The 144,179-nt window shown below is 37.0% G+C and overlaps 1 protein-coding gene and 1 long non-coding RNA gene across 11 annotated transcripts; one reads left to right on the top strand and one right to left on the bottom strand.

Moving 5' to 3' along the window:
* Positions 1 to 18,423: 18,423 nt before the first annotated feature.
* LOC140833046 (uncharacterized) lies at positions 18,424 to 22,065 on the top strand. Of its 10 annotated transcripts, none has more exons than XM_073197433.1 (9): positions 18,424 to 18,701; positions 18,809 to 18,871; positions 19,196 to 19,262; positions 19,398 to 19,528; positions 20,947 to 20,991; positions 21,077 to 21,394; positions 21,493 to 21,576; positions 21,803 to 21,861; positions 21,971 to 22,065. In XM_073197433.1, exons 1-9 carry the CDS (start codon positions 18,555 to 18,557, stop codon positions 22,038 to 22,040), a joined length of 984 nt encoding a protein of 327 aa, XP_073053534.1. In that variant the 5' UTR covers positions 18,424 to 18,554; the 3' UTR covers positions 22,041 to 22,065. The 10 variants fall into 10 exon arrangements, 9 of the variants coding, with proteins under 9 accessions (XP_073053534.1, XP_073053539.1, XP_073053533.1 ...); XM_073197435.1 differs by having other exon boundaries at positions 18,431 to 18,701; positions 21,474 to 21,576; XM_073197438.1 differs by having other exon boundaries at positions 18,426 to 18,701; positions 21,686 to 22,065.
* Positions 22,066 to 34,226: 12,161 nt separating this feature from the next.
* LOC140831774 (uncharacterized) lies at positions 34,227 to 109,759 on the bottom strand. Its single transcript, XR_012117932.1, has 3 exons — positions 109,426 to 109,759; positions 109,019 to 109,137; positions 34,227 to 34,351 (listed from the first exon to the last, which is right to left on the bottom strand). It is a non-coding gene; the product is annotated as an uncharacterized lncRNA (long non-coding RNA).
* Between the last annotated feature and the right edge of the window lie 34,420 nt (positions 109,760 to 144,179).

Consider the following 144,179-nt stretch of genomic DNA (forward strand, 5'->3'; position numbering starts at 1 on the left):
CCATAGAATTTTTTTTTGCACTTCGGTCCTCAAATTATTAGTTATTACAATTAGGTCTCTAAAAATCTCAATTCATGCAATTGCATCCTTAAATCTAACTAGGTAGAGCATGTATCCTAAATAAATTCCCATAATTAATCTTACATTTCCATATGTACTTAAAATCCTCAAATTGTACATTTATAATCCTAAAGATTGTCGTAGTTTTCAAATCGCTATTGCTTATATGAAATCCTCAAAAATGTACTGGACTAGCAACCAAGAACCATTAATAATTTCTTAGAAATTCTACAAGTCTCAAAAGCATTCATAATTTTCAAGATTAACTTATAACCCATAAGAAGGACATCAACTCTACTGACCTAAAAATTAATATAATCAAATCATTTTCAACCTCTCCTAAAGCCCAATATTCAAATTCTTAGACATGTCCAATTCCAAACGTACCCAACATGCATAATTCCATAATTTATTTATTTTTTAAATAAACACTGAACAATTAATCTGAACGTAAAAACATTTCATGAAAACATGCTTTAAATAAAATGCATAAATGTAAAACTTACAGACCGAAGACGTGACTTCATGAGCTTCTCGAGAGCAGTAGTAGTACACCCTTTACAAGATCATAGGCTCTGATACCAACTATAAAGGCCCGTATTTTGTATTCATAATTGTGCGGAATTATTAAAAATTTTCTAAACAAATAATTATCTTGCTTCATTTATAAAATAAACATGTAAATAATTTTAACTTTAAAATAACAGCGGAAGTAAATAAAATTTTCAAGTATCAATTTAAAAATAATCCAACGTAAACAACAATTTAAAAATAATCCAACGTATTAAAACTGAGTTTGAATGATGAATGATGCATAAACTAAAACATGAGGTCCTCGGGTTTACTACTGTTGTCCCAAGATCGCTCACTGGTCTCCGCCCGTGGTCTCGACCTCATCAATACCTACAACAATCAAGTCTAGTGAGTCTAAAGACTCAACATGTATATATCGTGAATAACAAGTAAATATATCAAAAAATCGCATGCAACGTAAAAATAAAGTATCGTAAAGCGTACGGTGAAAATCGTATCATGAATAATTATAACTACGTGCATATCTGAAAATCATATGTAAAAGCTTTGCTCAATAGAGCTCTGTCATAACATATCATAATTTTCTGGTAGAGATAATGTTTCTAAGCAAGTGGCCCATAACATAGCGTAAGCGCCTGATCAGACTAAACCACAGTATACTGGGCGGTAGAGATCGATCACAGCCCTTGGACTGGATGTCCGTACCCATACATAATAATAAACCGGTCGTAAGTCACCGGGCGGAGAGGTCCTCGGTTGTTCCTACCGACTTCCAAACCCAGCATAAGGTGGCCACAAGACATATCGCATATATCTCAAAAATAAACATTTTATATTTTTATGCACGTAATATAATTATAACCTTATTTTTACCGGATGAGTTGAATCGTTCCCAGGCTCGCTGCGACTTAATTCTAATATGTGACACATGCAAATAATTTTAACTTGACAAAAACTTAACAAATAACTCAAAAACGAGACTGTTCGGACCAACAACTTGATTTTTAACCATGGCTTCGTACCAACCCGAACCAACGTTAAACCGACGTTTAACCATGATTAAAAATACCCCAAACATACTGAAAAATATGCATTATAACTATAAAACACGAAAATAGGTGAAAGGAATTCAAAAACATAAAACACTCTTTCGAGAGTCATTTTGGCACCTTTCACCTTAAATTCTCGTACGACCTCTAAACTCGACCAATTCACGAACGGCCAAAAACACGACTTTCCTAACTCATTAAGGTATTGTCCAGTCCAAGTCCATGGGCTAAAAGCCAACCAAGAACTCAAACCAACCTCAAAACCGAAGATGTAAGTTGCTGTCAAAAAAATCCAGCAGTGGCAACTTGTGTGTTTGGGGTGTAAACTCTGAAATTTATCGACCAATGGCTTGAATCACCACCCAAGGACTCTTACCAACTTTCTAAGGCATGGCTTGAACCATGGCTAAGGGCTAGAAGCCAACCACAATCCAAACCACACCCCAAAACCGAAGACACACTAATACAGGAAATGGAAAATTCGAACTATGCACTTGTGTTGTTGTTTTAAAAATTTTGAGGGAACCATGAACCAAACCTTGAAAGGAAACCTTGGTCACGTCCTAGACGTGATATGGAAGGGTTCTAACTGTGGCTACAGTCCCTAGGACAACCATGATTCGAACCCTCACCTTAAACCACCAAATGATAAAACCTTGGACTCAAATTCTGCACTTGAGGAAAAGTTGTTGTCATTACTTTGTTTGTGCGTGTATGGATGTAAACCACTGAACCACTAACACTCTAACACACTCTAATTCATGCCTAGTAGCAGCCATGTGTGCCTGGAACCGAGCAACTCCCTCTGAGCAACCAAAAACACACCAAACCGTGAAGTGGAAAACAAGAGAGCCAAGAAATTCTGTGCAGATTTTTGCTTGGATGTTGCTGTAATTTTCGTGATGTTGCTTGGTTCATGAACATATACTTCTTAAAAATATCTAACATGACTTGATTGAAGAGCAAAGAAACAATATATACATGCCTGGAATTTGTTTTGACACAAAACAAATCAATACGACGAAGACGAGCGGCGGAGCGGAGTTGTATATATCTTCCTTATTATTTTTCTGCTGCTACTCTCGACTTCAGCTACTGATTTTTCTTCTGTTATTTTTGAAATTATAGATGAAGGCTGCTAGGTAGTGGAGATGCAAGTTACGAGAGGTGATTAATGGGTCATGAAATGCATTTAGAAGGGAGTTACAAGTGTGAGGAATTTGAATGGGAATTTGAATGGCCCTTACTTTCTTCCTCACTCTTGCTGCCGATTCTTTTAATCATTTCTTGCTGCAGGTTCAAGCTAATTTCCTAGGCTAGTAGTTTGAGGAGAAATGAGGTGGGTTCTAATATTTGAATTACTATTACTTGGTGAATTAAGAGGGTAAATGAATACACCATGAAGTGTAATTAGGAGTGTTTTAAATGGGGTGTTACTAACCTTTGAATTATTTTAAATGTTGGACTCAAAATTATTATTACTAATTTGTATGGTATTTTATTGTTTAAATCTTGTATTTTAATTGGTTAAAGTTTAGCACCCTCATTATATATTTTAGTGAATTTACACATTAAATTTAAGTTAGAATATTGCATGACATTCATGACCTCAAATTTAGATATTCAAATGCTATGATTAATTTCTTGAATGTATTATACTTAGATTAATTTATCCCCATTTGTTTACATATTTTAATTTAAGCTTTAATTAAATATTAACCTAAAGAACTTATTTACCAACTTAGCTCTAATTAATTTATTAAATCCCAAGGACATTCTTTTTCTTTAAATTAAATTATTCCTTACCTTAGATTAAATTTAGGAATATTTTTCTTATTATTAATCTTATTTCTAATTTTCAAACTCCGGTCCGTCCTCGCGTATTTAACTGAAAAGATAAAACTAAACTTTTGCTTTTAAAATAAATAGTTATGACTTGTCAAATATCAAAATGAATTAGACCCTTCATATATATTTATATATATATATATATATATATATATATATATATATATATATATATATAATCATTTTTAAATTTAAATAGTAATAATTATGCATGACTTATACATAGTCTGATTTTCGGTTTGTTACACTAATCATCCAAAAATTTGTTGTTTCTGGTGAACCGAGGGTTTTTAAACAAACCAGAACTTCTTGTTTTGAGATATTACTAAGAGTTTCGACTTAGGAAGTGCGATGAGTCCTAGTCAAAGTTGATATATACATAAGTTTGTCAGATGTAAACATATCCATATGAACATAGTCGATCAAAGGGATATACATCTTATAATCGAGGAACATTTGGATTTTGATTTATTGTTGCGACTTTGATTATTGCACTCCCAAGAGCAGGTTGTCCACAAGTAGTATAATTCGGTGAGTCCGATATCGTATAAACAGGGAAGCTAAGGTAATTACAAGTCCACTACAATGTATTTTTGTTTTTCTTTTAATTGTTTGAATCTTTAATTAGTAATTTTTAATTGTTCAAATTTTAATTTAAGTAGTTGAGATTAAAGGATTCACTCTTGGTATTTTAATAAATTTAATATTAATGAACATTATTGAAATCCACTTAATAAAATGGTTTCAATATATTAAGTACTCATACTTATATTATATTATATATTATTATCTTATAAGTATATAATATATACCAAAACTTATAAATGTTTTCAAGTATTTATTGTGCTATATATATTTGTAAACACTAAATCAAGGTTCCCACTTTAAATGGTTGGTAAAACCAAACAAACATTTAAATAATATCAAGAAATTAATATTATGATATATTTATATATAATATATCAAGGTATCCACTTTAAATGGTTGGTAATACCAAACTAACATTTAAATGGTACCAAGAAATTAATATTATAATATATTCATATATAATAAATCAAGGCATCCATTTTAAATGGTTGGTAATACCAAACTAACATTTAAATGGTTCCAAGAATTTAGTGTAACATATAGCAACAAAAAATCAAAACTCCCACTTATAATTAGGGTATAATAATACTTAAAAAAATAAATATAACATAAACAATAAATAATGTCATTTGCAACGCCAAGGTTATTCTTGTTTTATCAAACCTGTAAAAATAGTAAAAATTTATAATTACACAACAAATTATTTTTTATACAATTTATTATAAAACATTTAATAAAACAAAAATTATAAATTTATATTATAAAACATTTAATTAATGTACAATTTTTATGTTTATCACACCCCTCCCCCCCCAAACCAGCTTATTTATAGTCCCTATCAATTTAAGCGTTAATAGCAATACAAAACATATTGATTAATTTAAATAGAAACGTAATCGGAACTATCCAAGTGTTTAAATTAAATTTGAAAACGGTCAAAGTTATATTAAGATCATCATAATTATAATTTATGAAATAATCTGAGCTGATCAGTTCAAAGCTTATTTTCAGGTAATTAAATGTACATGGTCTTCAGAAATTCCTAGTAAGAGTCTCAACTCCATATCCTCACAGGTTAATAAATGTTTCAATTATAGGAACGATTTCTCTCATGGAGTTGGAATACAGATAAATTCTCAGAAAAATGGTTTAGAGAATTTAGACAGACAAACGAGCCAAATTAATCAAAAGATAGGAAATCCATTGATTCAAAATCTAGTTATTCTTATTATATATATTTTGTTATGATTTTTTTTTTAACATCACAGAATCAGACTAAGTTTATGCTTCTTGACCATATTTTTATTTTGGACAATATATTTCTCTATTTCTATTTTTTTTCTTATTTTTATGAGAGATAAATGGGTCGTAACATATAACTTTAAAATTACATAGATCTTCAATATCTTTCTTTCTCTTTTTTGTTTTTTCTCTTTTTTTTTTCTTCAGGAAATATCATATTTTTTTTTCAAAATAAGAACTCAAGATCTAAACAATAGATAGCCTCTCTAATGATCAATAAAGGCTCGAAAGCTGTTTTCTCAGTCCTCTCCATTCACTCACAAAATATGTGTGAGTTTAAATTTTAGGCACTCTTATAAGGTATATCTTTGGCCATATACTCTAATACTTGATTTTATCACAATGGTTAATCACTCAAAAAAATTTCATAAACCATATTTTTATAGTGATCAGAATATCAAAATGACTTTTGTTCAAATAAAAATTTAAACAACCTTAAATTGATTAATACATGTTCTAATTTAAATCTTTCAAACATGTAATGTATGATATTTTTGCAAAAATTACTAAGATACAAACAATAAACATGGTTTTATTTTAAAATAATATATATATTGTTTTTTTAAAAAAATTTAAGTGTTATTTTTTTATAAGTTTGTTATCCCCCAATCAGAATATGACATTGTCATTAATGTCAAAATAACTATTAATAAAGAGTACATAATGAAAGAGATATCACCTGAAATTTTATTGAAGATAACAAACTGAAACAAACGCAAACCAATCCACGACTTTTAAATCAATGATCCAACTTTCTTTTCTTACTGCTTGATTGCGACCAATTGATCTTTGTTATCATCGGGTCAGGCTTATGAACAAAATCTTCCAAATTATCAATTAATTGGTCGGCAGTCGAAGCAGAGATGAGCATCCGTTGTGAATTTTCTGAAATGAAATTCTGTCTCACAACTTTATCAAGAAATATCAACAAACTGTCATAATAATTATTGATATTTAAGAAGCTCATATGTTTATTATGGATATTAAGTTGTGCCCAAGAAACAGTGTGAAAAATTTCTTCTAATGTACCAAAATCATCTGGTAGTGCGATAAAAGCATCAGAATTTTCAATCATTTTGGTGATTCTTTCATACATATATGTAAGGTCCAAATTTAAGACGACGTAATCCAACTACATGCAAATCTAGGAATTTTGAAAATAAGTAATCACTTGATTTAATTGCTTAATTATTTGTGTGACATGCATAATTTTTGTATTAAATATGATTTAATTGTCATTTTGCATAAAACTGTATTTCTAAGGAATATTCACGTTGCGATCGAGGAACGGAGATCGAGGGCTGAAAAACGTAAAATGTTTTTATTAAATAATTATTTTTAATTATTTAAAATATGGTTGATGGTTTTTCATATTTTTGAAAATAAGGGGTTTTTAGGTGATTTTATATGTCGGGACGTAAATTTTATCGGTGTTGATTTTTCAACAAAAATACGAACTTTTTAAAAACCCGGCTATTTAATTCACAAACTATTTTTACCAAAATATTTTTAATATTCTAATTAAATCCTAATCAAGACTAATGGGGCTAAATTGTTGGCTTAATAGGCCTAAAGCCTTGTTGGTATTTAATTAGTATATATAATATATTAAGTCTCCTAAAACCCTACAAAACTACATGCCTACCATTCTGAAATTCCATACCATATACACGACACCATACAACACCATATTTTGAAGAAATTTTCGGTTAAAGCTCAAGGAAAATTCAAGCCAAGGTTCTTGTCCGTTCTTCGCAAATCGTCAAAGGTTTTTCGTGCGTTAAATATGCAAAGGCACGCCATATTCTCCTTTTACTCATATCACACCATATTATGATTTATTGCATATCTTGAATGAAAAATTAAGAACCATGATGATTATTTTCGAAGTTGCATGCACATGGGTTTTAAAACTTGGGTTTTGTTTACCAAAACATGTATTTGTATTGATTAATGGCTGCCATGATATAGGTAATCATCAAGCATTGTTCTACATGAATTAAGACACCTAAAACATCACCTAAACACCACACACGAACCTGGACACAATCTGTAAGCAACTTGCTGTCAAGGGAAACAAGGGGGTTCGGTTATGGGTTCTTACAGCTTGGCTTGGTCATGGCTTCTGTCCAGGGCTAGCCAAGGTCACGAGGGAGTCACGGGAAGAGTCCTAGCCATGCTATGACTCGAGCTAAGTGGCTGGGAGGAGTCCTTGACAGCAAGGACTCCTACCCGAGAGAAGCCCAGGAGGGACACGCATGTTCTGTGTTTTGTGCAGGCTTGTGGGCTCGGTCCAGGGGGCCTGAGTCAGGTCAAGTCCTTAGGGTCCTTAGTGGGTGCACAATAGGTTGGTTTAGTGGTTGGGTTCGTTGGTAGGGTCTTGGAAGCTGGAACAAGAGTCCTTGTCAATGTGCAATTCTCGGCCAGTGCATGTACCAATAGTTATTGTTCGTTTTTGATGTTGGGTGTGGTTTCTGTGAGTTCCTAAGTTCCAGTAGGGTACCTAAGGGAGTTGTTCAGGGTCTGGTTCATTAGGGCTCGGGGTGACTCGATAAAATCGGAAGATGGCTCGGGGTCGAAGATTTTGTGTCATATTAGGGTTTCCTAAACTTAAAAACTTGAAAAAACGACTCACGGGGGTCGAGTCGTGGTTCATGGGGACTAAAATAAATATAAAAATACTAAATTTAGAATTTAGGAATTTTATATTGAAGTTTGGGATTTTTCGAAATTAAAACGCCTTCAAAACGTCAAATTACGAATTAATTAAAAACCTAGTTTTTAAGCTAAATAAAATTATGAGAATTTTAATTCAGGCTTAAATAATTATTTGGGACATGTTAGAATCAAGAAAATCAAGAAAACGTCAAAAACGTAAAATGTCACGTCCAGGAGTAAAACGGTCTTTTTACACTGGAAAATTAGTAAACGTCATGGCAGTGCTCTATTTGCTGTTTTATATGCTAATATGATTATGTAACATGTTTATGAATTTTTACATGTTGAAATATGATTCATAAATTTTCATGGATTATCAAGGGTTAAATTGGACAATTAAAAGATATGTTGCATGCTTGGTTTCAAAATAAAAATGATATTATGCATGTTTTTATTAAGTGATGATAACATGTTGAAGGACGTGAATGGGTTGTGACTACTACATGTTGGAAATATCGTGAAGGTTATGGCCCAGTGGGAGCCAGACGATCGTGTTTCCTCGAATACGAATACGTAGGCCAAGGCCCAGTTGATCGGTGAGAGTATTGCTGGTGTCCTCGCTGCCCAGTACTGTGATTTCTTTAGATGGATCCATCGTCCAATACGATCAAGAATACGAGACACAATCATGATCTAAATTCAACAAACACGAACATGAATATGAATACGAATATGGATATGAATATGAATATGTTTATACGATATGTTTATATTTTTGAAAATGTTTAAGTTCAAAGTTTATGCTTTATTAAGAAAATGATATTTTAAGTACAAGTATTTTTCACTGTTATATGATAACTGTATTACGTACTACTTGTTATCAAGGATGGGACGTATTGAGTCTTTAGACTCACTAGGTGTGTATGATGCATGTGATATAAATAACTATGATATTGGAGGTCTTGACGAGTGACTTGCTAGACTGTCAGTGGACATAACCCGAGGACCAGCGCTTCTATTTCCGTATTTAAGTTAAAGATTTTTATAAAATTTTATTTTATGCTTTTTGAGTGATTTTGAGAGGTTTAGTATGGGCTATACTTTTCAACATTTATTGCTTTTTAGGTTTAGTAAAATGATTTATGAGTTCATGTTTGACTATTCTCTTTGGATTTTCAAGTACTAGTTGGATGTTTTATTTTAAAAATGGTGACAAGATATTTTAAAGTATTTATATATATATGTATATTTTAAATTATGGAGATTAAGGAGAAAAAAAAATTCCTAGTACTTTTTAAGAAAACGAATAAGCAGACGTTTCAATATAACAAACTTTTAATTCCTCGCCAATCATAACACCTGTAATATTTCCTTCAGCTAAGGCTATAGGAATAATATCCAAAACCTGACTACCTCCAAGATGAGCAGATGTGGAAACAGATCCCATTAACCCAATATTACCTCTCTCATATACCAAGTGATTTTTTTTCTCAGCCAATATCTTTCCTAGATTATTCGCTACTTCTATAAACAATTCATTTTTCCAGGACTCGACCCTCAAAATACACAAATATTTTTCAATGTTTGTACAGAGGATCCAGCCATGATTTTACTTCCTTTTTGGTCTGCGAAAATACACAAATATCTTCTACAATTACTTTTTGTACAGGACTCGACCCACAAAATACACAAATATCTTCTAGAATTACTTTTTGCATTAGTAATCTCAATCTTTCACACCCACCTGTATAAATTTTTCTTAGAACATTTTCAGAAACAGAGGGAAAATATTTACAAATTTTTGAGAGAATTTCATCCATTTTGAAAAGAAAATAAATGATTTTTTTTATTTTTTTGTATCAGCAATTGTGGGAAACTGATTTAACCGACTATAAGGTCACGGAGTACTGTTATCCGCCATTTAATCGGAAAAATGAAAAATTAAGGAAACCTGAAATAAAACAAACAAAATTAATTGCAACACAAAAAAAAATCAAGGATCGGAAAGGAAAATAAACTCTTCTTCAAAGATTTCATTTTCTAAAATGGTTTAAGCCTTTGTCCATTTACTTTAAAAACATCACCATTTTTAGGATTTTCAATGTCCACAGCTCCATAAGGATACACATGCTTTACAACATATCGGCCTGTCCATCTTGATCGTAATTTTCTTGGGAATATGTGAAGTCGCGAATTATAAAGGAAAACTTTTTTACCAATCTCAAAAGATTTTCTAAGAATTGTTTTATCATGAAATGATTTGATTTTTGCTTTATAAATCTTTGAATTCTCATACGCGTCATTTCTAAGTTCATTAAGTTGCAATTTCCGCAATTTTTTTGCATCATCCATGCTTGAATTAAAAGTTTTGATCGTCCAATAAGCTTTATGTTCCAATTCCACAGCAAATGACAATGTTTTTCGTAAACCAATCAGACATATTCAATGATGTTTTAAAAGCTGTTCGATATGCCCAAAGTGCATCATTATGTCACAGAGACCAATATTTTCCATCATTAAGTCACAGAGAACAATATTTTCTATTTGGGTTAACAGTTTTATTACAAAATTTTTTTTATCTCCCTATTAGCTAATTCAACTTGTCCATTTGTTTGAGGATAATAAAGAGTAGTTACTTTGTGAGTAATAACATTTTTTTCATTAATGATGCAAATAGTTTATTAACAAAATGAGTTCCCCATTCACTTATCATAGCTCGAGGAATTCCAAATCTACTAAAAATATTTCTTTTAAAAATTTGATGACGATTATATGATCATTTGTTCGACATGGAATTGCCTCTATCCATTTGGAAACATAATCAACTGCAACTAAAATATACAAGTATCCGAACGACGGTGGAAAAGATCCCATAAAATCAATTCCCCAACAGTCAAATATTTCAATTTCAATTATAGGATTCAAAGGCATCATGTTTCTTTTTGAAATCGCACCAAATTTTTGACAATTTTCACAGATTTTGCAGATTTCGTGGGTGTCTTTAAACAAAGTGGGCCAATAAAATTCACACTGCAAGATTTTTGCAGCCGTTTTCTTTGAAAAAATGTCCTCCGTATGATTCTGATTGACAAAATTTAATGACACTACTTACCTCATTGTCGGGTATACGACGTCGAAAAATTTGATCCGGACAATACTTGAACAAATAAGGATCATCCCAATAAAAGTTTTTTACCTTATTCAAAAAATTTCTTTTATCTTGGGAACTCCATTGCGGCGGCATTTTTCCTGTCACAAGAAAATTTACTATGTTAGCAAACCAATGTGTAGTAGTAACTGAAAATAGATGTTCATCAGGAAAAATATCGTTACTTGGTGTCATTTCACAAGATGATTATGTTACTAGTCTCGATAAATAATCAGCTACGACATTCTCGGTTCTTTTTTTTATTTTATTTTTCATCACAATGTCAAATTCTTAGAGAAACAATATCCATCGTATCAGTTTTGGCTTTGCATTCTGTTTGGTCAACAAATATCTAACAGCAGAATGATCAGTAAACACAATAGTTGTTGATCCAATCAAATAAGAACGAAAATTTATCTAATGCAAATATTACAGCAAGCAGTTTTTTTTTTCAGTTGTGGAATAATTCATTTAAGCATTGTTTAAAGTTCTACTTGCATAATACATAAGGCTTACCGTTTCTTATTTGATCCAATACTGCATCGACTGCATAATCACTCGCGCCGCACATGATTTCAAATGGTAAAGACCAATCAGGAGGTTGCATGGTAGGAGCTGATGTTAAATGTCTAATGATTTTATCAAAAGCAATTTGACATTCTCGAGTCCACTCAAATGTAGTGTCTTTTTTTAAGAGGTTACAAATGGGTTTAGAGATTAAACTAAAGTCCTTTATAAACCTCCTATAAAATCCAGCATGTCCCAAAAATGAGCGAATATCTTTAATGGTTTTTGGAGGGGTAAATTGGCAATCATCAACTTTTGATTTATCAACTTCAATTCCATGAGATGACACAACATGTCCCAAAACAATTACAGAAGTAATCATGTAATAAAACAAAACATGTAGATATCTGAGTTGTTTAAATTGTGGTATTTTTTTTACCATTTGACCAAGTAATTTGAGAGATATGGTCAAAATGCTAGAACATGGTAAAACTGTCACTCCTTTGGTAACTTTATTTGTTGCATAATTTGATCTCAATTGTGAGAGGATTTTTATCTCATGCTTGTCACTAATATTGTAGATATTATCATCAAATTTCTATAGGTCTAAGAATCATCTTAATCCCATTTGCAACGCCAAAGTTATTCTTGTTTTATCGAACCTGTAAAAATAGTAAAAACTTATAGTTACACAACAAATTATTTTTTATACAATTTATTATAAAACATATAATATTTAAACATTTAACAAAACAAAACTATAAATTTATATTATAAAACATTTAATTAATGTACAATTTTTATGTTTATAATTTGTCAAAGCATGAATTTCACCAAATAGTAGTCCATGCTTTCTTGTAAGAAATCATGGTGAGATAAAAAGGAATGAACCCATGTTAGCTATTAATTACCAAGAAATTAATAAGATTCTGGAATTTGATAGGTACTTCATACCTAATTGAGAACATTTAATCAATTTCATATGCAACGCGAAAATATTCTCTAAATTTGATTGTAAGCCTGAATTTTATCAGATTCGGATGCATGAAGAAAGCAAGAAATTCACAGCTTTCTCCACACCACAAGAACACTATATTTGGGAAGTCTTACTAATAAGATTGGCTAATCCATCCCAGATATTTCAAAGAAAAATGGATAATCTATTTAAAAATTATTTCAAGTTTATGTTTGTCCAAATTGATGATGTTTTAATAAATTCTAAAAATATGAAAGAACATATCAAACATTTAGAGATTTTCTCTAAGGTTTGTAAGAAAGAATGACTGGTTTTATCTAAAAAGAAACAAGTCGTTTCCACAAGAAAGATTGAATCCTACGAATGAAAATTGATGAACCGTTAATAATTTTGCAAGAACACATAGTAGGAAAAGTGAAATTTTTTGCAGATATTCTAAAAGAAAATAAAGAACTTCAAAGTTTCTTAGCAGTTAATAATTTTGCTGAGATGTGCATTAAGAACCTAGAAAAACGCATGAAAGTGTTCAGTACATTATTGAAAAATATGCAAGATTTATATAGACAAAAGAACACACGAAGAGACTTAGCCAACTAAAGAAGATTTGCAAAAATCTTCCAAAAATAGATATTCCTCAAGATGAAGATGATCTGATACTATACACAGATGCTAGTGTTCATTGGTGGGCAGCAGTTCTAATAAATCTCACACCAGAAGGAGAACAACCATGCAAGTATTGCAATGGGCTATTCTCAGAAGCAGAAGCCCCAAGATGACATATCAATGATAAAGAATTTTATGTCGTAAAAAGGCTATTGAAAAATGATAATTATTTTTACTGAAAAGAAATTTATTTTAAAAGTTGATAACACACAGATAAAAGCTTTTTTGAAAATTATAATATATTCTAAACCCAAGAAAGCTAAATTATTAAGATAACAAGATTTATGTTAAAATTATAATTTTGATATTGTGATTATTAAATCTCATGAAAATATTCTTGCATATTTTTTAACAAGAGATATACAGCGGTGATATCGATGCCATCATAAAAAATGCAGACGCATTTGAAGGAAAATCTTGAAATTCTTCGAAACGAGTTCAACAAGCTTGCCCTAAATGCTGAAGTTGCGGGTAGGCTACAACAAGTTGATAAGAGAATTGTCTCTGATCGAATTATAGGATGTTTATAAGCTTATACTCAGCTATGGTTTGTAATGCAAAGGCCTATCCTCCAAGGCATTGATAAGCCACTGGTTTCACAAATGAAGAGTTTTCGAGTATATGACTTTATATTTGGAGCATGAGATTCAAATATCCCTAACACAAGTTTTAAGTAAGGATCATCTTCAGATGAGTCGGCTGAAACAAAAATTGAAACTCCATATCCTTATCTCGAGCCTTCAAGTCAACCCTTCGCGGAGATTGAAGAGAGAAATATCAAACTTAAAACGATTACAGACAAGAGTAAATCTAAGGTTGATATTAATGAAAATGCAGTTTCTAAATTTCAGGTGTATCAATAGAATTGGGAGAAATAAAAAACAAGAATATGCATTAACTGAAACGTCCTAATTACTTTTAACTTAAAATCGTACGTCTATTTTAAAAATTCCAATGCATAAAAATCCATAAATCGTCAACTACACAATTGTATGTCTATTTTAAATAATCCAAACACTAAACTTCAAAATAAAGCATAAAATCTCTAATAAAATAATCGTAAAAATCTTTACTTTAAAACTTTAAATCTTAAGCTAATGCGAAAAATAAAATCCCTCGGGAGTGTACTGCCGGACCCGATCCACTCAAGTGTTAGCGCCTCCCTCAAAATCATCTTCACCCGCGACCATCCAAACCTAGTGAGTCTAATAACTCTGCACGTTTTGACCATACATAATAGATAATACATATACATGCACATGCAGCTTTAAAATAATCCTTTAATAAAATAAGCTGGCATAAAAACTCGTAATCATAAATCATATCATAACTCATTAAATCGTAAAGCTTTTCCTCATCGTATATCATTTTTGGATGGAGTTTGATTCTTGAAACTGACTATCATATATCATGTCATCATGGTCGACTGATCAGTCTAGCTATACCAAGTACCTAGGGGCATGGCATCAGCAACTCTCTTCACTGGGCCATGGCTAAATATGGAAATTTGATCGTCGGGCTCCCTGTGGGGTCTTTTCCTGTAAACAGGCTCCCTCTGGACCTTTTTCCTCACGATATCCCCATTAAATATTTGGTGACACAGTCAATTCACATCATCAAAATATTTTTTCTTTTTTTATTTATAAAATATTGTTTCCTTTAAAAATAGTATTTAAAGGGAAAAATCGTACCACCTTTGCATATATCATAAAATACCATATTTTCATCATAAGCATTTAAAAATATTGTTTAGCATGTATTATGATTCTTCGGAATACTGCCAGAACTTTCGATTACCCGGGACGTAAAATGACCATTTTACCCATGGACTCCAAACTTCCTAATTTTGACATTTTCTTACTTTTCTTGACTCGAGCCTATACCATATCATCATATAAGCTAAAATTTGACTTCTGATATTTTTATTAGACATAAACCCGAGCCATTAGATTTAATGACTTAATAACTAAACCGTGAAGTATTTTACATCCGAATTAATTCCAAACATAATATTTTTTCCCAAATTTTAAATATATACTTTTCATACCTAAACTAATCCTACGAACCACGAACCAGCCCCCATGAACCATGGTTCTGGTTCGAGCCCATACTCTTCCCCTAGCCAGAACCGAACCACTTCCAACCCCTACAAGCCGCTTACACACCATTTTCTACCGAGCCACTCTCGAGCATCTTCGAACCAGACCTTGAAATGACCCTAGCCTACCCTCCTGGACCCCTAGACTACCTTCCTAGACCAGCCATATCCTGCTCCACGCGTCCTGCCTTCTAGCCGTGTGCACACTTGCACAGGAAATTCTATGGCTTGCGGCTCCTTTGCGTGTCCATGAGTCTAGCCATGCTAGGACTCTTCCTAGCCCTAGGACGCACCCTCCACCGTGCCATGACCCTGCCTGATCGAGCCCATGTCCAGCCGTTACCCTAGCCGACCACTACAACCCAACACAAGTAAGGAAACCCTAGGTGCACAAGCTTCCTCTCATGTACATCCCTTACAGCTACTATCCAGCCTTTGAGCCTTCCTTAACGACTCTTTTTTACGATGCCTAAACGTCTTCTATTGGTAGCGTGTCCCTTAGAACGTCTAACATAATTCGTATATGCATAGAAACGTTGAAACTTTAGAAAATACACGTCTAAACGTAAATCGTTCATAATATTATTTGAATGGTACAAAAATAAAGTTTAGAATCATGCATTTGTGTTGATAAAACTTGAATATTCAATCGTCTGCGTGGGTTGCGAAGATGAGCAAACGGGCGACGAACAACCTTGCATTTTGCTCTGTAACTTTCGTTGGGTGTGTGGTGTGTGAAATTTTCAGCCAACTAGGAGTCTATAGAAGCCTAGGATTTGATTTTATACTTTAGTGTTTTAGTTGATAATAGAGTCTAGAGTAGAGAGTTTTTAGGACTCTAGCTTTGAAAATAATTAGGCTCATTAATCCTAGGTAAATTAGGCCCAATTAAATATAAAATAAAAGTTTACAAAAATCATTTTCATAAATACTAACTTTCGGGTTCATAAAAGTCCTTTGTTTGACTGAAACCGACTTTTCAGATAAAATAAGGTTTGACTCGTCAAACAATTAAGACTAAACTTTTTTAGAAAATTTGCATCCTATTAAATCATTTTATCGAGCCTTAAAAATATTTACGACAAAATATTTTCATCTTGGTCGACTATAGTCTCCTTTCCACGGCCAAATATCGAATATTCGAGATAAATCCTCAATTTCATGAAATCATGCAATTTAAATATTTAATCATATAAAATATATCATTTAAGCATCTAAAATCAATTAAAACATAAATAAACAATTTAAGCAATTTGCATGTATGTGGTTTACATAGACTGAATTTTGGACGTTACAGAACCCAACCACAATTGGGTTGATTATCAGAAAAATGTCATAGTGTATGGACGAAATCAAATTCATATCTAAATGAGGTCAAGACATGACATGAATCCGGGGCTCTTGCCCCAGATTATACAACATCACCTAGCTTCCTAGAAATCTCAGTATTACATAAGTGGATTCAGGAAGCGGTTTATGAAACATGGGCAAACAAAGACTATTTGTCTAGAGGAGACATTTTGAAGCTATATTTTTTCAATACAACACCATAACCAGCCGAAAAGGCTCACACGAAGACTTTCATTTCATCAAGCTAAGGATGCCAGATATGAATGTTCAAAAATTTATCAAGGATCCTCCAGTGGAAAAAAACACCTCTTGTTGCTTCAATAACTGAAGATAAAAAAACACCTCTTGTTCCTTCAATAACTGAAAATGAAATCTCTACTAAAAGAGCACGGGGTCTATGGGACTGTCTAACCGAGATAGACCAAGTATAGTTTCTATTTAAATTTTATCATAATTCGGTAAATGAATCATTCTTTTTAAATATTATGACTTGAAAAACAACAAATTTTGCATAAAACTTATTTGAAAAGAAAAGAAATCTTATGTGGAGTAAAGAAACTCGCCGAAAATTCTGTAACATGGCTCATGTAGGAAGATGACCAGAAATCATCTGCCCAAAATGCCCGAATCAAAAGGAACCAGAGTTTGGTAAAGGATTTTGATGACCGGAAGCATCTTGCAGAAACATGACCAAGTATTGAAGGACCACACAAAAAACAATTTCCTCAGGGAAAATACAAAATTAAAAATTCCCTGACAAAGAAAAATAAACATGTGATCCAACCACTCTATTAGTGGATGATGGACCACCACTAAAATATGATTCCAGTAACTAGTGAGAAGATGGACCACTCAAACAGTTATAAAGAAAAGCCACCAACTAGTGATTGAAGAGACCACCACTCATAAGATGTTGTCGGCCAAATTTGAAGTCCGAATTTCAAATCCATCAAGACTTATATAAATACTAAGGCCGAAGAAAGATGAAAGCATCATTCAACCTCTTCATTTTATTTCAAATAAATTGTTACGTTTCTCTTTCTAGTTTATGCATGTTGTATTCTCATCTACTACTTACTATAAGTAGCTAAACAAGTTCCTCCTCCTCTACATGAGGTTCCTATGTAATAATAGTTTGTATGTTTGAATAAAAAGACCAAGTCTTATTGCCATTATTATGTATTATTTTTCAAATCGAACTACTTTACTATACACCATAAGATTGGGAACAAAACAGAGTTATGCCAGGTTCTGTTGAAAGAATCTATGTCAGGAACCATCTGTTGCGACTACGTAGTTAGGCTGTAAGGAGCAGTCTGTAAAACCTGATGGATACAACCCGACGACATTTCAGTCAAAGAGGTAAATTGTCAATTTATTATACAGAAGCACGATGAGCTACTTTAAAAAATAAAAATAAAAATCGATCATATGAACAATGATATATAAGGTGGAAGCCTAGCGTAGCTACATATATTTGGGATATATGTCTTTAAGAATATGTTCGATATGTAAAACAATTTCAGGTATTATAATTATGAAGTGAAGATATTTTTGGAAATTTTTAAAAATTAGAATGCTTAAACAATAATTTAAAGGAGTGAACAGCGAAGAGAAAGTTATGTTGATGACGAGGAGGGATTGATAATTTGCCCAAAACAAAAATAGGTCCGCAGCCCGACCCGGACTGGAGTCTCGACCTTCTTTAAAAATAAAAATAGAAAAGAAAGAAAGAAAAAGCAGTGAGCTGATACCCGAATAGAGCATTCAGCAATGGAATCCAAGGAGTCAGATTCATCTAATGCAAGTTTAATCTTTCGTCTCTTTGATGAAAGACCTAGTTCAGGGTTGGGATTTGTGGACTCCCCACAAATACCACTCCAGCCTCCTCCACCTTGCCTTGAAGTTCTTCCCTCAGAGGTACCGTTTTGTGTATTAGATATTTAGAAAACAAACTAAGTTCTAATAAGAGTTTGTATCAAAATTGAGATTGGGAAAATTACGGATTCGTTCATTTTTAAATATAGGTTTCGGCATGTGTTAAGTATGTTGCGGAACCAGTGAACGTTGGTGGGGTTACACTCCTGAAGGTGATTAACTCTTAAGAGTATCTTGAGGATATTTTTTAATCGTCTGGATTGGTGAGCATGCGGATGATTGTCATGTCTTTTTATTTGTTCTTCCTTTCATTTTCGCTTTTGTTTTTGTTTTTTTTATTTTGTTATGTTTCTTATTTTGCTTGAAAATAGTTAGAACAGGGCAGATATATTCTTTTCATTTTGCTTTTTGATCTTTTTCTACTGGATTAAGGTTTTGTTTGAAGCTGATATCTGGGGAACTTTTTTCAGTACATCGCTTAACTGGGTTCCGGTAGATATCATAGGTGGCATCTATAAGTGTCGTTCTTCTTACAGGGAAGGGTGAGCACTCAGGATGTTTTTGCTTTGGCCAATTCAGATTTAGTACCTGGAAAATATGAAGGTTGTTTTTGTTATTTCTGTCTGTCAGTGTTTGCCAATTCATGTTCATCTTTATGTATGCGTGCATGGATTTATCTTACTTCCATGAGACGGTGATTCAATATTTCTTATAACTGGCGCGAGTTAATGTTTGTAGCTAAATTTGACATTTTGCTAGTGGGAACAGGAGGATTGAAATTATGGGAGGGCTCTCTAGATTTAATCACAGCCCTTAGCTCCGAGATTAAAGATGGGAAGTTGTCATTCACAGGAAAGCGAGTTTTAGAGGTGAGGCTATATCGTTAAGGTGAATAAAAACTTAAAATATCTATAATTAGTATGATCGTTTGTCATCCCTTTTCACCCTTTTATCTGCACATGCAATGCTATTTTTGTTTTGTCTGTGCTTTGTTTTGTTAGATCTACCTAGATTAATGAACTGACAAAAGAAATGAATAAAAACTTTCTTTCAATCCTATAAAATTTCATGACATCCCCTACTTATATATAATATAATTGTTAATGAATCAAAGGTTGATTTTGATTGAAATAAAAATGTGGTGGAAAACTTGAAATGATTTTCAGTTCTCGAAAAAATCAAGGAGCAAAGTCTAGCATTAGATTCTCCTCAAAATCCCGCATCCAACAAAGTTTTGAAAATATGAATCTGCTTTTGAGATTGTGATTATAGGCATTTCACTTCGTTGTTATAAATTCTTCAAATAAGAAAACTAGCATTATCTGACTTAAAAAGACAAAAGTCCTTATTGCACATTGTCCAGAATTCTGAAGTTCAAGTGTTATTAGATGTCAAACTTTGTATGCGACCTGATTTTCTAATTTTATCTGTCAGTCTGCGCCCATTAGTCATTTCTTATGAGTCAAAGATAATTTTAAGTCATTATGAGACTTAAACGAGCCAATTAACCAAGCACACACACTCGATGGCGGATAGGAACAATACAACAATTTTTTTTTTTTTGATAGAAAACTACAACAATTTAAGTTTGAAGCAAACTCACCACCAAACAATTCTTAGATTTGTGTAGAATGTGCTCAAATTCCGCATCATGTAGCTCAAGGCTTGTATTTTTGGTAAATCATACACACTGCCTGATGCTCATATGAAATTGTACTGCGGCTTTAAATTTGAGCATAATTGACCTACAACCTTTTGTACACCTGCACATTTCTTTGGGAGTGTCTGGCACAAGTGTGCAACTATCTGCACGATACCATTAAAAGAGGTAAGCACCTTTACGAAATTTGTATCATTCGACTTCCTGTATGTGCTGAAATTGCCACCACAGGATGCACATCCATCTACTGTTGCAGGCAGTTGCTTGCAACCCTCCTTCCAGGCGCCATGATTTGTAGCCTCATAGTTTTATTGTGGAATTGATTCTTCCGTAGTCGTTGAAGGAAGATTTGCTGACTGATAAAACTATCATGTCACTTCTTTCTGTCTAGGAATTATATTATATTTCACTTTATTTTTATCGACCGAACCATTTTCTGCATGATCCGAACCAAGATCTTAGGTCAATTTGAGTTGATTAATTACATTACTGATATCGTTGTCACTTTGGAAATACTCTCTCTTTTGCTTTCCACTTTCATACTCCCGAAATCATTTTTATAGTTGTCTACATCATGCTGTTGTTTGGTTGTTTTCTAATCCCTTTGTCTGTCTTATCATCTTTCAGCTTGGATGTGGGCATGGGCTTCCAGGTATTTTTGCTTGCCAAAAGGTAAGTAAAAGGTGTATTGGCATCATCATTTTATTGATGCTTTGCTTTATTGGTATTCCATTACTATTTTCCTTGTTTGGGATAGGGTGCAGCATCCGTTCATTTCCAGGACTTTAATGCAGAGGTCTTGCAATGCCTCACCATTCCAAACGTGAATGCTAATGTTCAGAAAAAGCCTGGGCATTTGGCTACAGATATGAAGGAATGCAACAATTTGGATACTCGCTTCTTTGCAGGTGACTGGGTTGAAGTACACTGTATTCTCCCTTATGCCTGTAAAGATGTAAATGAATCTTGCTATTTGGCTCAACTAGATCAGGCATCTAGCTATGATGTCATTCTCATGGCAGAGACTGTTTACTCAATATCTGCCCTTCCAAATCTATACAGACTGATAAAGAAGGTGCATTTTGATTTAGCTTTCAAGTAGTTAAATCTGCGGTACTATTCCCATCAAACTTCTTTCTTTATCTTATGTTCAGTGTCTATGTAACCCTCAAGGAGTTGTGTACATGGCTGCAAAGAAGTATTATTTTGGGGTCGGAGGTGGATCAAGGCGCTTTCTTTCTGTGGTTGAAAACGATGGTAAGTGGAATCTATTTGGTGATGTTCCTTTTATCTTTCGATCATTTTTCCCATCTTTCGATTTCTGTATCCAAGATTTGCTTTTAGAAGTTGTGCCTTTACCTTACAGGACAAGAGCCTCTCTTGATTCAGCATGGATAAGATACAATCTGGAAGCCTTCTCTATAAGTTGTTGCAGATTTTGCTGTTGTGTATTCAGACTTCTGACATGATCTTTTTCCCTTAGGTACTTTTGCTGCTTCTTTGGTTTCGGAGGTTGCAGATGGCTCCTCTAATGTGCGAGAGGTATGGAAGCTCCTTCCCAAGTGACTTTCAGTCTAGTTGCTTTAACAATAGGGATCAATTTTTGTTTGCTTGAAGTATACGATATAATCTCCATGGGATAAATGTGCAGATTCTTGATTTTTACTGAGAAAGATTGTGGTTTAATTCTGCAACATTTACGAAATGGTACCAACTTCTAATGTTTTATTCCTGATTATTATGTTTCTCCTTTCTCATAGTGTCTACATTTTCTCGTCAACGAGTCACTCATTGGCCTTCTGTGTATGGTTCTACTCTTACATTCAGTCTATACTTGCTCCCATTTCTATCTACTATATAAAGAATGAAGATTGACTTAGGGGGGTGTTCGAAAAAACGAGATTAAACGCGAAATGTGATGAAAACATTACGATTCCGCAAAAAAGGGATAATAACTTATCAGCTAAAGATAGGTCATATTAAGCGTCATTAAACGTTCTTCATCGCGATAGTTATTTTTTAATTTCAAATTAATTTATTTAAAGTTAAAATCCTTTCAATTTTGATAAATTTAAAACTAAAAAAACCTTCTTTTCAAAACCAAAGAAAGCCATCCGGCATTATCTTCATCGAAACCCTTCTCTCATAAATTCTTACAATCCAGGCCAACATATTCTTGCCTCCTCAACTGTGTACGAGGATAGTCAAAAGTGTTGGTGTATCATTTTCTCGCACCCAATATGTAGAATTTTTAAAGAAATTTTCGTTTTGACAATCAAATATTTTTGTCCGTCATATGATTCAAATCGCATAAGTTTAGTGTTATTTACCTTTGCGTTCTAACATGCTAGACACCAATTTATTCTGGGATAAGCGGATATAGTCTTTCTAGTAATTCTCAACGAACAATCAACTGGATTAAATACCGTTCTTCGTTCTCCAAATTAGGTTGACGTTGTTTAGATTGCACTAGAAATCTAAAAAAGTTTTGCATGGAGAATCGAGCAACTTGAAGATGTCGTCTCTCCGCTGAGTGCACGACGGTGTGATGTGAATTTTCTGCATAACATCTTCTTAAAACATGCTTCACTTGAAATAACATCACCTTAAAAATCTTGAGTAAAGTCCTGCTTATTGAAATGTGGCACCATAACATAATTCGATTGATCAAACAAACACCACAACACCACAGTCTTTGGACTGGATAGCCACTATCAATCATAAGATAATCATAAGATAAGTTGGAAAGGTCCCCAGACACGTTCTTCGGCTTCCAGACCCATACATGCGTAATTTGACCACAAGACAACTTACATACCTCAAAATTAATATTTTTGCATGTTATATTTATTTAAGAACGTTGTGCACCTCATTGGATCGATCCCAAGTATGCTGCCCCACACTACAAAAAACCAAAGCAATTTGCGACGGGTTTATCCGTCGCTAAACCGTCGCGAATTGGTCAAAGCGACGGTTCTAGCGACGTGCCGTTGACCCGTGACCTTTTGGGTCGTCGCCTCACCCAAGCGACGCGACACAATAACCGTGACAATTTGGCGACCGTCTATAGGATGAAGTCCGTCTCCAGTATAGCGACGGTCAAAATAACACCGACGCTAACTGTAGCGACGGTAATTTCAACAACGTCGCTATATTTAGCGACGATTATGCTTCTAACCGTCGCTAAATATACCGACGATGGTGAAATTACCGTCGCTTCGATTAGCGACTGTCAATTAAAAACAGTCGCTTTAATTTGAGACGGTATTTTCACAACCGTCGCCAGTTAAAGCGACGGTTGTTTCACTAACCGTCGCGAATTGTAGCGACGGTTAGAATTGTTCCGTCGCTATTCACCATTCCGTTTTTTTTTTAAAAATAAAAATATATTAAAACAATTGTACCGTATAATTACTAAAAAAATTGACAACATATTTGAAAAATATAATCATATTAGTAAATAACATTTCCAAACTAGTGTTTGATACAAATATTCTTCAAAAAAATGTAAACAAACATCACTACGGTGACGGTGACTGAGTCTCATCGTCGTCGCCGTCCTGATCGTCCTCATCCTCGTCCTCGTCCCCGTATCCTTGCGTCGGAGGAATATAACTCTGTGAAAATCTGTGAATACGGGATGAAGAACCAACTGCTGCCCCACGAGATCGACCCCTGTGAGAAGTGCCTGGTCCAGACAGCGTGCGACCTGATGTATGCGCGGTAGCTCCCTGTGACATGCCTGCAACCAGGAGTCGGACATGCTCCTCTAGTGACGTCATGCGATCTCTCAGCATGACGTTCTCCGCCTCTGTAGCCCGCATCCTCTCGCAAAGCTCATCGTTACGACGTAACGATGACTCCAGAATCTGGCGCATGTCCGCCTCGCGCTGGGACTCAGACGACGGACCGACATCCGATGACCTACCACGTCGACCCGGAGCCATCTCATCGGGATAAAAGGTGCTGGCCATGGACCCACACCCATACATCCTCCCCTTCTTCTTCCCCCCAACCACAGTCTTGAACATGCTGTTTACCGACTGTGGGCTGGGGACAACAGGCTCTGATCCATCCTCACCGGAACTTAGTGACTGAGCCAAAGATCGCTCCATGTTCTCCTGTGATGTTGATAAAAATGGATTATTTTTAGTGAAACGTTAATGAGAATAACGAAATTTAATAAACTTACGTGGATCAGGCGGGATCGCGTGTCAACGAAAGATCCGTCTACATGTCGATGTGTGTGTACGTACAGCTCCCACGACGTAGGATCTCTGCCATATTGTGCTCGCTGAAATAAATTTAATAATTGTAAAACATTATAATTTAAAAGTGTAAACAAATATATATATATATATTTATATACATATATATATATATATATATATATATATATATATATGTTAAAGTACAATTGAAAACTATTAAACTAGAAGAAATACCAGATCATGTCCGTGAGCGCTGTATGTCTTCGCACCTGCAATGTGCTTCGACGTCCCTGTACCTACCCCTGCAGGCTCGCTGTTCCTGTTCGCCTTGTTCTTGGCAGCTCTGTCCTGCCAATCCTGTTGCTGCCAAGCAGCAGTCCAAGCAGCCCATGCAGTGGGGACATGCTTGTTTTCCGGAAGTGCTCCAACCAGACAACATTGCGTACGCGGGAAAATCACTTATCGTCCACATCAAAGCTGCACGCATATCAAAATTTTGTTGGGCGTGGATATCGTACGTGGGAACACCATTAGACCACAAGGATTGTAGCTCGGCGACTAATGGCTGAAGGAATATGTCCAATTTATCTTTGGGGTTACTTGGTCCAGGTGCAATCACAGTCAAAAACATGTATTCGTCTTTCATACACATCCAAGGTGGTAAATTATATGGAGTAACAATGATAGGCCATGACGAATACTGCTGCCCACTTTGTCCAAAAGGTTGAAATCCATCTGTTGACAATCCTAATCTCACATTTCGGATTTCTGCTGAAAAAGATGGATGCAAAGCGTCAAAATGACGCCACGCTGCACAATCAGAAGGGTGTGTCATAGTGTCACCGTCGAAATGATGGTCATTATGCCAACGCATATGTGACGCTGTAGCTTTCGAAGCATACAGTCTTTGCAAACGTGGAGTGATCGGAAAATAATACATCATCTTGTACGGAGTTCCCTTCTTCTGAGGATTTCGAGATCGACTTCTACTACGTTTGTATCGAGGATGTTCACATATCTTACACTCTGTTAAACCCTCGTCAACACCCCAGTATATCATACAATTATTGTTGCATGCATCAATTTTTTCAACCGGAAGCCCTAGATCTTTGATAATTTTTTTGGTCGCGTAAAAACTCTCAGGGACGAAGTTATCAGACGGACACAACTCTGACATAAGTTGACACATGTCATTGTAATTGCGCTCGGACATGTTGTGTTCTTGTTTCATCTTTAGTAACCGAGCGAGCACAGACAACACAGTATGACCGTGTGGATTTCCATCCCAAATTTCTTTTTCGGCTGATTTAATGCATTCATACAATGATTTAATATAACTGTTTGGACTTTCAGGATCTTCAGGAACATTATTTATTGTTTGATTTTCTTCACCAAAATTCACATTCTCATTTTCTGGGTTCTCTTCAAAGTTAACATTTTGTTGCAGAAAATTCAAAAATTCCGGAGCTGTAGTTTGAGCAGTTGCTGGTGCTACACGAGACCTAGATGACGAAGGAACTTCCATATTAAAATTAGGAAAGACCGGGGGAATATACTCCTCTCCATGAAAATACCAGTTATAATAATCCGGTACAAATCCATAACGACCGAGATGTACCTTCACAGTATCTTCATCTACATATGTTTGGTTCTGACATTTTTTTCGATTGCAAGGACAACGGATATTACCATCTAATAAACACTCAGGATGACTAAGTGCAAATGCTACAAACGACTCTACACCAACACAGTATTCAGCCGTTACAAATCCATTCTCCAACCGACGATACATCCAATTTCTATCGTTATCCATTTTATCCTACAAAATAAAAAGTAGGATGTATTTTTCTTTTCAAATTAAATCTTGTATGTAATATTAGTCATTTTTAAACAAATATGTATATCATATCACATTATTATAATGACGTGTCATAATTTATTTTGTTTAAAAATTTTATAGACTTTTATACTTGTCGTATCCCTTACCGGGAGTGTGGGATGTCGTCTTAACATCCTCCCAGGATTTATAACAAGTTTTCCAAAAAAATTTTATATACATACTAACAGTATATTATATGTTAATTATTATAATGACGTGTCATAATTTATTTTGCTTAAAAATTTTATAGACTTTTATACTTGTCGTATCCCTTACCGGGAGTGTGGGATGTCGTCTTAACATCCTCCCAGGATTTATAACAAGTTTTCCAAAAAATTATTATATACATACTAACAGTATATTATATGTTAATTATATATAAACGATACAAAAAATAAAAACTGAATTGCAAAAAAACTTACTTGAGTTGAATTAAAAATCGTCCACGAGAGAAGACTTGTTTATCGATCGCAAATGTGAGCGAAGGGACAGAGGAGAGGTGTGAAGAAAATCAGTTGCAGAAGCGAGAATTTATAGAAAGATTCTAATAGCGACGGATTTTCAAAATCCGTCGCTAATAGCGACATAATTTAGAAACCGTCGCCGATCTAAATCGGCGACGGTTTTACTTTGAACGTCGCAAAAAGTGACGACGGTGTTTTAAAGACGTAGCTATTTTAGAAGATAACGACGGTTTAATAAACCGACGTTAAATATAGCTACGGTTTTGTTTTCCGTCGCCAATATAGCGACTATTTAATATTAACCCGTCGCTTCAGAAAAGCGACGGTGTTTAATAAAACCGTCGTCTGTTTAGTTTAGCGACGGGTTTGTGGAACAGTCGCAATATTAGCGACCGGTTTTATAAAACCGTGGCTATTATAGCGACGGTGTTTTAAAACTGTGGCTATTATAGCGACGATTTTTTAAAACCGTGGCTACTTTAGCGACCGGTTTTATAAAACCGTTGCTATAATTTTTAAAGGGACAGTTTATTAAAGAACTGTCGCTATATAGCAACGGAAAATAAAAACCGTCGCCATTTTAGCGACGGTTTTTTATAAAACCGTCGCTAAGCATACCGTTTTTTTGTAGTGCCAACTTAAAACGGCCAATGAACTTGCATCTTAGTTGTACGACTCCAGAATTAAATAAAACGATTTCTGAATTACCAAACGACTCGGGACTCGACTCACCCTTAACCAACACCCTAAACTATTGTCCAGAGCCTTAAGGCCACCTATGGAACAGTCCAAACCATCCCACACCATTCAGCTCAATTTTGACACTTTTGGGTTCTTTACAGCTCCAAACAATCCACGGGTCGAACCGGACCTAGACCATCACCTTAGACCCTAACCAAGCCACTGATACAGTCCTTACCAACTCAGGTAGCACGCAAAAGCAGTAGATCAAGCAAGCCGTGACGGCGCCTATCACGGGTTCCATGCGCACAGCTGCCACTTTGCACTTCCAGCGAGTTTCCTACGCAAGCAGACCATAACCGACCAATACCAAGATCACCTTCACACCTTAAGACATGGTCAGACCCTAGCCAAGAGCCTCCAACCCATTCCTAGCCCAGAACAACTCGGCCGAACCCAAAACAATTGCACTCGTCCGCACTGTGGCAGCAGCTGCACTCCTTTCTATGCACGACCACCCCACTTCCGACCTAACAAAGACTGATAAACAACATTTAAAAACATCCTTATTCATGCCAATACCCAGCAGCAACAGTCCAGACGATCCACACGAAGCCTACGCATAAAAAACTCATGGAAACTTGTGCAAAAGATTTCAGCATGTGTATAAATGATTTTGATTCAAATCTTTAATGTAGGCAAACTTTTTGCATGCATATTTTTTATCAAATAAAAATATATAACAAGATTAATGCATGAAAGAAAGTCTTAGAAAATTCCTTTGCATTTAAATGCTCGAATAGACGAATACTGGTGCGAGAGAACGTAGGTGATGAACAGAGGATGATTGTAGACGTTTTTCTTGCCAATTCACAAAAATATTGTAGATGGATGTGGAGAAGTGAAAAAGGCTACTTGGAAGAAAAATCCCCAGCTTTTCACGTTTTTTATGTGTGTATTCGTGTGTGTGCTTTATTCTTTTTTTTTTACTTTGCAAATTAATTATATACTAACTAAATTAATTAATTAAGTCATAAAATAATTTAATAAAATATTAAACATCATGCTCAAGAATAAAAATATCAAATTTTCAAAAATTTGCTAATATCACGCATAAAATATTTTAATTCATCTAATAATTTAAATTTGACTTTAAAATACTAAAATTCATAAATAATTTAAAATAAATAATTTTTTGGCTTAAACTAAAAATATAAAATTTAATTTTTGCACCTTAATCGTCTCCTATCTCATATCCTCGGCCAAATATCGAATATTAACCTGAAAATTCTAAAATCGAGAAATACAATTAAATCCCAAGAAAATAAACACATAAATATTTAAACAAATTAAACATGTTGAAAGCATCATTCAATCTATTTAAATCATTTAAATTATGGATGTGGTTTTACGTCGTACTGATTTTCGTACAATACATTAGTTAGCATAAATTTATATCCAATTTACCCATTTATTTTTTCCATCATAATAGTGTTGAGATATTGTATTCTCGCACTCAAGACGCAACGGAAGTTTAAAAATTTTGTTCCTGGGCATCGTGTGTTTAAAACCATTTATAGGGTGTTTAGAATTATACCTTTACGTTCTCAACGCTTGGACTCCAAACTATTCTGGTGTTTAAGCGGATATAGCCCTTCTTGTAATTTCCTATGAACTAATCTTCTTCTTTGATCGCCTAATTTGGTCCACGATCGAAACTTTGTTCATCGCTTGGATTGCACTAAAAATCACAAACAATTTGTGGGTTGAGACTGTAGCATCCAAATTTTCAAAAATCCAGAGACGATGCAGCGACGACAGCGCGGCAGTGGAAGGAAGCTTGATGACCGAAATCTTTCTTTTCCAAGAATTGAAGTGGCCGTGACATCATGATTCTCAATCATGATTTTTTGCACTTATGATTCATAATCAACAATTAAGAAAATAATTAATGATTTTTAATCAATAATTAAGCAAACTAATTTGCTTTGTGGTCAAGATTTCCATCACCAATTTCATGTGGTGGACGTGACTTCGAAGGAGAAATTGGAGAGGATTTGTGGTGGTTTTGTGTGCAATTTTCCATCACCAACAATGAGCCCTAATGGTGTATTTATAGAGTAAAACTCCTAATCTAATTAGGAGTCTCTCTCCCACAAGGACTATTAATTTCATTATATTTAAACTCCCATATAATTAATATATAATGTATTTATTAACCTTTAATAATACACGATATAATAATATCATATACATATATTTTATATCACTATATAAAATATATACATGTATATCTGTGTTCTAAATGGCCGCCTAGGGCGTAAGATGACCGACCGCCTAGGCCCTGACCGCACCGCCTATGCATGAGGCGGGTGTTTTAGGCGATTCAAGCTATACGGCGTTCGGGAGGCGGGTGGAGGCGGCGAGCAGGCGGGTCGAGCGGGTGGAGGCGGCGAGCAGGCGGGCTAGGCAGGCGAGGCGGCGAGCAGGCGGGCTAAGCAGTCAGTCAATATTTTTAGGTTGTAGTCAACAATTTTAAAACCTAGTCAACAATTTTAAAAACCTAGTCAAAATCAAATAATTTTAAATATTAAAACCCTAACGCACCTCAGTTTCTTTATTTATTGTTTTGGTTTTCACTCTCAAATCTTAACTCTCAACCACCACATACAATCCGCCCGCCGACGCCGTCTACTGCCGCCAGCAGTCAGAAAAATAATTAAAAAATTTAAACTTAGTTTTTTGATAAAAATAATTATATTACTTTGTTAACATAATAACATTTATATGATGATGAATCTTTATTATTTGCACATTATCTAGATGATATTATATTTTGTGCTTAAACATTATTTAATTGCACATTTTATATAAAAATGATCATACTGCATGATTATCTATAAAAAAATTACTTAAAAAAATTCAACCGCCTAGGCGACGCCTGGGCACCGCCTAGGCGGCTGAGGCGGTAGGCGGTCACCGACCGCCCCGCCACCGCCTTCCGCCATTTACAACCTTGATATATATGTATATTAAATTAAATAACTATTATTTAATTTATAAATTAACTCCTTAGTCAATTTAATTCTAGACTCCTCTAGAATATTTATGGGAATTTGGGCATTTTAGTAGTCATCACTACTAACACAATCATTTAATTAGTAAATTCCAAATTCAGTAAAAAAAAATGATTCTGAACTCATTATAATCTCAATCAACGATCCGAAAGCGCCGATGTACCAATGATACAAATCTTGTTCATATAATGAAAATCGAAAATTTCGAAGATCAAAATTTTCACTTACCAAATTTAGAACTTGTCATATATGGCAGTTACCAAATTTGGCAGGTGCCAGTTTTAGTGAACTCCTTCATAAAACAGGCAGTTCCACTCTCCTTCCTTATTTAACAGTCATACTAACTTCCATTTCTTCCATCCTATGGAATTAGCTCAAAAACTCTTTTATAAGCTTCCTGTTTGATCTCCATCAAACTATAGTCGCCAAATTTCAACTCCTTGAAATTTGACTATCTCAACGGGAACACAGAATCCGATACTTGTGTGACCCTAAATGGTTCAGAGATACAGTTAGCCGTGGGTTCACATCTCCATGTGATTTAGAATAACATTTATTATTATTAGGGCTTACCTTAGTTTGCCCCATTCTTTTCATCAACACCTTGATCAAGAATGTCAGAACTCATTTCTGATTGCACCCATTGGATCATGGTAATAGCGTCTAGTAGCATCGCTCCATGATCCCCTAGGTATCACTGATAGTGCCTGCAAGAACCTTTAATCATGGTTAGCGCACAGTACGGTCCCTTCAATGCATATATCCTGATCAAATCTGCAACTATTTGTATATCGAGAGTTGCATATGAATTCGATAACTATGCGATTTATCTTTGAGTACTAATAGTGACATGATATGTACAACTAGGAAAAAACCATTCCCTAATACACATTTCTTGCTCTGACCAGAGACTCCTTGCACTATTAACTCATCAGATCTCATAGGATACCTTCACCCGTAGGCGAACAGTGAATCCCCGACTACAATGCATTTGCTCCCACGTATTTTGAAACTACACCCAACCTCGTCACCTGATGACCCTCGATGGAGTCGGTAAACGGATCAAAGTGCATGCTAGTACGTATAGCCCCTACATTATCCCGAGTCAAAGGCCTAATGGTGTACAACCATAACTGTGGACTATTCCATTCGTTAAGTGAGAACCACTTGGACAGTCCGAGGGAGGGTTGTTCTATGCATCATCACATGATCACCCATCTGTGTGAATGAACATCTCCATGCCCTTGCCAATGAAACATGACGTTTACACCAGAGATGCTAGTCTCAAGCTCGAGCGACCTTTATCCTTGTTTTAGACGGCTGATTTGACTAGGAACCTGTTTAGAATATACGGTACACTTCCTAATGAGTTTCATGATCTTACGTTGTGACACAGACCTCATGGTACCTATTGTATATTCAAGGACTTTATCTAAGCAGCTTGCATGGGTATACAGATAAAATATAATGCCATAATCATAAAATATTATTAAAATAGAGATTGTTTTACATTAGAGTCAATAAAGTCCGACCCGCAAGTTGGCTTTCCGAGCACCTACATTAACTAATAGCACTGAACCGTTCATCAAACTCAATGAGAGTTTCTCTTGGTTTCTTTCCATTATTAAATTTTTGGATGACAACTGTCAGTTTGTTTTCTTCGGTTTGATCGTTGCCCTCACACAGTTGTGTGAGTTTTTCCTATATCTCTTTTGCCGTGGAGCATGTCTTGATCTTGAAAAACATGTTTTTATCCAGAGTTTTATATAGAATTTCTTTTGCCACGTTGTCAATATTTGCTTTCTTCTTATTTTCAGCTGTCCATTAAGATCGGTGTTTTTCCACTATTTGGGGAGCACCTTCAATTGTAATCACAGCTGTATTTGCCTTTAAAATCTTCATTAGCCCGTCAGTGATAACATACCACATATCGTCATCCTGGGCTACTAGATGTCCCTGCATACGAATTTTCCAATCATCATAATCTTCGTTGGAAAACATAGGTATTTTGTTGAAAAATGCCATGAGTAGATTTTAGATATTGATGTTTGAGGAAACCCTGCTCTGATACCAGTTGTTAGGATCGAGAAAGAGTTTAGAGGGAGGTGAATAAACTCTTTAAAAATATTTGCTTTTAAAATTTGTTTTCAACCGTTTTTGGGCGGTTGAAAGTTTTTTTTTCAAAAGGTTAGAAATATGATCTACTTGAAAAGTGCGGAAACCGGTTCAATATTTATAAAGATGATTTAAGCGGTTGGCAATCTAATCAACAAGATACAGTTAAAACTGTAAGAACTTGCGGAAAGTAAAGACACAAGATTTTTATGGATGTTCGGAGATAAAACTCCTACATCACCCCTTTTTCCTCTTTAGGAAGTATTCCACTAAAAGACTTTTGCTTTATAAAACTCTTTGCAACAACCTACTCCAATCAGGACTTATCACACTGCCTGTTTTGGAACTCTTAATAATCACTTTACACTTCTGGATTTTAAGAACCCTCGGTTCACTAGACACAATTATACCAAATAACAAAAAGGTTATTGATAAAAGTAAACAATCTTGTTTTGGTAGTACGAAAAAGATCCATCTATCACCAAAAAATTGACAAAAACCACTTGTGCTCTTTCTATCCAGTTTACAACCTGCATAGTCAGCATCTGAATATCCAATAAGATTGAAAGAAGAATCACTGGTATACCATAGGCCGACATTTTGAGTACCCTTAAAATATTTCAGAATACGTTTAGCAGCAATATAATGTGATTGCTTAGGGTTAGATTCAAATCTTGCACAAATGCAAACAACAAACATAATATCAGTTCTACTGGCAGTAAGATATAATAATGAACCAATTAGACCACGATACTGAGTTACCTCTATTGAAATTCCATTTTCATCCTTATCAAGTTTAGTAGAAGAGCTCATAGGAATGGAAGAAGCAGAGCATGTTTCCATGCCAAAATTTTTCAGTAGTTCCTTATTATACTTAGCCTGATTTATGAAGATTCCAGTATCAAGTTGCTTAATCTGCAGTCCTAGGAAGAATGTCAGTTCTCCCATCATGTTCATTTCAAATTGTTCCTGCATCAATTTATAAAACTTTGCACATAGTTTGGGGTCAAAGATAATGTCAATCTGTACCAATAGAATGTGCTTATTCTTAACTAAAGTGAACAAAGTCTTGTCTACTGTGTCGATTGTAAAGTCATGATTGACAAGAAATTGTGAGAGAATTTCATACCAAGTTCAAGGTACCTGTTTTAAACGATACATGGCTTTTTGTAATTTCAACACATGATGTGGTAAGAAATGATCAATAAAACCTGGAGATTGTTCAACGTAGACCTCTTCTTGTAGTAGACCATTTAGGAAGGCACTTTTCACGTCCATCTGATAAAATTTAAAGTTTATGAAAGCAGCAAAGGCTAAGAATATTCTGATAGTTTCAAGTCTTGCTATTGGTGCATAGGTCTCATCATTGTCTATTCCTTCTTCTTGTCTGAAACCTTGAGCCACCAGTTTTGCTTTATTTCTGACAACAGTACCTCCTTCATTTAGCTTGTTTCTAAATAACCACCGGGTTCCAATAACAGCTTGATGAGATGGTCTAGGTACAATAAACCAAACTTCATTTCTTTTAAAATGATTCAGCGCTTCTTGCATAGCTTCAATCCAACTGGGATCCAGAAGAGCTTCTTCAATCTTCTTTGGTTCATCCTGAGAGATGAATGCAGCATCATGCATATATTCATTAATCATTTGCCTTCTGGTTCTTAATGGAGTTGCTGGATTACCAATGACTAAAGATGGAGTGTAACTTACCGTGTTTTATACTACTTGAAATTTGCGGAAAAATTAAAAAATTTCTTTAATAGAAGGCGAACCTTCAAAATTGGAAAAATAAACTGTTCTTCTCCAAATATTGTTGCAACAAAAGGTCTTAAATGAAGTTACTAAAAGCACTTGTTAAAACTCATAATCGATAACATGAAATCAGAGTATTTTTAAACATTTCATAAAATTTAAAACTGAGCGGTCCTCGGGTCTAGCCTCCTGTTTAGTCCAAGCCAGCTCCTTGGTCCCAACCTCACGTCTCCTCAAATGCATCCTCACCTGCATCGATCAAGTCTAGTGAGTCTAAAGACTCAACACGTATAAACTGGTAGTAACGAGTAATACGTAATAAAACCACATACAACTTTAAAATAGAACGTACATACATGAACTTGAACTTGCAATTAAATTTGAACATACATATATAACATAGACGTGCCATAACGTGAAAACTTTTCATAAACATGCTTGCATACTTGTACATACATAACTTCATCATTTTGCGTAGAGGCATGTTTCAAAGCATGTGACTAATAACATAAATCGCCTGATCAGACTAAACCACAGTACTGGGCCGACAAGAAAATACATGAGATCACCTGTTCATGCTTTAATGGGTGGATTGGTCCCCGTTCATGCTTTAACGCTTTCCAATCCTGATCTAAACTCGTTCATGATTTAACGAGGTGGATTGGTCCCTGGTCATGCTTTACCGCTTTCCAATTCCATACATAGTTTGGTCACAAGACATTTAGCATACCTCAAAAACTTAAAATTATTTTCTTTGCACGTTGAACATACTTACTTGGCGTTGAGGGATTCGTTGGATCTCGCTTGGGGCCACTACTGCACATACTAACATGATTTCAAGCACTAAATTTTCATACTTAGACATAATAATCGTGCTCACCACCCAAAATGAAATTTTCTTATGACGTTCTAAATCACTTGGGACTTGACCTCGTTTAATCATTGTACTAAACCATGACATCAACCCCCGAAACAAATCCTACAATGATGTGTGCACATTTCCCAAACATAGAAGACATGAGCCTAAAATAGTGTTTTAAAAAGTCATCGACGAGCGCCTAGGCGCTGAACAGTGGCGCTAGGTAGTGCCGCGGCGCTAGCAATGCCGCAGGCCAAGCGCTGCGGCGCCACAAGGGCAGCGCCTGGCTTGCGCAGAACGGGCGCTGCAGCGCTCCCTGGCGAGCACTGCGGCGCTAATCCTGCGCACAACCAATCCAAAATAACACATTTTGATGCAATTTTAAAAGTCACGCTTAAACGACTCGAACCGATGCAACGAGACTCATATTAGGATGCTATGACAAGGATTCAACTCAAACAATTGCCCCCAAACAACGACGCACAACAACCACGCAACATAATCCATAAACATGAATTTTGACATCAAAATACTTTCTATGCCTTCTAACGTATTCAAGTGCCTATCGACCCGAGACGAAGTACAAAACATCAACTCCACGTCATACTCACAATACTTAAACGCAGTAGTAGTCACCCTTTGATCCCCAACGAATCCTGCAACCATAAAACTTCAAGAACGCATCAATAACATATTTTTTCAGAAAACACAGTTTGAGCAGTCCCACGGAAACAGTCATAACTCTCTAAATATTTTTCCAAATAGTTCAAATTGTATATCAAATCGAAGGTATCAAAAATTTCTACATTTCATATGTTTAAAGTTTTCCCAAATTCTCAACCGAAAAATCGCAGTTTTCAGAATACAGAGAAAAATGAAATTTTAGATCTGAAAATTATTTCAAAACTGATCCAACCAATTTTCTGCTCAAACTATGAACATCATACATGAATTTTATGCATAATAAACATCAACATAAATACTATGACAAGATCGACGCAGGAAAAACAGAATATAGGTGCCTTTTTGATGATTAGAAATACCGCTATGACGATACCGACGCGGGAAGGATGCGAGAGATGATCCGGGACGAACGTTGCACTAAATTCCTTGAAGAAAACCAATGAAAATTGCTGGGAGAACTGAAGAAATGAGGCGGCTGCTCTATGGTAGAATAACCCTAGGTTTATGCTCTCAAAAATAATAAAAATCTGAATAATGAAGTGAGTGTGTATGTTTAGGCGATTTTTAGTGTGTGTAAAACTATGTGTGCGTGTGATTAGTAAATTAGGGAGAGTAAAATTTGCTTAATTATTAAATAGCAACTAATTTTAAAATACCAACTCTCCCTTAACTTTAACAAAATATCTAATTTAAAATAAAATGTATATGTGCTAGACTTTAGAAGAAATAATTTAGGCCTTAAAAATGCCGAAACTAGATAAATTATTTAAAACGACCCATTCTCATCAACTTAAAATAAAATACCATCTTTGAAAATATTGCCAAAATCGTCGCCGGTTTCTTTTGCCCGATCTCGCACCTAATAATCGTCTGAAACATGAAACTCGATAATATTTTAACGTACATCACAAAAACCTGAATAATTTAAAGATCATGCATTTAAATAAATCACGCCTGGCTAAAACTCATTTTAAACTTAAATAAATACTTTAACAATTAAATAAATGTATGGGTTATATGTGTACTGATTTTGGGCTCTACATGGAGGGTGAGATTTTCTCCAAACAAAAGGCTTTAAAGAAATTTCTCCCTGGTTTGATGGATTTAGATAATGCTCAACTAAATTAGTAGCAGGTTCTGGAATGTCAACTTCTGTTTCTAGTATGTCCTGTGTCTGAGCAACTGGTTCTACCTGAGGAATGTCTGGTTCTGGATTTTGAGCATCTTTGACATTTGGTTCTACATCATCTTCACTATCCAGTTCCAGATGAATCCTGTCTAATCTGTTACTTAAATTTGAGACATTATAAATTCTAGGAGCACTGTTATCTTCATCAAAGACAACATGAATAAATTCTTCAACATTAATAGTTCTATTATTGAAAATTCTGAATTCTTTGATTACTGCTGAATATCCAAGAAATAATCCAGCATCTGATTTTCAATCAAATACAAACAAATAATTTTTACCATTATTGTGCACAAAGCATCTGCAACCAAATACATGAAAATACGATACATTAGGCTTACTCCCTTTCCATATCTCATATGGAGTCTGATTCAGCCTTTTTTTTTTTTATCATAGTTCTGTTTTGCGTATAGCATGTTGTGTTGATTACTTTTGCCCAGAAGCAATGAGAGATGTCTGTATCTGCTAGCATTGTTCTAGCAGCTTCTTTAAGAGTTCTGTTTCTCCTCTCAGCTACTCTATTTTGTTGAGGCATTCTGGCAGCTGAAAATTCATGATGTACCATGTTCATCTAAATATAACTCAAGAATCTTGTTAGTAAATTCAGTGCCCCGATCACTTCTGATTTTAATGACTGAAACTGATTTTTCATTTTGAATCCTTTTCAAAAGCTTGATCAGGAGGCTACTGGTTTGATCTTTTTCAGCAAGAAATATTACCCAAGTAAATCTAGAAAAATTATCAACAACAACAAATGTATACTTCATTCCCCCTAAGCTCATGATAGGGATTGGACCAAATAAGTCCATATGCAATAATTCCAAACACCTTGATGTTGATTTACTACCTTTATTCTTGAAGCTAGATCTCACTTGTTTACCATGTTGACATGCAGAACATACATGATTCTCAACAAAATTAATATCAGGTAAACTATCAACAATGTTCTGCTTCTTGAGATTATTTATTGATAGATTTGAAGTTCAGGCGATTCAATCTCTTGTGCCATAGCCAATGTTTATCACTAAGGGAGACAACTAAACATGTAGGAATATTAACATGATCTTTATTCCATGAAACTTTGTAAGTGTTGCCTTCTCTTTTTCCAGTTAATATAGTAAACTCATCAGTATTTTTAACTGTGCATGTGTGCTTCTGAAAAGCTACAGAGTAACCATTATTACACAGTTGACTAGTACTAATTAAATTATAACAAAGATTTTCAACCAAGAGCACGTCATTTATAGTAATGTTACAATGGATAATCTTACCCTTACCCACGGTTTTACCTTTTGAGTTGTCCCCAAAAGTTATCTTTGGTCCAGTACAACTCATTATTTCTGAAAGTAGATTCTTTTTTTCGATCATACATCTGGAACATCCGCTATCCAGATATCATGTGGAGCTGCTGATCTTGGCTTTCCTCTCCTGTTCCTGCAAACACAAGTTTTAGTAAATGGTACCCAATCTATTTGGGTCCAAGCCTTATCAGTTCCTTAGTGAAGGATCATTTGCTGAACATCTGTGGGATGCTTCAAACAAAATATTCTTCAATGAGCTGCAACAGCTCGTGTTCTAAGAATATTAACACCGATGAATTAAATCGAGTTTGGTTAAAAGACCAAGCGGAAGAAACTCGAAGTAATCCTTTGTAAAGAAGACTGTTAACTTAGAAAACATTTTTATATTTTGTAAACTGAATAACCGAGGGAAGACATATTAGTTTTTACATTCTTCAGTTTAGTTATGGTGTCAACTGAACTGAAGAATACTCCAACTGATCAAAACAGTTTGAAAGAAATAGTTAATCAGTTAATTACACAAGATATGTTTATGGATGTTCGGAGACTTCAAATGCTCCTACGTCACCCCTTCTACTGCCTCAGGTAGGATCCACTAGAAAACTTTGGTTTATACAACTACTTGTACAAACCCACTCAGCTAGGACTTACCCACTGCCTAAACTGAACTCTTAGACTTAGACTGAAGGCAGCACCTTCCAGTCAACACTTCTTTAATGTCTATGTGAGAAAGACTACATACACAAGTTTAACGTCTTTGTGCAAGACTGTTTTTGAGTAGTTGAGAGTGTTTGTGTGTGTGAGAACTGAACATGGATGTTCTCACACACTTAGGGAAATGTGCTTCTAATCTAAGCTGATATTTCTGTAAAGAGTTCCCTCGACTGGGCTGAATGCTTTTCTTAAGCTGATATGACTTTGAAGTGTGCCCTACTCTCTTTCTCTCTTGAGTTGTATCTTGTTTGATTCTTCACCGATCTTTTCTTTATATAGGCGGGAAAAGCTGATCGTACAGTAAGACTCATTTATTGTATCCGTTGCATTTGAATCGGTTTCTTGGACTTTGTGTCTCGTCTTTTTGACTGCCCTTCTGAAGCGTTTTGTCTTTATTGCTCTGATGCAATGTCCATTATTGTACTTTGACTGGATAATGGATTTGTACCTTCTCGCACAACTGGAGTCCACTTGAAAGAGTTTGTCTTCATCTATAACTGAAAGATTCTAACTGATGCTTCGAACTAGTCAGTTGAATTGATCTTTCTGTTGGACTGGTGCAATCAGTTGACTTGTCAGTGGAACTGATTTCACACTCGTTCAGTTGGACTGATCAGCTGGGTTTCTTCATCAGTTGAACACTCCTTAGGCTGGTCAGGCTTCTGAGGTTTTCCTGCTGAATCACCTATCAACTGGACAATCAGCTGAACTGCTCAATTGACGTAACCAGTAAGATTGATTCATTTTGTGCGATCAATTGGGTCTTCAGTTTTGCGATGTAAACATCTCGTGAATGATCTTAGATGCTGCACACTAAGGTAGATCATTAGTAACACAATTAACAAGTTTTGTTATCATCAAAATCAAGATTGCAAACTTGAAATGTTCCAACACTTAGAAACCCACATTTGTACAATTCTAGGTGACCTTGTACTTCGGGTATCCACAGAGGTGTGTGCAATAGAAGGTCTGTTATCTCTAACAAAATGCATCTTAGAATGTTGTTCTTCCCTTCTTTTTTTGTTGTCTGGTCTGTATCTCTTCTGAACAGGTCTAGAATTATAGTACTGGTTGTTTCTAACCTTCATCGAGGGTTGTCCTCCTAAGTTAAATCCTCTACTGGATCCAGAACTCTGGTGGACTCTTCCCTTAGGTTCAACATAACCTAGACCATAATGCTTCCTTCTGTTCGTCTGATCTACAGTCCTTTCAGCTCGAACTCTTGGTACTAATAGTCCATATACCACACTGGATTTAATAAAAAGAATGTATTTCCCTTTGCTTGTATCCAGTTCTGGCTTAGAACTGGTTTCAGAAGTGCTTTCATTATTGTTGAATCCGAGACCACTCATGTCTCTAGATTGTTTCTGCAATTCTTGCATCTTCTCTAGTGAAACAGAAGACTTGTTCCATACATTTACCAGAATAGATAGCTTCTGATTCTCAGACTTCTTCGTCTGGTAATCTGCATTCACCCACTCATTCTCAGTTATTAATTTACTCATCTCAACTTTTAAATCATTGTAGCTATTCTCTTGCAAGCAAGTGAACTTACTGACTTGATCCTTTAAGTTTTGATTTTCAATTTTAACTTCCTCGAATGACTAAGAAAGTCTCGAGCACTCTTCCACCATGTCATGCAGTTCTTTAACCAAATCAATTCGTGTAAATTCATTAGAGTCAAAGTCAAATACCTCTCCAGATGTCGAGGTTGATTCAGTGTCTGCCATGAGACATTTGATCTATTTTTCATCGCTATCACTGGAGTGACTTTCTGAATCAGAAGACTCAGAACTAGAATCTGCCCATCTAGAATTGCTTTCTTCTGCAATCATCGCTTTGCGATCTCTTCTGGATTTCTTGTCATTCCTCTTGTATTCTTTTTAATTTTGATCATCCTTCTTTCGCTTAGGGCAATCTGCGATGAAATGCCCTACTTTTCCACATTTGAAGCACGCCATGTCACCAGGTGGTGAATCCTTCTTAAAGTTTCGGTTAGGGCCATGGTAAGCTCGATGATTCTTCTTCATGAACTTGGAAAATTTCTTCACAAATAAAGACATTGCATCATTGCTGATCTGTTTAGCAGTCTTTTCAGATGTGCTTTCAATGGCAGTAGCAGGTGATGCACTTGGAACAACTGCAGCAGTAGCAGTAGTAGTCGTAGTAAGAGCCTTGGTAGGTGGATTTGATGAGGGCCCTTCTCCACTTCTAACTTCCAGTTCAAACTCATAGGCTTTTAAATCTGCAAACAAGTCATGTAGTTCTAACTTGTTCAGATCTTTAGCTTCCCTCTTAGCCATGGTTTTTACATCCCACTCTCTGGGTAAAGCTCTCATAACTTTGAGTGATATTTCTCTGTTGCCATACTCTTTTCCCAGAGCTGCTAACTCATTTACCAGGCTGCTGAAACATTCATCAAACTCGCTCAGAGTTTCTCAAACTTTCATCTTCAGATTCTCAAACTTCTGCATTACTACAGACAACTTATTCTCCTTTGTCTGTTCATTTCCTTCTCAGATTTGGATGAGTTTTTTCCAAATCTCTTTTGCAGTAGAACACGTCTTGATATTGCTGAAGGTGTTCTTATCAAGTGTTTTGTAGAGAATGTCCTTCGCAACATTGCCAAGATTGGATTTCTTTTTGTCCTCGTCAGTCCATTCACTTTTGTGCTTCTCAACCATTTGTGGTGACCCCTCAGTAACAGCAATAGCTGTATTTGACTTTAAGATTTTCAGGGGACAATCTGTGATGACAAACCACATGTCATCGTGTTTAGCTGCAAGGTGCTTTCAAGCGGATCTTTCAGTCATCGAAGTCTTCTTGTGAGATCATGGAAACTTTGCTGAAATGTGCTATATCTGCTGTAAATATTTGGAACAAAAAAAATCTGCTCTGATACAACTTGTTGGGGATCGATAAGGAGTTTAGAGGGAGGAAGATGAATAAACTCTTTCCTTTGATTAACGATTTTGCAAAGGGTGCTAGAATCCTGTTAGAGATTATAGCTGGTCATATTCGAATGTAAGTCCAATAGATCATAATAAGTGCGGAAATGATCCAATGGAGTACGATGAGAAATAATAAAACAGTAGGCAGTAGAACATTGATTGTTTTTGAAAGTTCGAAGATAAAATCTTCGGTATCACTAAAAGACTTTGGATTTTACAGTACAACACTTGTACACACCCACTTCAGTAGGGCTTGCCCTTGGCCTACTAAAACTCTTAGTTTCACAACTCCGTAAAAACGAATACAACAAAGTTCTGGAAAAGACTCTTTTTCAGTTGACAAACTCTTCTCAATGATATAATAAAGTGTTTTAGCTTGAAGAGAGTTAAGAAACAGTAATAGCACAAAATGATCTCAGAAGATCGGATATTGATATTAAGGCGTCTGCTGTTTTTCTGTATGTTGCAGTTTTAAGATAAGTAGTAGTTGATGATAGCTCAAACTCACGTTGGAATAATCATTGTGATGATAAAGATAGTAACGTTGTTTTCTATAAAGAATTGATTTTCTTATATATAGAAGCTTGAGTCCACGTAAAAAAAAACGGCTTCTTTTGACTTCTGATAGAATCAGCTTTATTACCTAAAAAGGTTCCTGCAGAAAGCTTTCAGAATACTCGGTCTTTGCTTTATACCAAAACTGGTAAGGCGTAATAAATAACTTCGTACAACATTAGTGGTGCAATTAATACTTGTACTAGGTAAAGTAACGGTAACATTTAAGATAGCAACGATCAAGTAAAAGGCATTAAGTTACTTTTGCTCAAACTAAGTTCTGCTTATAAAGCTACGTTTTGCTTATGTTTTTTCTAAGCTGATAAATACTCGAAGAGTACTGCTTTTGTTAACGCGATACTAGAGCTTCTGCTTTTATGTAGTCTTCTGGTTTTAGCTATCGCGACCTACTGGTTTTGACTCTAATCACCACAATCAAATTAAGTCTAACAAACATTCCACAACCTTCTAGAGCTTCTACTTATCAAATAAGAGAAGAAATAAAATTCTCTATAAAATATTTAAATATTTAGCGGAGGATTTACTCATTATTCAAAATAATATGGTTCATCAAAATAACTCTCAAAAAATTAGGAAAACTGATACAGTTTGAGAAATGAATTTTACGATTAAATAGATAATAAACCAAAAATTGATTTTACAAAAGGATCTCGTGCTAGAGTGATGATCAATCATGAATTTTATAATTCAAAATGGAAACCTTTCAGATATTGGTATTTTGAAAGTTTCTCTGAAAAAGAACTTGATTATATTATTACAGAATTTTATAAGTTATGTGAAAACAAAAATAAATTAATACATTTTGTTCTTTGGTTTTTTAAAACATTTATTATAAATTATATTTCTGTTCATGAAAGAAATTATAAATTTTATTCTGGACAGGTTAAAAAATATGTTTATCCCCCTCATCAGTATTTTATAATAGAAAAAAATAACGAATCTTTAAATTTTACTGTTTTTTCAAAATTGTTTGATAATGATATGCTGAAGATAACTGTTAAACTCATAAATCAGATACTTGAAGACAAAATTATGCAAATCTCTATCTTACAGTTTTAGGAGAATAAATTATTTCTCTAAAAGATCGTATAGACAAAACTATTTTTGCTATAAATCAGATAAAACCTGATGTTCATATACAAGCTAAAGAAGAAACTAATATTGTTCCTATTGCATTTCTATTCAATCACCTCCAGAAATAAAAAAAAATTTAAATTTGTTTTCTGTTTCTGATTAAAAAATTTATAACAAAAATTTAAACATCTTAATTTAAATAATCTTAATGAAGAGTTTTAAAATATTAAAAAAATCTCCCGGTAAATAAATTAATAAAATAAATTGGACTGATAAACCCACTTAAAATAAATATTATTATAATAGGCCTACTCCTACGGATGTTCTTTTTGAAGAACATGAATACATTTTTTCTAATCGTTATAATGGTGAATGGAATATTGATAGTTTTACTGATAAGAATATTTATAATACAATACATCGTATGCTTACGTATAGTAGTGTGTGTAGAACTAAAGGTAATAATGATAAAAATATTGTTAAAATAATTACAACAGGTTTTACTGAACAACTTAAAGGTTGGTGGAAAAACTATTTAAATGAATCCTATAAAGATGAAATTATAAACTCAATCAAAACTGAGAATAATATTCAAATAGAAAACGTAGTCTATTCTCTCATTATGACAATGATTGATCATTTCACTGGTAGATTCACTGATAATGGTGAACAAATCCGTACTCTACCAAGTAATTTAAGATGTAAAACTCTTAATAGTTTTAGATAGTGTAAAGATACTTTCTTATCTCATATTTATGAGATACCAGACTGTAACAATAGTCAGTGGAAAGCTATGTTTATAGATGTGTTTTTTTTTTCCTGAATATAATATATATATATATATATATATATATATATATATATATATATATATATATATATATTCTTTATGATAATTATACTAATGACAAGATAATAAGTACTTGCATATAAGAAGGTTTAACTTTTTTTAATGAATTAAAATTAAATAATTAAATTAAAAGAAGAATTTACTTGAAAGAAACAACTTGATAAATTTTGTGATCAATTTGGTATGGATTTACCTAATAAAGGTAAAAATAAAATTAAAGATAAATAAAATGAACATTATATTAACCATTATTCCAATGTTTAAATGCCTCTTTGTATTAATTAACAAGGTTCCAAGTCTCAAATTTCTTTTTCAAGTATCTGATTTATATGTTTTACAGTTATATGTAACATATCATTATCAAATAATTTTCAAAAAGCAGTAAAATTTAAAGCTTTATTATTTTTTCTATTATAAATAATATTGATGAGAATAAACAAATTTCTGAAATTGTCCAGAAGAAAGTTTATAATTTCTTTCAAGAACAGAAATATAATCTATAATATTCTACAATAATAATAAATATGATTAAAAATTTAAAATATAAAATGATTTAATTTAAATATTCCAATTCCATTTTTTTCCCACGCCAGGTATTCCATTTATATCTTCGTTCTATTTCAAAATTCATTTCATTCCTATTCTATGTCATTCAATAATGCCAAACATGACCTAGTTGTCCAATTGAATTTGGTAACACATTGGTATTGATAGCTTATTCATTCCTTGGATGCCAAAGTTCTGGTCGTTGACATACTTGCATACAGAATATCTCTTTAACATAACCAAAACTAATATACTAAGTATGCCGGTTCAATTTGACATCGATACCAAGTCCTTTTCATTTATGTGGAATCTTGTTATTATTACATTGACATTAATTCATCCCTATTTATTCTATTTGTGGTTGTTTGTGTTATGACAGGGAAAACAGTTTCTGAATTCTGAGCTATGGCCAGCTTGTGCTGGTCCTCTGGTTTCCCTACCTGTGTTGTGGAGTCGTGTGGTTATTTTCCCTACCTCTTTCAGCTTTGCATATGAGCCAATACTATATCTTTCTTGGTTTTCATTTGTCATGGCCCTTGTTAAACTTGATGATACATGCTTTTGAATGAAATCTTTGGTTGTTGACCCCAAAGAATGAATATAGCTACTTACTTTTGGAGAGAAAGATTGTTGATCACAAAGAATGAATATAGATGTCCCTGTCAATCTTGCTAGCCTTGGCAGAATGATGCTTCTTACCTTAAAATGAGATTGTTCTTTATGTAAAATCAGTTTTACAAAAAAATATGATATTGACCACATGTTGTATTATGTGCTCATCAATAAATCATGAACTGGAATTGTCTCTGTTCTTCGCTATCTTGGTTATTTCTTTGGTCCATGATGTAACGCAAAATTTGTTTATTTCGCAAAATCGCAAAAAAAAATACCGATACAAATCGAATTTTCTTGAAATTAAATAAAGTTTTGTGGATGCAATCTCTAAATGATCCCTTGATTATTCTCTTCAATGACGATCTCTTGTAGAATTTGAACTTCTTGAATACTTGATCTTCGTGGAAGGTGATTTGATTCTTCAATAACGTTAATTCAATGGGTCGAAACCTTGATATTGAATTAATCTTTAAAATTTGAGAAGAACGTGATGAACGCCTTGAATCATGCTTTGAACTTGTTGATCTTCAATTTGATGAAGAACAAGATTCTTTTGAATTTGGGTGAATTTGAGGAAGAACACGATGAACGCCTTGAATCACGCCTTGAACTTCGTTGATCTTCTTGAGTTTGAAGAGCTTGAGTTGAGAGAATTTACGTCTTGAATTCTTCTCTACTTCTTTGCCTTCAGTGTTGTGTTTTTCTTGACCCTCCGCCTCCTTATTTATAGTCGAAGGATGCAAATTCTTTCCATTTTCATTTGATGAGGTGTCGTAATTTGATTGGTCCTTCATGATTTATTTGGTGATTTCTTTCCACTAATCATGATATTTGATTTCAAATACTAAAAATATTAGTATTCTTTTCCATCTTATGCAAGATTGGATTTTAATACTAAAATGTTAATATTTTCTTCTATTTAGTACAAGATTGCAATCTTGATTTAAAATCTTAATTTGCTCACAAAATATATTAAAATATCAATTAACTATTTATTTTTTTGTAGGAATTTAATATCCCAATAAATATGTGAGAACCGAATTTTTTCAAAGATTGTAGGATTTGATATTCTTGTGTAAAATAAATAAATAATATAATGATATATGCACCTTGGGGAATTAATTGTGAGAAATCTTTTACCAAGTAAATAATACCTACACTTAGGCATACTAAATTTTTGAAAATAGGTAAGAAGATTTAGAAGATTAGAATATTATACAAGTTAGAAGAATTAAGACATGATTTTGCTAGGGATTTTCGAAAAATCCAACCATATTATATGCCAAATTATTTTACTTGATTGGTTGGAAGCAAATCATCCAAGTTGGCTCAAAATTCCTTCCCACTTAGCAACCTAGATTTCGAACCAAATTGAGAGCAATATATTAAGGATTAAATCCCACAATTTAAGAAGCTAATTTTCGAGAATAGCAAGAAATAATTGAAACCAATTTATGAGATTTGGACCCAAATTTTGGTAAGGATTTAGCCACCAAATTTAGCTTAATCCTCTCCCCTATAAATAGTGCACCATACCTAGCCATTCATCACACTTAAAATTCGAAAATCCCCTTGCTGAAATCTCGAAAATTCAGCAACTCTCCCATAGCCAAACTCTGACCGAAAATCGTTCAAGAATTCAAGCCGAAGGTCTGTCCGAAGAAGAAGCAAGAAGAGACCCTATTTTCGAGCCTAGCCACCACGTTTTTAGTATCAATAATCATTGTAAGTGGGCTGTTTAAATACTTTTAAATTTTGGTTTATGCATATGTGAGAAACCTTCGGTTTTTGGTTTAAAAAAAAATACGGTCGAGTACCGTCGTTTTATCTATACGTTTTTACGAACTTTTGGTACGTTTATGTTTGACACTGTGAGAACTTCCTGAAAATGGGTGGAATTCCAACATATGGCCCTTAACAGTGGGATAGAACTGTTTTATGGCCTCGCCCCCTTAGAGGAATAAAACTTAGGGATTGACGTCAGTAAACCGTTAAAGGTGAAAAATCGCAGTGTTATTATGTTATGGAATTTACGTTACGATTATGAAAAGCATGTTGTACGTTATGATATGTTTCGAAAATGTTATTAAATTGGTTATGTTGCGTTCAAAGTCCCCTATTTACTGAGTATTCCCAAAATACTCACCCCCCTTACAACCCTTCCCAGATAAGTCCGAAGAACAGATTGAGGAGGAAGAATCCGAGCAGTTTTGGGGATGGTGAATGCAAGGAAATCGTTTATGTTTAAGTTATTATTAATTAAATTTACGTTTCCGCATTAAAACTATGTTGTCTTAATCATTTCAGTTTTGTAAAGACAATGTTATTTCATTGAAATTATGATATATAAACTGGTTCGGTTTATACTGTGCTACGAAAGGCTTGTTGTTTCGATTGTGTGATCGTTAAACAACGCCGGTGTCGACTAACCCCGGTCACGGGGCGTGACATTTTCGTGGTATCAGAGCAGCCAGGTTCATAATCCGAGTGGGAAAAAAAATCGAGTTTAAAAAAAAAAACAAAATCGAATTTCGAAAAAAAAAATTCGGCCAAACAGCTCCTACGCGCGCCGCCGTGTTTTTCGCCGATTCCGGCCTCTTCCGGTAGTGTTTCTTTGATTGGATACCAGATCTAGGACCGCCTCTATGAGACGAACAAAAGCCCTCAAACAATTTCAGATTTAGCATTCGGATGCAACGGGAATTTCAGATCTATGGATTTGGCGTATGAACCCTACGCCGAAAATTATTTTGTCCAATTACCCTACCAATCCTACTCCGATTATCAATCCCTTTTACCCAAACAATCTAAGATCCATGGGTACCTTTTCCCAAGAATCAATTTCGAGTTCGAATCAACCAATCGGGAACTCCCAATTTCGAGTGAGTCAACTGATTTCTCGCGAGTTCCGGCCAAATTAGGTAGCTTTCCGACCAATTCTGGCCGTGCCACCACCGGTTCCGTGATCCTGACACATTCGCCGACCTACGCCTTAGCTCCGACCATACTCCGACGAGTCAACCCGGCAAGTCAACGAGTCAACCCGTCAGCTTATGTACTTCGATTTTTTTTTCGTAGAAAACCCCGAATTCGGTTCCGTCGACTGTTCTGGAATCCTCTCGACATATGCTTCGAATCCATGTGTCTATCTCAAAAATTTCCATTTTTGAAAAAAAAAAATATATATATGTTTATTTAATTTTCGAAAATTTCATATCTATTGCATATTGTCCGTTGTTATATATATTGTCTCCTTCCGATTCTGAGCATTTCCATTTTTATGTCAGGAAATGGCTCGTATGCGTGTCACTGCTCGTAAGAGCGTAGCCCCAGTTACTCATAGTGAGACGATTCCGTTGGTCAGTCACCGATCTCACACGCGCACTCAGGCTGTTAAACGGCTAAACGAATTGACTATAGGACACCCGGATGGGACTATCAGGAGGCTGAGAGCTAGTAATCTTGAGAGGAGAAAACAAGTGGAGAATATGACTACCAAGCTGATGGCAGCGGAAAAGAGGATCGACGAAGTCTTCGAAATGTTCGAGCTCGTTAAGGAACATAACTACGAACTGCGAGAGTCATTACAAATAACGATGGTTAAAGCCAAGCAAGCAAAAGAGGAATTGGATAGACGCACCATAGAACTGTCTGAAGCCCGTCAAGCCCGGCTGAGGGATAAGAAGAAAATTGAAGAGTCTTGGAATGTGATCATGCAATTATCCGAGAATAACCAGAGGCTATCCAAGGAGGTAGATGAAAGGAAAGCAAAGGAGAAGGAGCTCATCCAGAAGAATGAAGCAAACTGCGGACATGCAAGAAATGAATTGAATAACGCGATAGGGAAGATTCTGACCCACCGGGAAGAGATTGCTGAGTTGGAATCGGAAAATCATAGTCTTCAGATGCAGCTCGCAGAGTTCTTAGACCCCAAGATGCCTGAAGATCCCGAAGAGGAAGAAGCCCCACCTGACGTGGCCATGGGAAATGGAGAGATAGATGATTAGACCATCTTAGTGACCATTCATTATTACTAGGAGTTTTACTTTCTCATTGTTGCTACGTTATTTCTTTCAGTATGCTTTGCTTGGTTCAATATTACTTTTTTCATTCAGTTGTTTTCCCCTACATTCGAAAATTAATAAAAGTTATGTTTATTTATTAACTTCAGTTGTTCAAGCATAACTTGATTATTCAATCATGTCGATATATACAACAAATTCTTAGAAGAGGTTAACTTGTAGGAAATGGCCGGTAGACCACCAAGACAAAACCGCAACCCTCGTTATGCTAACAACAATGGCAACAACAACAACAATGCCAACGAAGAAGGCAACGTACCTCCACCTCAGTTCAGTCTTAATCAAGCAGACTTGATGGCCATAGCTACCATCGTGGCGACGACACTTCAGGGGTTAGTGAACCCCAATGCTAATCAGCAGCCCCCACCTCCACCACAGCATGGAGTCAAGTTCCATTATGAATCCTTGCGCAAGAACCGGTGCCCGACGTTCCAAGGGGACGCAGATCCTGAGTTAGGCCAAAACTGGTTGAAAAGCGTGGAAACTCAGATGCGACTACTAGAAATACCCGATGCTCTTAAGTGGATGTGATGGTACCCTTTCTTGAAGGCAAAGCAAGTAAGTGGTGGGAAGCCGTCTCCCCAGCCTTATTAACCGCCGGGCCAATCACATGGCAGCGCTTTCGAGATGCATTCCTCAAGAAGTACTTTCCAGCCGAGGTCAAGTTGCAAAAGTTGAGTGAGTTTGAAAATCTGACTCAGACTTCGAATATGTTAGTGGTAGAATACACATCTCAGTTCAATTCTCTTGGATCCTATGCACCGACAATCATGGCAGATGAAACTCTGAAATTGCACCGCTTCAAAAAGGGTTTGAACAGCAGAATACAGTCGGCTTTGGCAGTCTACCAACCTGCGAACTTTTCAGACTGGATGGGCGCAGCTATCCGAGCTGAAACTGATATCCAACGCAGAGAGAAATAGATTAAGAACAAAAGGCCTATGAATGATCAGTCCTCTCATGGCAGTCAGTCGTTCAAGAAATCGAACCATTCCGGCGAACCATCTAAAGAGCCTTCGCCTGCCACAGGCTACCAGCCCATTAAGCCTTGCCCAACTTGCCACTTACGACACCTGGGAGAATGTCGTAGAGCCAGCGGCGTCTGCTTTGGATGCGGAAAACCAGGACATCGTATGGCAGATTGTCCAGCCGCCAGCAACAAAACAACTGGACCAGGTAAAGGAGACGGGTCAAGCCCAGGGGCGAATGCCAATAAACCACGGGAGAACAAACCAAATGTCAGGGTGTTTGCCATGACGCAGGAGGAGGCAGATGATGCAAGCGATGTTGTGTCAGGTACCATAATTTTTTCAACAAGAGCCTGCTTATGTGTTATTTGACTGTGGCGCTACACATTCTCGTATATACAAGAGATTTGGTAAGAAGTTGGGACGCAAACCCGATATGCTAACCCAACCTTTCCAACTAGCCACGCCTACTAGTAGAGCCATTGAAACTGGCGAAATTACAGAGATTGAAAAATCAGTACTTGTAATTAGATTTTTAGAGCCGACCTGATACAGTTGACCATGGTCGATTTCGATATCATCTTAGGAATGGACTGGTTAGCAAGAAATAATGCGGTAGTAGATTGTAAGAGAAAGGGATATCCCTACCTATTTGGAGATCCAGCCAACTCAAGTTTCGAGGACGAAACTTCTCATAAGGAGGGAGGGATGTGAGAACCGAATTTTTTTAAAGATTGTAGGATTTGATATTCTTGTGTAAAATAAATAAATAATATAATGAGATATGCACCTTGGGGAATTAATTGTGAGAAATCTTTTACCAAGTAAATAATACCTACACTTAGGCATACTAAATTTTTGAAAATAGGTAAGAAGATTTAGAAGATTAGGATATTATACAAGTTAGAAGAATTAAGGCATGATTTTGCTAGGGATTTTCGAAAAATCCAACCATATTATATGCCAAATTATTTTACTTGATTGATTGGAAGCAAATCATCCAAGTTGGCTCAAAATTCCTTCCCACTTAGCAACCTAGATTTCGAACCAAATTGAGAGCAATAGATTAAGGATTAAATCCCACAATTTAAGAAGCTAAATTTTCGAGAATAGCAAGAAATAATTGAAACCAATTTATGAGATTTGGTCACAAATTTTGGTAAGGATTTAGCCACCAAATTTGGCTAACCCTCTCCCCTATAAATAGTGCACCATACCTAGCCATTCATCACACTTAAAATTCGAAAATCCCCTTGCTGAAATCTCGAAAATTCAGCAACTCTCCCATAGCCAAACTCTGCCTGAAAATCGTTCAAGAATTCAAGCCGAAGGTCTGTCCGAAGAAGGAGCAAGAAGCGACCCTATTTTCGAGCCTAGCCACCACGTTTTTAGTATCAATAATCATTGTAAGTGGGCTGTTTAAATACTTTTAAATTTCGGTTTATGCATATGTGAGAAACTTTCGGTTTTTGGTTTAAAAAAAATACGGTCGAGTACCGTCATTTTATCTATACGTTTTTACGAACTTTTGGTACGTTTATGTTTGACACTGTGAGAACTCCCTGAAAATGGGTGGAATTCCAACATATGGCCCTTAACAGTGGGATAGAACTGTTTTATGGCCTCGCCCCCTTAGAGGATTAAAACTTAGGGACTGACGTCAGTGAACCATTAAAGGTGAAATATCGCAGTGTTATTATGTTATGGAATTTACGTTACGATTATGAAAAGCATGTTGTACGTTATGATATGTTTCGAAAATGTTATTAAATTGGTTATGTTGCGTTCAAAGTCCCCCATTTACTGAGTATTCCCAAAATACTCACCCCCCTTACAACCCTTCCCAGATAAGTCCGAAGAACAGATTGAGGAGGAAGAATCCGAGCAGTTTTGGGGATGGGGAATGCAAGGAAATCGATTATGTTTAAGTTATTATTAATTAGATTTACGTTTCCGCATTAAAACTCTGTCGTCTTAATCATTTCAGTTTTGTAAAGACAATGTTATTTCATTGAAATTATGATATATAAACTGGTTCGGTTTATACTGTGCTACGAAAGGCTTGTTGTTTCGATTGTGTGATTGTTAAACAACGCCGGTGTCGACTAACCCCGGTCACGGGGCGTGACAAAATAGATTTTTTTTATATTTAATATTATTTTGTACTTGTCATAATTTCATGGTCAAAAAATTTAATTGTCTACAAATGCCCCTTCGGGACTTATTCACGAATTGATTTTTTTGAGTGAACAAGTCGCGAGAATTTCTTTGTTAGAGTTGGATGTTTTTTTTTTTTTTGCATAAGTTTGAATATTTGAGATAAATCCGATCACTTTTTCTTGCTTTAATTTTTTTTTTACGGTTCTCTTCCTCATCCTTTTTTTTTCTTCCTCCTGTCTTTTCTTTAATTTTCACCTCTTTTTTTGACTTCCGTTATTTTCCTCTTTTTTTTTTTCTATAATTAGGAAATAAATTTCATCCTTCTTGATACAAATTCTTATTCCCAAATTTGCAACTTTTCCATAATTTTTTGTCCCATAGATTTTCTTTCCCTCCTTTCTCGGGCAAGTGAAAGATCGGAATATTTTTGTTATTTGCATGCACCATCTTCAACTATAAAAGGTAGATGCACTAATTCATACATATTCCTCTCTGGATCAAAGCACAAGTGCGTAAACTTTCTCACTTCTTTTTTTTTCCGATTATTTATGCCTTCGATTTTTTTTTCTTGCCACTGCCGTTTCTTTTCTTTTCTCGAATATCATGGGTATTACCTCTAGTTTGCAAGTCATGGGTTTTAAACAAAGTGTAGTGTTCAAATATTAAATAAGAAGTGAATTGATTTTACACCACACTTGACACGTACACCATGGTGGTGGAGGCTTACTTGGTCTCATGAATATTTTGCCACATGCTTTTGTCTTTGAATGTCACCTGAATTTTATTTGCATGTCATCCTCTTTCCTAAAAGTTGCTGTGTTAACCTTTAATCATGGCTTGATTAACATAGACTGATCAACATAAGTATCCAGAAGATTTGGAAAAGTTGGAGAAATCTTTAATCGTGATTTCGTAGTTGCTGTATAGGCATTTATTTCTTTCATATCTCAAATAAAGGTTGGTGAAGATTGTAATTAACAACTCTTTACTCGGATTCTTTTTTTTTTGTTGAAAAAATTTGTTGCATACCGTAAGAAATACATAGCATGAATTAGCATTCTTCTTGGTTTCTTGTTTCCGACATATTTCCTTGATAGTATTTGATTTTTTTTATTGCTTTTTCTTCTTGTATTATGCAGCACAATGGTCTTCTTCAAAGATATATCGCTTCTTCCGGCATTCGACGCTTGGTGATACTTGACGACGAGAGTCAATCCAAAGAAAAGGGCACTATCTTAGTCGTTGATTGGCCCGTAGCTGGTCGTTATGCAAAGCCATGGCCACGGTTGACAAACCCGTTTTACACCGATGAGTGGTCATCGAGACTCCCTTCAACAAAACTTCTAAAGTTTGGACTTTACGAGCAACTCATCATCAACAATCAAAAGAGCATATTCCTTTACCGTCATTGGGGCGTCGGATCATTGAAGGCAAGGCGATGTGGGATGATACACTTTGATTCACTGGAGAGTTTCATTATATTAAAGGCTATTGGGAGTGGACCGAAGACATTCTTAGTCGGTGTGATCACAGGCTTCGAGCGGCGCAAATATATGATACAGTGTATGCTTCATTGTTCACGTATGATCGAAACACAAATATCATTAAGGCGTTTTGCGAGGCATGGTGTCCAGTAAACAACACTCTGTTGAATTCACTTGGGGAGCTTTCTATATCTTTGTGGGATTTACATTCTTTATCGGGTCTCCCTATCACCGGGCATTTGTATGACGAAGTTGTTCCTAGTGCCAAAGAGCTTACCGGTGTTGATGAAGTGGGCAGTAGATTTTTTCCTCGTTCTTGCAACTACTTGTTTCATGCTTATCACCTACTTCACGAGAGTTCAAAAGGCGAACCGCATCCTCATGTGACCATCGACCAGTGGGTTAGATTTTGGTTCAAAAAGTCTTTACGGTATCATTCTCCACCTCCACGTAAAGATAAAAAGACAGTGCGCCCTAAGTCTACGCATAACCCCCTTGGTGACCTCAATGTGCATGAAGGCTGGTCCTTCGCAGAGAAGGCCATATTTTCGAAGCTTGGTATCAAAGATAACTCAATAGATGAGACATACTTGGCAGCATATTTATCTTGTTGGTTATGTGCATTCATCCTTCCCTTTGATGACGCTAACACAATCCGTCCTTGTACTTTCAAAATAGCAAGCATTATGGCCAATGGTCGTAAAGTGGGCCTCGCTGTTCCGACGTTGACGAGCATCTACAGAGGTCTCAATAATATTGTTGGTTCTTCAAATCCATCCCGTGTTTCTTTGACTTTTCCGGTCCGCTTTATCTATGGCTGGCTTGCACATTACTTTAAGACGCATTTTCAAGTTTGGCAAGGAGTGCACAGCCCCAAAATGGCGAGCTTTTCCGGGGAAGGGGTGCAAAATACTATGATCCAAGTGAAGCTCGCAAGAAAATTCACAAAGGATATTTTGTTTCTTGGACCTGCACCATGATCACTAGAAGCAAAGAGTTTTTGTAACTCGTTAATGGAAACGCGGAGGAATTTGAGCAGAATTATTTTATTGCCATCCGTTCCAGTTATCTGTCTTTGCGTCAAGGAAGTCATTTTATCGTTGAGCCTTATAGTCCTCACCGCTTCAGTCGTCAGTTTGGATTCTATCAAACCATACCTGGGGTTCTTACTCGTGATATTCGCAGAGCTTCTTTGGAGGATGGACTTCTTTATTGCCGTTTGTGTGTTTTATCCAACTCCATGTCTAAGGTGCGCTTTCCTTCTATACCCCCAAATGCGAAGAAGTTTTGCTCTGATGAGTACAAGAAATGGTTGGCTGCAGTCCATTGAAATTACTTGGAAGAAAATATTATGTCTCTCACTGTCTCATATGAAAACACGCAAGAAGGCAAAATGTGTGATAATGGAGATGACTTTCTTGGGGAGGATCCTCTACATATGCCCTCAAATACTTTCCTTAAAGAACACAATGTTCGTGCCATTGAGCTTTCTGCATCTAACAAGAGAAAAAATCTTGAAGACAGTGAGAGTAGCAATGCAGACTGCCATTGGAAAAGAACCAAAAGGAATCTGACCCCTAAAATCAAAAAATCATTGATATCGACTGTGCAACTAGGGACGAGCAACATACGGGAAGCTTTGTGGGAGAGGTGTGCTCCATTCCTTATCTTATTTTAGCATAATAGACTTCATAAAATATTTTCTAATTCCGCATTTTTTTTAGTTGGAGCACAAATTGTTGGACGATGATATTCGAGGTTCGCAAGATAGCCAAAAATAAGATGAAATCCTTTCGGCTGGTGACACAATAACCAAGAAGAGTTCTATTTCAACAATGCCCTGCGTCGTTCCTAAACCTGTTGCACTTGCTGTGTTCGACGAAGGACAATTTTTATTTGATCATCAAAAGGACTTCCTTCAGAGATTGTGGATGGACCTTCGTGAGAAGATAACAAACACATCGGTTGATTGCATTTCTTCTCTCAAAGACGATGTGTAACGCCCCGAAAATTTAAAGGTCCACGCGAACCACAAGCATATAAATTATTAAATTCCTTGTGTATTTTAATTAAATGTTTTAATTTCATGAATTAATTATTGTGTGCATATTTGCATGTTTAAAACATATTTTTCGAGATGGTTGCATTAAAATATATTTTTAAAGTTATTCGAGTTGCGATCGAGGAACGGAGACCGTGGGCTGAATAAGGAAAAATATTTTTATTAAATAATAATTTTTAATTATTTAAAATAAGGTTGATGTTTGAATGTTTTATTTTGAGTGACTAAATGATTAATTGTGTAATTTTGTTTGATTTCATGATTTAAAGATTTTCAGACGAATATCGGTGGTTGGTCGGGGACGGAGGACCGAAGACGATTAAAGATTTAAAAGATAAAATTTTATTTTTAGTTAAGAAAATAATTATTTTAAATAATTTATGACTTATGGAATTTTTAAGGTCAAATTTAAATTAATTGGTGGGACCAAAGAATTTTATGTATTTTACAAGAGGATTTTTGGAAATATATATTTTAAATATTTTAATTTAAGCCTAATGATTTTATTAATTTTAATGGGCCTAATTTATTAATTTTAAAAAAAAACTAGTGTTGATTAAGCCCATTAATTAAAAAGTTAAGAAGCCTTTTTGGTTTTTTTTATTATTATTTATTTAAAGCTAAACCTAAACACACACACACCACACCGAAACACACACACACAAAATACGTGAGATTTGAGGAAAGGAGCAGCGGCCGTTTCTTCTTTGCAAGTCAAGGGAAGATTTCGATTTTTTTTCTCCTTCATTCTTCTTCTTTCTTCATCGTTCTTCTTTCCAACAACGATCACCCAAGTCCCGTGCATCCCAAGGTGGGTTTTTGGTAGAGTTTTGTCATGAGAAAAGGGTAGAAAAAAATAGAAATCGTCCTCCGTTCGTTGCCGACTTTCACCGTTACGGTATTCGTATTTCGAGCGATTTAAACGCAAAGGCATGCCATAAATCTCCTTTTTCTCATCTATCACACCATATTACATGTTTTAATTATGTTAAAGTGACTTGAAATGTTTGGGCCTAATTAATCTATATGGTTTGGATGGGGGCCCAAATAAAGAAGTCATGGCCATCGGGTATTTCAGAGAAGACCTTAATACGGTTAAGGAGTTTTTTTTTCGGTGATTATTCTTCTTGATTCACGGCTTCTGTCAAGCAGAGAAGAAGGGGAGAAAATCAGTTTAAGGAAAAAAAAAAACCTCCAGCTGAGATTGAGTCAAGTAGAGCTGATATACTCCATTTTCTGATCCACCTACACAAGCAAGAAGAGAGAATAGTTACTGGGAAACTCAGGGCTCTAATTTCTTGGGGATTCTCGGGTATTGGGATTGAGATAGAGAGAAAGGAAACAAGTGTTGAGTTGAGTTGTAACCTGTTGAATATTCTCCGATTCATAATGAAAATGGTTTCCTTCTTCCCGTGGACGTAGATCACTTGTGATCGAACCACGTAATTGCTTTGTTCTTCGCTTAAACTTTCTTGTGCTTGGTTACTGCTTGTGTGGATCTTTGTTGCGTGTGTGATCTTGACTTGGTTTCATTGAAATATCAAACTTGTTAGGCATATCATAAAAAATTATGTTTGCATGGAAAATATATTGGCCTTTTAATTATTTTCGTTTTTATGCCATAGCATGTCAAAAACTCATGTTTTTATGTTCTAAAACTTGTGTTAATGATGCATAAAGGGGCTGCCATCATAGGGTTATGAGAAGGGATGAATTTGGGAGGGTTTAAGGTCCTAATCAAGTTGACACAAGGGCTAGACACGGGGTAGGAAAGGGTTGCTCGAAAATTGAGTCCTTGTGTACAAGGACTCTTCGACGAGGACTCTACGAGGGCCAAGGTTTCTAGCTGTTGTGAGGGTGTGTTAAGGGAACAAAAAGGGACTATAGGATGGTTCGAAGGGGGCTGTGCGATGCTAAGGGTGAAGGCTACACGATCGCGAGAGGGCGGAGGGCCGCACATGGCTAAGGAGTCGCGGCTGCGAGGCTGCAGCTTCTGGGCATGGGAAGCTCGGTCCAGCAGGTTCCTTAGGGGTTAGCCAGGGTCCTAGGAGGGTCAACTAAGGTCTGGACATGTGGCTAAGGGGCTGGAGTCGAGGTTAGCTTAGGATCAAACCAAATATGGGCTAGGGTTTGTGCAGAAATTTTCAGTAGGTATAATAGGCTGTCCAAGGGCTTTAATTGGCTTGTATTGGCTTGAAAATAGTTTATTTAGGTGTTATTAAGCTTTGGTTCAAATTGGGTAAAGTTTGGTTAAGTTTCGGCTTCATACGAGTCAAAACCGGGAAGTACGTCTAAGTTTAAAAACGAATCGGGAAACGCCTAGTTTTAAGCTTCATAAAATTATGGAAAATTATATTTAAGCTTAAATAATTATTATAAGTCTAAGTTTTTTATTTGGGAATTTTATATTAAGGTTTGGTTTAATTCAGGATTAAAAAGCATTAATACGTCTTATTTAAAGATTAAATTAATAGTCCTCGTTTTAAGCTAAATAAAAAAATGAGAAAATTCATGTAGGATTAAATAATTATTTAGGACATGTTAGAGTCAATGAATTCAAGAAAAAGTCAAAACCGAGGAATTTTACGTCTAGGGGTAAAACGGTCTTTTTACACATAGAAGTTAGTAAAGGTCATGGCAGTGCCCTAAATGCTATTGTTATGAAAATATGATTATTTTTAAATGTTTATAAATTGCTCATGATTCAATTATGATTTTTAAATGTCTAAGGGATTTTTATGATTTAAAGAGGACATTTAAAATACTTGTTGCATGCTTGGTTTCAAAAATCAAAAATGTTATGTTATCCATTATTTTTATAAAGTGATGTGAATGAAATACGTTGAAGGAAGTGAAGTGATTGTGACTAGTTCGTTAATAATGGCGATGTCGTGAGGGTGATGGTCCCAATGGGAGCCCGACGATCGTATTTCCATTATTGCGAATATGAGGTTATGAGGTTTGAGGTAAGAATGGGAATGTCGTGAGGGGAGAAGGCCCCAGAGAGAGCCCATTTATGGGAAAAGGCCCCAGAGGGAGCCCCAACGATCGTTTTTCTATTCGATAATGCTTGGCCAGGGCCCAGTTGACCGGTGAGAGTGTTGCTGGTGTCCCCCGCCGCCCAGTACTGTGGTTTTATGTAGATGGATCCATCGTCATGTCATGTCATGTTGAGGAAAGTCACAATTAACGATCTGAATTCAACTAAAGATAAAGGAAAATGTTTATGATCATGTTAAATGTTCATGTCATGTTGAGGAAAAGTTAATGATTTATTTATGCATGTCATGAAAATGTTTATGTTTAAAGTTTTATGCATCATGGAAATGTTTACGAAAATGGTTATGTTTATGCATCTTCATGAAAACGATATTTTAAGTACAAATATTTTTCACCGTTATATGTTGATTGTATTACGTATTACTCGTAATAAAGATTATGGTGTGTTTAGTCTTTAGACTCACTAGGTGTGATGGATGCAGGTGGTATTGAGGGATGACTTGATGGGTGATTTGACTGGACTGAAGGTGCACACAACCCGAGGACCAGCGCTTCTATTATTCCGCATTTACGACTTTTGACTCATGATTTATGTTAAAGATTTTAAGACTATTTATTTATGCTTTTTGAGAGGTTTAGTATGGGCTATACTTTTCAAATTATTGCTTTTTAGGTTTGGTAAACATACGACGATTTTATTTTACGACTATTTCACTCTAATTTTTAAATACTAGTTGATTGAGATTTTATTTTAAAAAGGGCAAAATATTTTATAAAAATATTTTCATGTATTGATTGAGTTGTCCGAAATATTATAAAAAAAATTTCTAGTACTTTTAAAGCTTTAAAGCAATAAAAAGGATAGGACGTTTCACGATGTGTTCTTGGTGCTTGGTACAACGAAGAGCCTCAACGGTTTTGATTTTTCTGGTTTGGAAGAGTTGTTAGGATCTCTTTTTGACAAAGCTGCTGCTTTTGGTGAAGCTTGGTCGAGATCTTCCGAAGAGGCTGCTAAGGAGGCTCTTGCACAACAATTAAGTGAAGCAAAAGATCGTCTTGATAAAGCCAAGACAAAAGAGATGAAAGAAGCAAGCCAAGCCAAATCCACTCAGGAGGATTTGGAGCGCACTGTTAAGGAACTTGGTGATTTAAAGAAGCGAAAGAAACTCTTATCTTCTTCCTTGAAAAGACAACATCGATTGTTTTCCGGTGCTCAAGCAGAGGTTCATATGATTGAAGCAGAGATCATTGGGATTGAAGATATCTCTCCATTGGATGACGAAGCTATTGAGAATCTGAATGCGTCGAAGACCCGTCTCGAAGCTGCCAAAGAAGATTTGATGAAGTTCAATCTTTTTGTTTAGCATTTGATTATGACATTCTATTTTCTTGAGCATCATTTTGAAAACACGTAGAAATCTATTTGTCTCTTTTTTTTGTCGTGCTTAGTTTTCATTGAATATATTAAATAAATTTGTTATTCCATGTGAAAGAAAACAACAAATTAATGAGACTGTACTTAGAAAATATCTAAGTTGCCTACGTACCCAACAGAGGGATCAAGTCATAATGTAGTTAAAAAAATAAAATATGGTAATTTGTTTTGAGTGGGGGTACCGTGCACAGTTTATACTCATGCGGGCCAGGAGTTTTTTTTCGATTTTTTTTTTCGATTTTTTTTTTAAATTTTTTTTGATTTTTTTTTGGATTTTTTTTTTCGATTTCTTTTAAGCATAGTAACGTTTCAAGAATTTCCCGTTTATGGGGCCGATTCTTAAACCATCTTCAGCCACTAGTTTGTATGCACCATTGGTATATACTTCTTTGACAACATACGGTCCATCCCATTTGGATGTGAATTTGTTCCCAGTTCGATGGGTGGTGATGATAGGTCTTCTCACTGCGAGCACTAAATGACCTACTTGGAATGAGCGTGATCGTACTTTCTTGTTGAATGCCCGAGAGAGACGGGCTTGATAACACTCAAGTCTTTGTTGCGCTTCAAGTCTTTTCTCATCGAGAGCTTCCAATTCCTCAAGGCGCAGACGCGCATTCTCTTCTTCTGTCAAACCTTCTTGCACGGCCATTCTTAGTGACGGAATTTGTTGTTCAAGGGGAACGACAGCTTCCACACCATACACTAATGCATAAGGCGTCGCTTGAGTAAGCGTTCTATAAGTAGTCCTGTATGCCCATAAAGCCTCTCCAATTCTCCCTTTTTGATTTAGAAGTTATCTTTTTCAACAGATTGCATAATGTCTTGTTGAAAGCTTCAGCTAGGCCTTAGCAGCAGTATAATACATGGAAGACTTTCTTTGTTTAAAACCGAACTTCTCACAAAGTTCGTCAATTAAACTATTGCAAAAGGGCTTTCCATTATCTGTGATTATATATCGAGGAATCCCGTAGCGATAGTAATGTGGGGGCGGATAAAATTGGCTACGTTTTCTTTCTTCACTTCTTTCAGAGGCACTGCTTCAGCCCATTTGGAAAAGTAGTCTGTTGCCGCTAAGATATACAAATGTCCTCCAGAAGACTTAGTCATGGGCCCTACTACGTCTAAGCCCCATGCATCAAACGACCAAGAGGCTACTGTAGGATGTAGTGGCTCAGGTGGTTGGTGAATGAAATTTGCATGGTAATGACAGGCTTGACATCTTTGTACATAATCCATGCAATCTCTTACCATTTTTGGCCAGTAATAACCCATTCTTTTTAGCCGAAAATGTAACTTTGGGCCTAACTGATGAGCACCGCAAATTCCGGAATGGACTTCCTCGACGGCTTGGGTGGCTTCTTCATCTCCTAAACAACGTAAAAATACTCCATCAAATGAACGTCTATACAAAGTACCCTTGAAGTAGATAAAACGAGCTCCACGTCGTCGAATGTCTATTCTTTGGCGTGGGTCTTTTGGTAGCTTTTCGTACTTCAGGTAATCAACAAACGTCTGACGCCAATCTTCCTTCTCAATCTCGAGCACTTCGACAACATAACTATCATCTTCCATTTCTTCATCGCTTTCATCATCAAATAATGGTGGTATGACCCAACTCTTGCAAATTGGTACACGAGCCTCATCATTTGGCATGAAAAGTGTTGAAGCAAGTTTGGCAAGCACATCGGCTTGCTTATTATTATTTCTCGGAACATGCTCGATTTCTACGTCACCAAGCCATCTCATAAGTTTCTCAGCATAATTGCAATATGGGAGTAATTCGGGTTTTTTGACTTCATATGATCCAAGAAATTGATTGACCACTAGCTGGGAATCTCCGTACACTTGAAGACATAGTTGTTTCATGTTGACCGCCATTTCAAGTCCATGGATTAGAGCTTGATATTCAACAACATTATTTGAGCAGTTTTGAGTAAAAGTAAATGAGTACGGCAACACCTCCCCTTCAGATGTGACAAATACAATTGCAGCACCTGTGAGAACCCGGATTTTTTCAAAGCAAAGCACCTCAAAAGCTTGGAAAGAAACTCCAAAGTTCTGAGATTAGCTCAACGGGAGGCCAAGCTGCAAGTAACTGCATCTATCGAAGAGTCGTCACTTGAAGAGTAGAACCCCAGCTCAAGGACCCGATCTTTCAGCTCAAAGAAGCTCAACCAAGCTTGTCCTAACAAGACTAAAGAGGAAGCTCCAAGATTCTTGGAAAAGAAAACCTCAGCTCACAAGATAAAACCCTCAGCTCAAGGAAGTTCATTCATTCTTGGGGAGAAAACCCCTAGCTCATGAGCATAAACCCTTAGCTCAAAGAAGCTCATTGATGCATGTCCTAAAGAATGCAAAAATTCAGCTAAGAGATGATCTAAAAGTAAAACTTAATAAATGTGTAAGAGATGACCATTGAGTTAACCAAGAAATGAGCTAAAGGTTGGACAAACTTATTATGCAAGAAATGACCTTTGAGTTAACCAATGAAGGAGCTAAGGGAGGAGCTAGGAGACAAGGAGCTAAGGGAGGAGCTAGGAGACTAGGACATATTGATGAGGCAGGAAATGACCCTTTAGAAAATCAAGATGACATTTAAGGAGTGCATGAGATTTTGAGCCACATTCATGACTAATCTAGAACTTGAAGAATGCATGGGATTTTGGATTTTCATGCATGAAACATTGTACCTACATCATGATCACATTTAACCCATTCTTGGAGGGCAAGAAATCGTCCAAGGTCTATTGGAAAAGTCATTTTTTTTGCCTATAAATACTACACCATGGCTGAATGAAAAACACTCCAAAAAGCACCTCAAAAATTCGGCCCTTACCCTCCATATACCCTCCAATATTTCAGCCAAGCTAACCAAGGAAGAGAAAGGAATTCTCGTACGGTTCAAGTGCTAAAGTCCGGCATCGAAGTGCTGCTGAATTGAAGACATCATCTGTAATAGTCACGTCGAAGCGCTGTCGAAATTTTGGAAGAAAATTTCGTGCCAAGATCTGAAACTTTCGAACCGATCTTCATAAATACGGTAAGTGGGCTTTTGTTATTTAGTTCATTTCTATTTTAAATTTGAATAACGTATGGTGCCATGTATGTCTTTTTCGAAAATATCATGAAATGCATGTCCACCTATTTTTTCAAAAATCAGTGTTATGATTTGAAACTCCGATCGATTATGTGTTTTCTTTTGTTCTTCGAATTATTTGATTCCGCTGCATCTGTCTGAAATTCTGATAAGTTCTGTCCGTTAAAAATCTGAAATCTTTGTTACACTGTTGCGAGACAATTGGAAATGGGATGAGAATTGTGATTCTGTCTGGCCCCCAATGGTGGGTATAAAACCATTCCTGGCCTCACCCCTTAGAGGAGTAACATATTGGGGAAAATTTGACCATTAAAATGAGATGAGTAACGGTGTTCTGTTTGTTCTGATATGATCTGTTTCTGAACTGTTCTGAGAAATCTGTTTCGTTCGTTTCTGTTATGATAAGTTAAGTAGTAAGATTTGAAAGATTGTTAAAGAATTGTTTTAAAGACTTATTTTCTATATGTATCTTTGGAAATCGATCGACCCCCCACTTGCTGAGTGTTTCCCAAAACACTCACCCCTTACAAATTTCAGATAAGAATGAGGAGCAGATTGATGAGGAGGAGCAGGAAGCTTTTTGGGGATGGTGAATCCATGATCGATAGCAAGCTCAAGATTTCGTACTTTTCTTCTGTATTCGTTTTTGAAAAACTCTGATGTAATCTTCATTTTTATTGTCATTGTAAGACAATAATTAATTTATGGAAAAGACTGGTTTTCGGCAACTCGATACGAGGCTTAATTGTTTTCAAGTAATTGTTAAACAATGCCGGATGTCACCGATGCGTCGGACTCGGGGCGTGACAGCACCGGCCCCTTCTTTATGCGCAACTCCGTCAAAGTACATCTTCCAAGGGGGAGCAACTTCTATCACAAGAACGTCTTCATCTGGAAAGTCATTAGATAACTCCCAATCGGCAGGGATTGGGTGATCTGCTAGGAAGTCGGCTACGACTTGCCCCTTCACAGCCTTCTGAGGGATGTATATAATTTCGAATTGCTGCAGTTGAAGATACCACCTTGCGAGCCTATCAGAAAGAACTGGTCTTGACATAACGTATTTTAATGGGTTTTCTTTTCAAACAAGACGAACAATGTGGGCTTGAAAGTAGTGTTTTAGCTTTTGAATGACGAATATAAGGGCTAAGCATAACTTCTCTATTGGCGAGTATTTCAATTCATTTGGAGTCATCATTCTACTCAAATAATATAATGCAATTTCCTTCCCGTCGTCATTATCTTGGGCCAATAAGGCTCCAACAGAACATTCTTGAGCAGTGATATAGAGAGTTAATGGACGTCCGGGAATTGGAGCGGCCAGCACAGGAGGCTTCATCAAGTAAGACTTGATGTTTTCGAAAGCATTTTTGAAAGATTCATCCCACTCGAATGGAATTCCTTTTTTCATGAGGTGGCTAAATGGTTGACATCGACCGACCAGATTTGAAATGAACCTTCGGATATACGCTAATTTCCCTTGCAAGCTTTTTAGCTTGTGGATATTTCGAGGTTCGGGCATTTTTAAGATCGCATCAATTTTGGCTTGCTCAATTTCGATCCCTCTCTGTCGAACAATAAATCCTAGGAATTTTCCAGATGTGACACCAAATGCACATTTTAGTGGGTTCATCTTAAGTTGGTACTTTCTCAGACGCTCAAAAATTTCTTTTAAGTCTTCAAGATGTCTCTTCTTATTTTTTGACTTGACAACCACATCATCAACATAACATTCGACACTTTTGTGGAGCATGTCAACAAAAATCTTTTGCATTGCTCTTTGATAAGTAGCACCAGCATTCTTTAATCCAAATGGCATCACTTTGTAACAGTATATACCTTTCGGAGTGCGAAATGCAGTTAGCTCTTCATCTTCTGGCGCCATGCGAATTTGATTGTATCCAGATGATCCGTCCATGAAAGACTGTGCTTCGTGACCCATGGTAGTGTCAATCATGAGTTCGGTTATGGGCGATGGGAAGTCATCTTTAGGGCATGCTTCATTGAGATCTCTAAAGTCAACACAAATTCGGAGTTGCCCATTCTTTTTCCTTACAGGGACTATGCTAGATATCCATGTAGGATACTTGACTTCACGGATGAATCCGACTTCGATGAGCTTGTTGACCTCATTTTCAATTAGAGGCATTAACTCAGGACGAAACCTTCGTTGTGCCTGTTTGATAGGTCGAGTTCCTCTTTTGACAGCCAAATGATGGACCGCCACTTTCGGATCCAGTCCGGGCATTTCTTTATAAGACCATGCAAATACGTCCTTATATTCGTGTAGCAACTCGACGTATGCTTCTTTTTCATCAATAGACAAGGTAGATTGGTAGAGGGTCATCCAGACTACCCAAGTTAATTTCTTCTAACTCGTCTATTGTGGCTTTAACTCCTCCTTCGAGCTCAGGAGGGGGGGTTTCAGTGTCTTCTTCCAACGGAGCCTCTCCTTCCTTTGAGGTAATGTGGCATGTTGTCGCCAAGTCTTCGTATAACTTCTCGATTTTCATAAGGTTTTCATCTTTCTTCATCAAATTTTCCACATTGTTGATATGTGCAATATCTGGAATTATTCTGAGGTTTTGTTTGAATGGTTGAACTTCGATTTTTTGGAAGATGTCATGGGGAATGTCGCAATCAATGTTAGTACATGAAGCTACACTCTCTATATCATCTTCGTTTTCTTGGACTCGTGTGTAAACCACAGTCTTTATCTTAGCCTTCAGAAATTTATTGCATGATATGATCAAGGTGGTGCGTCGCTTCATACGGGATGGAATCAGACTCCACAATCTTCCTGGCTCTTTGTTGTTTTTCGTAACAGGCATTGTTCGTTGAAGAGAATCCTTCTTCGGCAGTATAGTTGATACTGAATCTTTTGATGGCGATGCGGACAGGGCTTGGTGGGACGAACCCAAGGCCTGCTCGAGTTTTTTGAACGGGATATCCACTTTCCTTCATCATCTTCGGGGTAGTATTCAGTCCATGCCCTTGTTTGTCAGAAACTACCGAGGGAAGTTTAACCAATGCGAGATTCTCCTTTGGATTTTAGCCAGCCTTAACGAGAAGTTTGTAAGCTTTTGGATCAAAACCCTTAGCGCTTTGTAGTTCTGAGTAGTCCCCATGTTCTACTTTGATACCTTGAGTTGGGCGAACGAATCCGTCAAGCTTTGTAAGGGGGAGTATTAAGGGATCCGTCTTTTGGAGGGGTAATTCGCCTCTCGACTGGCCTTTAGGAACCGCCGAAGTTTCATCGTCCTGCTTTTTGGGTTCTCGATTTGGTACATCTTCTTCGATTTTTGTCTTTTTATGTTCAAAGTAATATTTGGCATCAGCAAAATGTGATTCAGCTTCAGTAAATGGTCTCTCATCTCCAAGGACCTTCTTCACCACTCCGTCTCGGGAGTATTTGAAACATTGATTCCATGTAGATGGAACAACCCCATTTTCATGAAGCCACGGTCTACCGAGCAGCATGTTGTAGGAAGTTTTGGCATCTATGACATGAAATAATGCACTTGAGATCATATTGTCCATTACGAATTCTATTCTTATAGCCCCAAGAGCCCTTTGCCCCCCTTGATTGAATCCTTGGATCATAAGACGACTGTTTGCAAGTTCCTCCATGGGAATGTTCAATTATTTCATCGTGCGCAAGGGCATAATGTTGACTGCTGAACCTCCATCAATCAATATTCTATTCACTTTTTTCTCACGACTGTAGCCTGTGATGAATAGTGGCCGATTGTGAAATCTAGAACCGAATGATAGATCTTCGTCAGTAAATGCCAAGGTTGTCATACAATCTTTTTCTGTTTCAGACTGACAAATTTCATTGAAGGAACTTCCTTGTAAATTTGTCATGCAGCAAGACACATCATCATGGTTATGCACTTCATCATCATTCCATTGGATTTCGAATCTATTCGCGGTTGCATTATCTTCTTCAATTGTGATTTTCCCTTGGCGAGCCAACTGCATGACTTTATCCTTGAATATAAAGCAATCATGAATAGGGTGTCTGACCAATTGGTGGTATTTGCAGTATTTTGGGTCATGCACTCGCTCAGCTTCTTCAGGATGCTTCATTTCTGGCAAGTCGATCAAGTTTGCTTTAACCAAATCATCGAATATTCCAGCAACATCAAAATCAAGAAAAGGATACTGCTTTGCTTGCATCTCTTTTAAAGTCAATCGTTTCCGCTCAATTTCTTGCGAGATTTCTTTCTTTGGGTTATTCTTCTCACTTGTGCTTCCTTTTACCTTGACCGGGGTTGCATTAATTGGCATAGATTCTTTGATCGGGGTCCTAGCGAAAGACTTGCCTCCTTCCTTGGAACGTTCTTTTTCTTTAGTTTTATGATGTTCTTGAGTCGGAGGCCCATCTGTCCCAATTGCAGCCATGCTTAGCTCCATAACATGAGCTCTTGTAGCCAATTCTTCAAATGTATTTGGTTGGATTCCTTGAAGAATATATCGAAGTCCCCAGTGCATGCCTTGGATGCACATTTTGATGTCAGAGGATTCAGACAATCGGTCTTTGCAATTAAGGCTCAAGTTTCTCCAACGATTAATATAGTCAATGACAGGTTCTTCTTTCCATTGTCGTGAGTTTGTTAGCTCAACCATACTGACTACTCGTCGGGTGTTGTAGAAACGAATGAGAAATTCTTGTTCTAATTGGTTCCAACTATCAATCGAGTATGGCTCCAAATCAGTGTACCAATCAAATGCGTTTCCCTTTAGTGAACGGACGAATTGCTTTACCAGATGGTCTCCATACGTGCCAGCGTTATTACATGTTTCAATAAAGTGAGCCACATATTGCTTCGGGTTCCCTTTACCGTCAAATTGCTGAAATTTTGGAGGTTGATAGCCCATCGGCATTCTTAGATTATCAATTCTTTGCGAATATGGTTTGGCATAAGCTAGGGAAGACTTTCAACATCCATCAAATTTATCCTTGATAGTCCCCATAATGAACTCTTTTAACTGGTTGATGGGGATTGTTCCATCGGATGAGACATGAAATTTATTTGCTGGAACCTTTTCTCTTTCTTCTGATGATGATTCAACGTCATCGTTAGTTTGATGATGTTTCCTTTCATGTTGCTTCCATCGGCATGATCTATCTTGTCCATCAATTTTGTAATTTGAGAGTCTTGTTCTTGAACATGTCTCACGAGTCCTTCGATGGCTTTTGTCAGATTCGCTACTTGATCTTCCAAAGTTGTGGCACTCGTCACCATAACGGGTGCCATATTTGAGGTGCACAAGCAGTTTGATGATGATCGAGGAATGGATGATGAATATTCACCTTCGTCTATTTTGATGGTTTCATTGAAGTCAGCTACTCCAGAGGATACTTGCATCCTTTTGGACATACTCCTTGTGACGACTCCAAGGCTTCCTATTGACTTTGTATAAGAAACACTCGTGTTTGAGATCTTATCATCGATCGACATGTTGTCTCTGATGTTTTTGTTGAAGAGAAGAGATGAAGGGTAGAGAGGTCCCACTGGGCGTGCCAGAAATTTGTAACGCAAATTTCTTTATTTCGCAAAATCGCAAAAGAAATACCGATACAAATCGATTTTTCTTGAAATTAAATAAAGTTTTGTGGATGCAATCTCTAAATGATCCCTTGATTATTCTCTTCAATGACGATCTCTTGTAGAATTTGAACTTCTTGAATACTTGATCTTCGTGGAAGGTGATTTGATTCTTCAATAACGTTAATTCAATGGGTCGAAACCTTGATATTGAATTAATCTTTAAAATTTGAGAAGAACGTGATGAACGCCTTGAATCGTGCTTTGAACTTGTTGATCTTCAATTTGATGAAGAACAAGATTCTTTTGAATTTGGGTGAATTTGAGGAAGAACACGATGAGCGCCTTGAATCACGCCTTGAACTTCGTTGATCTTCTTGAGTTTGAAGAGCTTGAGTTGAGAGAATTTACGTCTTGAATTCTTCTCTACTTCTTTGCCTTCAGTGTTGTGTTTTTCTTGACCCTCCGCCTCCCTATTTATAGTCGAAGGATGCAAATTCTTTCCATTTTCATTTGATGAGGTGTCGTAATTTGATTGGTCTTTCATGATTTATTTGGTGATTTCTTTCCACTAATCATGATATTTGATTTCAAAAACTAAAAATATTAGTATTCTTTTCCATCTAATGCAAGATTGGATTTTAATACTAAAATTTTAGTATTTTCTTCTATTTAGTACAAGATTGCAATCTTGATTTAAAATCTTGATTTGCTCACAAAATATATTAAAATATTAATTAACTATTATTTTTTGTAGGAATTTAATATCCCAATAAATAGAATTTTTTTTTATATTTAATATTATTTTGTACTTGTCATAATTTCATGGTCAACAAATTTAATTGTCTACACATGATATTTACATGGTATCAACATAATTGTGAAATTTAGAAGTGCTTTTTTTCCTGCTTATCCCTTTAGTTTTCTGTTGTTTAAATATACGTGACAGAACTGTTCTCGAATTTTTTCAATGCGTAGCCTATAGCTGGACCCCTTCGCCCTGTTGTTCATGGGTGGACGCTGAAGTACAAACATGAAAGTCAGAGCTGGTAGAGGATTCTCTCCGGAAGAGCAAAGAGTCTGTTTACACCCTCCCTTATATTATTACTTTTCACAATTGAGGAACCGTTTGATTTATTTACCATAATCAATTTATACAATACAGAATCAGAGGCCTACCAGACCACCTATCCACATTTTCTAAATCCCTCAGCAAAGCAAGGATCATGATTTGCATTCCCGTGAAAAAAACTTAAAATAGGAGGATATACTTTCTAATCTAGTGGAAGTGATCGAAAAAGAAAACAAAAGACTCCTTGCACGCAAGTCAATAATTGAAAAACGTAAATAAGAACATGAGCGCCAACTTCTGGAGATGGTATGTACATTTTCTTCGATAATTATATGTAATGATCCATTTTTGGAATTTTGAACGTAAAAGATGATTAGGAGATATATATACAGTGGCGGAGCTAAGATTTGAAATCTACCTGGACTAAATTTTTTTTAACAAAAAATCAAAATAATCCATAACAATTAAAACCATAGTTATGATACGTGTTCATCTTAGATTCAAAAAGTTTCTCATTAACAAGACCTTCAATATTTTCGTTATTGAACTCGCAAGATTCAGAAACCGACAAAACATTGACAATATAATAATATATCTTCATAATCATGCAAGAAAAATTAATGAAGATCAAATAGAATGAATATCTCTAAAACCATTCATTTAATGTTAGATGATTAAATTAAATATTGTGAAACTAAAACATATAAAGATAATATGTATAGACATACTCTTACTATTGAATCTGTGAACGATTCTTCGAAGTATAATATTCATCGATTATATAAACTGAGTCTATATTGGAAACAAACTCTATCTCAATGTAGATAATGATAGAATTTGTCAGAAAAAATCTTCCATTTTATTGCGAATAACTGTTTTAACATGCTTCATAGCCGAAAATACATGCTCCGTAGTTGTCGTGGAAACAGACAAAGTTAAAAACTAGACGGATCAACTTGTCAAGCAACTTATAATGTTGAAGCTTTTTTGTTTCAAATAACCCTTGGCACAATTCTGAGATAGTGGACATTTTCTGAAAATCTTCATGAAAAACTACATCGAGCTCATAATGTTGTAGTTGAAACCTCAAATGATGCATTTTTTGTTCAGTGAAGTCCTCGGGATAATACTTCTCAGCGAGAGTACAAATCTTGTCAATGTTGAACTATTTAAAATCATCTTTTGGATCCAATGCAGAGCTGAATATTAGAAGTTCTACTGTCTCATCACTGAATCTAGAGTTTAACTCTTCCAATTGAAAATCTATTGCAACATTAAATATATCATAATGAAAGTGATGTTCAACTGTAATGGTATCTTTTTTCCAGCTTGAACGACTAGAATGCTTATAATGAGAGCTCATCTCCAGTATATCGACATCAAATCTTGTGCAAAATGATTTTACATACGAAAGAAGAATATCAAAACCATCATTTCTTAGTGTCAGGAAAAGTTATTTAGTCGTAGAGACCAAATTCATTGCACTTATGATATCAAGAGATTTTTGTTGCAAAGCACGGTAAAGCAAATTTGTGATCCTCAAAATTTTATGCATCAAATGCAAAATAAAAAATGAATGAAAAGACTTCATCACTATTAATGAACCACCATCTTCCCCGCGCATTGAAGTAGAGGTGCCATAAGTGATTATGTTTTCGAGCACATTAATAGTTTCATCATACATATCTATCAAGCTGCAAATAAAATCAAAATGGGAGCTCCAACGAGTAATACCTGCTCGATGCAAAGTACCAATCTGATTAGCTCCTCGCCCAGTCTCGCGTTCACCGACAACAATAGAACGTGCAATTTCATTAACTTGATAAGATTGTAACTCGGCATTGCGCTTGGAAGAAGATGTAACAAGATTGACAATATTCGCCAGATCTGAAAAGAAAAGCCATATAATATCTCTTTTTAAGCCGCTTCAACTAATGCTAGTTGGAGTCGATGGGCAAAAGAATATACATAATATGCATAGGGGCAATCTTTAAGAAATAAGTTTGCAATTCATTAAAATCACCACTCATATTACTGGCACCATCATACCCTTGACCTCGCATATTATGAAGTTCTAGATTATACCTAGTGAGAACATCACATATTTATTTCTTGATTGTTGCAGCTGTGGTGTCATGAACATGCATAATTTGGAAAAACGCTCCTGCAAAAAACCATGGGCATCAACAAATCTCAAAATTATATCCATATGTTCTTTGTTAGATACATCTTTCGCTTCATCCACCAAAATACAAAACTTAGAATCTCCAATTTCATCACGGATTTTATTTTTGACTCTATTACCAATAATGTTAAGGCCCGTATTTCGTATTCATAATTTTGCGGAATTATTAAAATTTTTCTAAATAAATAAATAACTTGCCCAATTTATAAAATAAACATGTAAATAATTTTAACTTTAAAATAAGAGCGGAAGTCAACATTTAACCGACGTTTAACCATGATTAAAAATACCCCAAACATACTGAAAATATGTATGATGATAACTGTACACGAAAATTAGTGAATGGAACACAAAAACATAAATCACTCTTTCGAGAGTCATTTTGGCACCTTTCACCGTAAATTCAAGTACGACCTCTAAAACTCGACCAAATCACAAACGGCCAAAAACATGACCTTCCTAATTCATTGAGCTACTGTTCCGTCCAAGGCCATGGGCTAAAAGCAAACAAAGAACTCAAACCACCTCCTAAACCGCAACTCAAAGTTGCTGTCATGTGCAGAAATTGCAGCAGCAACTTCTGTGTGTGCATGGGTTATATATCTGAAACAATTGGTCATTGGCTTGAACCACTACCTAGAGACTCTCATTAACATCCTAAGGCATGGCTTGGACCATGGCTAAAGGCTAAAAGCCACCCACAAACCAATCCCACACCTAGGACATTACAACATGCTAGCCGAGAACATCCATTTGCTGTGCAGTGTGTGGTATTGAAAGGTTTCACTGTCTTGTCTCGTTCCAAGGGCCATTTGATCGACCATGGCTCGATCTAGACATGGTGAAGTGTGGTATGAACCATGGCTATGGGCTAGGAGCCAACCATCATTCATACAAACACTAAACACCGAAATCCACTAGCACAGGAAATGAAAAATTCGAAATATGAACTTGTTTTGTGATTTAAAAATTTTGATGGATCCATGAACCAAGCTTGGAAAGGACACCTTAGTCACCTCCTAGACATGTTAAGGGAGTGTTCTAACCATGGCTGCAGTCCCTAGGACAGCCAAGATTCGAGTACACACCTTAACCATTCAAAGAACCAAAACCGAGACTCACTTCTGCATTTAAGAAAGATTTTGCTGTCATTTCGGTATTTGTGAGGTTATGGGTGTAAAACAATGGACCAATAACACCCTAACACACTCTAAATTATGCCTAGAAGCAGCCATGAATGTTTGGAACCGAGCAACCTCCTGAAATCACAAGAAATATCTCCAACCAAAAACATGAGTCAAAGCCGAAAACCTGCACAGTTTTTATTTCGAATATGTTGCTGATGTATTTCGTTTTTCTCATAAATCTTGATCACATACTGATTTAAAATGTCTATTATGACTAGATTGAAGAGCAAAGAACTAATATATACATGCCTGGAATTTGTTTTGACACAAAACAAATCAATACGACGAAGACGAGCGGCGGAATCGGAGTTGGTTTTCCCTGCTCTGTTTCTGCTGTTATTGCTCGATTTAAGCTGTTGTTTCTTCTGATAATTTCGGTCACAGGGATGGAGAAGTGTTATGTAATGGAGGTGATGGTTACAAGAGGTCTTAAAGGTGCCGTTATATGCATTAAGGTGGGAGTTACAAGTCAAGAAGATAAATGAGTTTTTGAATTGTTTCTTCTTCTCTTGCTGGCTGATAGCTTTGGTTCTTATTCTTGTTGCACGCATTCTTTTATTTTCTGGCACAATGGATTGAGGGAGGATTAAGGTGTAGTATTGTGTTTGAATTCTTATCACTAATTACAGAATTAAAATGAGAAATGAATACTCCATGATTTGCAATTAGGAGTGGTTTGAATGGAGAGTTACAAACTCTTTGAAGTATTATAAATTTTGAGTCAAAATCATTATTAATTTGCATGGTATATTATTATTTTAAATCTTGTATTTTAGCTTCTTAATGTTTTAACACCCATTTGAACCTTTTTGTAAATTAACACATTAATTTAGACTACTCTTGTATGGCTTTGTATGGCTTACCATTTTAAGTATTTAAATACTATATTTACATTTCTTGAATATATTAAACCTAAATTAATTCATTCTCAATTGTTTACACATTTTAATTTAAGCTTTAATTAAATATTAACCTGAAGAACTTATTTAACAACTTAATTTTAATTAATTTAATTAATCTTAAAACATTCTATTTCTTTAAATTAAATTATTCATTGACTCAATTAAATTTAGGAATATATTTCCTATTATTAATTTTATCTTAAATCTCCAAACTCCGGTCCGGCCTCGCCTATTTACCCTGAAAAGATAAAACTAAACATCCTCTTTTAAAATAAATAAAACACTTCATATTTATATAAAATATTCATTTTTAATTTAAATAGTAGCAATTATGCATATCTTGTACGTAATATGATTTTTGGGTTCTACAACTCTACTCCCCTTAAAAGAAATTTCCTCCCCGAAATTAAAACTCACCGAATAATTCGGGATAACGACTCCTCATCTCCAGCTCAGATTCCCACGTAGCTTCCTCCTCCGAATAATTGAGCCATTTGAGTTTCACTAGCTTGACCATTTTGTTTCGAAGCTTTTTCTCCTGCCTGTCTAAGATTTGCACCGATCTTTCCTCGTAAGACAAATTCGGAGTGAGCTGCAATTGTTCAATGTTCAAGACATGTGATGGATTCGCCATATACTTCCTCAACATGGAAACGTGAAACACGTTTTGTACTCCGGCCAGATTCGGCGGAAGAACAACACGATAAGCTAATGTTCCAACTCTGTCGAGGATTTCAAATGTTCCAATGAATCTCGGACTGAGCTTTCCTTTCTTTCCGAACCGCATGACACCTTTCATCGGTGCTATCTTCACGAAAACATGGTCACCAACAACGAACTCTAAATCTCTCCTTCTCTGATCCGCATAACTCTTCTGTCTACTCTGAGCAGTCCTCATCCTATCACGGATCTTGACTACTACATCAGCAGCCTTCTGCACAATCTCCGGACCCAATTCTGCTCTCTCCCCTACTTCATCCCAATGAATAGGCGATCTACACTTACGAGCGTACAGTGCTTCATATGGAGCCATACCTATAGACGACTGAAAACTGTTGTTATAGGTAAACTCCACCAATGGTAAATTTGATTCCCAACTCCCGGAGAAATAAAGAACACATGCACGGAGAAGATCCTCCAAAATCTGGATAACTCTCTCGGACTGACCATCTGTCTGTGGGTGAAAAGCCGTGCTAAACAACAATTTCGTACCCATAGCTGAATATAGGCTCTCCCAAAATGATGAAGTGAATCTAGGATCTCGGTCAAACACTATAGAAACGGGAATACCATGAAGTCTGACGATCTCCCGGATATATAACTCTGCATACTTGATCATGGAGAAGGTCGTCTTAATAGGCAAGAAATGAGCTGATTTTGTAAGACGATCTACGATCACCCATATAGCATTCGACCCTATGACTGACTTCGGTAGACCGACAACGAAGTCCATGGTAGCATTCTCCCACTTCCACTCGGGAATAGGAAGAGGCTTGAGCATACCTACTGGTCTCTGATGTTCCGCTTTCACTAGCTGACACGTCAGACACTCGGATACAAAACGTCTGATATCCCTTTTCATTCATGGCCACCAATATAATAACTGCAGGTCTTTGTACATCTTCGTACTCCCAGGATGAATAGAGTACGACGACATATGGGCCTCAGATAAGATATCATCTCGAATAGAATCGCTGCTCAAAACCCACATTCTGTCTTGATATCTGACAATACCGTATCTAACTGTGTACAAGATACTGCCCCTGGCTTCATCTCTCTGTCTCCACTTAGCTAACTTCTCGTCTGCTAACTGCCCACTGCGAATACGGTCTAGAAGAGAAGACTGAATCGTCAAAGTAGATAGATGAGGAACTCTACCTCGAGGACACGTCACTAGATCAAACCTCTGTATTTCAAACTGAAGAGGTCTCGAAACCACCAAATCTGCCATCCCTGTGACTTTCCTGCTCAACGCATCCGCAACTACATTATCTTTGCCAGGATGATAGCTAATGTCACAGTCATAGTCCTTCACTAGTTCCAACCAATGCCTCTGCCGCATATTCAACTCTTTCTGTGTAAAGAAGTATTTGAGACTTTTGTGGTCGGTGAAGATCTGACACTTCTCTCCGTACAAATAATGCCTCCAAATCTTCAATGCAAATACTACGGCTGCCAACTCTAGATCATGGGTAGGATAATTCTTCTCATGAATCTTCAACTGACGAGAAGTATATGCTATCACCTTCCCATGCTACATCAATACTGCGCCCAACCCGAGTTTCGAAGCATCGGTATACAAAACAAATCTCCGGGTCCTGAAGGCATGGCCAATACGGGCGCTGAAATAAGAGCTTGCTTCAATGTATCGAAGCTCTTTTGACATTCCTCGCTCCACACATACTTAACATTCTTCTTCGTCAATGATGTGAGTGGAACTGCGATAGAGGAGAATCCCCGAATAAACTTCTGATAATATCCTGCTAGCCCAAGGAAACTACGGATCTCCGATGCATTTTGCGGCACAACCCAATCTTTGACTGCTGAAACTTTCGCCGGGTCTACCTCAATACCGCTGCTAGAAACGACGTGGCCTAAGAACGCCACTTTCTCTAACCAGAACTCGCATTTGCTGAACTTCGCGAATGGCTTATGCTTTTGTATGGTCTGCAATACTGTGGTTAGATGTCTGCTGTGATCCTCTTGATTCTTTGAGTAGATGAGAATATCTGTAATGCCCGAGAATTATAGAAGTGATCAACCAAGATTATCAATCTTCATTAACGTGAGACTCGGAAGATATGAGAATGTATGACATGCAATGAGGGAAGAAAAGACATGAGAAAATAGGGTTTGCAAGACCGCACCCGCGCTTAGAACAGGAGTGCACCCGCGGTCACGCAATAATGGAATTTTGAAGGTGAGGCCGAAGCATCACCGCGCCCGCGGTGCAACCAAGACCGCACCCGCGGTGCATGGACAGAAGGTTGGCAAATTTTATTCGAGGCGACACCGCACCCGCGGTATTGGAAGGACCGCACCCGCGGTCTGAGATTTCGAGAAATGCCAGGATAGGCATTGCACGACCGCACCCGCGGTGCATGTCATGACCGCACCCGCGGTCATGCGTGGAGCTTGAATAATGAAGCCACGTTTTGCTTTGCATGCAAGATATATATACGTGTGGAGCTCGGTTTCCTTCAGTTTTGCATAGGGAAATCAAGAGATTGGGGAGAGAACTTTACTTAGTGAACTTAGAATCCGATTTACGAAGAATCCGTGTATCAGAATTTGAATTCGGAAGCAGTATCGTGCTCCTTTCGCTACGAGCTACACGAGGACGTAAGTTTTGTTACGTTTTGAGATGTTTTGGAAATATGATGTTGCTAGAATTTCAAGTGATTCAGATATGGTGTTTCTACTACTGTATATATTGTATAATCGAAGTCAGATTTAAGAATAGACTGGTTATGCAATTGTTATGATTTTTGAAAGATATTGACTGAGATTCTATATCAGAATTGTGTTAGTATTCAGATTATGAATTGTATTGTCACAGATTATGAGTTCTGGTATTATATTGTGATGTTCAGATTGACGGAGTTATTCAGATTGTATTGTTATGCCGTCAAAACATCAGTTGAATTAGATTGATCAGATTGTATACTGATTTGAGTATTGATCCGAACAGATTGTATATTGAGTTATTCACTGATACAGCATATTCGATATTGTCATTTCAGATTGATATGGACAGAGTTGAATACAGGTCATCGTCTTCGTCAGACAGGGACGACAAAGGTATAATTCATGTGATATTCGGGAAGACACAACTCAAATAGATCCCATTTGAGTTTCCCAACAAAATCACATACTAGATTATTGTTATATTCTGATATGAATATGCTTTGTTTATATGCTGATATGCTACTGCTATGTTTATAGATTTATATGCATTGCATCTAATATAGGAGAGTCTGACAGAAACAGTCAAACATCTAGACGTTCGGTGGTATCACGGCTTAGGGGAAGATTCACTCTCCTATTGTAGATGTGGATATAGATCAGACCGAAGTCTAGGAATAAGACGTACCGTCACCCCGATTGGAGAGTAGGTGATAGATCGTCTTATTCACAACGGGATCCCTAGAGTTATAGTTGAGTCGAGTCTAGACATGATTTGACTAGAACTGCATGTGGTTATAGATATGGTTTCATAGACTATGAAACCCATGTTTATTGCTTTCAGTTATGATAGCATGTGTTTATGATTTGATTAAACTGCATGTTTATCTGAATTGAGTTGCATGCTTATTTTGATTTGATTTTATAGATTATGAAATCTATTACTTTTGAATATGTTCATGATAGCATGTTTTATGATTTAGATTGTTTCTATACATGCTTACCATGTTTTATACTGGGATTTATTCTCACCGGAGTATCCGGCTGTTGTCTTGTTTTTTATGTGTGCATGACAACAGGTGGGGCAAGATCGGGGTCGAGAAGATGATGAGAGAAGATGAGTTTAGCGTGGTGATTCCGGACTGGGATATAGATAGGTTTTATTACTTGAACTTTAGTAGTCGAACCTTAGATTAATTGAGAGACTATTGTACATTATTGTACCTTTATACTGAAATGTAGCTTTATACAGATATGTATATTATGTAGATGTCATTACATTCCGCACTTTATTTTAAAAAGAAAAAAATTTTAGACCCTGTTTATCAGAGCTGATAATTAAATCCCAAAGATGATTAATAAGAAAGATCAGCGTCCGGGTCCCCACAACAGGTGGTATCAGAGCGATAGATCCTTTAGATTGAGATAGTCAGAGTTGATAGATCCTTTAGACTGAGATAGAAGAGAATGAGCGGGGTAGATTGAACTTTCTTCCTTGCATGTGATTGCTAGCATGTGATTTATTATAATGTTGAACTACATTATGGGTGTTAGCATGATTTACTGGTTTCCCTATTACATGTTGTGTGTATCTGAGTTGATTGCAGCATGTAATTGTTAAGCCTGAATCAGAACCGAGTCTGGATCAGAGGTATATGATCAGAGGAGGGCTGAGACAGATTGTATAGATTATGTACTAATCTGTTTGATTATCAGATATACCGCCTCGAAGAATTTCAGAAAAGAGCAGTACTTCGTCTGAACAGATAGAGGCATCAGAAACTCAGCTAGAAGAAAAGATGAAAGAATTTCAGTTATTGCAGCCGCCGACTCTGAGTGGTTCCGAGACATCCGAAGATTGTGTTGGAAACTGAATTCTGGAGTTTGACAAAACATAAACCAATCAAATAAATCAACTAATACATGAAAGCATATTCGGCAGCTGAACATTCAACTAAAATCAGTTGACACAAACTGATCAGTTGAGAACTGATCAGTAAAACATTCAGCCGAATATATTAAAGCTTCTCGACTGAAGATACCTTGGGAAAGATCATTCAAACAGACAAAAAGACATATCAGACAGCAACTGAATGTGGAAAGCCGCACTGCATAGAACAATGTGTTTCGGCTATCAAGATTTATACGCCGTCTTGCAATAAATGATGAAGCAGGCAATCAAGAACATTGTCCAAGAAATAATAAAGTGGCAATCAACGGATACGAGAATTCAAAATTACCGTTGGAAGAGAAGTCTATAAATATGACTAAAGAGCAGTTGACAACTATAATATTGACCAATCTTAAACTTGCCATTACTCTGTCAAAATCTCTGCTCACTCGTATCAGATCTATTCGTAGCAATCAAGGCTACACATTGAGCAAATTAGCACTGTGAAATATTGAAAATTCAATTAAGTGCTAAGTTCAGTTACTTACAGAGATCATTGTATTATACTAAGAGTTTCAGTTCAGGCAATAGATAAGTCCTAACTGAAGTGGGTCTGTACAAGCGTTGTACTCGATCAAAGTCTTTTAGTAAATATCCTATCTTTGAGATAGAAGGGGTGACGTAGGAGTTATTCAATTCTCCGAACATCCATAAACATACCGTGTTACCTTTACTTCAGCTTTTCATTTTTCAGTTAGATATTCTATCTATCAAACAGTTTATTTTCCGCAACTGCTTATTCAATTTAACTGGTTGATATTGACTGACGGGATACTTAGTTCAGTTTGTAACAAGACTGAACTATCTTTTTCGAAAAACATTTAAATTCCTATTAGTGTTTATTCAACCCCCCCTTCTAAACACTAATTAGCCAATAACCGATCCTAACAAGTGGTATCAGAGCAATGCATATCCTGTCAAAGATTATCTATTCTCAATCTAATCATTATGTCTTCATTCAATAAGATTCCAATGTTCTCCAGGGAAGATTTTGATGATTAGAAAATCAGAATGCAGGCTCATCTAGCTGCACAAGACGACGACATGTGGTACGTCATAACTGATGGACCCATGAAAATTTTGAAAGCAAACACAGCTGTTGCTATTACTGAAGGGGCACCTCACCGAATTGAAAAGCCTCGAGATGAGTGGACTACAGAGGACAAGAGAAAGGCAAATCTAGACAACGTTGCAAAAGACATACTGTATAAGACACTGGACAAAGTAACGTTCAGTAAGATCAAAATGTGCAAAACCGCCAAAGAAATTTGGGAAAAGTTAATTCAACTCTGCGAAGGAAATGATCAAACTAAAGAAAACAAACTTTCAGTCGCTATGCAGAAGTTCGACAACATCAGAATGAAGATGGGTGAAACAATGGATGAGTATGATGAAAGAACAAGTTGTATTATCAACGAACTAAATGCACTTGGAAAGGTGTATACAAATAAAGAAGTAGTGTTGAAAGTAATCAGAGGACTTCCCAAAGAATGGGATGTCAAAACTATGGCAATGAGGGAATCCAAAGATCTTAACAAAGTTGAACTTCATGATTTATTTGTAGATCTAAAAGCATATGAGTTTGAACTTCAAACTCGAGAAGGTGAACCATCCACTCCAGCAGCAACTACTGCCTTGACTGCTGTTAGAAATGAATCAACTGGTTCAGTTGAGAAAACTGCTGATCAGATGAGTAATGATGCCATGTCTCTATTCATTAAGAAATTTGGAAGATTCATGAGGAAAAATCAAGGAAATTTTCAGAAGAATTATCAAAGAAACAACTCCAGAGAAGAATCTAATGTATGTTTCAACTGTGGCAAATCCGGTCACTTTATTGCCAACTGCACAAAGCCTAAAAAGGACAATCAAATCTCAACTGAAAGAAAGAAGAAGATATATGAGCACAAAAGAAGATCTAAAGACGAAAAGAAGCCTTACAAGAAGAAACATGAAGTACTGCTAGCTGAAGACAGCAAAGCCAAATGGGCAGAAACTGACAGTGAAGAGTCAGATCCAGAAAGCTCTTGCAGTTCAAGTGATGAGGAAGAAGTAACATGCTTAATGGCATATAACATAGAAGATCAATCAAGCTGTGAGCAGGTATTTGATTTTAGCTCAATTGATTTTACACGAGAAGAACTCATTTCCACTCTTCATGACATGGTCAATGAGTATCAAAAGCTTGCTTCATCATTTGAAAAACTCAGAGCAAAGCAAGATGATCCCAAAGATGATAAATCAAAAACTGATGAATCAGTTGAAATGTTGAGTCTAAGAAGGGAGATTGCTGAACTAACTGATGAAAGAAGCAGGAATCAATCAATGATTCAAAAATTGTTGCTTGAAAATACAAAGCTCAATGAGCTCATTCAAGTCTGGAACAAATCATCAAAAGCTCTAACTAATATACAGAATTCTCAGAAATCAGTTGATGATAAAACTGGTTTAGGATTCTGTAGTAACGATGATTTGTCTTCCCAAGATACTCAACCAAAACTGGATACGAACAAAGGGAAATATATTCGCTTTGTAAAATCAGTTATGGTACAAAATCAAGAAGAGTCGAGCAAACCGATTGAACAGCCATTTCAGAATATAAATAAAGGCATGAGATGTGGCATTGGATATACTCCAAAGGGTAAGACTGATTCATGGAATCAGCAACCAAAAATTCTCAGCAGAAAATATTCATATGGCTATTCAAACTATCACAACTGTAAGCAGGTTCAGAAAAGATATCGACTAAACAATCAGTTGAAGAAGAACAAAACACATGTAAAATCATCCACACAATATACACCAAGCACACACAGACAGGGAAGGACCATATGGAATACAGCAACAGGACAGTCAGTTAAACTGATTCAAGTCTGGATTCCAAAAGGACTAATCAACTATGGACCCAAATAAAAAAAAAAAGGGTACCAGAATCTTATTTTGTGTTTAATTGCAGACAATAGGAACAAGCACTGAATCAATATGGTACCTGGACAGTGGATGCTCTCGACACATGACAGGAGATTCAAACTTATTGTCCCAACTGGTCAAATACAATGGTCCAAACATCAGTTTTGGGGATAACTCCAAAGGTAAAACCGTGGGTAAGGGTAAGCTTATCCATGGTAATTTCACCATTAATGACATTTTATTAGTCGAGAATCTTAAGTATAATCTGATAAGCATTAGTCAGTTATGCGATAATGGATTCTCAGTTCAGTTTGACAAACATTCTTGTTCAGTCAAAAACTCAACTAAAGAGATTATTCTAACTGGCAAAAGGTGTGGAAACACTTACAAAGTCAGTTGGAATGATCAACCTTATACACCAGTATGCTTTATTGCGTCTAAATCATCTCAAAACTGGTTATGGCATAAACGATTAAATCATTTAAATTTTAAATCTCTTGCCTATCTGAGTAGGCATGAACTTGTAACTGGTTTGCCCAAAATAAATTTTTCAAAAGAAAAACTTTGTTCAGCATGTCAGTATGGAAAACAAGTTAGATCCTCTTTTAAAACAAAGGTTGTAAATCTTCATCCCGATGTTTAGAACTATTGCACATGGATCTCTTTGGTCCAATACCAGTCATGAGCTTAGGGGGAATGAAATACACCTTAGTGGTCGTAGATGACTTTTCAAGATTTACTTGGGTTATATTTCTCAAATCCAAAGACCATACTGCTGCACAACTGATTAAACTTTTCAAAAGACTTTTAAATGAAAAATCAGTTGGGATTGATCGAATCAGAACTGATCGAGGAACTGAATTCATCAATCAAACACTTTCAAACTTTTTAGAAAATTCCGGAATCAAGCATGAGCTCTTAGCAGCAAGAACACCTCAGCAAAACGGTGTAGCTGAGAGAAGAAATCGAACTCTTAAGGAAGCTGCTAGAACAATGCTTGCTGATTCAGGTATTTCTCAAAGATTTTGGGCAGAAGCAGTAAACACTGCATGCTACACTCAGAACAGATCGATGATTAACAAAAATCACATGAAAACACCATATGAGATCTGGCATGGAAGAAAAAGCGTAATCACTTATTTCAAAATATTTGGCTGTAGATGTTTCATTCACAACAATGGTAAAAATTATCTAAAAGCATTCGATGTCAAATCAGCAGAAGGAATATTCCTTGGATATTCATCAGTTAGCATAGCTTACAGAGTATTTAATAAGAAAACTTTGAATGTTGAAGAATCCGCACATGTTGAGTTTGATGAAACTGCACTAATTGATAAGCCAACTGATCAAGTTGAGCTAGCTGATCGTTTTACAGATATCAGCCTGGAAGATGATGACTCAGACGAAAATCGTAATAATCAGAATATCTTTCATACACCTGAACCTGAGATATTGGATCAACCAGCTGAATTAGAAGCAAATCTTGACAATCAGCTCATGGAACAAACTAATGGAAATCAATTATCAGCTGAATCAGTTCCAAATGAAACTGAGAACATTCAGTTACCCAACGAAGAATTTGCTGGCTGTGAAGAAACAAATGCTGAATATAGATGGAAGAAATCACACCCTCCAGAACTGGTAATAGGTAACCCATCTGATCCAGTAAGAACCAGAAATCAGATGCTCAATCTATTTATTCATTCAGCATTTGTATCTCAATTAGAACCAAAGAAAACTGACGAAGCTCTTGCTGATCCAAATTGGATTAATGCAATGCAAGAAGAGCTAAATCAGTTTGTTCATAACAATGTCTGGAACTTAGTTCCAAGATCAATTTCTAAAACTGTTATAGGTACAAAGTGGGTATACAGGAACAAACTGAACGAAGACGGTTCAGTTGTGCGCAACAAAGCCAGGCTCGTAGCACAAGGCTATAGAAAAGAAGAAGGGATCGATTATGATGAGACTTTTGCACCAGTTGCAAGACTGGAGGCAATAAGAATATTTCTTGCTTATGCATCTTTCCAGAACTTTAAAGTTTATCAAATGGATGTGAAAAGTGCATTTCTAAATGGCCAATTGCAAGAAGAAGTTTACGTAGAGCAACCCCCAGGTTTTATCAATCATAATTTTCCTAATCACGTTTATCATTTGAACAAAGCACTATATGGTCTCAAACAAGCCCCACGGGCTTGGTATGACACCCTCTCAAAATTCCTAACTGATCATGATTTTACTGTTGGATCAGTTGATAAGACTTTGTTTAAATTCTCGAAAAATGATCATATCTTACTTATTCAAATTTACGTTGATGATATTATATTTGGGTCAACTAACCCCAAATTATGCAAGAAATTTGCTAAGTTGATGCAGGAAAAGTTCGAGATGAGCATGATGGGTGAGCTGACATTTTTTCTTGGTTTGCAAGTGAAACAACTGGATTCAGGAACATTTATTAGTCAAACCAAATACACCAAGGAATTACTAAGAAAATTTGGCATGGAATCTTGTTCAGCAGCAAGCACTCCAATGAGTTCATCAATTAAATTAGACACTGATCAAGGGGGAATATCAGTTGAGACGACACTATACAGAGGATTAATAGGTTCTTTATTGTACCTAACTTCTAGTCGCCCTGATATTATGTTTGCTGTATGTATATGTGCAAGATTTCAAGCTAACCCCAAGCAATCACATTTTTCTGCGGCCAAACGTATTTTAAGATATCTTAAAGGCACAGAAAATGTTGGTTTATGGTATTCAAAAGAATCATCTTTCAACTTAGTTGGCTATTCAGATGCAGATTATGCAGGATGCAAGCTTGATCGGAAAAGCACAAGTGAATCATGTCAGTTTCTAGGAGACAGACTGATCTCTTGGTTTAGTAAGAAGCAAACATCTATAGCAACTTCCACAACTGAAGCAGAATATCTTGCTGCTGGAAGCTGCTGCGCACAACTGCTTTGGATTCAGCAACAACTGAAAGATTATGATGTCGATGCAAAGGAGTCACCGATATTTTGTGACAACACAAGTACAATCGCTATAACATATAACCCAGTTCTTTATTCCAGAACCAAGCACATAGATGTCAGACATCACTTCATCAGGGATCATGCACTGAAGAAGAACATCAGATTGGAGCATGTTTCAACAGAACAGCAAGCAGCAGATATCTTCACAAAATCGCTACCAGAGGCTAAGTTTTCTTATTTTCGAAACATTCTTGGTTTAATTGATATATCTTATATAACAGAATTAAATACAGAAAATAAGAACACAACAAATTAAGCACAATATTTTATTAAGAATACCATCGTTCCCAATTTACAGCAGAAATCATAGATCCAACTGTATCTAGCCATTCTCTAACCCAATCATTCAACTCATAGATTCGAACTCTGGCAAATGCCCTAGACTTCGAAATCTTGTCAACAACATGCCACTCCTTCCACAGCAGTGCCTCTAAAAGACATTTATCTTCTACCAAATCTCTAACATGGCTAATCTCAAAACGAGCAAGAAATTTTTGTGCTCTTCTTTCCTGAGCACGAGTAGGAATGACACCACTGTCACTCACATTCTTCAAATCTTGAATCTTCTCCCAGGTTGTCAACACCTTGTGAAAGACATATTTCTCCATTTTTATTTTAATCTCAGCTAAACGATGGGCTGACTGTTCAGTCACATGAACATGAGTGCTACTGCCCGTATCAGAATCAGACATATTGAAAGTTTAACTGATAATATATTACATTGTGATCACTACTTATAGGAAAAATGAAGAAGCCGAAGCATTTTAAGTCATTAAATATGTCTTTCCTATTTACCAATGACTTTAAGTTATTAGTTAATAATTAATAACTTGTAACCAAATTATTAAAATTAATCCTTTATCAGTTTATCTATTTATCACAACTGATATCAGTTAGCGTTTAAGCGTTTATATCTCATACCAGATCATTGTGCTCAAAAACAAAAAGATACATTAATCAAAATAAATATTTCATTTATCCATAAATATTGGACAAGATTACATGATCATAAGTTTCTTGCACACTATTTATCCACATTCTCATCCAAACAGCTAGTGCTGAGGATGAAGTTTTGCAGAAATTATGAGAAGATGCGATGCTGTTAAGAGTCTCCAACTCCTTACGCAGCATCAACTCATAAAGGTGGCCCTCCTTGAAAGCATCCACCTCAGCAGAAATTTTTAAGTGCTTTCGCACTTCTCTTAACTGGGCCATCCGCCTAAAGGTGGTGACCCTTCCTGAGTTGTACAGGAGCTCTAGCTCCAGTAACTCTTCCCAGTAGGGAAGATTAGCATAGAAGATCTCGTCTTCTATCGCAGCTTTTTGTGCCTCAAGTGTAACTGGAACGACGCTTGAACTACTTGCTCCTGCCATTTCTTCTTAAAAGTTTTCTGCTGATACTTGTGACTAACTTTTCAGTCTTATTTATAGGCCAGGACAAGGAAAACGAAAGGACACTTCTCTCTGTGACTTTGATATGCCAAGCACTATACTCATCATTACTGTCTATTGCCGTCATTTTTTTATGCATTTATTTAGGGGGAATGATGGTTTAAGAAATTAACTGAGAAGACAGTTGTTAGTGAATTCCTAACTGAAAAGAGTCAGTTTTTCCTAACTGATCGTTCAGTTGAAAATTCTACTAATCTTCTCATCAAAGTTAATAAATTAAACCTATTATATTCCAAATCATATGACGTGACTATCTGCTAAATCATGATGAATTTTAAGTTTACAACGTGTACACGTTTTTAACCGCTCAAAATTGCACACACATGGCACGCGTACACTATTTTGAAAAACACAAATTACTTCGGACTGACACGTGTCCAAAAATTTGAATAGTCACAAACATATGTACAATTGCCCGCCTCATTTCAGTTTTACTTTTTGATTATTCACGAACTGCCGAAAGAAAGAACATATATCTTCTCTAAATTTCTCTTTCAGCAAATTACTCAGTACGAAAGACAACTCAGATTCCCGCTTACATGCTTAATGCTATGACAATCAATTTTGGATCCATTTTATCTTTCGGAGATGAAGAGGTCAAAAAGGTGTTTCAAAAACTCGAAAATGCTGGTCTGAGAAAATTTCTGGGACAATCATCGCAGGATATATATCCAAAAGAACTTCAAGATTTCTATTCTTCTGGCAAAGTTGACTCAGAAGGTATCATAAATTCTACTGTCAATAATCAGTCGCTGACTATATCTGAAGATTCTTTTGGGGAATTATTTTCTTTACCTTGTGAGGGATTAGCACAACTGACGGATGTCAAAGCATCTGATATTGATGAAATGCAAATACTTTTATCTGCTGATGGACGGAAAATTAAAGTTTCCGATCCTAAGAAGGAACTGAAACATGAAATTCAGTTGCTTGCTGATATAATTGCTAAAGGGCTCTTAGCAAAAGCAGGATCATTTGCTGCTCTGACATTGGAAAAGTTTCAAGCTATTACCGCTATTATGACTGATCAAAAATTCAACTGGAAACGGATCATCTTCAACATACTGAAGAATATGTTTTTATCGTCAAAACAATCCAAGGGTTTTGCCGTACAAATCAGTTATCTTTTAAAAATAAGAGGTTTAGTGGATGCTGATTCTGAAAGATTATCAAAATTCAAGGTGTTCAATGCAGAGAATACCATGCCACCAAAAATCACCATGGATATTTCTCCTGCCAAATTCGTCAAGATTAAGAAGGAGATTGGAATTGATCAAGCGACTACAAAATCAGAAAAGAAAGTCAAAAATCTACCTCCACGGAAGATCACTAAAAGAAAATTGATTCTGAGTACAACTGATTCAGAGAGAACCCCATCACCTCAGATTGTCAAGAGAACAAGAACTCAAAGAGTGAGGTCAGTTGCTGAAGTCACCATTGTTGCTGATCAGTCAATGACCACAGAGAGTCAACAACCGATAGAAGCTGTTCCCTTGAACATCATTCCACCTGATGATTCAGCTAGCACAAAGAGGGAATCAGTTAGGACCAAAGCTCCCTTAACTCAGATATCTCGACCAATTGGTGTCGCACCTGCACGACCGAAAGGCATCAAGTTTGTAGAAGTGGTGGATTCAACTCGAACTGGATTAGAAATTCCACACCTCATGAGTTCTGACAAAGGAAAAGGGAAGATGATTGAAAAATCCCGACCAACAAATCCGATTCAGACCCACATTGACCTTGTTTGGGCAAAGGTTAATGATTTTGCAGCTTCAAAAATCCAAGTCTATGATGATTGGAAGGCCTACCGAACTGAAATTTTTGCCAAGAAACTGAAGAACAAATCTCAACTGAATAAATTTATTAAACTGGAAGATTATGTTCTGAAGACAGTGAAAGCAGCCTCCATTACTTTGGCTATGCAAAGGAAAAACTACTTATTTGATCAAGTGCGAGCAAAGAAGTTGGCTCAAATTATCAGCAAATTGAAGAACAACTATATTCCCACAAATCCAACTGCCTATGCTGATCAAGCAGTGATCACTCAACTAGATTCTGATCTGGTTGGGTTGCTATCTCAGATAAAATTTTGGGAAATGAATCAGGAATTAGTTATTCATCAATGAAACTCAGACACTGATGATGAAAACGAAGATGACGAATCACTTACTGAACAGCAGCAACCATCGTCTGAACTGGCCCTTGTTACAACTGACGTACCAATTATAGAAAAACTTCCATCACCTCCGACTGAACAACAACTATACACCGAAGCTGAGCTTTCTTTTGCTCCCATTGACGAGATCATTTCAGTAATCGTTCAGGATTCTCACTTGAATAAATCTACACATGATAAAAGTGATCATCCAGTTGATCAAACTGATGAAGAGATCCCTATCTCTGCAAAAGAACCAATTCAGCAAGCTTCATCTGCTGACATGAATACTCCAACGGAAAACCCTCATGCTTGTCAAGATCCTCCGATACAAGAACCAGTGCTCAATTCTCCATCTGCTATTCTTCAAACCAGTCTTTCTACTGAACAGAATTCATCTCCTCCACTTACAGTTCCAGGAGAAATAATTGAAACTGATGTTTCAATTCAAAATGTTGATGATCCAGTCTCAACTGATCACACACTAGTCGTTTCTGAACAAATCACCAAAGAAACAGGATCATCCTATCAATCTCCTCCTCAAAATGCTTCAGATATTGATCTTATTCTGGAAGAAGTCCAGCATTTACACAATAATATGGAGCAAATGATCTCTGCTATCTCTAAAATTCAGAACACCCAATTATCTCATACTCTAAAATTGGATCATCTAAATGAGTCCAACTTAGAGAAAATGAATGCTCTTAGAGTCAAAATGAACTCTCTTGTCACAACTATGGATCAAACAAAGAAGGGGTTACTCGATTCCTTATCTACAGATCAAAATGTAAACAGTCAACGATTTCAGCGACTGGAAACCTTTGTTTCAAAGCAAATGGAGTTACTACAGATCTCCTTCAACACTGTTACTTCAAGCCTCACATCAGACGTCAAAATTCTCTCACTTCACGTTCAAAAGCTAACGGACAAAATGGAGGTATTTGACAAAAAGGGGGAAAACAACTAAAGAATTATCAGAACTTATCAGATTATTATCAACTGATGTTATTTTCTTCAACTGATGTTATTCTCTCAGAATTTATATTATCTACAAGGAATTCTGCTATCTTATGATTCAGTCGCACAATCCATTATTAACAAAGAGCTGAGTCAAATCTCTTGGTTTTGTCAAACACCATAAAGTGGGAAATTGTTGGAAACTGAATTCTGGAGTTTGACAAAACATAAACCAATCAACTAAATCAACTAATACATGAAAGCATATTCGGCAGCTGAACATTCAACTAAAATCAGTTGACACAAACTGATCAGTTGAGAACTGATCAGTAAAACATTCAGCCGAATATATTAAAGCTTCTCGACTGAAGATACCTTGGGAAAGATCATTCAAACAGACAAAAAGACATATCAGACAGCAACTGAATGTGGAAAGCCGCACTGCATAGAACAATGTGTTTCGGCTATCAAGATTTATACGCCGTCTTGCAATAAATGATGAAGCAGGCAATCAAGAACATTGTCCAAGAAATAATAAAGTGGCAATCAACGGATACGAGAATTCAAAATTACCGTTGGAAGAGAAGTCTATAAATATGACTAAAGAGCAGTTGACAACTATAATATTGACCAATCTTAAACTTGCCATTACTCTGTCAAAATCTCTGCTCACTCGTATCAGATCTATTCGTAGCAATCAAGGCTACACATTGAGCAAATTAGCACTGTGAAATATTGAAAATTCAATTAAGTGCTAAGTTCAGTTACTTACAGAGATCATTGTATTATACTAAGAGTTTCAGTTCAGGCAATAGATAAGTCCTAACTGAAGTGGGTCTGTACAAGCGTTGTACTCGATCAAAGTCTTTTAGTAAATATCCGATCTTTGAGATAGAAGGGGTGACATAGGAGTTATTCAATTCTCCGAACATTCATAAACATACCGTGTTACCTTTACTTCAGCTTTTCATTTTTCAGTTAGATATTCTATCTATCAAACAGTTTATTTTCCGCAACTGCTTATTCAGTTTAACTGGTTGATATTGACTGACGGGATACTTAGTTCAGTTTGTAACAAGACTAAACTCTTTTTCGAAAAACATTTAAATTCCTATTAGTGTTTATTCAACCCCCCCTTCTAAACACTAATTAGCCAATAACCGATCCTAACAGACTGTCAGAACTGGTTCGATGATATAGAAATACTGTTCGATTTACTTGATTGTACAAATGAACAGAGAGTTAAAATGGTACCTTATCAGTTACGAGAAGCCGCCAGGAATTGGTGGATTACCAGTCGAAGAATGTGGGAACAGAGAGGTACAGTGATTTCGTGGGAAATATTCAGAACTGAATTTTATCGACGATTTTTCTCAGCCTCGTACCGAGAGGACAAGAAAGCAGAGTTTGAGAATTTGAGCCAAGGTCAATTGAATATTGAAGAATATGTGGCTAAATTCTCTACTCTACTGCGCTTTGCTCCTCAGATAGCTGGAAATGATGAAGCGGTAGTGAATCTGTTCATCAGAGGATTGAATTCGGAGGTAGTTGCATTTATGAATCTGCAGCGACTTTACCATTTTGCGGATATCTTGAGTAGAGCGAAGAGAGCTGAGGAAAGTCTGATTAGACAATTGGCACGGCTGTGTGTGAAGCAACCCCAGACACAGCAATCCCCTCTTCGATATGAGCGCGGCAGTACGAGTGGGAAGCAAGATCTGCTGAAAACTCGTAAGAAGCCATTCAAGAAGTTGGGAAGTGGTTCCTCTAGTTCAAGTGGTTCCAGCCCAAGCCATACTGATGTCTATTGTAGGACTTGCGGAGGGAGACATTCTTCAGAACAATGCCAAGGAGTGCTTGGTAGATGCAATATTTGGAAACAGCTGGGGCATTTTGCTAAAGTTTGTCCCCAGAGATGGTCCCGAAGATCTTAGGGAACAGTGTGTAATTGAGAAACAGACCCAGAATCCACAACATGTACTATTCTTTATGATTAGATTGCATATGTATTGATATATACTAATGCATTCTCTACGATTATCTAAGACTGAATTGCATTGATATATGATGTATCTGTGGGGTTTGTTTGTACTGTGGTATTGATTCTTATTTGTTGGGAAAGAAAGAGTGATATCAGAAATTTTTGTAGAATATGGTATACTACAGTAAGATGAGAATAAGATTAAGTTAGATTATAATGTACTTGTGTATTCTGATTCGACCGCATTATTAATGTTAATATGCTAAACAATTACAGAACTATTATAGATTCCAGTTAGAAAAGTATAAGATTCAGACCAGATATGGCTGATGAGTAGAGATTTCACGATAAGGATTCTAGATTTTGAATTCCTTTGATATCTGTGTGGTATATGACTCGATTAATACAGAAAGGAGCATATTGCATCCCTATGTATTCAGTAGATCTACTGAAATCGAGCCTAGCATTGACAGATTTGCCAATAATATACGAATTGGCTGATATTGCTAGATAAGATTTTAGATTTACTTATAGCAAAAAGATATATTTCAGAATTGAATTCAGAGTAGATACGGATGGTTACTCTAGAATTCAGTACAGAATAATATTGAGTGTACAGAATGATACAGAATGAATTAAAAGAATTGAAAAATCAGTAGAAGAGTACCGACCAGGAGTACATCTGATTTAGTGATACTCTTGGGCATGTTCAGTATCTTCAGAGATGTTCTGATGATTTTATGCTCTTTATATCTATAAGAGTTTGATATAATTGCAGCATTTGATTGATTGAATTGAATATTTGAAGATTGTATTGAATATTCTGAGAACTGTGATGATGTATACAGAAATTATTCAGATAAGAATCTTGCTTGAAACGGATTGTATTCAGAGTATGCGATATTTGAAGTTAGTATACCGAGTGAGTTTGACACAGTTGAGATTGCAATCAGTGACCGATAAATACCGATACCAGAAAGACCAGAAATTTCAGAAATGTCAGAATTGTCAGAGATATATTTTGTCTGATTTGGCAGATTATTTTATTCGACTGTTACTTTATATATGCTGAGTATTGTTATTTTTTTAAATCAGTATTGGAGACATCTTATATTGTTTTGGAGAGCATATTGTATTTGCAGATGAGATATACCAGTTGATCAGAATGACATGAAGATAATTCCCAGGAATCCTTGTTTTATGAGTTCCTTGAACTCACTAGATCTGTATAGGATATTGATACTTCGTTTCTGATTTGATATTACTGTGGTTTTGAATCCGTATATGCTACAGATTATTGTGAATCACGGAGAGTATATACAGCTTCAACCGAATCAGAGTTGAATTCGAGAGTTACAGTAACTTAGGAATGTGATCAGAATGTTCAGAACTAGATTTCAGTAATCAGAGTCGAGTAACAGATATGAAGCTGATTATCTTGTGGTATCAGAATGTTTCAAAATTGTATCACAGAATTGATATCGATAGTCAGAGCCGAATACCAGGTAGGTATATTTTCTTTCATTTATGTTATTAACTGATTGTTATGCCGAATAGTTCGAATCTGAAATTACAGATAGTGTCAGAAATGCGCTATAGTGACTTCAGTTGTCATGTTTGTGACTGAGAATGTATGATATTCGAACAGATAGTTGTGATATAGACAGATGAGATCAGTTATGACAGAAATTGTATTGAAATGTTGGCAGAAATTGTACTGATATGTCTGTAGTGCTAACAGAAAAGACAGAAAGATAGAGATCAGAAGATTTATTACAGAAATTGTATAGGTCTGAATAGACATGTGGAGTATATTTCGATGAATTTCGTAATAAAATTATTGCAATACTTTCCAGATGGTGATAGGATATGATTAAGATTGACAGATTGTTCAATCTATATCTATCAGTTTGTACCAGATAACGTACAAACATGACCAAATGACACAGATCGATGTCAGAGAAGTGGTTAGAAAGATCAGAATGCCATAGTAGATTATGTCAGATTGTGATTTTGCTTAAGTTTGTATTCGTGACAGAATATATCATGAACTCTCTTTTAGATTGTTTCACAGATTGACAGGCAGTCAGAATGGGTTATCCAGATATTAGGAGATTTCGGTACAGCCTTAGTGCTGGATGTTAGCACTATACAGCTTTAGTGCTGGAGGTTAGAACTTGTTGTTATGAATTATTGTCACTATATGAATTACTGTATGACAATAGCTATCAAGATAGTTCAGAATGGACAGACTGAAGCAACCAACGTCGGATGATAACGATTGGTATTTAAAGCTAATGATTGTATATGTCTTTGCTTGAGATAAACAGATTTGATAACAGCTGATGATACGGATATGTGATGAGCTGTAGATTGGTTTATACGGATGTTGTATAGCCAGTAATGCGAGATTGATTTTGTCAAAAGGATTGGAGGAGTATTAGGATATTATACTTAGTGAATTCTTATTCCAGACTGGAATCAGGTATGTGAGTTTTGGTTTAAACTCTGTTATACATTTCTTCTGATATATCTGAATTGAGTGGTTGTGAGTTCGAGGACGAACTCAGATCTAAGAGAGGGAGAAATGTAATGCCCGAGAATTATAGAAGTGATCAACCAAGATTATCAATCTTCATTAACGTGAGACTCGGAAGATATGAGAATGTATGACATGCAATGAGGGAAGAAAAGACATGAGAAAATAGGGTTTGCAAGACCGCACCCGCGCTTAGAACAGGAGTGAACCCGCGGTCACGCAATAATGGAATTTTGAAGGTGAGGCCGAAGCATCACCGCACCCACGGTGCAACCAAGACCGCACCCGCGGTGCATGGACAGAAGGTTGGCAAATTTTATTCGAGGCGACACCGCACCCGCGGTATTGGAAGGACTGCACCCGCGGTCTGAGATTTCGAGAAATGCCAGGATAGGCATTGCACGACCGCACCCGCGGTGCATGTCATGACCGCACCCGCGGTCATGCGTGGAGCTTGAATAATGAAGCCACGTTTTGCTTTGCATGCAAGATATATATACGTGTGGAGCTCGGTTTCCTTCAGTTTTGCAGAGGGAAATCAAGAGATTGGGGAGAGAACTTTACTTAGTGAACTTAGAATCCGATTTACGAAGAATCTGTGTATCAGAATTTGAATTCGGAAGCAGTATCGTGCTCCTTTCGCTACGAGCTACACGAGGATGTAAGTTTTGTTACGTTTTGAGATGTTTTGGAAATATGATTTTGCTAGAATTTCAAGTGATTCAGATATGGTGTTTCTACTACTGTATATATTGTATAATCGAAGTCAGATTTAAGAATAAACTGGTTATGCAATTGTTATGATTTTTGAAAGATATTGACTGAGATTCTATATCAGAATTGTGTTAGTATTCGGATTATGAATTGTATTGTCACAGATTATGAGTTCTGTTATTATATTGTGATGTTCAGATTGACGGGGTTATTCAGATTGTATTGTTATGCCGTCAAAACATCAGTTGAATTAGATTGATCAGATTGTATACTGATTTGAGTATTGATCCGAACAGATTGTATATTGAGTTATTCACTGATACAGCATATTCGATATTGTCATTTAAGATTGATATAGACAGAGTTGAATACAGGTCATCGTCTTCGTCAGAGAGGGACGACAAAGGTATAATTCATGTGATATTCGGGAAGACACAACTCAAATAGATCTCATTTGAGTTTCCCAACAAAATCACATACTAGATTATTGTTATATTCTGATATGAATATGCTTTGTTTATATGCTGATATGCTACTGCTATGTTTATAGATTTATATGCATTGCATCTAAGATAGGAGAGTCTGACAGAAACAGTCAAACTTCTAGACGTTCGGTGGTATCACGGCTTAGGGGAAGATTCACTCTCCTATTGTAGATGTGGATATAGATCAGACCGAAGTCTAGGAATAAGACGTACCGTCACCCCGATTGGAGAGTAGGTGATAGATTGTCTTATTCACAACGAGATCCCTAGAGTTATAGTTGAGTCGAGTCTAGACATGATTTGACTAGAACTGCATGTGGTTATAGATATGGTTTCATAGACTATGAAACCCATGTTTATTGCTTTCAGTTATGATAGCATGTGTTTATGATTTGATTAAACTGCATGTTTATCTGAATTGAGTTGCATGCTTATTTTGATTTGATTTTATAGATTATGAAATCTATTACTTTTGAATATGTTCATGATAGCATGTTTTATGATTTAGATTGTTTCTATACATGCTTACCATGTTTTATACTGGGATTTATTCTCACCGGAGTATCCGGCTGTTGTCTTGTTTTGTATGTGTGCATGACAACAGGTGGGGCAAGATCGGGGTCGAGAAGATGATGAGAGAAGATGAGTTTAGCGTGGTGATTCCGGACTGGGATATAGATAGGTTTTATTACTTGAACTTTAGTAGTCGAACCTTAGATTAATTGAGAGACTATTGTACATTATTGTACCTTTATACTGAAATGTAGCTTTATACAGATATGTATATTATGTAGATGCCATTACCTTCCGCACTTTATTTTAAAAAGAAAAAAATTTTAGACCCTGTTTATCAGAACTGATAATTAAATCCCAAAGATGATTAATAAGAAAGATCAGCGTCCGGGTCCCCACAATATCATCTATGAATACTATCACGAACTGATCAAGAAATGGTTGGAATACGCGATTCATGAGATCCATGAAAATCGCTGGCGCATTCGTCAGCCTGAACGGCATCACAAGAAACTCGAAGTGGCCATAACGTGTCCTGAAAGCAGTCTTGAGAACATCGACGTCTTTTACCCGTAACTGATGATACCCAGAACGCAGATCGATCTTGGAAAATACTAAAGCTCCCTCTAACTGATCAAATAAATCTTCAATCCTTGGGAGTGGGTATTTGTTCTTCACTATAACTCTGTTCAACTCTCGGTAATCAATATAGAGCCTCATCGAACCATCCTTTTTCTTCACAAATAAGACCGGTGCGCCCCATGGCGAAAATCTCGGGCGAATGAACTCCTTGTCAAGAAGTTCCTGAATCTGTTTCTTGAGTTCTGCCATCTTTGTCGGTGCTAATCGGTATGGTGCTTTCGATATCGGTGTGGTACCTAGCATAAGCTCAATAGAAAATTCCACCTCTCGCACCGGTGGTAAACCAGAGACTTCATCAGGAAAAATGTCTAGAAAGTCCCGAACAATAGGAACATCGGATGCTGACTGTTTGGGCGTCTCGGGAACAGATACAAGAGTAGCTAGAAATGCTCGGCACCCTTGAAGCATGAGTTTCCTAGCCTGGACGCAAGATATCATACGCGGTAAATTAAAATACTTGTCTGGCTCGAATAAGAATTGTTCCATCCCAGGCGGTCGGAATAGAAAGATCTCCGCTGGAAGTCAATCAAAACTCGGTTCCTCAGTAGCCAATCCATCCCTAGAATGATATCAAATTCTGGCATCGGCAGAACGATCAGATCTGCATACACAAGATTACCATGAAGTTGAAGGTCTATATCTCGGATCACATTAGTAGCTGTCATCTCCTCTCCAGAAGGCAATGCTACTGAATACGCTATGTCTAGCCCAATTGATTTGATCTTGAGAGAATTTGCAAAGGTTTCTGAAACGAACGAATGAGTAGCCCCTGAATCTATCAAGGCTTTCGTAGCTGAACCGGCTATAAAGATTTTCCCTGAAAGATTGGAATATTATGCTAAACCCAATAGTTTTACAAGAACTATGCTTATAGACATGCAAAGGTCAAAGTTCTTCTAACCTAAATTCCCGTAGCTAACACTGATTAGAACATGCAATCCTATCATAAATTCTAAGTTCAAAATCTTAACCCAAAACATTAAACTTCAATTACAACTTAAGGATTTAGGATACCTGTCATGAGCATCGTCTCCGGGTTAGTCTCCGCAGCATGTAGAGCAAAAACTCTACCTTAGGTAGGCAGATTCTTCTGAGGGCAATTCTTCAATATGTGGTCAGTACTACCACATTTGTAACACTTTCCTGAACCATACATAAAAGTCCTAGCATGACGACATGAGCACTTGGCAAAGGCTAGATACTCCACTGTCCTCGGGACCGCTCGTCCCTGCTGTTGCTGCTGCGGCCATCTATTCCTGGGTGGACCATGGAAAGGTCTCTTATTCTGATGTTGCGGCTGAGGAGGGCGGTGTGGTGCCTGAAATGGTCGTTTACCCTGGCGATCATGCTCAATATCATGCTGGTCTTGCTCTGCCGCTAGAGCTCTGGAAACAGCAATGTCATAGGTAGTAGGGCCAGCCACCCTAACATCACGGCGTAAGATCGGCAGCAGACCATTCAGAAAATGTCCAATTTTGGCTCCAGCATCGTTAGCAATTAGGGACACAAAATGACATCCCCTCTCGAACTTACGGATGAACTCCGTAACAGTCAAGTCTCCCTGCCTCAGGGTCATGAACTCCATGGTCAACCTCGAACGCACCTCTTCAGTAAAATATTTAGAATAGAATACCTAGGTGAAGTGCGCCAAGCTCAAAGTAGTCAAATCCAAAGCCACTGATTCTCCTTCCCACCATAGGCGAGTGTCTCCTCCGAACAGATAGGTCGCACATCGAACCCTATCTCCATCTTCAAGCCCCATGAACTCGAAAATAACCTCAAAGGACTTAATCCAACCCTCGGCAGCCATAGGATCGGACGTCCCTAAGAACTCCTTTGGTCGCATCTTCATGAACCACTCATAGATAGCCTCCGGCCCCGTCTGTCTGGCTCCCACTGCATTGTTCCCCGCAAACTGTGCGAAGAACTGAGTCAACCCATTTAGCATCTGGGCATTCATATCTGGTGGAGGGGGTGGTGGTAAATCTCTCTCCTCGTTCTCCCCTTGTCTCTGATCCTCACCGTCCTCATGACGGCGCTCATCATCACCTCTCGGGCGTCCAACACGGCTTCTAGAGGCATGTCGTTCCATAATTGTAACCCATACGTAACCAACATGCATAATTCTACTATTTTCTTTAAATTTAAATAAATAATGCATGATGGTAATCTTGACATAAAATCTTTCATGCAATCATGATGTAAAAATATTTTAAGCTTTAAAATAAATGCGTAATCGTAAAACTTACAGACCGAAGACGTGACTTCATGAGCTTCTTGAGAGTAGTAGTAGTACAACCCTTTACAAGATCATAGGCTCTGATACCAACTGTAAAGGCCCGTATTTCGTATTCATAATTTTGCGAAATTATTAAAATTTTTCTAAATAAATAAATTACTTGCCCAATTTATAAAATAAACATGTAAATAATTTTAACTTTAAAATAACAGCGGAAGTCAACATTTAACCGACGTTTAACCATGATTAAAAATACCCCAAACATACTGAAAATATGTATGATGATAACTGTACACGAAAATTAGTGAATATAACACAAAAAACATAAAACACTCTTTCGAGAGTCATTTTGGCACCTTTCACCGTAAATTCAGGTACGACCTCTAAACTCGACCAAATCACAAACGGCCAAAAACATGACCTTCCTAACTCATTGAGGTACTGTCCAGTCCAAGGCCATGGGCTAAAAGCCAACAAAGAAGTCAAACCACCTCCTAAACCGCAACTCAAAGTTGCTGTCATGTGCAGAAATTGCAGCAACAACTTCTGTGTGTGCGTGGGTTATATATCTGAAACAAGTGGTCATTGGCTTGAACCACTGCCCAGAGACTCTTACCAACATCCTAAGACATGGCTTGGACCATGGCTAAAGGCTAAAAGCCACCCACAAACCAATCCCACACCTAGGACATTACAACATGCTAGCCGAGAACATCCATTTGCTGTGCAGTGTGTGGTATTGAAAGGTTTCACTGTCTTGTCTCGTTCCAAGGGCCATTTGATCGACCATGGCTCGATCTAGACATGGTGAAGTGTGGTATGAACCATGGCTATGGGCTAGGAGCCAACCATCATTCATACAAACACTAAAAACCGAAATCCACTAGCACAGGAAATGAAAAATTCGAAATATGCACTTGTTTTATGATTTAAAAATTTTGATGGATCCGTGAAACAAGCTTGGAAAGGACACCTTGGTCACATCCTAGACATGTTAAGGGAGTGTTCTAACCGTGGCTGCAGTCCCTAGGACAGCCAAGATTCGAGTACACACCTTAACCATTCAAAGAACCAAAACCGAGACTCACTTCTGCACTTAAGAAAGATTTTGTTGTCATTTCTGTATTTGTGAGGTTATGGATGTAAACCAATGGACCAATAACACCCTAACACACTCTAAATTATGCCTAGAAGCAGCCATGAATGTCTGGAACCGAGCAACCTCCTGAAATCACAAGAAATATCTCCAACCAAAAACATGAGTCAAAGACGAAAACCTGCACAGTTTTTATTTCGAATATGTTGCTGATGTATTTTGTTTTTCTCATAAATCTTGATCACATACTGATTAAAATGTCTATTATGACTTGATTGAAGAGCAAAGAACTAATATATACATGCCTGTAATTTGTTTTGACAAAAAACAAATCAATACGACGAAGACGAGCGGCGGAATCGGAGTTGGTTTTCACTGCTTTGTTTCTGCTGTTATTGCTCGATTTAAGCTGTTGTTTCTTCTGATAATTTCGGTCACAGGGATGGAGAAGTGTTATGTAATGGAGGTGATGGTTACAAGAGGTCTTAAAGGTGCCATTATATGCATTAAGGTGAGAGTTACAAGTCAAGATGATAAATGAGTTTTTGAATAGTTTCTTCTTCTCTTGCTGGCCGATAGCTTTGGTTCTTATTCTTGTTGCACGTATTCTTTTATTTGATGGCACAATGGATTGAGGGAGGATTAAGGTGTATTATTGTGTTTGAATTCTTATTACTAATTAAAGAATTAAAATGAGAAATGAATACTCCATGATGTGCAATTAGGAGTGGTTTGAATGGAGAGTTGCAAACTCTTTGAAATATTATAAATTTTGAGTCAAAATCATTATTAATTTGCATGGTATATTATGATTTTAAATCTTGTATTTTAGCTTCTTAATGTTTTAACACCCATTTGAACCTTTTTGTAAATTAACACATTAATTTAGACTACTCTTGCATGGCTTTGTATGGCTTACCATTTTAAGTATTTAAATACTATATTTACATTTCTTGAATATATTAAACCTAAATTAATTCCTCCTCAATTGTTTACACATTTTAATTTAAACGTTAATTAAATACTAACCTAAAGAACTTATTTAACAACTTAATTCTAATTAATTTAATGAATCTTAAAACATTCTATTTCTTTAAATTAAATTATTTATTGACTTAATTAAATTTAGGAATATCTTTCTTATTAATAATTTATCTTAAATCTCCAAACTCCGGTCCGGCCTCGCGTATTTACCTTGAAAAGATAAAACTAAACATCTTCTTTTATAATAAATAAAACACTTCATATTTATATAAAATATTCATTTTTAATTTAAATAGTAGCAATTATGCATGTCTTGTACGTAATATGATTTTTGGGTTCTACAAATAATATGCAAGATTTATTTTTGAACTTCTGGTGAGGTATATCTTGCATTTCCTGGAGCCTTATCTAAGATAACATCACCAATACTAGCATTCCATTTCCCCAATAGTTCTAACATCTCGATGAAATTGCTACGATTTTGAGAATATGAAGGTTCATCATGACCTCTCAATCCACATGCTTGAAAGCTAAGCCAACAGACGCTCTCAATTGTTGTTGCAAGCCTTGGTCGATTTTTTTTAATCTGTTCAGAACTTTCTCGATTCATAACTCTATCTATATGACTAGTTTCATTCATCAAATCAATATGAAGATTCATCATGACCTCTCAATCCACATGCTTGAAAACTAAGCCAACAGACGCTCTCAATTGTTGATTCAAGCCTTAGTCGATTTTTTTGAATCTATTCAGAAGTTTCTCGATTCATAACTTTATCTATATGACTAGTTACATTCATCAAATCAATAACAGATTTTGAAGATTTATTGTGTATCGAGTTAGAACTTCCTATGTGAGACAAAAAGGCATGCTTGCCTCCATCATTAACGCGTTTCCAACTTCTAAACTCTTCAATTGTAAATGTAGATTGTTGTGCTTCACTTAATTCTACTACAAAAAAAAAACACAAATCAACAACACTCATACAACAACGGTTTTTATTAAAACCGTTGTCTTTTTTCTTTTAACAACGGTTTTAACAAAAATCGTTGTCATAGCCTAAAAAAACCCGCTTCTAGTCAACAGTTTTTTTAAAAACCGTTGTCTTTGATGTGTCTACGACAACGGTTTTTATGAGCATTTTTTTTGCTACAACGGTTTTTAAAAACTGTTGTCTAAGAGCTTTTTTTTTGCTACAACAACGTTTTTAACAATCGTTGTCTATAAGATTTTTTAGGCTACAACAATGGCTATTAAAAACCGTTGCCTTTAGATTATTTTTTTGGGCTACAACAACGTTTTTTCAAAAACCGTTGTCTATATAAGATTATGTCAAGTGTCAATGACAACGGTTTGTGTAAACCATTGTCTTTCGGATGGTTTTTTAACTACGACAACGGTTTTTTAAAACGTTGTCGTTTTTTTTGTTTTATTTGGTTAACGACAATGGTTTTGGAAAAAACGTTGTCGTAGGTTGTAATTTTTTTTTAAAAAAATCAGTTAATATTTAGAGAAGGTTTTAAAAATACCGTCGCTAAATGTAGAGAAAAACCGTTGCTGATTTAAAGTCGACGACGGGTTAAAGAAAGACCGTCGCTAAATTTTGCGACGCTTTCTGTACAACCGTCGCAATTTTAAATTTGACTTTTAAAAGAATGCCTCTTCATTTTTAAATTAGCGACGAAATAATCGTCGCCAAGTTAATATGACTGTCGCGCAATGCGAGGGTTTAATAGCTGTCGCTAATAGCGACGAATTTTGTTACAGTCGTCGCTATTAGCGACAGCTATTAAACCCTCGCGTTGCGCGACGGTCATATTAACTTGCGACGAATTACAATCGTCGATATTAGCGACGGTTTATTCCTAAACCATCGCTAATACGATGGTTTATACCAAAACTGTCGGACAGTGTCTATAAATATCCGCATCCTTGGTCTTTTTCTTCCGACACCACTGTTTTCTCTCTTGCACGATTTTATTTCACTTACCAAGTTAAAGCTTTGTCACGATTTTCATTTCACTTACTAAATTCTTCTCTACTTCACGATTTTCATATCACTTTAGTTGTAAAGGTTAAAGAATATAAATATTATTAATTCAGTAAGATTATAAGGTTTTTTTTGTTAGGTTTCTTAAATTATAACCATAATTTTTTTTATTTTACGGAAAAAAATAGCGATAGAAATTATATAACAAATCGTCGCTAATTGCGATGAAAACTATATGATATCCGTCGCAAATTAGCGACGGAAATCATATGGTAACATTCGCTAGTAGCGATGGTTTTACTAGAACAGCCGTCGCAAAAATTAGTTTTACAACGATTTTTCAATGCTACGAAAATGGTTTTTTCCGTCGTATTTAGATGTCTACGACAATGGTTAAAAACCGTTGTCTTTGAGCGCACCCTTAAACAACAGGACCTTTAACAACGGTTTTACAAAGACCTACGACAACGGTTTTTCACCGTTGTCTTTGAGCGTACCCTTAAACAACAAGAGCTTTAACAACGGTTTTATTTGACCTACGACAACGGTTTTTCATCGTTTTCTTTTTCCTTTTTTTTTTAATGTTCAAAAAGATAGCACGGAAAACAAAATATTGCATCCTTCGAAGTAGAGTACTCTAACCATGGAAAATTTTTAAACCATGTATATTGAAATCGATGATGTTGCTTCCCTGATCCAGACCGTGGGTATTCCGACAATTTAGGTTGATATGGCCCCATTTTGATTTAAGCTCGTCTAACTTCATCACGATGATTAACAGGAGGTCATGAGTTCGAGACTTGGAGAGGTATCACTCCACCAACCTGATGTAGAGAGTCCTATGAGTAATGACACATGTGGAAAGCCCGTGAGGGAAAATTCCCCAGTGGGAACCCAAGATTGGATAAGGCCCTTGAGGGAGCCCAAGATCGGGATAGCTCATGGTCGTTACAATAAAGGCGCTAGCCCAACTGGTACAAGGATTGCTTTGCCAAGACCTATATGTCCAGGAGGTCTTGGGTTCGAATCTTGGTAAGGTTAAAGCTCCAGTGCCTGGGCTGGAGAAGTCCTATGAATAATGGCGAATGAGAAAGCTCGTCAGGGACTGAGGCCCCTTAGAGGGAGCCCAAGATCGGGACAACCCATGGTCGTTCAATTTAAGTATGTACGTTCTTTTATTATGTATTACTTTTTACTTCCAGTTTATACATGTTGAGTCTTGAGATGCACTAGACTTGATTGATGCAGGTGAGGACGAGTATGAGGAGATGAGGGTGGGGACCAATGAGCCGGCTTGGATTGCATAGGAGGATAAACCCGTGGACCGCCTATGTTCTAAGAACTTTATGCATGTTGTTTCAAATACTCTAATTTTTTACGAGATTGTTTACGTTGTTTAAATGCTTACCTTTTCCGCAAACTTTGTTTATAACTGTTTCTATTTCAAATATTTTTGGACGAACAGATTATTTTTATCGAAGTTTGAAAGTTAATTATTTATTTAAGAAATTTTTTATTTTTCCGCAAATTTTAAAATAGTATAAAAGTACGGTACGTTACAGTTGGTATCAGAACCGTGTTCTTGTAAAGAGTTATGCTTACTGCCAGTTGCGAGAGGCTTACGAAGTCACACCTGAAGTCTGTAAAGTCATGATTTCAGCATGAGCATGTCTAAGTTCAAATTACGTGCATCTTTTGACATTAACATTATGTTCATGCATGTTGGTTTACGTGTTGGGTAAATGTTGGAACGGTATGCCTCCTAGACTTATGGTTGCCCGTTGAACAAGGGATGAGTATAGAGAGCCTCAGGATGGGGAGAGGGCCACTCCTCCTCTTCCACCCCTAGATATGCAGGTTCAGATGCTTGCAGGAATGACTCAGTTCTTTGCACCGTTTGCGGCGAATAATACTTCAGTTGATACATGGGCGAGGCCCAAACCAGAGGCAGTTTATCAGAGGTTTATGATGATGGATCCGAATGAGTTCTCGGGGACTACTGACCCGATGATAGCTGAATGATGGATTGAGTCCATCGAGGTAATTTTTGCTTTCATAGAGCTGCAGGATGCAGATAGGTAAGATGTGCCACTTTCCTGCTGACAGGAGACGCCAGACTTTGATGGGAGAGCGCATTTGTGTCAGTGAATTTGCGAACATTGACTTGGGATGGTTTTAAGGAGGTCTTTTACTCCAAGTACTTCACTGAGGAAGTACGATCTTGAATGACTAGGGAGTTCATGACGTTGCGACAGGGATATAACAACGTTACAGAATTTGTCAGGAAATTTGAGACAAGATGTCACTTTGTGCCCCTCATTGCAAATGATGCTCGGGAGAATTTGAGGCATTTTATTGATGGGTTACAACTGATCTTGCGTCGTGATGTGAGAGTTGCTGGTCCTACTACGTATTTTGTTGCCGTGTCGAGAGCCTTGGTGGCAGAACAGGATCAGAGAGACATCGAGGACGACAGGCAGGGCAAGAGGCCCTATCAGGCACCTCAGCAACACCAGCAGCAGTTTAAGAGGCCTTTCCAGGGAAAACAGGGGAAGAGGCCGTTTTAGGGACCGTCAAAAGGAAAGGGTCCTATTCCGCGGCTCCTCAGAGGCCCGGTGAGCACCTAGTGTGCCCGAAGTGCCACCGCCAGCATGCGGGACATTGTTTATGGGTATCGGGAAAATGCTTCCAGTGTAGAGCCATCGATCATATGCTGAAGGACTGCCCACAGTGGAGGCAGCCAACCTAGGGGAGAGTGTTCACCATGCAGGCAGAGGAGGCGAACCTAGACACGATCCTGTTGACTGGAAATATTGTCATAAAGAGAGTCGCCAAGAAGGCCTTGATAGATTCCAGGGCCACTCACTCTTTTATTTCGGTGACATTCGCTTATCATTTGGACATCAAGTTTATTAGACTTGACGTAATCTATTCAGCGACAGTCTCATCAGGGGAAGAGTTATCAGCTACTAGCGTGGTCAGAAACATTGATCTTGAACTGCAGGGCCACCTAGTGTATGCCGACCTGATTGTGTTGTTGATACCAGAATTTGATATTATCTTGGGAATGGACTGGCTAACGAAGAACATAGTTCTTATTGACTTTCAGAAAAGGTCAGTGTTGGTAAGACTGTTGAGCTTGGAGCCGTTTCTTTTTGAGCCGGACAGATGGAGAAGTGTCCCTCTCGTGATCTCTTGCATGCAGGCACGGAGACATATTCATAAGGGGTGTCAGGCTTTCTTGGCCAGTAGTCAGAGATTTTCCTGACGTTTTTCCTGATAATATCACAAGCCTTCCAACAGAGAGAGAGGTGGATTTTTACATTGACCTTGTGCAAGGAAACATGCCAATCTCTAAGGCACCACACCGTTTAGCTCTAGCTGAGATGTTAGAGCTCAAACAGCAAATTCAGGAGCTCTTAAATAAAGAATTCATCCGCCCTAGTTTCTTACCATGGGGCGCACCAGTGCTCTTCGTAAAGAAGAAAGATGAGAGCATGAGATTGTGTATCGATTACCGAGAACTGAACAAGGTAACGATCAAGAATATATACCCACTACCAAGGATCGAGGAATTTTTCGATCAGTTGCAGGGAGCTACTTTGTTCTCTAAGATAGATCTATGATCAGTGTATCATCAGCTGAAGGTAAAAGATGCAGATGTTCATAAGGAAACCTTTAGAACTAGGTACGGGCATTATGAGTTCTTAGTGATGCCGTTCGGATTGACGAATGCTACAGTGATTTTTATGGACTTGATTAATCGATTATTTCAGCCCTACCTAGATCAGTTCGTCATAATGTTCATTGAAGACATTCTTAACTACTCGAAGAGCCATGAGGAGCACACTCAGCATTTGGGTATAGTTTTGCAGGTCTCGCAGAGTCGAAATTTGTTTGCAAAATTCAGTAAGTGTGAATTATTGTTGGTGAAAATAACATTTTTGGGTCATATAATATCTAGTAGTGGCATTGAGGCGGATCCAGCTAAAGTGACGAAAGTTAAGGAATGGGTTGAGCCGAAGAATGCGTCAGAAATCCACAGTTTCCTAGGCTTAGCAAGCTACTACCGGAAATTTATTCAGGGATTTTCTTTGATTGCAGTGCCACTCACTTCTTTGACTAAAAGAATGCTAAATTCTTTTGGAGTGATGAGTATCAGAAGAGCTTTGATACTTTGAAGCAAGCTCTTATCTCAATGTCAGCGTTGACCATGCTAGCAGGGCAAGGCAATTTTTTGCTATACACTGATGCTTCTAAGCTCGGTTTAGGCGCTGTTTTGATGCAGCATGGTCGGGTTATAGCTTATGCCTCCAGACAGTTGAAAGTGCATGAGAAGAATTATGCGACTCATGATCTTGAGTTAGCTGTCATTGTCTTTGCGTTGAAACTATGGAGACATTATTTGTATGGCGAGAAGTGCTAGATATTTACTGATCACAAAAGTCTCAGGTTCTTCTTCACGCAGAAAGAGATGAATATGAGACAAAGACGATGGTTGGAGTTAGTGAAAGACTAAGATTGTGAAATTAGCTACCATCCGGGGAAAGCTAATGTTGTCGCAGATGCCTTGAGCATAAAAGTCACAGTCGTAGCACAGTTGTCAGTTCAGAGACCCCTTCAGTCAGAAATTCAGATGTTTGGTTTAGAGGTTTATCCTAAGGGCAGGGCTCCTAAGCTATCTAATCTGACAGTCCTTGTTGCTAGATCGAATCCGTAGAGGCCATGAAACGTCTACTCGTTTTAAAAGTGCGGAAATACTTTTTTTTAAAGCTCGCAATTACAAAATAACATTTAAAATAATCGTATTTATTTGCCAACAAGAATGACGCAGTTTAAAAATAACTAACGTCATGTAAAATCAACATAAACGTATAAAAATCGTAATATCATCAACATATAAAAATGTTTAACTCCTCTCAAAACTCGTAAATCATAATGCGGAAAACATGCGGTCCTCGGGTCGTGTCACCGCACAATCCGCCTGCCTACTCAGTCTTCGGCACCTCCGGTCCCCTGATCAAAATGCTCACCTGCATCACACAAGCCTAGTGAGTCTAAAGACTCAACACACCTGTACTAGTAATAACAAGTACATATACGTAGCACACAATAGTGAAAAATAGAAAAATCAATATACATTTCATGAGCTTAAAAACATGAACATATGCGTGTCATGTAAAATGGTAACGTGTCAAAACATGTCTCATCATGTTATCATATTGTATGCGTAACTGTGACCTGTCAAAACATGATAATAGCATGTATCATCGTAGCAGCATATACGTGTTAAAATCTTAATTTTAATTCCGTTCATTAACTGTGACTTTCGTATCATCATGTTATCATGTCAGTCGATAGATCCATCTACGTGTAACCGCGGTACCCGGAGGCGAGGATCGTCAGCGAAGACATTACCCGCCCACTGAGCCCGGGCCTTACATGTCATCGTGTCATTGTGTTAGTCACAACTAAATCACTTCCTTCAAAACGTGTCATCATATTCATCACTTAAATAAAAGCATGCATATACATAATTTTTCATTTAAACCAAGCATGCACCGTATTTATCATAATTGCGTAAAAATCGTAAACATAATGCATAAAAATTTAAAATATCATAAATTTGTGCTCAAGGCGCTGCCATGACCAAATTCTCACCCTGGTTCAAAACGACCATTTTGCTCCTGGAAACCCCAAAATTACCATTATACCCAATGACTTCTAAAATTGATCCGAAACTTACTAAACTCCTTAAAATATCCCAAAACATTTTTAAAAGAATTTCTTAGACGTAAAATCGAGTCCAAATTCATAACTTAACTGATTCGTTTTAAAACTTGGACCGAGGTCCCGAGTTTAACCCGGACCGACCCAAAACTCAACCAAATTTTTCCCAACTTAAATCACCACCACCAAGGTGACCCTAAAACTCTCAAAATTAGACCCACCCAAGCCTCCAAACAATATGCTGCACTATGCTGAAATTCCAGCACCTATTCTGAAAAAGCCATTTTCTCAAAGCGGTCCTAGCTTGCTAGCCACTCCAGCCAGCCCCGAACCAATCCACTAGGGACCAAGACCAGACCCTAAGGGACCTATCAGACCCACACAATCAGCCCCATGCAGCATACACAATCAGCCCGATTGCTATCCTCACCCAAGACACCAAAGAACCCAACTCTATCCACAACACTTGGGGGTGGTTCCAACAAGAGCCGAGCCGTTCCAAGCCTCGTCTCTAACCCACCAGTGTCTGTTCTAAGGCTCGTCTAGGCCCCTGCTCAGCTTGTTGCACCCTGCATGCCAGAACCCATGGGTCGAGCCAACCTATTGAAACCTTGCTCTCGGTCCCTCACTCTGGACGATCTGCCCAAGGTTCTAAACTCCAAGACAATTCCTTGACACCCTTTTTCATCCCTTAACAACCGACAGCAGAAGCCCCTTGTACAACAACCAGGAAAACGTGAGAGTTGGACAAGAAAACACCATAATCCAATGGAAACCAAGAAAATTCTCATGTACAAGGCTAGATTACGTTTTTCATGCACAAATATGATCACCAACTTAATGAACGTGTATGATGCAGAAAAGAACAAGTACAAAGCGTGCCTTATAATGTAAAAATGCGAGAAGAATGAAGAGAGGAGCGCCGGAGATTGTTTTCCTTGAAGAAGATGCCATGGCCGAGATCTTCTTGAGGCTGCTGGTGAGAAAACCGAGAGGAGAGGGAGCTGAGGGGTGGGTGTCGGCTGGTTGAGAATTAGGTTTAGGTTAATTAGTTGTTTAGGTGTTTAATTAAATAATAAACAAATGGTTAATGGGCCCTAAATCATGTAAGATTAAAAAGATATTTAAGCCCAACGGCTTAAAAGTAGGCTGTTAAATCCAAACACACTTTAGAAAAATATTTCGTGTTGGAAAGATTTGAAAATATTAGCGGAACCATCAAAAAGTCTTCCGACTCGATAAAATTTGCGTACCGATAAAAATAAAATCACGGGGGTAAAAATTACCATAAAATCTTATTTTTGAAAAATACACTTAAAAAAACCTTATATTAATTAATTAAAAATAATCATGTAAATAAAATAGTTTCCTAAAAATTCTCTGGTCTCCGTTCCTCGTTCGAGCGTGAAATGCACCTAGAAACCCTAATGCATTAACTTATAAAATAAAATTAAATAAATTCTACCATGCATGAATTATGCATAAAAATAATTAAACAAAATTTAAGAAAATAAACAAGCATTTAATGCTTTAAAACAATTTAATAAAATACTAAAGAAATTTAATAACTTGCATACATGTGGTGCACGTGGACCTTCAGATTTTCGGGACGTTACAATCTACCCCCCTTAAATTGAATTTCGTGCCCGAAATTCTCTTATCCTCGATTAACAGAAATTTTAGACTCTAAATTCTAATATCCCAATAACTCACGCTTCCGCTGCGCCACTCTGATAGAATAAGTATTAAACTGTCCTTACGTCTCCTAAATCCTAATTATTTTGCCTACTGAAATCCTCATTGCGAATCACAACTTAAAACAACTTATGGTGATTAACTTCTATTTTCCTAATACCTCGAATTTCGACTTACCTCACAATTTCTCGTACTAGAAATGAATGTCCAACTTTATCGTATCTTACCTTTCTTATACTATACTCGTAATATTCATCGACTTATTACATTAGCATTTATGCAGTTCAACTTTAGAAACCTTAGCACCAAAAGTTACTGATCGACTTCTATCCTCGATAAAACACTTAAATGTTAAACCTTATCTCAACCTCATAATAAGATTAGCCCAAGATCCTTGAATCGTATCTTTAACTTATGGCACCAAACTTACATAACTTAATTATTTACAAATACATCCCAGATGTAAAATTGTTGCAAATCTTAAACCTCGAATAACTCTTAATCCATAAAACCCAATTATCCAATATCGATCTTCTATCTAATTAATAAAACCCTTCTTGCATCAGTTCCATTCTTAAACTATTCCCTTCCCAATTACAATAAATTTGAGGCCTAAGACCCTTAGACTTTCTTAATTGGAAGGAATGTCTCATACTTACATATCCTCAATGCTTAATTAATTCTGGCATATAAAACTTACTAAGTTATCCAATGTTAATGTTGGACTAACTCTAGTAAATCAACTTTACTTATAACCCATAGAATTCTAGAACCCTGATATCAAAATTTAGATTTCTTACTCGGTGAAAATCTTAATATTCGTTCATTGCTAATCTATATTGAACACCACTAATTCCTTTTTTTTTCACCCAAAATTTTCAGTACGAACGCCTATTTCATAAACTTAAAATTCAAGCCTACGCAACCCAAATAGTATTAGATAACATAATTCCAACACATATATTCACTTATTCCTAAGTTTCTTAATGACTTACCAAAAATTTCTCAAGACAAGGTGTCTAACTCAATTCTTACATGCGTCTTTCGAGTAACCTAACCACCAATCATACCCAACTTTCTTGAAAAATTAAATTCCAACAAAAGTATAATTTTAACTCCTAAGATCATGATTAAAACTTGAGCTACATCAAACCTTAGGCTGCCAAAAATAAGTTAACTTACTGTCGAATCTTATAACTAAACTAAATGATCATGTTACCTTAAATTGTTATCACTCTAAATTCTTAATTTTTCCCACGGCTTTATTCCATTAACACTTAGATTTTCAAACCCCATATTGAATCATCCTACAATGCCCTTAATTGTCATTCTTTATTACATTATAACTCAGATATAAAAGGGTTCTAATTATCTCTTCAAGCTCAAATCATCGAAAAGTCTTATCATTTAAATTATTCAATTCTTACTTATTACTAAACTAGTCCCGGAATTTCTTAAAAAATTGCAAAATTAACTCTAACTTTCCTCGAATACTATCAAATTTGTCTTAAATTTCGAAAATTTCACAATTATCCATAAGTTCTTGGCGCTCTTAATTCCAATTTATATGTTTCTCGTAACAGAAAGTTCAATAATTTTAAGATTGTTAGACTCAAAATCAATTCCCATAACCTCGAAAAATTACTGATTTAACCCAATTGTTCCTCAAATTTCCAATTTAATCCTCAAAATTTGCAATGTGGCCCTTAAATTTATCAAAAATTATATTTTTGGCCCTACAACTCTTCGAAATTTGCATTTTTTTCCACATAAAATTTTCAACTTAGTCTCCTTAAACCCTAAAATTCTCGAAAGTCAAAATTTAATCCCAAAGTTCGTTAAATTCGAAAATAGTCCCTTATAATTTTATTTTGCACTTAGGTCCTCAAATTATGGGTTATTACAATTGGGTCCTTAAAATTCTTATTTTATGCAATTCAATCCTTAAATTTAACTCGGTAGAGCATGCATCCTAAATAATTTCTACAATTTTATACTTCCAAAAATCGCCATAGTCTACAAATCATTATTCCTTACAAGAAATCTTCGAACATTAACTCGGCTAACAACCACGAATCATCAGTAATTTCTTAGAAAATCTACAAATCCCAAAGGAATTCATAATTTTTAAGTTTAATTTATGACCCACAAGTAGAACATCAGTACTTACTAACCAAAAATAATATAGTCAAATTATTTCTAACCTTTTTTAACGTCCAAAAACCAAATTCTTACCAATGTCCAATTTCCACCACAAAACCAGTATGCATAAAAATCATAAAATTTCTCATTTCATGTCAAAGCATGCATAAAAGTTTTAAAGCATCTAATCTCAAAACATAACGACACATAAACATGTACGGCAAAGATATATTGTAATGCCCGAGAATTTGATCCTAAAAATTCGGCATAAAAATATGACATGATTATAATTTGACATGATTATAAGAGGATTAATCGGGACACGGTTTAAATTCGGCATAAAAATATGTATGTACGAGGACGAAGCTCTCGCGCATATGCGCGGCCTGGCAGGGCGCATATGCGCGGAATGTCCAGAGGACCTCGCGCATATGCTGGACCTGAATCCGCGCATGGGCGCGAGGGTGGCAGAGAGTTGGCAAAAACGAGCAAAGGCCTCGCGCAACAGAGAGGTTCCCAAAGATCTCAGGGAGCCGAGTCATCGGGATCAGCAGCACAGACTGAGAGACGATCAGCTACTGTTCATCCATTTCAGCCAGCGCCAGTTGAGTCACAGCAGAGGCCAGGAGATAGCCAGACTGTTAGCCAGCCTCCTCGACAGCAGGCCAGAGTATTCGCTTTGACAGAGGAGCAGGCCCAGGAAGCAACAGATGACGTCGTGGCAGTTAACTGTTCTTTATGTGGTTACTCTGCTTATGTATTAATTGATACCGGTGCTTCACATACATTTATTTCTGAACGATTTGCATTGAGTCATGCATTGCCTGTAGAGTCGTTAGCTACTGTAGTGTCTGTCTCTTCGCCTTTGGGGACAGGTTTGATATCTGTAAATTCTGTTAAACATTGTGTACTACAGTATGACAAGCATTAGATTGGATTAGATTGCATTGTACTTGGGTTGTCCGATTTTGATTGTATTATCGGTATTGATATGCTGACCAAGTATAGAGCTACAGTTGATTGTTTCCACAAGATAGTGAGATTTAGACCAGATATGGCTGAAGAGTGGAAATTTTACGGTAAGGGTTCTAGATCGAGAATTCCTTTAATATCCGTATTATCTATGACTCGATTGTTACAGAAAGGAGCAGAGGGATTCCTTGTATATTCAGTAGATTTACTGAAGTCGAGTTCATCATTGGCTGATTTGCCAGTAGTACGGGAGTTTGCTGATGTCTTCCCAGATGAGATCCCGGGATTACCTCCAGATTTACTCAAGTCGAGTCCATCATTGGCTGATTTGCCAGTATTACGGGAGTTTGCTGATGTCTTCCCAGATGAGATCCCGGGATTGCCTCCAGTTAGAGAGATAGACTTCAGCATTGAATTGATGCCAGGTACAGTGCCGATCTCTAGAGCTCCGTACAGAATGGCACCAGTTGAATTGAAAGAATTAAAGGATCAACTGGAAGACTTACTGGCCAAGGGGTACATCTGACCGAGTGTTTCTCCTTGGGGTGCTCCAGTACTGTTTGTAAGAAAGAAAGACGGTTCGATGAGACTCTGCATCGACTATCGGCAATTAAACAAGGCAACGATAAAGAATAAATATCCTTTGCCTCGTATTGATGATTTATTCGATCAGTTGCAGGGTTCTTCTATATTTCCAAGATCGATTTGAGATCGGGATATCATCAGCTGAGAGTCAGAGATTCTGATATCTCAAAGACGGCATTCAGAACCAGGTATGGACTCTATGAATTGATTGTCATGCCGTTTGGTCTGACTAATGCTTCAGCTGCATTTATGGGATTGATGAACCGTATATTTCAGAAATATCTCGATGATTTTGTGATTATTTTCATCGATGATATTTTAATTTATTCAAAGAATATGAGTGAGCATGTTGAGCATTTAAGAACTGTGTTGCGAATTTTAAGAGCTGAGAAATTATATGCTAAACTGTCGAAATGCGAGTTTTGGTTGAGACATGTAGTATTTCTGGGCCATATTATATCTGGAGATAGGATATCAGTGGATCCCAGTAAAGTTGAGGCCGTGATTTCCTGGCCAAGACCGACGTCCGTGCCCGAAATTCGTAGTTTTATGGGTTTGGCAGGATATTATCGTCGATTCATTAAATATTTTTCGAGTATAGCTAAACCAATTACTCAGCTGACTCAGAAGAATGCTCCATTTGTTTGGTCTGAAGAATGTGAGACCAGTTTTCTGGAGTTGAAAAAGAGATTGACCAGTGCCCCGGTGTTGACTATTCCGTCAGGTACTTGTGATTTTGTGGTTTATTGCGACGCTTCTCATAGAGGACTGGGATGCGTGCTGATGCAACGAGGGCATGTTATTGCTTATGCCTCAAGACAGCTTAAACCACATGAGACCCGTTATCCAATTCATGAGCTTGAATTGGCAGCCATTGTCTTTGCATTAAAGATATGGCGACACTATCTTTACGGTGAAAAGTTTGAGATATATTCTGATCATAAGAGTTTGAAATATCTGTTTTCACAAGCTGAATTGAATATGAAGCAACGAAGATGGCTTGATTTGCTTAAAAACTTTGATTGTGAAATCAAATACTATCCAGGAAAATCTAATGCAGCAGCGGATGCACTAAGTCGAAAGGTATGTTCTTTATCCTTGTCGACGATCGGTGTTTCAAATTTGATAGAAGACTGCTGTTTGTCTGGATTAGCATTTGAAACAGATTATAGACCGTTGAGAATCTATATGTTGCAAGTAGAACCAGAGCTGATTATGAGAATTAAGGCAGCTCAGAAAGTTGATCAGAATGTACAGAAATCAGTATCGATGGTCAGAACAGGACATCAATAGGAGTATCAGGTACGTGATAACGTCTTGTATGTGAATAATCGTCTGGTTGTGCCGAATGTTTCAGATTTGAGACGACAGATATTGTCAGAAGCGCACAACAGTCGATTTAGTATTCATCCTGGCGGTAGGAAGATGTATAATGATTTGGAAAGACAGTTCTGGTGGAAACAAATGAAGACTGACATTGCAGAATTTGTCTCCAAATGCCGAATTGCCAGCAGGTGAAAGCAGAAAGAAAGAAACCAAGAGGTTTATTACAGAGTTTGTCCATTCCTGAATGGAAATGTGATCACATTTCTATGGATTTTGTGACACAATTGCCGCGTTCCTCCAAAGGTTGTGATGCGATTTGGGTCGTGATTGATCGATTAACCAAATACACATGTTTTATTCCGTACAAGATGACGTACAGATTTGACCAGATGGCAGAGATCTATGTCAGAGAAGTGGTCAGATTACACGGAGTGCCGAAGTCAATTGTATCAGATCGTGATCCTCGATTTACTTCGCACTTCTGGCAGAGTTTGTAGCAGGCTCTAAGTACGAAGTTACATCTGAGTACCGCATATCATCCACAGACCGACGGACAGTCAGAGCGGACTATCCAGACACTGGAGGATATGCTGAGAGCAGTAGTGCTGGATTTTAGCACTAATTGGCAAGATGCATTGCCACTTTGTGAGTTTTCGTACAACAACAGCTATCATACGAGTATTGAGATGGCACCATTTGAAGCGTTGTACGTAAAGAAATGTCGATCCCCTCTCTATTGGGATTATATCTCTGAAGTGCCTGAGATTGGACCTGACATGATCAGAGATATGACAGAAAAAGTGAAGCTAATTAGAAAGAAAATGAAGGCAGCGCAAGACAGACAGGCCAAATATTCCAATGTTTGACGTAGACCATTGGTATTTGAGGTAGGAGACCGAGTATTTTTAAAGATATCACCTTTCAGAGGAATTCTCAGATTTGGCAAGAAAGGGAAACTGTCTCCACGATACATTGGGCCTTATGAGATTCTTGAGAAGATAGGAGATCGTCCCTATCGACTCGCTCTACCGCCTTCATTATCTGGGATACATGATGTCTTTCATGTATCATTATTAAGGAAATACCTTCCTGATGCTTCACATGCTATTCAACCAGACGAGGCCGAACTGGATGAGACGTTGAGCTATGTTGAAAAACCAATTCAGATTATTGATCGTAAATAAAAACAGCTCAGAACGAAGACTATTCCACTTGTGAAAGTTCAATGGACTCGTCATGGTACTGAAGAAGCAACCTGGGAAACTGAATCAGATATGAGACAAGAGTTCCCAGATTTATTTCGATAATGTAAACTTCTTATACATTTTTGTATATATACTCCTTATTGATACGATTAATGGGTTGTGATTTCGAGGACGAAATCGTATCTTAGGGGGGGAGAAATGTAATGCCCGAGAATTTGATCCTAATAATCTGTAATTATTGATTTATAATTTGACATGATTATAAGAGGATTAATCGGGACATGGTTTAAATTCGGCATAAAAATATGTATGTGCAAGGACGAAGCTCTCGCGCATATGCGCGGCCTGGCAGGGCGCATATGCGCGGAATGTCCAGAGGACCTCGCGCAAATGCGCGACCTGAATCCGCGCATGTGCGCAAGGGTGGCAGATAGTTGGAAAAAAGAGCAAAGGCCTCGCGCATATGCGCCAAGATGTGTCGCGCATATGCGCGAGCCACCGTGTAGACACGCGCCGAGATAGGTCACGCATATGCACGAGACGTGCAACGCAAAGGCATGGGCCACGTTTTGGGAAACATGCATGGTATTTATATATATATATATATATATACATACGAAGGTAAATGAGAAATCAGAGGAAAAAGAAGAAATCGAGACCCCTTTTCCAATTTGATTTTAGAATTCGATTCGTGAGAAATCCGTCCGTTAGATTTTAAATCCGACTTTGGTACTGTAATCCTATCGACGCAGGCTACAACTGGACGTAAGTTTTACTATGTTTTGAAATTATGATGTTGTTGGAATTGAATACACTTCATATATGTTGTTCTTGACATGTTAGACAGTGTAGAATCGAAGTCAGATTAAGAAACGTATATCATATAGAATTATTATGAATTTCAGAGTTACTTGGGTTGAGATATGATATCAGATGTGTATCATTATGGCTCATGAGTTGCAAGAATTGATATGTATCGATTGGTACTGCTGGGTATATTGAGATTGTACAGTTATGCTGTTGAAACGGAGTTTGATTCAGTTCTAATTATATCCAGTATTGATTGAGAAAAGTATTGATTTTGTATTCCTCGTTATTGTCATTGCCAGATTGAGTAGTGACAGGCATTGAGTCTGAGACTTCGACAGAGTCAAAGTGACAGCACGAAAGGTATAAATAAATGTTGATTCGAGATCGCACAACTCGAGTTAGGTTTGACTTGAGTTTCTCTAAATCACATACTTTATTTTATTGCATTAATATTTGCAGATTATCAGATTGATATGTTAATCTATTGACTTAGAGCAGAGTCAGAGTTTGAGTCTATGGCAGATCGGCCTAGCTAGGGCAGAACCACCGAGTCATTGTCAGAACCGCGAAGACTCTAGACTTACGGTGTATCGATGTTCTTAGATGTAGATCGACGTCTATTGTAGACATTCGATACAGCATACCAAAGTCTAAATTAGATTGGGACCCCTAGGTTAGAAATAAGTTGAGATAAGATAATAAGTCATTGACTTTAATAAAGATTCGTATTGGTTCATGTAGTCAGATTGGATGAATGTTTTAATGATTGTTTATGCTTTTATATATGTTTTATATGATTGCATTGATACATTGTTTATACTGGGATATTTATATCTCACCGGAGTTATCCGGCTATTGTCTTGTCTGTATGTGTGCATGGCAACAGGTGGGATAGGTTCAGGGTCACAGAGGTGAAGAAAGATCGAGATTAGAGTGGTGATTCCGGACTTGGATATAGATAGGTTTTATTACTTGATTGTAGTAGTTGAACCTTAGTTTTGAACTAGATGCATGTTATACAGGATTTGTAATATTATACTGGTTTGTATAATAGAATGATTCCATTACCTTCCGCAGTTTTAAAAAAAAAATTTAGACCCTGTTTATTCTAATTGGTTAAATTAGTCCCAATGACGATTAAGAAGATGATTAGCGTCTGGGTCCCCACAACAGGTGGTATCAGAGCGATAGATCCTTTAGATTGAGATAGAAGAGGCTAGTGAGCGGGGTAAATTGAGGTTTTCTTTCCTGCTTTTGAATACTAGCATGTCTTACTGCTTTAATACATATTACTTGCTTATCTGATTTGATATAGTAATGTGTTTTATTGAAACTGGATCAACACCGATTCTAGATCAGCAGTAAGATGATCAGAGGAGGATTGAAACAAAAGTTTGGTATTTGTTACTAATCTATTTGATTATCAGATATGCCTCCGAGACGAGTACCAGAACAGGGTAGTACATCAAATCCTCCAATGGATGTAACACCGACTCCAATGGAAACGTTATTGAAAAGATTTCAATTATTTCATCCGCCAACTTTGAAAGGAACAGAAAACGCTGTGGAGTGCGAGAGTTGGATTGATGATATTGAAATGCTGTTCGAATCCTTGGAGTATACAGATGAGAGGAGAGTGAATTAATTGGACACCAGTTACACGATGTTGCAGAGAACTGGTGGGTTACGATAAAGAGGGCGTTGGAGCATAGAGGTACGAATATTACCTGGAACGTTTTTAGAACTGAATTTTATCAACGATTCTTTCCAGTGTCGTACCGAAAGGACAAAGGGGCGGAGTTTGCCAATTTAAAGTAGGGACATATGAACATAGAAGAGTACGTGTCAAAGTTCTCCACCTTGTTGAAATTTGCTCCACATGTGGGTGACAGCGAGGAAGCTACTGCTGACCAGTTCATCAATGGCTTGAACCCCGATATTTTCACATTGGTGAACAGAGGGCGACCGAATAATTTTGCTGACGCCCTGAACAGAGCTAAGGGAGCAGAAGCCGGTCTGATGAGAGATAAAAGGGCTTCATTTGTGCCTCCAGCACCGAGACCACAGCAACCACCTCCCAGATTTGAGGGTGGCAGCAGCAGTAGAGGGAAGAAGGAATTTTTGAAAGCCAGAGGAAAGAAATTTAAGAAATCGAGTAGCAGTTCTTCTAGCTCCGGTGGTGCCAGACAGAGCCAGAGTTACACTGGAGTTTATTTTAGGACTTGCGGAGGAAGACATGCAACTGAGCAATGCCAGGGAATGACTGGTAGTTGCAACATTTGTAAACATCCGGGACACTTTGCTAAAGTGTGTCCACAGAGAGGTTCCCAAAGATCTCAGGGAGCCGAGTCATCGGGATCAGCAGCACAGACTGAGAGACGATCAGCTGCTGTTCATACATTTCAGCCAGCGCCAGCTCAGTCACAGCAGAGGCCAGGAGGTATCCAGACTGTTAGCCAGCCTCCTCGACATCAGGCCAGAGTATTCGCTTTGACAGAGGAGCAGGCCCAGGAAGCACGAGATGATGTTGTGGCAGGTAACTGTTCTTTATGTGGTTACTCTGCTTATGTATTAATTTATTCATGTGCTTCACATACATTTATTTCTGAACGATTTGCATTGAGTCATGCATTGCCTGTAGAGTCGTTAGCTACTGTAGTGTCTGTCTCTTCGCCTTTGTGGACATGTTTGATATCTGTAAATTCTGTTAAACATTGTGTACTACAGTATGACGGACATGAGATTGAATTAGATTGCATTGTACTTGGGTTGTCCGATTTTGATTGTATTATCGGTATTGATATGCTGACCAAGTACAGAGCTACAGTTGATTGTTTCCACAAGATAGTGAGATTCAGACCAGATATGGCTGAAGAGTGGAAATTTTACGGTAATGGTTCTAGATCGAGAATTCCTTTAATATCCGTATTATCTATGACTCGATTGTTACAGAAAGGAGCAGAGGGATTCCTTGCATATTCATTAGATTTACTGAAGTCGAGTCCATCATTGGCTGATTTGCCAGTAGTACGGGAGTTTGCTGATGTAGTGACCCGTTCCAGAATCACCTACTAATCAAAAACTAAGCATGCAATTAACCTAATAAACAATAATCAGAGATAACAGCGGAAAAAGTCGACAACTATAATGGTTATACAACCCAATCGAAGTCTAGAATAACTCAAAATAAATATCCAATACAACCAAAACGAATCAAAACAAATACCGATAAACTAAACCAACCAGCTACTCAACGTCCTCCTCCTGCTCCTCCTGAGCTGTCCAACCTGAGGCCTGCCCCGTGGGAATGGGGTGTCCAAGAATAAACAAAACCGAGGACGTGAGCGATAAGAACGCCCAATACAAAAGTATGAGTATACAGACCTATATGAAATGCACATGCTATGATCATGATACCGGGGTAGTCAAGAAACAGGAGTCACAAAAGGATCTCAACAATGCTCAGTCTAGAGGCGCCAAGTGGATAGTGCCGCGCGGTCCAACCTCTGGGTCACTGCATCCACTACAAGACAGACGTGGACCTAAAATGTCCCGGACCACCGAAGCCCTCCCGACCCGTCGGCCACTGTGTACTCTCGGTGTCCATGCGTCCACAAGACAGGGCTGAGCGGCCCCAAGATATAGCTTATCTCGAAAGAGATACAGCTCAACAGCAAAGGCTATCTCGAAGGAGATACGGCTCAACATGAAATGCAACGTGCAGTAATAAACGTGACATAATAGCATGCATCATATGACATATATCAATGCACCACATAATCATGCAACACATATATGAATGTATACTCAACCAGGATATCTCGGATAGTACTTTCGTACCTCTATCACAGCAAGCCTAGCCTTACGCAACACCGCTAATCAGGTCTAGAACAAGCCTACGCATCAAAAGCATACCCAATGAACAATACTACCTTGCTAGACTAGCAAAACCAGTACTCCCTAGTACTACCAAAGGTTTAGGGTTTACCTTCGTCCGTCGACAGCCCTTTGATGCCGCTAGCTCCCAACTAGAGCACAGCTCTGCTACAAGACCAGCAGCTCCCCGCTAGTGCCCAAATCTCGGAACAAGACTAGAACCTGTCAGAAACGACTGAAATGCTATGAAATTCTCTGAATTGGCGAGTCAAAATGAGGAAATCCGACCACTATTTATAGGCCATGTTCGGATCCTCCGAACACCACTTCAGAACGTCCGAACGCTACGTGTCCATTGGCTCTTGACAGCTCATGATCGGATCCTACGATCATACACTTCGGACCGTCCGAACATGCACGTGTCCAGCTGCTCTTGACACCTCATGATCGGATCCACCGAACCTACACTTCGGAACGTCCGAACTCCCACGTGTCGATCAACTCTTGACACCTAATGATCGGATCCACCGAACTCACTTCGGACCTTACGAACTCTTCGGTGCTTCCGAACCATCTTCGGACCTTCCGATCATGATTAATCACCATTAATCCGTTAATTACCCAATTTGGAATTCGGGCTACTACATTCTCCCCCCCTTAAAAAGATTTCGTCCTCGAAATCTAGGCAAGAGAATAAAACACCATTGTAATACACTGCAAATATTCTTCATTACAACTGTATAACAATTACATCTCAGGCTGATCCTGGTTCAGCGCAAAAACCTGACCTTGGGCACGAGGTCGAAGATTCGAACTACCCACTGCCTGACCCTGTCTCCTCTGCTGAACAGTCGTCTGGGATCCAGAACCAGATCCTGCTCCACCTCGCAACTGAGGACAATTCTTCTTGATATGACCCATCTCTCCGCACTGAAAACAAGCTCCTGCGGCTACTCGGCATTGCTCCGATGGATGGTTCTTCCCACAATGCACACAAGCATCCTTCTTCTCACCAAAGCGAACATCACCGCTAGACCTTGATCCAGATCCAGAAGAAGAAGAACCTGACTTCTTGAAAGACTGAGGTCGAGGGCTCAAAGTATGCGAAGGTCTAGAAGAAAAAATAGCCCTACCACGCTGGAGACTGATCTCTGCCTGGCGACACCGGTTCACCAACCCATCGTAAGAAGTAGGATTATCACAGACAGTGACTCGATCAAAGATCTCCTGGTTAAGGCCCTGAAGGAAATGATCGTACTTGGCTTCAGAACTGCCACTGATATGAGGCGCAAAGGGTAACAACTCGAAGAATTTCTGCTGATACTCATCAACAGACATACTCCCCTGCTTAAGGTTCAGGAGCTCAATCGTCTTGGCCTGGCGAAGGGCTGGAGGAAAGTACAGCTGCATGAACGCTGCACGGAAATCGACCCAAGTCGCTCTACCCTGCGACTGAACTATCGGCGCAGAAGTTGATCGCCACCACCTGCGAGCACGGCCCTCGAGAAGAAAACTAAGGGTCTCCATCTTCTGCTCATCGGTGCACTGGAATGCGCGAAAACAACTCTCCATGCGCTCTAACCAATCTTCCGCATCATCGGGAGTCTCACCGCCAACTAAAGGCTTAGGCCCCATCTGCATGAAACGATGCATATCGAAACGCCTAGGACCATCCCGACGATGACGATGCTCACGATGACGTCTATGATCGTCCTGGTCACCCCATCGACCTACACTCCCCTGACTACTCCCGTCACCAAAGTGGTCAGCCATTGCTACAACATAGAATGGGGAAACTAGTAAACGGAAATCCCAAAACAGAATCTATATCCCAAAATCGTACGCATGCTCTGATACCATAAATGTAGTGACCCGTTCCAGAATCACCTACTAATCAAAAACTAAGCATGCAATTAACCTAATAAACAATAATCAGAGATAACAGCGGAAAAAGTCGACAACTATAATGGTTATACAACCCAATCGAAGCCTAGAATAACTCAAAATAAATATCCAATACAACCAAAACGAATCAAAACAAATACCGATAAACTAAACCAACCAGCTACTCAACGTCCTCCTCCTGCTCCTCCTGAGCTGTCCAACCTGAGGCCTGCCCCGTGGGAATGGGGTGTCCAAGAATAAACAAAACCGAGGACGTGAGCGATAAGAACGCCCAATACAAAAGTATGAGTATACAGACCTATATGAAATGCACATGCTATGATCATGATACCGGGGTAGTCAAGAAACAGGAGTCACAAAAGGATCTCAACAATGCTCAGTCTAGAGGCGCCAAGTGGATAGTGCCGCGCGGTCCAACCTCTGGGTCACTGCATCCACTACAAGACAGACGTGGACCTAAAATGTCCCGGACCACCGAAGCCCTCCCGACCCGTCGGCCACTGTGTACTCTCGGTGTCCATGCGTCCACAAGACAGGGCTGAGCGGCCCCAAGATATAGCTTATCTCGAAAGAGATACAGCTCAACAGCAAAGGCTATCTCGAAGGAGATACGGCTCAACATGAAATGCAACGTGCAGTAATAAACGTGACATAATAGCATGCATCATATGACATATATCAATGCACCACATAATCATGCAACACATATATGAATGTATACTCAACCAGGATATCTCGGATAGTACTTTCGTACCTCTATCACAGCAAGCCTAGCCTTACGCAACACCGCTAATCAGGTCTAGAACAAGCCTACGCATCAAAAGCATACCCAATGAACAATACTACCTTGCTAGACTAGCAAAACCAGTACTCCCTAGTACTACCAAAGGTTTAGGGTTTACCTTCGTCCGTCGACAGCCCTTTGATGCCGCTAGCTCCCAACTAGAGCACAGCTCTGCTACAAGACCAGCAGCTCCCCGCTAGTGCCCAAATCTCGGAACAAGACTAGAACCTGTCAGAAACGACTGAAATGCTATGAAATTCTCTGAATTGGCGAGTCAAAATGAGGAAATCCGACCACTATTTATAGGCCATGTTCGGATCCTCCGAACACCACTTCGGAACGTCCGAACGCTACGTGTCCATTGGCTCTTGACAGCTCATGATCGGATCCTCCGATCATACACTTCGGACCGTCCGAACATGCACGTGTCCAGCTGCTCTTGACACCTCATGATCGGATCCACCGAACCTACACTTCGGAACGTCCGAACTCCCACGTGTCGATCAACTCTTGACACCTAATGATCGGATCCACCGAACTCACTTCGGACCTTACGAACTCTTCGGTGCTTCCGAACCATCTTCGGACCTTCCGATCATGATTAATCACCATTAATCCGTTAATTACCCAATTTGGAATTCGGGCTACTACAGCTGATGTCTTCCCAGATGAGATCCCGGGATTACCTCCAGTTTGAGAGATAGACTTCAGCATTGAATTGATGCCAGGTACAGTGCCGATCTCTAGAGCTCCGTACAGAATGGCACCAGTTGAATTGAAAGAATTAAAGGATCAACTGGAAGACTTACTGGCCAAGGGGTACATCTGACCGAGTGTTTCTCCTTGGGGTGCTCCAGTACTGTTTGTAAGAAAGAAAGACGGTTCGATGAGACTCTGCATCGACTATCGACAACTAAACAATGCAACGATAAAGAATAAATATCCTTTGCCTCGTATTGATGATTTATTCGATTTATTCGATCAGTTGCAGGATTCTTCTATATATTCCAAGATCGATTTGAGATCGGGATATCATCAGCTGAGAGTCAGAGATTCTGATATCTCAAAGACGGCATTCAGAACCAGGTATGGACACTATGAATTTATTGTCATGCCGTTTGGTCTGACTAATGCTCCAGGTGTATTTATGGGATTGATGAACCGTATATTTCAGAAATATCTCGATGATTTTGTGATTATTTTCATCGATGATATTTTAATTTATTCAAAGAATATGAGTGAGCCTGCTGAGCATTTAAGAACTGTGTTGCGAATTTTAAGGGCTGAGAAATTATATGCTAAACTGTCGAAATACGAGTTTTGGTTGAGACATGTAGTATTTCTGGGCCATATTATATCCGGAGATGGGATATCAGTGGATCCCAGTAAATTTGAGGCCGTGATTTCCTGGCCAAGACTGATGTCCGTACCCGAAATTCATAGTTTTATGGGTTTGTCAGGATATTATCGTCGATTCATTAAAGATTTTTCGAGTATAGCTAAACCAATTACTCAGCTGACTCAGAAGAATGCTCCATTTGTTTGGTCTGAAGAATGTGAGACCAGTTTTCTGGAGTTGAAAAAGAGATTGACCAGTGCCCCGGTGTTGACTTTTCCGTCAGGTACTAGTGATTTTGTGGTTTATTGCAACGCTTCTCACAAAGGATTGGGATGTATGCTGATGCAACGAGGGCATGTTATTGCTTATGCCTCAAGAAAGCTTAAACCACATGAGACCCGTTATCCAATTCATGACCTTGAATTTGCAGCCATTGTCTTTGCATTAAAGATATGGCGACACTATCTTTACGGTGAAAAGTTTGAGATATATTCTGATCATAAGAGTTTGAAATATCTGTTTTCACAATCTGAATTGAATATGAGGCAACGAAGATGGCTTGATTTGCTTAAAGACTTTGATAGTGAAATCAAATACTATCCAGGAAAATCTAATGCAGCAGCGGATGCACTAAGTCGAAAGGTATGTTCTTTATCCTTGTCGACGATCGGTGTTTCAAATTTGATAAAAGACTGCTGTTTGTCTGGATTAGCATTTGAAACAGATTATAGACCGTTGAGACTCTATACGGTGCAAGTAGAACCAGAGCTGATTATGAGAATTAAGGCAGCTCAGAAAGTTGATCAGAATGTACAGAAATCAGTATCGATGGTCAGAACAGGACATCAATCAGAGTATCAGGTACGTGATAACGTCTTGTATGTGAATAATCGTCTGGTTGTGCCGAATGTTTCAGATTTGAGACGACAGATATTGTCAGAAGCGCACAACAGTCGATTTAGTATTCATCCTGGCGGTAGGAAGATGTATAATGATTTGAAAAGACAGTTCTGGTGGAAACAAATGAAGACTAACATTGCCGAATTTGTCTCCAAATGCCTGAATTGTTAGCAGGTGAAAGCAGAAAGAAAGAAATCAAGAGTTTTATTACAGAGTTTGTCCATTCCTGAATGGAAATGGGATCACATTTCCATGGATTTTGTGACACAATTGCCGCGTTCCTCCAAAGGTTGTGATGCGATTTGGGTCGTGATTGATCGATTAACCAAATCCGCATGTTTTATTCCGTACAAGATGACGTACAGATTTGACCAGATGACAGAGATCTATGTCAGAGAAGTGGTCAGATTACACGGAGTGCCGAAGTCAATTGTATCAGATCGTGATCCTCGATTTACTTCGCACTTCTGGCAGAGTTTGCAGCAGGCTCTCGGTACGAAGTTACATCTGAGTACCGCATATCATCCACAGACCGACGGGCAGTCAGAGCGGACTATCCAGACACTGGAGGATATGCTGAGAGCTGTAGTGCTGGATTTTAGCACTAATTGGCAAGATGAATTGTCACTTTGTGAGTTTTCGTACAACAACAGCTATCAGACGAGTATTGAGATGGCACCATTTGAAGCGTTGTAGGGAAAGAAATGTCGATCCCCTCTCTATATATTGGGATGATATCTTTTAAGTGCCAGAGATTGGACCTGACATGATCAGAGATATGACAGAAAAAATGAAGCTAATTCGAAAGAAAATGAAGGCAGCGCAAGACAGACAGGCCAATTATGCCAATGTTCGACGTAGACCGTTGGTAATTGAGGTAGGAGACCGAGTATTTTTAAAGATTTCACCTTTCAGAGGAATTGTCAGATTTGGCAAGAAAGGAAAACTGTCTCCACGATACATTGGGCCTTATGAGATTCTCGGGAAGATAGGAGATCGTGCCTATCGACTCGCTCTACCGCTTTCATTATCTGGGATACATGATGTCTTTCATGTATCATTATTAAGGAAATACCTTCCTGATGCTTCACATGCTATTCAGCCAGACGAGGCCGAACTGGATGAGACGTTGAGCTATGTTGAAAAACCGATTCAGATTATTGATCGTAAATAAAAATAGCTCAGAACGAAGACTTTTCCACTTGTGAAAGTTCAATAGACTCGTCATGGTACTGAAGAAGCAACCCGGGAAACTGAATCAGATATGAGACAAGAGTTCCCTGATTTATTTCGATAATGTAAATTTCTTATACAGTTTTGTATATATACTACTTATTGATACGATTAATGGGTTGTGATTTCGAGGACGTAATCGTATCTTAGGGGGGGAGAAATGTAATGCCCGAGAATTTGATCCTAATAATCTGTAATTATTGATTTATAATTTGACATGATTATAAGAGGATTAATCGGGACATGGTTTAAATTCGGCATAAAAATATGTATGTGCGAGGACGAAGCTCTCGCGCATATGCGCGGCCTGGCAGGGCGCATATGCGCGGAATGTCCAGAGGACCTCGCGCATATGCGCGACCTGAATCTGTGCATGTGCGCGAGGGTGGCAGATCGTTGGCAAAAACGAGCAAAGGCCTCGCGCATATGCGCCAAGATGTGTCGCGCATATGCGCGAGCCACCGTGTAGACACGCGCCGAGACATTATGTCTCGCGCATATGCGCCGAGATAGATCGCGCATGTGCGCGAGACGTGCAACGCAAAGGCGTGGGCCACGTTTTGGAAAACATGCATGGTATTTATATATATACATACGAAGGTAAATGAGAAATCAGAGGAAAAAGAAGAAATCGAGACCCCTTTTCCAATTTGATTTTAGAATTCGATTCGTGAGAAATCCGTCCGTTAGATTTTAAATCCGACTTCGGTACTGTATTCTTATCGACGCAGGCTACAACTGGACGTAAGTTTTACTACGTTTTGACATGTTTTGAAATTATGATATTTTTGGAATTGAATACACGTCATATATGTTGTTCTTGACATGTTAGACAGTGTAGAATAGAAGTCAGATTAAGAAATGGATATCATATAGAATTATTATGAATTTCAGAGTTATTTGGGTTGAGATATGATATTAGATGTGTATCATTATGGCTCATGAGTTGCAAGAATTGATATGTATCGATTGGTACTGCTGGGTATATTGAGATTGTACAGTTATGCTGTTGAAACGGAGTTTGATTCAGTTCTAATTATATCCAGTATTGATTGAGAAAAGTATTGATTTTGTATTCCTCGTTATTGTCATTGCCAGATTGAGTAGTGACAGGCATTGAGTCTGAGACTTCGACAGAGTCAAAGTGACAGCACGAAAGGTATAAAAAATATTGATTCGGGATTGCACAACTCGAGTTAGGTTTGACTTGAGTTTTTCTCTAAATCACATAATTTATTTTATTGCATTAATATTTGCAGATTATCAGATTGATATGTTAATCTATTGACTTAGAGCAGAGCAGAGTTTGAGTCTATGGCAGATCGGCCTAGCTAGGGCAGAACCGCCGAGTCTTTGTCAGAACCGCGAAGACTCTAGACTTACGGTGTATCGATGAGCTTAGATGTAGATTGACGTCTATTGTAGACATTCGATACAGCATACCAAAGTCTAAATTAGATTGGGATCCCTAGGTTAGAAATAAGTTGAGATAAGATAATAAGTCATTGACTTTAATACAGATTCGTATTGGTTCATGTAGTCAGATTGGATGCATGTTTTAATGATTGTTTATGCTTTTATATATGTTTTATTTGATTGCATTGATACATTTTTTATACTGGGATATTTATATCTCACCGGAGTTATCCGGCTGTTGTCTTGTCTGTATGTGTGCATGGCAACAGGTGGGACAGGTTCAGGGTCACAGAGGTGAAGAAAGATCGAGATTAGAGTGGTGATTCCGGACTTGGATATAGATAGGTTTTATTACTTGATTGTAGTAGTTGAACCTTAGTTTTGAGCTAGATGCATGTTATACAGGATTTGTATTATTATACTGGTTTGTATAATAGAATGATTCCATTACCTTCCGCAGTATTAAAAAAAAAATTTAGACCCTGTTTATTCTAATTGGTTAAATTAGTCCCAATGACTATTAAGAAGATGATTAGCGTCCGGGTCCCCACATATATCATGTAAACATGCAGGTGATAGCATAAAGAACATTTAAATCATAAAAGCTTACGGACTTGAGGCTTGAAAACTGAGCTGCAGAAACTGGCGGTGGCACAACCTTATACAGGACCCTTTCTCTTATACCAACTGAAATGTCTACTCGTTTTCAAAGTGCGGAATTTTTTTTTTAAAGCTCGCAATAACAAAATAACATTTAAATAATCGTATTTATTTGCCAACAAGAATGACGCAGTTTAAAAATGACTAACGTCATCCAAAATCAACGTAAACGTATAAAAATCGTAATATCATCAACATATAAAAATGTTTAACTCCTCTCCAAACTCGTAAATCATAATGTGGAAAACATGCGATCCCCGAGTCGTGTCACCGCACATTCCGCATGCCTACTCAGTATTTGGCACCTCCGGTCCCCTGATCAAAATGCTCACCGGCATCACACACGCCTAGTGAGTCTAAAGACTCAACACACCTATACCAGTAATAACAAGTACATATACGTAGCACACAATAGTGAAAAATAGCTTAATCAACATACATTTCATGAGCTTAAAAACATGAACATAAGCGTGTCGTGTAAAATGGTAAGGTGTCAAAACATGTCTCATCATGTTGCAATATCGTATGTGTAACTGTGACCTGTCAAAACATGGTAATAGCATGTATCATCGTATCAGCATATAGTGTTAAAATCTTAATTTGAATTCCGTTCATTAGCTGTGACTTTCGTATCATCATGTCAGTCGATGGATCCATCTACGTGTAACCACGGTACCCGGCGGCGAGGGTCATCAGCGACGGCATTACCCGTCCACTGAGCTCGGGCCTTACATGTCATCATGTTAGTCACAACTAAATCACTTCCTTCAAAACGTGTCATCATATTCATCACTTAAATAAAAGCATGCATATACATAATTTTTCATTTAAACCAAGCATGCACCGTATTTATCATAATTGCGTAAAAATCGTAAACATGAAAAATATCATAAATTTGTGCTCAGGGTGCTGCCATGACCAAATTCTCACACTGGTGCAAAATGACCATTTTGCCCCTGGAAACTCAAAAATTACCATTTTACCCCTGGACCTCTAAAATTGACCCGAAGCTTACTAAAATTCTTAAAATATCCCAAAACATTTTTAAAAGTATTTCTTAGACGTAAAATCGAGCACAAATTCTCAACTTAACATATTCGTTTTAAAACTTGGATCGGGGTCCCGGTTTTAACCCGGACCGACCCGAAACTCAACCAAATTTTTCCCAACTTAAATCTCCACTTAATAACACCAAGGTGACCCTAAAACTCTCAAAATTAGACCCACCCAAGCCTCCAAACAATCCGCTGCACTCTGCTGAAATTCCAGCACCTATTCTTAAAAACCCATTTGCTCAAATCGGTCCTAGCTTGCTAGCCACTCCAACCAGCCTCGAACCAATCCACTAGGGACCAAGACCAGACCTTAAGGACCTACCAGACCCACACAATCATCCCCATGCAGCCTACACAATCAGCCCGGTCGCTATGATCACCCAAGACACCAAAGAACCCAACTCGATCCACAACACTTGGGGGTGGTTCCAGCAAGAGCCGAGCCGTTCCAAGACTCTTCTAAGACCCACCAGAGTCTGTTCTAAGGCTCGGCTAGGTCCTTGCTCAGCTGGTTGCACTCTACATGCTAGAACCCAAAGGTCGAGCCAACCTATTGAAACCTTGCTCTCGGTCCCTCACTCTGCACGATCTGCCCAAGGTTCTAAACTCCAAGACAATTCCTTGACACCCTTTTTCAGCCCTTAAAAACCGATAGCAGCAGCCCCTTGTACAACAATCAGGAAAACGTGAGAGTTGGACAAGAAAACACCATAATCCAATGGAAACCAAGAAAATTCTCATGTGCAAGGCTAGATCGCGTTTTTCATGCACAAATATGATCACCAACATAATAAACGCGTATGATGCAGAAAAGAACAAGTACAAAGCGTGCCTTATAATGTAAAAATGCGAGAAGAATGAAGAGAGGAGCGCCGGAGATTGTTAATTAGTTGTTTAGGTGATTAATTAAATAATAAAAAAATGGTTAATGGGCTCTAAATCATGTAATTAAAAGATTAAAAAGATATTTAAGCCCAAAGGCTTAAAATTAGGCCGTTAAATCCAAACACACTTTAGCAAAATATTTCGTGTTGGAAAGATTTTGAAAATATTAGCGGAACCCTCAAAAAGTCTCCTGATTCGATAAAATTTGCGTACCGATAAAAATAAAATCATGCGGGTAAAAATTATCAGAAAAATCTCATTTTTGAAAAATACACTTAAAAACACCTTATATTAAATAATAAAAATTAATCATGTAAGTAAAATAGTTTTCCTGAAAATTCTCCGATCTCCGTTCCTCGTTCAGGCGTGAAATTCACCTAGAAACCCTAATGCATGAACTTATAAAATAACATTAAATAAATTCTACCATGCATGAATTATGAATAAAATGCATAAAAAAAATTAAACACAATTTAAGAAAATAAACAAGCATTTAATGCTTTAAAACAATTTAATAAAATACCAAAGAAATTTAATAACTTGCATACATGTGGTGCACGTGGACCTTCAGATTTTCGAGACGTTACGTTTCAGGCCAGCCTAGCAGTTACAGAAATGAAGACTGAAGGATGAGTCCAAGGGCAGTGTACTCTACACATTGTCTGATGGTATTGTGCGATATAGTGGAAGAATGTGGGTGCCTAGTGTTGATTCGATCAGAGAGGATATTATGACAGAGTCACATGCATCTCCGTATTCCGTTCACCCAGGAGGTACCAAGATGTACAAGGAATTGCAGATTTTTTATTGGTGGTCAAGTATGAAGCGAGACATCCGCCGATTTGTGTCTAGATGTCTCACTTGTCAGCAAGTGAAAGCTGAGCATCAGAGGACAACATGAATTCTTAAGCCGCTTCCTATCCCCGAGTGTAAATGGGACAATATCACCATGGACTTTGTTGTTGGTTTTCTGAGGTCGGTTAGAGGATCCAATGCCATTTGGGTTATAGTGGAATGACTTACTAAGTCAGCACATTTCTTACCGATGAAGACGACTTTCTCCATGACTCAGTATGTAGAGCTCTATATCAGGGAGATAGTTTGATTGCATGGGATCCCAGTTTCTATTGTGTCCGACATGGACCCGAGATTTACATCATCCTTTTGAAAGAGTTTACATGCAATCATGGGTCAGTACAGCACTTAACCCTCAGACAGATGGCCAGTCTGAGCGAGTAATTCAGATTTTCGAGGATTTTTTGAGAGCTTGTGTGATCGATTTCCATGGGAATTGGTAATCAAAGTTACCTCTAGTAGATTTTACCTACAAGAACAGTTTCCAATCATCGATAGGTATGGCTTTCTACGAGGCACTGTGTGGGAGGAAGTGCAGATCGCTGATTCATTGGGATGATGTCGGTGAGAGGTCAGAACTTGGTCCAGAGATTGTTCAGCAGACTGCAAATGTGGTGATCAAGATCTGAGACAGGATGAAGACCGCCCAGAGTCGCCAGAAGAGTTAAGATGACAAGAGAAGGAGAGATCTTGAGTTTGCCATAGGTTATCACGTTTTCGTGAAGATATCACCTATGAAGGGTGTTATGAGTTTGGGAAGAGAGGCAAGCTTAGTTCGAGATTTATTGAACCGTTCGAGATACTTGAAAGAGTTGGGACACTAGCTTATCATGTAGCCCTACTGCTGAATCTGGCTGGTGTACACAATGTGTTCCCCATTTCGATGCTGAGGAAGTACCTAGCAAATCCTTCGCATGTTTTGAGTTTTGAGCCGTTGCAGTTGGCTCTAGATCTGTCGCATGAAGAAAGACCTATCCAACTCATAGGCAGACAGGAGCGGAGACTTCGGAACAAAGTGACCAGGTCGGTCAAAGTCCAGTGGCTGAATCAATCAGTGGAGGAGGCCACTTGAGAGTCCGAAGTAGATATGAGAAGTCGCTACCCGGAACTATTTGGTAAGACTTAATTTCGAGGACAAATTTTATTTAAGTGGGAGGAATTGTAGAGCCCAAAATCAGTACACGTAAAACCCATGAATTTATTTAATTGTTAAATTATTTAATTAAATTTAAAATGATTTTCAGCGATGCATGATTTATAATTTTGCATAATTTAAATTATTTATGTTTATGTGATGCACATTGAAATGTTTTCTTTAGTTTCATGTTTCAAACGATTATTCGATGCGGGATCGAGGAAGAGAGACCGGCGACGATTTTTGCAATTTTAAAAATGCGGTATTTTATTTTAAGTCAAGAAAATGACATTTTAAATTATTTATTTAGTTTTTAGCATTTTAAAAGCCTAATTTAATTATTAGGTGATTTTATAATTTTTAAACTTTTAAAGATTTGTAAACTGAGAGATTTTATTATAGTTAGAGGAGGGTTAGTATTTTGATTAGTTTTTAATTATTAATTAAGAATAACATTATCCCCTAATTATATTATAACACATGCACACACCCATATAAACACACACATGATTCACCCACACACCCACACTTTCATTTCAATTTTTGAGAGAAAATTAGGGTTTCTTGAGTCTTTCATCAGCCATCACCATTCCTTTCTTTTTCCTGGAGATTCACGACCATCTTCGAGCAAGAAATCACGCCGAAAATGTCTCTTGATCATCCCCCGTGATCAACCACATCGGTATTCGTTATCTTTGAGCGTTTAGATGCAAACACATGTATATTCTTTCGTTTTTACATCGATCTCGTCTTAGTATATGTTTTGATGTTTATTATGTGTAAAAATTCATGTATGATGTGCAAGAGTTTAGCAAAATTGGTTGGATTGAATTTGAAACGATTTTTAGATCTCAAAACCTGATGTTGATGTCATTTCATGTACTGTTCATTTTCGGTTGATTTTCTGGAAACGTTTTCAACATACAAAACGTATTACTCTTCGATACCTTCGATTTGACAGTAAGTTCGTAATTTTTGGACAAGAAATGAGTGATTTATGATCATTTTCATATGACTGCTCAAAATGCGATGTTTAAAACGATTTTAAATCTAAAAGACGTGTTTGTCGTCACTTTAAGTACTGTGAATTTTTGGTCGACTTTCTGGAAAAACGTTCAACATATAAAACATAGTACTTTTTGATATCTTCGATTTGACAGCACATTCGTAATTTTTGGACAAGATATGAGTGAGTTATGATTATTCTCGTGTGAATCTCAACTGTTCTGGTTTTCAAAATTCTTCGCGCAGACGAGGCACGTTCAAGTGGTAGGAAACTGCCGCCCGAGCGCCAAGCATTCAAGAAAAAAAATATTTTTTTAAAATTTTATCTTGGGCAGGCATGCATAATGTATTAGTATGTTCGACGTGCAAAAAAAAATATTTTATATTTTTGAGGTATGCTAATTGTCTTGTGACCAAATTATGAACGGGTTTGGAAGTCGGTGAATGTTGCTGAGGATCTCTCCACCCCGGTAAAGCATGACCGGGTTTAGTTTAGGATTGGAAAGCAGTAAAGCATGACCAGGGACCAATCAACCCGGTAAATCATGACCGGAGATCTCATGTGCCAGTCCAGTACTGTGGTTTAGTCTAATTAGACACATTTATGTATGAGTCACTTGCTTTGAAACATATCTCTACGCAAAATGATGAAGTTTATGCATGTTCAAGTGTGTATGGTGCAAGAATCTTTATGAAAAGTTTTATGATGATGGAACGTCTGAGTTTATGTTACTACGTTCAAGTTTAAGTATGTATGTTTTACTTTAAAGATGCATGTGGTTTTATTATGTATTACTTGTTACCTCCAATTTATACATGTTGAGTCTTTAGACTCACTAGACTTGATCGATATAAGTGAGGACGAGTATGAGGAGACGAGAGGTGGGGACAAATGAGCTGACTTGTACTACGTAGGAGACTAAACCTGAGGACCGCCTATGTTCTAAGAACTTTATGCATGTCGTTTCAAATACTCTGATTTTCTACGAGATTGTTTACGTTGTTTAAATGTTTACCTTTCCGCAAACTTTGTTTATAACTGTTTCTATTTCAAATATTTTTGGACAAGCAAATTATTTTTATTGAAGTTTGAAAGTTAATTATTTATTTAATAAAATTTTTATTTTTTCGCAAATTTAAAAATAGTATAAAAGTACGGTACATTACATGAATCATAAAAACGTGATTTGAATACATAAACATGCGTTTTCACGAACAAATCAAAAGCATTATCATAAAACCATGCAAGGACCAAGAATTATACATATATAGCATAAATATAGTATGAATTATGCAAAATAAAGATACTTGGTGTGCCTTGGCGTTTTCGTGCTCAAAAGCTTGAAGATTCTTGCGTAGAACGCGCACCGGAGAGACGGGGAAGAAGCTTTCTTGAAAACCTAGGGGAAAACTAAGAGTTGCTATTGTCTTGCTTCAAAAATAGGCTGCTGATGGAGGGGAGGGGCGGCTGCTGCTTAGGTTTAAGGTTAGGGTTTGGCGGTGTAGGGTTTAAAAAGAAAACTCATGCATAAATGGGCCCTAATAAAAATTTAAATGAGGTTAAAAGGGTTTTGGGTCCACTAAGCACTAAAATAAACCCATGAAGCCCAAACACACTTCAGATTTTTTTTTCATTTTGGTACGTTTTTTAAAATATTTCTCGAACCCTCAAAAAGCTCTCTAAATTGATAAAATTGTGTACCTGCTAACAATAGAACCCGGCGGGTAAAAATACCCAACCAAGGCCCATTTTCAAAAATTACACCAATTACCCCATATATTAAATAATTACAAATAGTTATTCAATAACAATATTTTTTCTCATTATCCCCGATCTCCGTTACTTGTTCGAGCGTGAAAAACAATTAAAATCCTAATGCATGGAAATTTAAGATAACATGAAGTAAACATCTATTCCTGCCATGCTCATGCAACAAAATGCATAAAAATCACTAAAACACATTTTAAATAAAACCCCAGATTGCATGCAGCCAGGTTACGTTGTTCGAATTTCTTAGATTTTAAAAAGTCTGTATTTACGTACCCCTACTACCAAGGGTTGAGAAAACACATGTATCTATAGTCCAAGCCTATCTTTGTCGTTAGTTCACAGAGGTCGAAATCCCCGTTGCCCGAGCCTAGCTACACTACGACCTTAGAAACACCTCTCTACTGCTTGACCCTCAATAATATGGCAAAGAATCACTCGAGTACGAGCTTAATCAAGAGAAATCTTCACATTTCAATACAAATTATGAAATTCTCAAATCTATTTATTGGCACAAGTTCGAAACGTCCGCACCCTAGTTCGGATGGTCCGATCCTTGATGTTGCTACATGTTATGCTCATTTTGACATCTATGCGTACACCTAGCTTCCAAAATTCTGATCTATGCTTCAGAACATCTAAATTACTACGTGTCGATGAAGTTTTGACACAAGTCATCTTGTTGGACGTGCACCTTCGTATGGTATGATCAATGTTCGGATCGTCCGAACTGACTTTCGGAAGGCCCGAATTCACTTCGGTGGTTCCGATCCTATTGATACTTAATTAATATGATTTTTTAGGTAATGACCTCTTAACCATGTTTTAAAATTTAATTACATACAATGGAACTCATATCACTACAGTGATTCTCAAAGATTGAAACATGCAATGTAATAACATAATATCATTTTTCGTCTGGTATACCCCTATTCATTATCCTTATTTTATCAATCTCTTCCTTTATAATTTGGGGAATTAATTTAATTTAATTTAATATTGGGGCATTAATAAAGTTTTTATAGGTCAAATGATGGAAAACTGGGCTTACAAACAAATAGATATTTAAAATCAAAAGCGGTTCAAATACTAATTTAAAGTATACAAGGTTTTTCTTGTCTCAAAAGGCTTAACTCAGTGGGAAGGCGTCGATTATAAGAATATTTTATTTCTGGTTTGTGATGCCTGAATTTAATATCACAATATGTTGATTTAGTAATGTGAGATTACTAAATAATTAAAGATTTTTATAGAATGAAATATGACATATCTTGGTCATAAGAATCCTAAATTATTTGGAATTTGGAGATGACCTAGAAAACTCAAAGATATAGAAGTTTCATGTTTTGAGTTTGAAAAATTTGATCGTTTGACTTGTCCAAACAGTTATATCGATGTTGAAAATGTTAAATATAAGAGAGATGAGACAGAGGAGAGGGAACAACATTTCACTTTTTTTTTGATCTTGCAACTTATCGATTTATCCAATTAACCAACAAACTTCAGTTCTAGGATTGTTGACAAGAGGTCTTCGATTTGAGGTATAAATTTTATTTTTTTGGTGATATGAATCCTTGAACAAAATAAAGAGAAATACGATAAATTGGAATCACACCCCCAATTCAATAACGTTTTAAGGATCCGTTTTTTTGTCCCAAACTTTTTGAATCAATACTTGCGCGACCTTCACCCCTAAACTACAAGGTTTAGTAATAAACTATCACAAATAAACAACCGACACTCAAACGAACCTTCAAAGAACTCGTATTTGACAATCCATGCAAGAACAATCGACAAACGCCACAAAATATAAATTTTGATAAGTTTTATTTTTGAACAAAGCAAAAGCTTTTATTGTTTGATAGAAAAACTCAAGAACAATGTATTCTTTCAATGAATAATAACCAGAAGTGTAAAAACATTCGTGCAAATATGTTTACATAAAAAAGATACTCAAAATTTAGTTTCCAAATAATTTATACTCTAAACTAGGAAACTAGGATTTCTTCTCGCAGGCGGCGCGCTGAGGCGGTATAGTTTGACCGCCCTAGCTCGAAGGGTTCTGGAATCTGCAGCCTTGGACAGTGTCTGGGGCGCTGGGGCGGCCAAACTATACCGCCCGAGCGCCAGGTTCTCTGGAATTCACACCCTTGAGCAGTACATGGCGAGCTGGGGAGGCAATATTTGGTTCCTTGCTTGCAAGTTTTTCTTGATTGCTTATGAGCCCATGGAATGCTTCCTTGAATCTCTTCGGACGTCCACTCGTGATTGATCCCTCCAGCAAATCAAACGGGTCCCATGCTTTCCTTAGAGCTCTACCTACCATGATTGCATCATTTGGTGATGATTGAAATTCGTCAATTTCTAGATAAATCCGATAAATTGTTAAATAATGCAGAAATTGAAGATTGATGAATAGTGTATGATTTTAACAAAAAAAGAAGATTATAGTAATGTTATTTTGAATTATTCCCAATTTATTATAATTAGGGATTTTAATCAATGGATTGAAGCTGGAGAGTTTTTTGCCAGTTATTATTAATTCTGATTATATATTTGGAGTATACGAAGTATATGCTACATGTTGATATAAAGTTTTCGTAGTTTAATGGATGTTGTAAAATGGCCTATTATTTGAAGTTAATTGATTAGGGTGTATTTGATGTTAGTATTGTAAATTACATACACGGCAATATTAATTTTTGAACGATAAGAATTTATAATCGAGTTTTGTTTGTGTTGTATTTATTTTTGTTGGGCTATTTGAAGCGGTATATTGAGGATTTTATGATTGTGTTGATATCGTGACAATGATCTGATAATTATTGTTGAATTATTTAGATACATCACAAGCCTCAGGATCAAAGAAAAACAAGCTTTTATATACACTCGATTATCAGGTACGTGTTGACGTACGAGCATACGCTGTTATTTTTAAGTATTGATGAATACTATTGTGTTGAATGTGATTTTATATTAAATCTATTGTTGTTTATTATTGTTTATGTTGTTGGATGTCGATTATTGGGAGACTTATAGTTGATGTTGTTCGATCGATGATTTTGCTATTGCCGGAGTAGGGGTGCGATGTTTCGTTGATATTGTTTGATCAATGATATTTATGTCATCGTAGTAGGAGTGCGATGTATCGTGGATATTGTTTGATCGACGATATTTTTGTTGCCAGAGTAGGAGTGCAACATATCGTTGATGTTGTTGTTGCAGTATTATGAGATCGATGTTGTTGATGGTTTTATTGTCTAGAAATAGTAAATGTTGTATTTTTGTTATGATTTCAGTTATATTTTATGTTTTTAATATAACTGTTATGTATTTCGATGATGTGAGTTGTGTATGATAATCCTTTAGGGGATGTTTCTATTGGACATGTTACAGGACTAGTGCTGAGACATGATAGAGGTGATGGACTAAGTGTGCTTAGTCAAAGAAGTCCTGTAGTTGATAGTGGATAGAGATAGTATAGTTCATTGTTGTATTTGAGTTATGTGTGTGTATTTATTATATTGTTTCTACCATACTGATGTAGATAATGTGATGATTGCATTATTTTGTCGTATATACATTGTATTATTACGTTGTTGAAAAGAAATTTTTTATGCATATGACGTCAAATATTGTATGATTACATGGCGAGTTTTGGGCGCCACACGGTATCTGGGAAAGACTCATTATGAATATTATGGCAATTGTTGGACTTTCTCAATGGTATCACAAATTCCATCGAATAATAACTTTATTTAGCTCTAAGGTGAATACAAAGAATAGTTGTGTATACAATAAGTTGGTAGAATAAACATATTTTCCTAGTTTCCGAGGAAATACCTCTATGTCTAAAGAATTTTTTTTTGTTGGGTCTCAATTAGTGCCCTAAAAAAGACATTGAAGCTAAAGAAATGCATATGTTTCCATTGTTGATAGTTTAATATATGTTCAAGTTTTCAAAAGCCTAGAGATTGCATACATTGTTAGGATGTTGGATAGATATCTAATTAATTTTCGAATGGGTCATTAGGTGGCTGCCAAAAAGTCCACGTGGCATTCACAAAGAACAAGACTTTATGCTTACATATAAAGAAATCAAACCAAATGGATATTGTTGGTCATTTGGATTCTGCCACATCTGGCTATATATTCTCACTTCCTATAGGGTTTATGAAACATATACTATAAAAATACTTCAAGATTTTTTTTTAAAAAAAATAGCTCATTTCGAAAATATACTCAAACATATGCATGAAATAAAAGCTCTCAATCACACATTTTAAAATAAAAGTATTCAAGTACTAGTAAAAATACTGCAGTTTAAATAAAATTTCTCATCATCAAACCCTAAACTGTTTTATAAAATAATTCAAATATGCGACATGCAAAGCCATGTCATCCAACAACATATAAAAGCGAAAGTGCATAAAAATATTCATGTTTACTCCTGACTCGTAAACATAATGTGCGGAAAAATATGGTCATCGGGTTAGCGTATGTACATCCAGCCCTGCCTACTTAGTCTTTGGCGCCTACAATCTCCACATCATCATGCTCACGGCATCAATCACACTTAGTGAGTTGAAAGACTCAACACACATGAACCGTGATAGCAAGTAAATATACATAACATGCAATAATGAAAAGTAATGTAATTAACATACATTTCATGATCCTAAAAATGTGAGCATAAACATGACATATCGAAGCATAACCGTGTCCATATCGCATCATATCAACATATACATGTTCACTTTTCTTTATTTGAATCTCGTTCATTAGTTATGACTTTCGTATCAGCTCTAGTCGATGGATCCATCTACGTATAACAGCGGTACCCGGCGACGGGGACATCAGCAACAGTATTACTCATCTATTGAGCATTGGCCTTACATGTCCGTGTTCGTGTTTGTATTAGTCAAAACAAACTCCCTTCCTTCAAAACGTATCATATTATTCATCACTCATATACGTAAATTTCCTTAAAATCAAGCATGCATCGTGTAATAGCCCAACTTTTTATCATGTTAATATTTAAGGTTTATTATTGTTATGATCATGTTTTACGATTTAATGGTTGAGAGCATGTGGAATAGATATTGTTTATAGTAATGTTTATTGAAATGGTACTAGAATGATTATTGTTTAGAGATATGTTTCATGGTTCGTATCATGGAAGGGAGTTTTGCGGTGTTGGTTTTATAGATAAATTGAAGATGTATTTGGATGGTGAGTTCATTGGTATTGAGTACTATTGGAAAAGGTTGAATTTAAGGTGAATGAATGGTGTTTTTGAGGTGCAGGAGCAGCGCTGCTGGACAGCCCTTGGGCGTGCAGGGCAGCGCCAACAAGGCAGCGCCGCGACGCTAAAGTGGAAGAATTGCTACTCAGAAATTTGTTTTTAGGCGTGAGAATAGCTTATTAAAACTTTTCTAGAGGGTTCATCGTATTTCCAACTTTTTTCTTCTCCTTGGTCGATCATAGCTTCTTTTCCCTTAAAGCTTTCTCTCATTCAATTCTCAACTCCAAATTTAAGGATTATATTGGTTTCTAAATTGCTCCTACTCAAGATTTCAAGCTACAAGGTAAAAACTTTTATATTCTTGGAGTTGGAAAGGTTTGAAGTAATGAATGGTTAAATTGAATTGTTGATTTCTTGGGATTAATGTTGATGATTGTTGGTTATTATTGTGTATTGATGTAGGAATTCAATCAAGGTTACATTAGCAACCATTGTGCTTGTGGTTGTAAGTAGAAGTTTTCTTTCAAGTGCTCACATGATTTTCATATGTATCAAGGCATGTTATTATTAATTAGCTCCTTCCATTGGTATATAATTGATATGTATATTGTTTAAGGATTACCATTGAATTCATTGACAAAGGAGCTAATACACCATTTTGCCTACCAAGTGTTTGTATAAATGCCTCGATAAGTTTTGCTATGATCAAAGCCAAGTTATGATAGTAATTCATGCATGTCATTGGCCAATCACATGATTATAGATTATCTCTCTTAGCTTTGATATTTATATCAAAGAGATACTTACCACAGATCACAGGTCACAGAATATCATTCCCTTTCCTTTAACTTATGCCATGAGATACTATCCATATTGCCTTGATTACGTAATGTTCATTGAAGATAGTATCGTTCTACTTTCATTTCCATTGCATAGCCACGTTTTAAGCCAAAGTTATATATATGTATTTTCTATATATATCTTTCTACTTACTGAGTTTATTCTCATTCCAGTTATGTCATGTGATGCAGGTGACAAGAAAAACTGAAGGGGATTGTCCGAGGCTGAAGAAGTCATATGGCTAAAGAAAAGGGAACCTCTTTGAATGTTTGATATAACACTATTATTTTGGGGTATATTGAACACTGGAATTGTCAAGAATTTTGTATATTTCAAATGGATGTCGGCAAAAATTTAGTGTTGGCTTTTGGCTGTGTGTTGAATGATATTTTGTGAATGAATAAGTTAAAAGTTTAAATTTTATGTAGATGGTATTTACTATCAATTGGTATCAAGTTTTTTCCCTTTTTAATGTGATGCTTCCGCATATGCTATTTCTTTCTTTACTTTAAATTCTATGGGAATGAGGGTTGTTACAATTGGTATCAGAGCACAATTTTCTTGGACCATATATGACTTCTTCTACCTAGGACAATCCGGTATGTTTTCGATCCTGCATCTATTGATTTTAACATTAAGAGTTGATTCTATTTCATTGCCATTGATGTATTCTTTCTTCCTATTTATGTTAATGTGAGCTTATATCTAG

This window comes from Primulina eburnea, chromosome 5, assembly GCF_022965805.1.
Source record: "Primulina eburnea isolate SZY01 chromosome 5, ASM2296580v1, whole genome shotgun sequence".
Classification (NCBI taxonomy): domain Eukaryota; kingdom Viridiplantae; phylum Streptophyta; class Magnoliopsida; order Lamiales; family Gesneriaceae; genus Primulina; species Primulina eburnea.

What these genes read in the sequence shown, in the direction of transcription:
- LOC140833046 (XM_073197429.1), top strand. Translation starts at nt 18,555, where the DNA reads ATGGAATCCAAGGAGTCAGATTCATCTAATGCAAGTTTAATCTTTCGT. An exon ending in AGTACCTGGAAAATATGAAG is followed by an intron (nt 19,263 to 19,397) that starts GTTGTTTTTGTT and finishes TAATGTTTGTAG; the next exon opens with CTAAATTTGACATTTTGCTA. An exon ending in GTATTTTTGCTTGCCAAAAG is followed by an intron (nt 20,992 to 21,076) that starts GTAAGTAAAAGG and finishes TGTTTGGGATAG; the next exon opens with GGTGCAGCATCCGTTCATTT.